Genomic DNA, 115,558 nt, shown 5'->3' on the forward strand with positions numbered 1-115,558 from the left:
AGGACACTTTTTGTTGGCTCTGGTGGCAAAAACATCGACTGGGGGAATTCCCCACTTGCGGAAGAGTGGAAGGAGGTATGTTGGGTTCATCTCCCACTCGTGAAGGCTGAGTCCTGCTCGACTTAGATGGTCTGCCTGCAAGTTCATGTGTCCAGGGATGTGTGTGGCTATGAGGAAAATGTTGTTGGTGATGCAAAGGTTCCACAATTGGATGGCAAGGTTGCAGAGGCGTAGAGAAACAGTGCCTCCTTGCTTGTTGACATAAGAGAGTGCCATGGTGTTGTCCATGAGGACCATGACACATTTTCCCCGATTATAGGTAGGAAGCTGGTGACAGCATGCTGTATTGCCAGCAGTTCCAGGAAGTTTATGTATTGCTTCCTCTTTTGTGTGTCCTATTTGCCTCCAACAGAAAGGCCCATCGTGTGGGCACCCCAGCCCGTCAGGGAAGCATCTGTCGTTAGGGTGACTTGGGGTGAAGGGTGCTCCCTGGAAAAGATTGGAAGGGACAGTCCACCAAACTAAGGAGTCTCGTATGTTGGGAGGAGGGGTTAAGACGGTGGTATGTGCGTTTTTCGTTGTGTTGAAGTTGTGGATAAACCACAGTTGTAGGTGGCGCATTTTCAGTTTTGCGAAGACCAGGACTGACGTAGTCACGGCCATAAGGCCGAGTAGCCTCTGTATCTGGAAGACCGGGACAAAGGGTTGGGTACGGATGACGGTGGCTAGGTGGATTATGTCTGCCGCTCTGTTTTGGGGCAGGTAAGCCATGCATGTTTTGGAATCCATTAGAGCACCGATGTATTGTATCTGCTGGACCGGTTGGAGTTGAGACTTTTGTAGATTGATTTGCAGGCTCAGGTTTTCCAAGAGTACCATTGTCTCGATGTTTGAGACCAGAGTGTCCATGGAGGACGCTACTAGGAGCCAATCATCGATGTACGGGTAGATGGAGATACCCTTGAGACGGAGGAAGGCCGCCACCACAATCATAGTCTTTGTGAAGACTCTTGGGGCGCTTGAAAGGCCAAATGGTAGGGCTGCATATTGGTAATGCTGTTGACCAATTGCGAAGCATAGGTATTGGCGGTGGGAAGGGTGGATAGTGAGGTGGAAGTACGCCTCTTGGAGGTCGAGGGTGGCCATCCAGATGTTTTTCCGGAGAAGTGGCATAATCTGCTGCAAGGACACCATGCAGAAGCCGTGGTAGGTGACATAACAGTTCAGCTCCCTTAGATCTAATATGGGTTGAACGCCTCCATCCCGCTTTGGAACGGTGAAGTATCAGGAATAAAATCCCATCCTATAAAGGTGTGGTGGTACCCGCTCGATGGCTCAATTCTGCAGGAGGACAGAGACCTCGTCTAGGAGAGGCGGGGAAGGGGGTGTGGTGACGATGACTGGAGTGATGGGGTTCTGGTCGAATTGAATATGGTAGCCTTGGGTGACGATGGACAGTACCCATTGGTCTGAAGTAATGTGACACCAGGCATAAAGGAACGGTGACAGACGGGTTTGAACTGACTCAGTAGGAGGGAAGTCAAAAGCCCTGCTTGGAGGACCTTGGTTGTTTGGTGCGTGAGTGCTGTTGTCCAGTTCCGAACTTAGGCTTTTGAAAGGCGGGTCTTTGACCACCGGAAGCCGTATGTGGTCTCCATTGCATGACGACTTGGGGTGCGTCTTTGCCAGGGCCTAGACCAGGTGCGAGGATGATATTGTTGCATCGTGGAGGATGACACTCCGAGAGCGCGAGAGGCCTTTATGCTCTTATCCATATCCTGGAGCATGGTATCGGTCATGCTATTATAGAGACCAAGGCCATCAAAAGAAAGGTCTTCGACATAGGATCTAGTATCTTGTGGAAGATTGGTATTGCGGAGCCAGGAGTGCCTCCTAAGAGCTATTGCTGATGCCATTGTTCTGGAGGACGCATCTAGGGCATGTTTGGAAGTGTTGATCTGCTGTTTCGCCCTCCTTTTGAATGATCCTGGCCACCTGAAGCTTGTCTTCCGGAAGGTGGGTCAGGAGTTCAGAGAACCTTTCCCAGAGAGTATATTGATATCTGCTTATGCAGGCGAGGTAGTTAGTGGTTTTGACCACTAATGCACCTGTGGAATAGAAGCGTCTCCCGAATGCGTCCAACGTTCTACTTTCCCTGTCAGAGGGTGCTAAGTGCATTCGTTTCGACTTGGATGAGGATGTTACGACCACCGAGTTTGGTTGAGGGTGGGAAAATAAAAAATTGGCAACTGTCTCCTGGACTCTGTACATGTGGTCCAGGCGTCTCGTCGACACCGGGGGGTGGGAAGGATCTTCAGCCGGAGGTCGAGACAGAGATGCTGAAGGTCTCGATTTATAAGGTGACCTTGATCTGTGAGCAGAGTAGGTCGAATAGCAATCCCAGTCGGAATAGCCCGCAGGAGTCAGCCAGGGTATGGATGGTGGATAATTACCGTAGAGGTATCTCAATTGGCGTTGATCCCAAGACACCGGTGGTGGGGGGATAAAAACTCTGGGGGGTCGACTTCTGGATCGATCACATCTCGGAGACAAAGGAATGTGCCGCCTTTGTGAATGATCCCTATAAACTCGCTCATCGATATCGACAGTTTTGCCATGCAGACGTGGAGGTTGACTTTGCGTGCTAGTAGAAATGTGTCGATTCCGACCGGTATCGATGTCCGGAGCTTCCGAAACCATCAATGACGATGTTGGAGAAGGAGAGAGGGAAGGCTCTGCACCCATGGGGTGACTTAGGAGCTCCGCATTGTCGATGTCGAAGTAGGGAAGCGCTAGTTGTTGCATAAAGGTAAAGGTTCCCTTGCTCGAAAGCCAGTCGAGTCCGACTCTAGGGTTGCGGTGCTCATCTCCGTTTCAAAGCCAAAGAGCCAGCGCTGTCCGAAGATGTTTCCGTGGTCATGTGGCCGGCATGACTAAACACCCAGGCGCACGGAACGCTGTTCCCTTCCCACCAAAATGGTACCTATTTATCTACTTACAATTTCTTGCTTTCAAACTGCTAGGTTGGCAGGAGCTGGAACTAGAGACGAGAGCTCACTCCATCATGCGGTAATTCGGGTCTCGAACTGAACTACTGACCTTCCACAGCCTGCAGTTCAGCATCTTAACCACTTGAGCCACCGTAGCTCCTAGTTGTTGCATAGGAGAGTCTGAAAGTTGAATGGTAGGTATCAGTGGAGGAGTGTACGTCTCCGATATCGATGGAGCGGGGAGCACTATAGGAGCATCACCCAGTGCGGATGCCGCTACTTTCACCTTCTTTGCCGCTTTGAGGGACTTAGAGGAACCCCTTTTTGCGGGCTTATCCTTACTTGCCTTGGGCCTCTTCTTCACCGGTGTTGAGGCAGAGGATTGCGCCTTCGATACCGGAGGCTTTGGCGCTGGTTGGACGATGTCAGAGGCAGGCCTCGATACCGAAGCCGTCGAGGTCGAAGGTCTCTCGCAGTCCATCGTTGTGGAAGGATGTAGAGCCGATTCAAGTAGCGCCACTTTGAGGCACACGGCTCCTTTTTTTCGGGTTTGGAAAATCTAGCACAGTGCCGGCAAGAGTCAGGTCTGTGAGACTCTCCCAAACACAAAATACAGAGGGTGTGGCGATCAGGCGGTGCAGCCTGTACACCGGTTTAAAAAGTCCCACTTTTTCTCCATAGAACAGGAGAGTAGTAGAGAAAAAAGGGGGAGAGGGGAGGGGGTAGAGCCCGAAGGCCAAGCTGAGGTAACTCGGCAACTTCCTCCCCCCCTCAGGAAAAATAAGTTCTTCTTTTTTTATTTTTTAGTAGGTAACAAAGGATAATCATGAAAAAAGGAGAAAAGTGAGGAAAAAATCCAAAGAGCCGTGAGGTAAATAGCCAAAAATAGTGAACCGATCAGACCGACGGACAAAAAGGTCTTTCAAACGTGGCAGTAAGAAAGGAACTGGCGGGATGTCCGCGCCCACCCCTCTGGGCATGCGCGGTGGGGTTCCCACGCATGCTCGAGGTCTGGGTGCGAAAATCCGTTAAAAAGCTTGCTACAATGCCGATGGATCCAGCGTGTGTGCACTAGATCCCATGGGTGTGAAGCGCAGAGACCACGTCGAAGATCAATTAATTTCAAAAGCCTTCCGGAACAGATATGTTTTCCAGTTACACTGGAAGGCATGCAAAGATGCTGCCTATTGCCTATCATATTTCCAAAGAAAGCAAGTTCTTCAGCTTGGGAAAGGCAACTGACATGAGTCTATTGGAAACCCACATTTCTCCCAGCACATCTCAATAACTTCTAGTAACTGAAAGATATGATGCAATATTTATTTATTTACAGTATAGTCTGCCTTTCTCCTTTGGACTCAAGGCAGATTACACAATATCGAAGGGCCTCTTCTGTTTGAAAACCCCTTGGTTTTTATGATTAAGTAAATAAAAAACGCAGAATTCCTCAGGCAAAAAATGGTCACTGCTGCATTTTTCTAATACCCTTTTTTATTAATCGTAACCCCATTTGACAACACTCTTACTACCTAGGTGTAGAAACTTGGACATATTTGGGCAATTCTTGCACACGGCCCTTCAAGTCTTCAAGCCTCTGGATGCGGTTCATTAGTTTATTAATGTTGTCAGTTATATTTTTATCCGCCACTGGAACTTGCCAATCTGGAATAATTTCTTCCTCACCTAGCTGAAACATAGTTGAATAACAAAGTATTAAATCATCACCTACAGACATTAACTGAACTTTTCACAAAACAGAAAGCCACTTCAAGCACCTTTTATTTCACTTTGCAGATATTATTGTTAAAGCTGCACATTTCTTTACATTATTATCTTTTACATAAGAAGCATACAACTTAAGTATTAATATTTTACAGCAGTATACCCAGGAGATATTTGCAACCCAAACTACCTGCACTAATGCAACAATCCTATACAAACTTACTTCAACTAACTCAGCGGGCCTTATTTCCAAGTAAACATGCGTAGATTCAGCTATAAGATTTATCTATTTGAAAGTCTAAGAGAGCAATCTTAAGAGGGACTGCTCAGAATCCTAGTCAGGTCTATTCAGTGGCGCTTACTCCCAGAAAAGTGTTCGTGGGATTGCACTGTAACAATGTCATCCTAAATAGACTAACACCCTCTAAGTGTTGCGACTTCAGTGGAGTTAAAAGGATGTCACTCGGCTTAGGATTGCACTACCAAACAGGGATGAACACCTGGAGGCTGAGGAGTCAAATCAATGCCAAGCACATAACTATTGGAGGCTGAGGAGTCAAATCAATGCCAAACCCTTTCTCTTAAGCTAACAGCAAGCACATAAATGTTCTTCCACACTGAGAACAATGACAGAGGCTAAACCAGTGCAACTGAACTATATGCCAGGTCACAAGCAAATAACAAGGAGCAGTTGACATGCATAAAAGGGAGAACTCATACTTTGTTGTTGACACTGGGGAAAGGGTCAACCCTGAATTACTGTTGTGAGTGTTTAGGAACAAAATTACAGATCTCCCATTCCTAGTCCTCAACTACTATAATATTTATCATAAAAAGGAACAACTGTCAGAGTCTTGAACAAACTTACAACACTCTCTTGGCAGTGATTTGTTTATTGAGATGAAGATGTTTCAAGTTAAGATGATCTGTGTCAGAACTGACACCCTTGGCACCAGTTCTGGTATTATACATAGTTCAAACAGCCTCCCCCCTTGTAACCAGTTCAGTCACACCACTACATTCAGCCCGCCAAAATCTACTGTGCACAGTTAACCCTCCCCCAGCACCTGCAAGCTTAGTATCTAGCAGTGTCTGGTGTCCAAAGTCAAGCATGCATTCTTCCCAGAGATGGGAGGCCCTGCATAAACACAGTTACAAGCTAAAACAACTTCCAGCAAAGCAGCTTCACACATACACACTCACATGCTCCCAGACTCCCCCTCCCAACCAGAAGAAAACAGGATAAAAAGCATACAAAACCAAAAGAGTTAAGGAAACCATGTCAAACGAGGCCCGAGTTTGACAACAACAATATCTAGAGAAAAATATTTCACATTGTTTTTTGTTGTTCAGTTGCACAGTCGAGTCCGACTCTTTGCGACCCCATGGACCAGATCACGCGATAGTAAATCTGATTTTGGTGTTGCCCATCTGGTGATGTCCATGTGTAGAGTCGCCTCTTAGGTTGTTGGGAAAGGGTGTTCACTATGACCAGTGTGTTCTCTTGACAAAACTCTGTTAACCTTTGGCCTGCTTCATTTTGCTTTCCAAGGCCAAACTTGTCTTGTTATTCCGGTTACCTTTTGACTTCCTACTTTAGCATTCCAGTCCCCTATGATGAGAAGGACATCATTTTTTGGTGTTAGTTCTATGAGGTGTTGTAGGTCTTCATAGAACCGGTCCGCTTCAGCCTCTTCTGCATCAGTGGTTGGGGCATAGACTTGGAATACTGTGATGTTGAATGGTTTGCCTTGGAATCAGACCGAAATCATTCTGTCATTTTTGAGATTGTATCCCAGTACTGACTTTTGCACTCTCTTGTTGACTATAAAGGCCACACCATTTTTTCTACGAGATTCCTGACCACAGGAGTAGATTGTTTCTTCTAACTATTATCACCCAAGAGGTCAGATTTTAGCTTACCTCCTCCAGCATCTGTACCTCCTTTTCAAACCACTAGAAGGGAAAAAAATAATAGCAATCAGCCACTGACTAATTCAAAGGTAAATAGCTTTAAAAAATGGTTTTGAATAACTTCATTTCTTACCTTAAGCAATGATTCTAATATCTGGGAAAGAAAATCAAAATCATTATTTTATTATTTAACATTAACAAGTTTACTTTTATGGATAAATATAACATGAGACTTCCACAGTGAATAAATGTTAACATCACTTGTTCATCACTTGATGACTCCAACTTTAAATGAAAACTTCAATGTGTGAATAAGGTACCCTACATCAAAAACACTTTATCTCACTGAGGGCAAAATAGACATTACATGCAACAATGTTCCAATGCCATCTTTCTTTAAAGAAAAACTCCTTTGGGAAGCTGCGATTCTGAGCAGAGGAGGGCAGGGGAGAAACAGGGGTTTAATCCTTTTCTTGTGGCCATTTTTCCACGGCAAATCAACTCACCACCCCAGAAACATATTTACCCCTATCCCCACACACACAGATTTCTCTACTCAAAATACACCTTCTCCCCAAAGCAGCTTTTCTTTAAAGAAAAAGGGTTTCATTATTTGTGTATAGCATATAGTTTCCCCCTTATATACTCTTTTTCAAAGAAGCCAGTTGGCAAATTCAGCTGTTAGTCATCATGTCATGAGTAACATATGTCTGGATGAGCAGATGTCAACCACAACCACAGGTAAACTGCCAAGCAATTTATAGTGAACCACAGTACCATTCACTGAGGAGCTGGAATTCACCATAACAATTGCTGAGTTCAGATGGGCAGTTTTAGCCATTGCTGTTGCTGTTCCCTTACAGATTTTTAAAGTGCACAATCAGACAGCAACATCTGTCTGTCATGCCGCAGTCACCTGAGTCCCGTTCCACCCCCCTTTGCTGCGTGTTTCTTTGATACCTGAGAAAATCCAGTCCTGTTGATTTGAGCTGGTTTCCTGCTGTCTGATTGGTCTGTTGCACACCCAAGCCATCAGGCAGGTCTGACTTATCTCTTGTTTTCCAGACACCATTTTGTTTTACTAGTTAGCAAGGAGTGCATAACTGTATATACGAACCTCTCTCTTATTTATTCATTCATTCATTCATTCAGATTTTTACCCCACCCTCCCGGTCGAAGCCAGCTTAGGGTGGCTTACATAAAAACAGGTAATTACATTAAAAACATAAGTTGCAATTAAAACAAATTTTAAAATCATACTAAAGTGCTAGTAGTTGTTGGTATTTGTACGACAGTAGCAGCCAATAACCAATGTACAAGATTCTCATCTCACAGTCAGCTCTTAGTGTTCATTTGGAATGTCCTTGCAGGGCTTGCTGTTCTTTAGGCTGTTGATGGCAATTTCCAGAGTCCAGAGTCTCACACACCCCCTCCCCAGGGGCTGCTCAAAACTCTGTTTTCTTCTATAAAAATTCTCAAAGAAAGAAAGCCTTTTTCTGTCCTTTGGGGAAGGGGTAAATTGAAAAGATTAGAGGGAAGACGGCAGTGACCTCCATATCCCAGCAGTCTCAGCAAGCACTTGTGCGCATGCTCAGAAGGCAAACTTTTTAAAAACATGACCGACAGCCCAATGAACTACATATCCCAGCAGGCTGATCAGTGCTTGTGGGCATGCTCCGAGGACAAACTTTTTTAAAAAAAATGGCCGACAGGTTGACTCCCTGCCTGCTGCTGTTTGATCACATAAAAGCTCTTTGAAGCATGCTAAAAGGGGTGAGTCTGATCAGGATTCTCTGTCACAAAATAATCTGGCTCTATTAGAGGTGGGGCAACAGTGGACTGAAGTGCCCCTCTGAACACAGCCAAAGCCACTTCCACCATATTCCTTCAGGCAGGCCCAAAATACCCTCTTCATCCCTTAAGGTTCTGCCACATTCCCATTTGTACTCATTGCAATTATGAACAACTGTGGTTTGTTGATGCTAGAGATGATTGACATGAAGAATTAATTCCACTAATCCACTACATACAATCCACTCATACAATAAATTACCCTAAATACTACTGTAATACATTCAGAAACTTTTAGTTTACCTATAAATAATACAAATTAAATGAATGAGCACTATAAAATAAGACAATGGTTTTCATTCAGTATGTGACTGCTTTGACACAACATTAAAAGTTGGCCAATAGAAACAAAATCTGATTGTGATGGTTTTATGAATATATTATAAAGGTATAACCTGGTATTTTGTTCATGTGTTAACGAAGTAAGCACTGTCCAGTAGCTCCAGAGACTGTGTACACTAGTCTGGTAGGTGAGGTAAAACAATGCCATATAAGTCAGGGGATATGAGAAGTGCATGATTCAAAACCTGAACCACCATACAGAAGGGAAAAGATTAAGGGGATGAAGGACCTTTCCAGTCCACTGAACCAAAGAGAATGGCAGAAGAGATGGTAAAGAAGTAGAGTCTTTCCTTTAATATACATGTATTTGTGCTTTCCTTTAATATACATGTATTTGTGAATAGGCTACCTTGTTCAATTAAGGTGGTATAAGGTGTTACACTAAGGTGGATATTTTCCAAGTACAAAGAGAGTAAATCTAAAAGCAAAAGTTGTTTATAATGTTTAACATTACTTACTTGTTTTTCTTCACGAAGTGCAACATCTAACTGAGTACTAAGTTGTGAGCAATATATCAGGAAACAGACCAAATCTTCACGTCCATGCTTTTTAATGAGAAAATTATTATTATTGTTTTTGTTATTATATCATCGTCATCATCAACTTCATTTCTAGCCTGCCTTTCTCACTGAGACTTCAGGTGGATTACAAAATATGAAAACAAATTTAATCAAATAGCAAAACTGTCTACAGTTTGGCATACCATACTGAAGAAAGGGTTACAAAGGTAGAAGACCCTGAACTGACACTGAATTGCAGTTTTTTTAAAGATGCTTTTTATATAGTATATTCCTGCTTTCTTTCTTTTTTTAATCCCAATATTCTTGAAAAGTATTAATGAGCTCTACAGTAATTTTGGCTCAATTCTATTTATTTTTTCAGTTTCATGCTATTTAGAACTGTTTGCTTTGTAAACAATATATAGAGTAACTGTAATTCTAACAGCTACATCCATCTAAATTCATGATTGTCAATGGGTTAGAAGGGTGTAACCCTCTTTAAGATTGCACTGCAAATAATGAATAGGCAAATTAATTTCCTGTGTAACCCAGTGAATTTTATAAGCATGCAAATTTTTTGTTATAAATACTGGGTGCAATCCCCACAAGTAAAAGGGAAGATGTTGCCCTACCCAACATTTCCCCACATATTCCCCAAAGAGCACTTTGGTTGGGGTCACAACACAGGCTGGTGACCCCGGGCCCCAAGGAGGCCAGGCTTGCGGCAACGAGGGCCAGGTCCTTTTCAGTGGTGGCTCCTATCTGGTGGAATGAGCTCTCAGAGGAGATCAGGGCCCTGCGGGACCTCGTGCAGTTCCGCAGGGCCTGTAAGACCCTTCCGCCAGGCTTTTGAGTAGGAGCCGCCACTGCCACTACCACCAATGCTCCAGTACAGAGCGATACCGCCAGAGGGCCAGGTAACATCCATTTACAGCCCTAGTCCTCCCCTTCTGCTTTGCAAGAGGTAGGGGAGTTTTATCTTTGCATCTGATGATATTGAATTTTATCTGTTTTATCTATGTTATATATTATATGCACTGTGTGCCGTCTGTAAGCCGCCCTGAGCCCATTCGCGGGGAGGGTGGGGTATAAATATAAATAAATAAATAAGTTCAGCCTATCTGCTGTGTTACAAGGGCTAATATGGATTCAGACTCATTGAAAAAGGTGTTAAATGCTGATGGAGCTGTTGGGTTTTTAGACGGACACAATGATTCACAGACAACATCTTATTGCACATGACTCTATGAATTAAGCCAACAGAGCTATAGTACCCACAACTCTTTGTAACTAGGAACATCTCTGAGTTTTCCAGGTTTATCACATTAAGTATCACTATTAGGTAACAATAGACAGTGACTATATGTATCCTAAACTTTATAATTATTTTTATATTCAGTTTCAACTCAAACGCACCAGACTACTTGAAATGATGATAAAATAATTTCTGTATTATCCAAATAAGGGTAACAGTTTAGGAAGAAAATGTGGCATATTCTTCATCATCACAAGACAATGGAAAGCTAAAGCTCTTTAAGCAAACTCAGTTTCTTAGAATATAATACTTTTAATGGCATAAGCGTGCTTAACTCTTGTGTTGGACAGAACTCAAGTAATTAAGGCCTTATGTTGGATAAAATATTATTCATTATAAATATTATAAAACATTTACCATAAATCAGTAAAAATTTCAACACAAATTATCAATACTAAAGCAAGTCATTAATGCCTGGGCATAAAAAGGGCATGAAACAAGCACTGAACAGCCTTTTAAAAATCCACAAAAAGGTCTTCAGACTAAAAAACAATCACAAAAAAACTGGGGGGGGGGGAGAATTAAACCTCTCACTTGAAAGCTTGGGTAAAAAATGTTTTCATCTGATGCCTGAAAGACAGTACGGTCAGTTCTGATGTAACTATGAAAACAGAATTATTGTTGTACATAGCTTCTAACTGGTAAAATTTTTTATCTGTTGTCTTTTTACAAAATATGATGCCCTAGGGCTGCCAAGTGGGGACGGGTAAACCCCCGCTTTGGAGGCCCGATTTCCGCCGCCGCGGAATCAGGCCCTGGGGGAGCTCTATGGTTTTCCCTCCGACGATCATGGCCACGCCCTCAACGTGGTCGATGTTGCATGTCACTTCCTGTGACGTGCTGGCGGCGTGCGTGCGCGCATCCGGGGACGGCTCCCAGAGCCGGCCAAGGCTCCCCCGCCGGTGAGTATTTTGGACTTGGGAACCCTAGCTTTCCCCCTTAAACAATCTTTCCCATCTAATTATGAAATGCCTACTTGTTTAACAATGTACTATAGAATATTTAATATAATTAAAATTTTATTATAAAAATAACATTTCCGTCTTGGACAATAAACATTTATCTTTTCTGATATCAGCAGCTATTCATGATTTATTTACTTATTTATTCAATTTATACCCCGCCCTCCCTGCGAGCAGGCTCCAGGTGGCTTACATTAGCTGGTACGTAGGTACCAATAAAATTCACATAAAATCATTTTTATGTGAGTGCTCTCCCTAAATCACACAGTGGCACATATATGACACATAATACACAGCCATAGCTAGTAGAAATCATGACAACCTCACAAGCAGTATATAAATTATTAACATACAGGTAAGGTTTCTTCTTCCTCTTCTCTCTCTTCCTTAATGTTGTCATCCTTTGTATAGACATGTTCCATTGTTTGTACAATCTGCAGAAAGTTCCAAACCATTTCTGTAAATCTTCATAGCAATATCACCCACTCATCTCACTCTGGAATTCTACAGTTGAAAGGGACCAAAAGCCACCAAGGCAGGGATATCTATCCTACAAGGCCACCAATGGATTCAGCTATGTAATTCTGGGCCCCAATAAGCAAAGCACATAAGCAAAGAGGAGGTGCAGTGTAGATAGGTCATTATAGGGTCAACAGTATCTAATCACCCATTTAAAATAAGAATAAAAGGAACTAAGACATCAAAACTGAATGAAGATAGGAAAACAGAATGAATATCCTACCTGATTTAGATGCACAGTGATATTCTTAAGCATATCCATTTCATCTAGTGTTCTATCTTTATTTACTGATGGAATGTCTATGGAATACTGAGCAATATTTTCTGGTGCATCTGAAGGCATTAAAACCATTGGCTCGATTTCATAATTTAGTTTTCCTTTCTTCTTCAAACCTGAAGGAAAGTGGTCTAATACTGGGGCGGTTTGTAGAAAAGGTTGTTTCACTTGTTTTGTTGACTTCATGGTGGTGGTGGTGATCTTTTCAAAAACAGATTACAAAAGTTTTATTAATCCACACTTAAAAAGCCTCAAACTATCACATTAAATGCATACAATACATTTGTTTCAATCTTTTTTCTCCTTTGTGGAAAATGGTTCTGTTTTCAGGCAACAGATAGTTTATACCTTAATCTTTGTCACCCAGAAGCTGTGTTTAGCTATACTAAATCTTCCCTTTATTTGCAGTTTGACTCCAGCCTTATCAATCAATATCCTTTTAAGGCCCTTTCCAGATTATCAATTTATTGCATAATAAATAGGTAGTTCATTTATTTTGTGAAGGGTCTAGATGTCTTTCATCAAGGTTTCACTTCTTTTACTGGAACATCTTGTTTTCCCTTCATTCAAGCCATAATATATTTTGTTTCTGGAAAACTGTAATCAATCCCATACCCTCACATACACACTGGCCAACTAAGGAAATAGAATGCAGTATTGGATTTACCATGAGTGTTCTTCTACTCTGAAATTTAAAGAGCATTCTGACTGAAGGTAATTCCTCCCTTCGGGTCCGGAGGCAGGGCTAACTATTAACTTCCTGTCTCTACCAGTGGGATGTTACCCTCCTACAAGTTCAAAACTTTGACAGCTAAACATTTTCCTTTCAAAATACAACAGTGCTGAAATACATTACAAAAAAAGGAACTGCCTCTAAGGAGATTCACTAATTACAATAATTATTCATTTAGTCCTAGACTAGATGATAGAGAGACAAGACAGGAAAAAGGAGACTGGGGAGGGACTCCCAATGACACTAGTCAGTGTAATCCCTCTCTTTTAGCTTGATACCCTCACCTCTCCCTCCGTGGACAGGGGAGATAACTCTACACAGCCAATTGCCTCACTTTAAAGAAGAAGATGCTGTAAAGTTGCCTCCATGCTGGAGAGGAGATGGATGGAGGGCAATCGCAGGGTCTCAGTTAATTACTTTCAGCATTCCACAATTAAGGATACATCTGCTCATCAGTCTCCAATCCTGACATATTTATTTCCTTCACTCTGTTTCCCCCCAGAATTCAATCCAAACAAATGGTAACCATTTAAACCAAGCTTGTTATTTCTGTTTCATACTTGAATCTGTTAAACGTCTTCATTATGCTGTATGCTAATTTACTGCTCACCCTCTACCTATATGTGTGGACTGGTTATTTCCATTTCATCATATCTGAAGAAGTGTGTAGTTCCTCCAATCGAACAGTATTTTCAGTTATGTAAGAGGGGCAGCAATTTCTGCCAATTTCCCCCTTCCACTGCAGATCCTATGCGTCCTCTGATTCTCAATAATAAAACTGAGGGGGTGGGACTCAGTAGGCTGCAGCAGGTGGGGAAAGTGAGACAGTCCAACTCCACAAAGTCCACTGATGGTTGGATGCATATCCATTTATGTAGACTGTGTCTTGATGTGCCCTCTTGCTCTGTTGAATCTCACAGGGAAAAGCTGAGAGGTTTATGGAATTCCGTAAGCGACAGTGTAGCAGCTAGAGAACTGGACAAACTGGGGAGACCTGGTTTCAAATCTTCCACAGCCACAAACCTTGGGTGACCATAGGCTAGTCACATGCTCTCAGCACAATCTTCTTTTCAGTGGGTTGTGGAGAAAAAGGTGGGATTAAAATGTAACATAATAAATTGGATACTCCAGTCGATAACTGCCTGAACCACTCACCAGTTCTTAGTGTCATCTACCTCGCAGTGTGCGGGGAACATCTATTACACCCAAGGATGAAATGTGCGTGCACACAACAGCTTATACCCAGAATTAAACTTTGTTGGTGTTAAAGGTGTCACTGAACTCAAACTTCGTGCTATTGCTTCAGAAGTTGTAAGAGCAGATCTCCAGCCACCACCTGGAGGCTGGCAACCCCTGAATCCACCCATGGAGGAAGCACAGGATAACAACGTAATAAGCAAAATTAAAAGGGGCAGGAGATTCTGAAATGTCATGGGGTGGCCAGTTAAAACCTCTTAATTTCGCATACTTCTTGAAGTTGTAAGGGAGGAGAAGAGGTCTGAATTATAAGATAAAAAGAATAAATATTATTTAAAAAAAACAAAATAATTGAGAGGCTGGGAACGATAGTTTAGTTCTCTGATACTGGGGGGGGTGGGGAAAGCGTGAGTGAGGCCTCCAGGTGGGGCCTGGGGATCTCCCGTTTTTATAACTGATCTGCAGCTGACAGAGATCAGCCTCCCCTGGAGAAAAAGGCTGCTTTAGAAGGTGGACTGATCTCCAGCTGACAGAGATCAGCGTCCCCTGGAGAAAAAGGCTGCTTTGGAGGGTGGACTCTGTGGCACTGTCCCATGCTGAGGTCCCTCCCCTCCCCAAACCCTGCCCTCTCCCGGAACCACCCCCAAAGTCTCCTGGTATTTTCCAACCCAGAGCTGGCAACCCCAGCGTGAGGCGTTCTTAAGGCTGAGGTCCTCCGCCTCCACCAGTCACTTCCCTATATAATGTGGCCCCAGATAGGAATTGAAATTGTATGTAAACCGCTCAGAGACCCTTCGGGGTTAGAGCGGTATATAAACTGAATGTTAAATAAATAAAATAAACAAACAGGGCGGGTTTAGAGACCACGTGACCTCGTCCTTCGGACGGCGCTCCATCACAGAAGATTTCGTTTCGAACGGACCCCTTGCTATCCTCCGCTCCCTTCCAGAGACCCACCTATACTACAGCTGGAGCTGCCTGTTTCCCGGTCTGTGCCTCTCGGGTCTCTCAAGGATGTTTCTGGGTTGTTAAATGGCCAAGACGCCTCATCTTCCTCCAGCCCGCGATGTTGATGTCTTGCTGCCGCGCCTTTTGAGGAGGAATGAGCGGCGGGAGGCAACCGGAGACGAGCTTGCGCGCGACCCCGCCCCCTTCTGTGCCGTTAACTGCCGGCTGACTTTCAAATAGAACGGGCGAGCTTCCCTAACGCAGACGCCGGGGAAACGAAGGGGTGGTGCTGTCTGTGTAGCCCCTGTTCGCTTTTACCTCTCTGAGAGAATAAGCCACACTTGGTGGGTAGAGGAGCGAATCCTGTATAATCACAGAGGGGTTTTTGTTGTTTTGTTTTAAACACACGATAACCCTAAATTCCTTTGGAATCAGTGAGATTCAGCTGAAAGGAGAGAGATACTTAAGATGAAGACTCCCTTAAAAATTAACGCGTTTGTTGGGGGCTACATATAAACATATGGAGCTGCGGTGGCTCAAGTGGTTAAGACGCTGAACTGCAGGCTGTGGAAGGTCAGTAGTTCAGCAGTTTGAGACCCAGGTGCCCGCATTCTAGTTCCAGCTCCTGCCAACCTAGCAGTTCGAAAGCAAGAAATTGCAAGTAGATAAATAGGTACTACTTCAGTGGGAAGGTAACAGCACGCCTTGGTGTTTAGTCATGCCAGCCACATGACCACGGAAACGTCTTCGGACAGCGCTGGCTCTTCGGCTTTGAAACGGAGATGAGCACCGCAACCTGGATTCGACTGGCTTTCGAGCAAGGGAACCTTTACCTTTTTTTACATATAAACATTAGTGAGCCAGAGTCCACGAAATCTTATGCTTCAATAAATGGATTAGTCTTCATGGTTTTGGTTACAATTCCAAACAAGTCTTCTCAAAATCCTATTTAGTTGGTTTATTCCCAGGAAAGTGTATTTATGCCTGCACTGTAAGGGATGCAGTCCTACATTTGGATGTCATTCCTAGTGAATCTGCTGAGACATTGGCTGCAATCATACACTAAATAATCTGCTTTCAATCCGCTTTCCAACTGGATTTTGCCAGTTCACACAGTAAAATCCCGTTGGAAAGTGTATTAAAAGTGGATTGTTTAGTGTGTGTGATCACACAGCCTTACTTCCAAGCATGCATCTACTTGACCTTCTGGAGTATTTGGATAATGGTGTACAGCGTCATGCCCTGGTTTTTTAGAAGGATATTATATATCCTGTAGATAGTTCAGTTGCGCTTACTGTCGAGTAACTGAAGCTGTGAGGAACAGGTCTATGCATACGTACTCAGAATTCAGGCTTATCTCCCTAGTAGTAAGGATGCTATTATATCCTTACCTTGCCCATCCTGTCACTGAGGATGTGGGACTGTAATAGCACAAAACCACCACAGGGTTGAGCCAACAAAATAACATACCTGTTCCATTACAAAACACTATATGCCTCCTCAAATTCATCCATATTTTCATAATAACGAAAGAAAGATGAAACCAGAAACTCCTGTTTATTAACCTTATTGTTAATACACTAAGTGCTTGTGTAGAAATGGCAGTGTTTCATGATTACCTGGTAGGGTTGCCAACTCTGGGTTGGGAAATTCCACAAGATTTGGAGGTAGAGTCTGAGGAGGAACCTCAGCAGGGTCAGTCCACCCACCAAGGCTGCCATTTTCTCTAGGAGAACTAATTTCTGTAGTCTGGAGATGTTGTAATTCTGGGAGGCTGACAGGTCCTACCTGGAGGTTCACAACCCTTAATACCCCCATCTGAAGAGTCCTTGAGAAAGGATTGCAGCCTTATTTCCTGACACAGTTTTGAACAGTTTTTAAAACATATGATGAGCCTTTAATAGGAGCATAGCAGGCCAGCATTCCAGAAATGCAGCTATGGCAATACTACGGTGGGGAAAGCTCCCTTTGGGGGATTTCTTCCCATTGTTTAGCTTTCTAAGGCTCTGTCGTGAAACAAAGGTTTTACACGTGCAGTTGTTATAGAGCTGTACTCATATATTGCAACCATATATTGCAAGCAGAAGTGCTATGTCTCTCCTCACATAGGCCAGTATTCAGCAGTAGCAGCTTTTCAAGAGTTGAAATGCCACAACAGGGAAATAAACCCACATGCTGAACTTTTGCATGACATGTTTCTTTTGTCATCCCCACCCCACTTTGCAGCCAAAACAGTTCACATTAATAAAATCAATCACATAAATTACAGTATAATTAATAGGTAAAAAGGAGGAGGATCTCAGTAAGTGCTCTGTTCAGGCACAATGAATGCCTGTTGCATTTTCTCCTCAAGAGCCCAGGAGAAAGCTTCAGCCAGAGGCACAATCCAGGAACAATGGGTGGAAGCCTCACTTCTTCCTTTTCTTCACAGACAGTGACCTTAGGAAAGGCAGGTGGTAACTTGGAAAAGAGGGATCTCTCAGCTCCTGGGTGCAACTGGGTTCCCTTCCCCTTGCTCAGTAGGAAAGCAATGTGAATTATTTAGATGAGGAGGAATAACAACATGTCAGTGAGGTGGATTAGGCTGAGAGTGTGTGTCCAGACTAAGTTCACCCAGCATATTTCCTTTGGAGATTTTGAACTTAGACTTCCCATATAGTAGGCTGATACTGACCACTGAGGAAGACTATCGTTTCATAGATAAACACATAGCCCTCAGCCTGTGTCATGATGCCTTCTCATGTTCTTGACCAGCACACAAAGCAATTTATGTATAAAAGCTCACAATGCCCATTTCATGTTTTCCCCTGGGCCCTAGGCTCAAAACTCTGAGCATGAGAATTCTGTAGTGAATGTCAATAAATCAAAAGTAGGTTTGCAGATTACAGATACACACTTGAACAGCATACTGAAGATTGCAACAGCACAGACATTTTGATGCAATAATTCAGAGCAAGAGGTGTCAGTTATCAGACACTGTTAAATAAACAAAATATTGCAAGAGTGCTAATGTTTTAAGCATGATTTTATTTTAAGTTAAAAAATTGTGTTTGTGTCCTTTATAATGTTTATATCTCCGCTACCTGGCATTGGCGTCTGATTTTGCATTGAATTGTTACTGTTCCCAATGCATGTTAGTAAGAGTATGAAAACCACAGCAAGCTTAAAGGGAACATCCTGATGAAGGATAAACTTTGAAACGTTATTATCAAACATCCAGACACAATGTTGAATTATTTAGCAGTTCTCCATTGTTGTATCATTTAGTAGTTCTCCTTTGTTTATACATTGTAGCACATATCAGTTCTTTATTGTTTACATTTTGTACTTTTTCTCTGTAGCTACTTTGTATACATTATTCTCTATTACATGTTCTTCAGCTTTTTGGCTAGTTGTAATTGGTGAGTCTGTTAACTACACTTGTGTTTGCCTTTTATTATCATTACATTTTACAACACACATGGCCCAGCCCAACAAGGTCTCATTTATGTCAGATCCGGCCCTCATAACAAATGAGTTTGACACCCTTGTGCTAGGGTAAGGAAAGCTAGAATAACCATGTCAACTACTCATCTAGACTAGGATAGAGAGAGCACATTTTGTCCTCATGACAGTTAGACAAAGAAACAGGAATAGGAGGTTAGTTGCAGGAAGAAAATCCCTTGGCTTAGCCATCTAGGTAAACAAAGAGTGTGGGTAGGGATCAGCGATATGGCATGCCAGTCCTGGTTCTAAGCCACATCCAGACTCTGTAAATAAAGGTCAATCAGTGACTTTGGTACACTAAGAGTCCTGACCTTTGCGCATCCTGAAACTGCAAGCAAGTCTTAAGATACTGTGCAAGCATTTTAGGCATTCTGTCTAAGTATCTGTTTTTCCCTGTTACTGTACGTGCAAGCCAGCAGCCTCACCTCACGGTGGGGGGGGGGCAGAGTGTGTATAAAATAAAGTCTCTTGCTCCTTTGGGGCAGACAGATTCCTCTACCCTCAAGAGATCGTGTCTCGTGTGAGTCCTTCAAAAGATCAGCACAGCAGACAAGAGGACGGCTACAGAAGAAACTGACCTATCTAGCTTATTAGCTGTACTGCCCCCTCTAGGCTACAGTTGTGTTCTGTGCAAAGAGACACTGTGCAGTCCTTCACTTCCAACACCAGCTGAGTATGGCAGCTACATGTATAGATGGAGGATGCTCAATAAAAGAGCTCAATTCCAAGAAGAATTTCAGAGTGTGTTACTGTGGTGGTCATGGGTTCAACCCCTTCCACAACCTTTCTGTTTCCTGGGGCAAAACTTTTTATCACTTCACTCGACACTGCAGTGCTTCTGCCCCAGTGCCTGGCAGGCCACCCTTGTTCCTGGCTCAAGCAAAAAACCCCATGAGCAAGTGAGCAAGGCCCATTCCTGAAACAGAAACTGAGGGTAATGGTGGGAGAAGGAAACTTGCTCTTCACTGTAGGAATGCCTCACTGCTCTCAGCCTAGGGTTGCCAACCTCCAGATAGTGGCTGGAGATCTGCTATCACAACTGCTCTCCAGGTGACAGATCAGTTCACCTGGAGAAAATGGCTGCTTTGGAAGTTGGACTCTATAGTATTATACCCCATTGAAGCCCCTTCTGTTTCCAAAGCCCGCCCTCTTCAGGCTCCACCCCCAAACTCTCTAGGTATTTCCCAACCCAGAGCTGGCAACCCTATTCCAACCCCCTCTTAAACAGGGTTTAGCGCTTTCAGAATCGCCACCACCTCCTCATCTCTGGCCCCTCAACAGTTTGGTACCAGGAGAATAATCAAACTAGGGTTGCTTTGGTAATGGTAGCCACGGTGAGGTGTGTAGGTAGGAGACAAGACAATCACATCTTTCTTAAAGACAAGTTTTATTCCGGCATCATTCTAGAGAGAATACAGGCTATAACAGAACAATGGTTCAGACTCATAAATGAAATGAAACAGAGAAAGATCACTAACCTAACTTGTGACTTACAATACCTGAGCATCTGATTTCCCCTCCTCAGGGGTCATTTCCTGTGGGAGCGCACAGGAGCGGCGCTTCGGCAATAAGGAGCCCAGGGGGTGGGCACATGCAACAAGCCCCGCCCCCTGCTCCCAGCAGCCCTCAGTCAGGCCAGGAGGAGCAAGAAGCAGCCAGGTAAGTTGCAGAGCCCCCACCCGGCCTGCCTTCAGGTACAAGCTCCCTCCTCTGTGAGGGCAGATCTGCGCTTCCCCCCCCCCAATAGCTAGCAATCCAAAACAGTCCAGTGGAGCCTGAGCGGCGGATGTTGCCTTCTGACACACTTCCAGTGATGTCAGGGGGTGTGACATATGCAAACAAGTTATGCTAATAAGTTATGCTAATGAGCTCCTGCACCTCTTTTTTTACAAAATGACCCCTGCCCCTCCTTGTTGTGAGATTACAGTTGGTGTATGTATACAGAGGATGGTGTCCTTTGCATGGCTACATTCACTCCCACAAGTCACACACACACAGAGAAGGAACACCTCCTTTTCAGTTCTCCCTCCTATGTGTGTAAAAAGGTCTTAAGACACTCTTGGGTTCTGGCATCAACAGCCCACCAGAACCTACTCATGCCTATCTGGGCAAGTTGAGAGCACCCAGCCTAGCTGTCACCACAAACAATGGTCAGCCTCACTAAACATTTACCCCTCCTGCCTTCATCCATGACAGATACTACCCCAGGTTGGTCTCCCGCTGTGCCAGGAATACTTTTGCTTGGATACGCTATCCTCCAAGCCTGTGCCCAATAGCTGCGGTGTGAGGTAAAGTTAACAGAGACCAAAAAAAATCTTTTAAAAACTTAACTAGTGCGTTCGATATAGCACAGTCTGAAGTAATTATGAACTGGTGACATGGAGCTACAGAATTTCAGCTATTAGAACATTACATGCTAAGAAACCCTTTTTTCTGGCAGGCTTTAATAACTTTGTTACAAATGCACTGTCAGTCAACCAGACAGTATAATTTGATAGCTACACAGGGCCTTATCCCACTCTCCTGTATAGCCACCCCTTTCAAGTAACCACTCTAATATCCAACTTCCAACTGTCAAAACTCCACTGTCAGTTCTTACTCCCCTGCCAGTTTACTAAGGCATGCATGAAGTAAAATTAATTCAAAAAACATCTCAAGCAACCCATCCTCACTTTTAAATATAAGTCCTTCCATGAGCTTCTACCCACCCCTCCACACACACATAATAAGACTGCACTCAGACATCACGAAGAAATTTCCTCTCATCATATGGCATGCCAGGTTTCCAGACAGAAGTTGTAAACTAATGCCAATTAGTCATGACATCTGAATGTTGGCACCTTCAATAACTGAGGTCAGTGTCCTTATTAGGAGCTGGGATTCTTAACCATAGTTTAGTCCTGTTTAAGAATCCTGGTTCTTGGGAAACAAATTAATCTCAGATAGTAGAAATAAAAATATTATTGTAGTTGCAATCTTAGCATGTTGTACAAGAGAAGGATGGATGGAATGTCTGATTTTGAGATTTAACCAAGTTTGTGTCCATCGCAAACAAACATAGATTTATCCATGACATCCAAATCAAGCCAGGCCAACCTGAGTCCTATAGGTCAATAGTGCTGTGCTGTCAGGCATAGGTGGTACGTAAGTAGTTCACATACAAGTAACAGTGGCAATTGTAATTTTATTTCAGAACCCAGTTGGGAGCACAGAGAAAAATGCAAAGATCCATTTATTAGGATATTCTCAGATTTCCTTGGTGAATTCTCACTCAACAATTATGAATTCTCGGGGCTTTCTTTGTAGAAAAAGCCCAGCAGGAACTCATTAGCATAATAGGCCACACCCAACATCAGAAACTCATTAACATATTAGGCCACACCTCCATGCCTTCCCTTGGCTTGCCTGGGCACCCCGCGGCTGCGGGGAGCCCAGGCAAGCCGGCCCTTGGACAGGCCAGGGAAGGCACAGGGAGGCATTGCCTCCCCAATCATTCCAGGGCCCCCCTGGCCCACCCACCTTGGAGTTGCCGGGTCGCTCTCCAAGGCCTTCCCTCTGTAGCCATGCACACAGAGGTTTTGGCTGTAGTGGGCATGGCCAACTCTGAAGCTAGCCGGAACTCCGTTCCTGTGCGTTCCTGCCCAAAAATATTATTTTGGTTAGCAATGTTTATATTAGATCTAGAATATATTATTGTTGCTCTTAATAGAAGCTGTAGCGTTTATGAAAGTTGGATGCTCATGTACAAAACTACACATTGTTTAAGAAAATAATTTATTAAGTGAAATATTCACAAAATGTGCATGAGGCAGTGTATAATACAATAAAGTTATTCTGCAGGGCCTGTAAAACAGAGCTGTTCCACCAGGCCTTTGGTTGAGGCAGCAGGCATCCCGTGAAAAAGTTGGCCTCCTCTGCTGAAGACATCATTTTCACACGGCCCAGATTAAACAAGGAGTTCAGCGGCACCAGTGTTGGAGACTGTGCCATAATTGGTGCAAATTGTTTTAAATTCTTGTTTTAATGTTTTAATTATTTATTATTGTGTTTTTGTGGTGCCGGATGGCTTAATTATTTGTTGTGATCTGGCCTGAGCCCATTCACGGGGAGGGCAGAATATGAAAATAAATAAATAAACATTAAGAATAGATCCAAAAAACCCAGCAGTGATACAAAATCAATCATATTAACCCATAAACAATCAGCAATTATACAAAATCAAGCAAAAACAAATGAACAAAATGGCTAAAACTGCCAAAGCAACTAAACTAGCAACAGCAGTTTAAAGCAGAACACGCAAACTAAACAAAACCGTAATTGGGGAGGGACCATGGCTCAGTGGTAGATAGGGTTGCCAGCTCCAGGTTGGGAAATACCCAGAGATTTTGGGGGTGGAGCCTGAGGAGGGCGGGGTTTGGGGAGGGAGGGACTTCAGTGCAAAATAATGCGGCCATTTTCTCCACGGAAACTGATCCCAGGAGATCTCCAGCTACCACGTGGAGGTTGGTAACCCTAGTGGTAGAGCATCTGCTCTGTATGCAGACGGTCCCACAGGTTCATTCACCAGCATCTCCAGTTAAAAGGATCGAGTAGTAGTTTCTGCCTGAGAACCTGGAGGGCCATTGCCAGTCTGGCACAGACACTCTTGACCTTGATACAACAGTAGTCTGCTGATTCGGCGTACGGCAGCTTTGTGTTCTCAATAGTAATTATGAACAACAGAGGGAAACAACTAAATTAACTAGAAGCAAGCTGGAACAATAACAATAAAAGGTTTAGGGATGTCAGGTTCCAGGTAGGACCTGGGAATCCCCCAGAATTACAGCTCATCTCTGGACTGCAGAGATAATTCCTCCTGGAGAAAATGAATGCTTTGGAGGGTGCAGTCAGTGGAATTGTACCAACTGCAGTCCCTGTCCTCCTCAGGCTCCATCCCCAAATCTCCAAGAGTATCCGAAACTGGATTTGGCAAATCAACTTCCCATCCCCCATGGGTGGCCAGGGGGGGCCTGGCTACCCCTAGCCAGGCATCAAAAAACGGTAGTCCCTTGACCTGGATTGCCCAGGCAAGCCCGATCTCATCAGATCTTGGAAGCTAAGCAGGGCCTGGCAAGGATTTGGATGGGAGAACTCCAAAGAATTCCAGGGTTGGGAGGAAGAGGCAGGCTATCAAGCCACTTCTCTGAACATCCACCATACCTCACTAGGAGTTGTCAGAGGTCACCATGACTTCCAGGCATGGGCACAAACATACATGCACATGCAAAAATACAAAAAAAGAAGCCTTTAGTGAAGAAACCAAGTGAAAGAGAGAGCAAAACGGTATTCCAGCACAAGGTGGTGAGCTACCCAAAAGGCCCTGTCTTTCATGACCACCCACCTCCCATCTAAAGGCAGGGAAACACAAAAAAAGATCCTAAGATGTAGAACACCCTGCCCAGGCGGTATTATATAGCCCAGCTCAGCCACACTGTAGCCTTTCCTCTATAGCAGAGGTCCCCAGCTCTTTCAAACCTGCAAGCACCACTGTAATCCTAACAAACGGTGGTGGCTGCAACCCCAAAATGTCAGGGAGGGAAGTTATAATAGTAACTCTTCAACATTTCAGGCAGAAGCTCTCTTTAACAGGATGCCTTTTAAAATTACTATATTTTTAAAAATATTTTCTTGCATACACAGAGTAACACAGTGAAGATCTTTGTGCTGTGGTGGCAGCTGTTGCTGAAGCAACTTTTAAAAACTCTGCATGGCCAATCAGATCTCCAATGGCCTTGCCAGGCAGAAGACACACACCCCTGGCCCTGCCCACTATGTTGGGGACCCCTGCTCTATAACTTATTTTCATGGAGAAATCTACAAATAGACATTCAGACTCCTTTTTTGGGTGATATATGGCCTAATCTTTGGTGCTGATAAACTGAAGAAGCAGCTCATGGAATTTGGCAACATGAGGGTGAGAAAACAAATTACCACAGAACTGATGAAGGCTTTTGAGGTAGATAGAGTTTTGGAGGTGGGTCTTCACATATCCAATTCCACAGAATCCAAAAGTTCCCTGTCTTCCCAGTGGTGGTATCCTTTCCGCACACGAAAGCAAGGTTGAGAGCTTTCTATATATTGTAGTGTCAGATGGGCAGAGCAGGAAGGATGGCTACTTACCAAGTGGTTGTAACTTACAGTAGCACAAAAAGGGGTATTAGATTTCAGCTAACGCAGCTGCTTGAACTCAGGCTGTTAAGGTGGAATATTAAGAAATGTTTACCTATATAGAAATGTATCAAAGCAGGTTACTTCTGTTGAAGTCTGCTATTGCCATCAATGGGAGTTAAGGTTTGAATTGTATGCACAATGAAATTATTCACAGTATCATTGAATACAGTGGGATTTACTTCTGAGTAGACATGATTAGAGTTTGCAAAGTAAGTTAGCAGAAGTGCAGACATGCCAGTTTAAGGAATTTGTGACTTGCACTACAATACTCAAATCCTAAAAAATCAGGAGTAGTTTCAGTGGGGACAATAATATAGCTTTCACTGAAGTAAAATGAAAGACACCCTTGAGTTATTCAATTTGGAGCATTATAGATACCATAGAATTGCAAGTAAAAAGCTTAAATGTTTTTAACACTTCAAATAACCTGTGAGCAAATTTAATGTAGAGTAATATAGTTCCCCTCAGTGTAATGAAATGAAGGGTGTTAAGTTAGTACTAAAGTTTCTAACGTTTTGGAAACTATTCTTTTAAGCTACAAATCTACAAAACATAGAATACTACAAAAGACTTGCATGCAACAATTAAACTTAGTTTCTCTTCAGGGCCGGACTTCTCACTGTTTGCCCCGTGCAATTCATGTTTTGTCCAAAAGAGTAAATGGGAAAATGGAGGACCAGTTTTCACCAGATCTTATTATTTTTGTTTTTCTTTGTTAGGCCAGGGATTTCGTCTGCATTTTACCCGCACAGTTATAGCAACCGAGTACCTCAGTCAGCTCTCAAGGAAGACACGCAGTATCAAATTTCCCAGCCCACTTAATTTGAAAGCCTGCCAAGATAGGTGAAAGACCTTATACATATGTAAAGCAGGAAGTTCAAATTACACAGCCATGTAAATTTCCAGTGATTGATGCACATTATTTAAACAATAATGATTTTAAAAGATCTCTTTCGCTAGAACAGCGTTTTGTCACCGTCTCTCGCCTTCCTGATGTCATGTAGACTTTGGACGGCGCATTGTACTTTGCCTACTGATTTATTTCGGATTTATATCACTTCCCGGAGGCCGCGGGGGAGCTGCTCGGTGGGAGGATCCAAAAAAACTCAGTGCCACAGCCATTTTGTTTGTGGGCAGCATGGCAGAATTCTGTCAGTCAGTATAAGGAGGGGTTTTTAAACAGTATTTGTGGAATAACTATGCCTACCACAATAGATGTATCTATTGAAATTAATATTCTTAGTTCTGTTTATGACGGTAGGTGTGTAGATTGGGGGGAGGGGGGGAGAGAAACCAACCCCTTTCTGTTATTTCTTTCATTATCAAGGAGTCATGGATTTTTGTTCCAGGCACGACTGGCTTTTTAGGTGCCGTGATACCATTCAACCCAACTAAATTTTGCTATATTGACTTTAAAATCGAACTAGGTGCCTTGACCGAAGATTGGAGGGGGGGGGGGCGACACGACTAATTAACGTGTGCATTATTTGGCCATGATCTTTTAAGAAATATTCAGTGTGGGAGGGGAAATTGCCAAAGAGCTCCTGCCTGTCTGGAAACGAGTGAATTATATTTGTGTGCGTGCCCCCTACCACCGCCACCCCTTTCCCGTTCCCCCAAGGACACGTTTATGTTCTGAAAGGGACGCAGAAAAGCTTGAGGGAGCTCTTGTTTTGCAGTGTCACAAAAGATGAAGCCTAGCCTTTTTGGTGGCTGGGTTGTGGGGTGTGTTTAAAAAGCCTGTATAAAATGGCACACTGCATTTCTGCATTTTTTCCAGGCTGCGGAAGGGGGGAGAGCGGGGGATAGTGCAGACTGTGTAGGGACACTGCCCTCCCAACCAATCAGAACACGCCTGTTTGCCATTACAAAGTTGTTAACCCCAGAGTCTTCTGGCTCCTGCTGCCTCTGCTTTTAATCTTCTTTGGATATTTCTCTGGTTTATCCAAACGCCCTCGCAGATCCTGAGGTGTGTGGGGGGTAACCTTCGGAACTGACCACTGATCGTGGAAAAGACTCTCGGTTTGCATTTGCAAAGATTTCTAAAGATGTTTGGGGATTCTTTGGCTGCGTGGAGGTGGTTATTTGCAAGCGAGAAACTAAACACAGCCTATTTTGTTACAGTCGTTGTGAAGAGGCAGCTGTCTGCTTCTTTTCGGGGTAAGTTTTCTAATCCTTTTACATTTTTTTGGTGGTAATCCGCTGGCTTCAAATATATTTCTTATGTTTAGGAAACAGACACAGGCTTGTATTTTCCTCTTAGGTTTGAGCTCTTTTAATTAATTGAAGCCGACGTCGGCTGTTATGTGTATATATGTATATATCTGAGCATATATTTGAAAACAATTTTCTTTCTCTCCATAAGCGTGAATCTCTTAGAACCATACGTTGTACTTGGATCTTTTATGAAGAACTGGAATGTTTTCAAGGTGGAGCCTCTAAAACTGATAATAAATATGTGCAGAGCAAAACATAAAATATTATTCCTAAAAAAACCCACCAAATGCATTGTTTGATGGGTACCAGGAATACTTTTTTTATTGTTTGTGCCTGCAATTATTTGGGGGTTGGATGAATTGGCTTGGTGTAAACTACACGAGAAACTGCCCTTCATGTAATGAAGGAGGGGATTGACAGGGTTTATATTAAGTTATGTCTGTTACTAAACATTGGCCTTTGTATTCGCCAATCAGCTCTCTTTTGGTCACTCATCTTAAAGCATTCTTTATATAAAGGATCCTAATGAGCATACCTCGCCTAAGGTGTCGTGTTCTTTTCTTGAGAAGGTGTAATTGGGAGACATTTTGTAATTTTTGGCATTTTTCTAGGGGTTTTTTTTTTTGCACACGGTGGGAAATCTTTTTTGTTTTGTATTGATCTGTGTTGGTGGCGCTGTGGTGCTCCTAAACAATTTATGTCCGTTTCACCAAGAAAGGGGGGAGGGGGAAAGGTGGGGCAAGATTTGATCTATTGTATCATTTCCTCTTTTCTTCTAGTGAAGTGCAAGTTACAATGTTATTATATAATTCCCCCCCCAAAAATATGTATAATATATTCTTACATGAACTAACAGTATTCCCTGTAACAGATATGTCGTCAGTCCTTTGTTGTTCTGAGACAAGAGGCAGGGTTTGGATTTTTTTCCTTGCTTTAAAAAAAACAAACCCTAAGGTATGTGAAGAACTGAGCTGTTCTTAAGTAATGTCTTAACCCCTTATCCCCAAAATATTTTGTAGCAGCTACAAATTATTCCATAGGCTCTATGCAAGTCCTATATAATTTTACTGTGCTATAAATTCATTATTAGATAAGAAGTACTTAAATCATCTCTCCCCCCCCTTGCCTAAAGAACTACAAAACACTTGTAAATATACAGTAATTTAGGATGGGGCTTTTCCTATCAAACAACAGTGCATTATCTAATGGATATGTTGGTAGTTTTGTTGTGTCTAAATTAAAATTTGTTTGGTATCACGCAAGGAAAATCAGCCTGGCAAGACAAATATTATATAGGGCACATTATAAATTACAAAGTAGCTCTCCAGCTATCATAAAATACTTGAGATATATACAGTAGAATGAACTGTACAAATTATAGCGTTCCCTAAAAACATTTTCATTGTGCAGATATAAACAAAAAGTGATTAATGTAATGTAAAGATGGCTGGGAAGATGTAGTCAAGTCTCAGCTGTCCACATGCTAAAATAATGAAATAAAAGGCATTGTCTTCTAAATGCATGCTCTTTAAATGATCAAAATGTCTTACAAAAAGCAACAGGTTAAGGAATCTATTAAAGTATTGTAAAGGAATGCCTTATTTTGCTGTTTTTTAGGAATTCCTGAGCCCAGTACAACAGCTCCTTTGTATGAATGATTTATTTATATAATTCTAATGGCACACACATTTAAGTTACATAATTACAAAGATCATCACTAATTATTTTATCCAGTAATATTTTAAAGATATATCTTAAGAACATTGGTCTGTTCTTGCTTTGGAAGGAGAAACAAGGAGTTTGCTGCTGCAATATGTATTTCAAAGTAAATTTGCTCAAGAGGGGTCACATCTTAAAAGATCAAGGTGATCTGGCTGTATTAAAATATTATTTTGGGGAGGATCCTTAAGTAACAGCAATACCTTAGCTGAACCTAAGGGCAGCTTATCTAGTTATGGACCCCACCATGCAATAACAATGATTGTTTGAAAAGGCCAGTCATGGATGTTCTCTTGCAGTTCTGGGAATGCAACTCATGCAGCCTCCATCTCAATAAAATGTGGCAGTGCAGCACATGATTGCACCACACAGTGTTACAGGCACCTTGATACATGGGTGCTTGGTACACGCAGCCACCATGAAGGAAAAGAGATGCGAATCTGCCCTGGCTAGCTCAGGCAGATCAGCTGTTATCCATGTTTAAGAAAAGACAACTGCTCACTCTCAGTCCACGACTCCCCTTTGTGTTCTGGTAGGGAAACAATCCATATCTACTTGCTCACCATGGCAGAGTGTGTAATAAGGTAGCATTTGTTTATTTGTTACACCTTTTCTCCAGTGAGCTTTGAGCAAGGCATGGGGAGGGCCCCTATTTTATTTATTTAGCTCTATCACTTATACCCCCCACCTTTCTCTCCAGAGAGCACCCAAAGCAGCTTACATTGTTATCCTCTTCTCCATTTTGTCCTCACAGCAATCCTGTGAGGCAGGTTAGGCCGAGAGTGTGTGACTGGCCCAAGGTCACACAGTGAACTTCCATGGCAGAGAGGGGATTCGAACCGGGGTCTCCCAGATCCTACTCCAGCAGTGTATCCACTACACCACACTGGCTCTCTTTACTTTGGTGGTAGTGCACATGCATTGGCATGAGGCAAGGTCTCCGTTTCAATTCCTGCCGTGTCTGGTTAAAGTCTCCAGTTATCAGGTCCAGTATAATATTTGGAAATGAGATCTTGAACAGTACTGGGTTACATGAACCAGGACTCCATATTTTCAAAGTGGAACTGAACTGTACGCCACCAAACTTCCATGTGCCTCCTTCTGGAATGGAATTTCTGCTGTCAGGAGCCAAGAGGTACAGATGGTATTATCAACTCCAGATCTTCTAATCTCTTTAACTGTTCAAGAAAAAAAAAATACTACTTATACAATTAACACAACCGTGCAATTTTTTTAATATATATTATACATATGGCTTGTAGGCTGTTAAGTCACAGGGAAAGGAAAATATACATTATTAGGTAACTAGCCTGCCAAGTCACTAGTTCTATAGTGTAGTAGCTGGAGTGTTGGGCTGGGACATGGGAAAATTAAGTTCAGCTGCACTCAGTGGGGGGGGGAGACCTTGGAACAGTCACTGTCTATCTTACCTTGGGGGAGGGGGTTGTGAGATTAAAATGATGCTCTGAATTTTGCAGAAGAAATATGGCATATGACTATATATGTCTGTGGTGCATAGATGACCTGAGAACGTGGAGATTCCCCAAGGGGGGAGGAGCCCAACTCTTATAGCTGACACAAGTTTTCTGGAGGTGATTCTTACTTGTTGCTACAGACAACCCATCTAAACACTATTGCTGCTGACCAGGTACCCTGCAAAATATAATTGACATGGTTTCTTGCTCTGATAGCCACATTGTTGTCTTCATTAATACAGGCTACCAATGAAGGGGACATTTGTATAGGATATTGAGTAAAGAGTAATGGGTGTGGAGAATCCTGAGGACAATGCAGGCAATGGTAGAGTATGGGTAGGGTCCTTCAGGAAGGGGATTAGAGAGGAAAGCATCTTCCAGAAGAGATGTGGGGGAGGATGTCTTCCAAGCATGGGGAACATGACAGAAGGCATTGTAATGGCAAAGTTAAGGCACAGAAAATATCTTAATGAGTTTATGCAGGTCAGAAGCATGGGGGTGCAATGGGAAGGACTGGATAATGGCAGAGGGGTAGTGAGTTGTCAGAGGAGGATTAGAAGCTTGAGACTGGTGAAAAGTATGCTAAGGTAAGGCTCTCTTTTGTGACTTTGATTGTAGTTATGGAAAAGAAAGATGAGTTTAATTAATCAAATGGATATACTGGAGAAGACTAAGAAAGGGAAATTAAACCAATCCAGGGCCCGGTCACACGGCAAAATTGCCACGGGAGAGGCACGGATGGTGGGCGGATTATCCAGGCATGATTACACCCCAACATCTGGGAAGTGGAGCGCACCCGTGGCTTACCGCCGACAATGCGAGTTAAAAAACTAGTACCTCCAAGGTACTAGTAAACGTTTGCCACGGGCTACCTCCAGACTTCCGTGATCGTGCTGGCGCACGGCATTTCCCTCCGGTCCCTCATTTACCCGCCGGCGCCGAGGGAAGGACCTGTGGTGTGCCGCCGGTGCCTCTGATCGTGTAATCATGGATCAAACTGCACCGGGGCAATTAGCCACATCTCCCCCCCCCGCCGCGATATCTGGCCCGTGTGACCGGGGCCCTAGATAAGTAGTAGCCAGGGCCAATGTTCCCACTAAGCTGTGGAGTCTTGTGAGCAAAAATTCTATTTTGTGAGCTATGGGCATTAAAGTTGTGAGCGAGCGATTTGGCTACTGCATAAATTAGTTGGCTCTGGAGCCATCCTTCCTGAGCTAAGACAAAAACATATGAGCCGGAGGCTAAAAAACTGTGAGCTAGCTCACATTAACTCAGCTTAGAGGGAACACTGGCCAGAGCTATGCTTAACTTGTGTTGGGGATATTTGGAAGTTAAAATAATCCCAGAGTAAGTTTTCAGTGGCAAGGTTAAGCCTTCAAACAGCCAGCACCCATTTTTAATTATGTAGCAGGGCTTGTGATTGTGATACAGAGCTGTCTTGAGCCACTCCTAAGTCAGCTATCTGCTAGAAAACAAACAGTGACTTGGACCTTATTCGACATGAGCAAAGCTGCACTCCTTCACCTGAATTTTCTATCCTCTCTTCTCCCTCTGCAACTCTTGGGAGTGGACCTCCAAGAATATCATGGGAGTGGACTGGAAAAGGGTCATATATGTAATCTAAAGGACATAATACATTCTAGTTTTTCCAAAAATGCACATACACGTAGAAAATGGAGTGTGTTTCCCACAAATCATCTTGCTGGTACTTAAAGTTTGCTAATTTCCAAAGCTGAATGCTACTGTCCCAGGTTCAATTCCTGGCATCTCCAGTAAAAAGGCCCAGGCAGTAGGTGATGTGAAAGACCTCTGCCTGAGACTCTGGAGAGCTGCTGCCAGTTTGAGTAGACAATACTGACTTTGATGGACCAAGGGTCTGAGTCAGTATAAGGCAGCTTCATGTGTACTAGATTTAAATAATGGTGCTCGTGGCCTGAATGCAAACATCCTCAAGTTTGGAGAATGCTTTTCATACGGGTTAAAAGCCTAGATGAAGCTGCAATGTAAGATTTTCCATACTGACAAGAAACTAACAATGCAGTCCTCAACAGATTTAGTGCTGCGTGACTCAGTGAGCTCCCATTTCTGGCCCCAGCTCCTGCCAACCTAGCAGTTCGAAAGCAAGAAATTGCTTCCCACTCCTTCGGTGGGAAGGTAACAGCGTTCTGTGCACCTCGGCGTTTAGTCATGCCTGCCACATGACCACGGAAACATCTTTGGACAGTGCTGGCTCTTCGGCTTGGAAACAGAGATGAGCAGTGCCCCCTAGAGTCATAATCGACTAGCTTTCAAGCAAGGGAAACCTTTACCTTTACTTATCATAGGTCCTACAATCCTGTGCTTGAAAGAGGCCAACCCCCAGATACATCAGAGAAAGTGAAGACAAAACAGATAAGGCTAATTATAGAGGGATCCATCCTTTCATGGTCTGTCACAGCATTTAGCAGCAACAGGATTTAATTGTCACCCTTGGCATAGGTTTGCATCCTTTGGTAATGATACTAGGTAATTTAATTGAGATGTTCATAGTGAAGTCATAAGAAAAAGGAAACTGCACTTCTCTATTCACCTTCATCCTGTTTGTGTGTCTCCTTTTTCATGAATATCTTTTTCTAAACTGAAATTCTTTAGACTTTTTACGCCTGGAAGCTGTATATATAGATGCACCCGTTGCCTGCCTGAGTATACCAGTTTAAAGTTGTTCAGTCGCACAGTCAAGTCCGATTCTTCGCAACCCCATGGACCAGATCACGCCAGGCCCTCCTGTCTTCCGCCATCCTCTGAAGTTTACTCAATTTCATGTTCATTGCATCTATGACACTGTCTAACCATCTCATCCTTTGCCGTCCCCGTCTTCTTTGACCTTCAATCTTTCCCAGCATCAGGGTCTTCTCCAGTGAGTGCTCCCTTCTGATTTGGTGGCCAAAGTATTTGAGCTTCAGTTTCATTATCTGGCCTTCCAGGGAACAGTCAGGGTTGATTTCTTTTAGGATTGACTGATTTGATCTTCTTGCAGTCCAAGGGACTCTCAAGAGTCTTCTCCAGCACCATAGTTCAAAAGAATCTATTCTTCGGCGCTCGGCCTTCCTTATAGTCCAACTCTCGTAGCCATACATGACTACTGGGAATACCATTGCTTTGACCATGCAGACTTTTGTTGGCAGGGTGATGTCTCTACTTTTTATCATGCTGTTGAGGTTCGCCATCGCTTTCCTCCCAAGGAGCAGGCATCTTTTAATTTCATGGCTGCTGTCACAGTCTGCGGTGATCTGGGATCCCAGGAACCTGAAGTCTGTCACTACTTCCACAACTTCCCCTTCTATTTGCCAAGGAGTGATGGGGCCGGATGCCATGATCTTAGTTTTTTTGATGTTGAGCTTCAAGCCCTCTTTTGCGCTCTCCTCTTTTACCCTGAGCAGGAGGCTCTTTAGGTCCTCTTCACTTTCTGCCATTAGAGTGGTATCATCTGCATATCTGAGATTGTTGATCTTTTCCCCAGCAATCTTATTTCCCGCTTGTGATTCATCCAGGCCAGCATTTCGCATGATGCACTCTGCATATATATTTAAAGATAATTTAAAGATAAGGTGGTAAAAGTGATGCACAGTATTTAGGACATGTGACAGTTACTTTTATGTAATGACATTACTTTTTCTAAGCTTAATGGTTTATTTACATTGGAGCACGTAACCTTAGACCCCAACACTAGATATCATCTTTCCCTCCATGAGCGCACACAGCACTGTGTAGAATGATCCTCATATAGCCTCAGTAATGTGGGTCTTCTGGCAAAATTTGCATTAGAAAATTTTCAAATTAAAATGTAAATAAATAATTTTATATTTAAATAATGCTACCCAAATTTATTTACATATTATTTACTTAAAACATTTATTAGCCGCTTTTCTACCCCATGGAACTCAAGGCCGCTTACAAATATAAATAAAGCAACAATTATAAAAAATTCATAACATACCGCAAAAGATGGCAGCTACACCATGTACAAGCCTGGACCATGTAAAACACTGGGATCTGCCCATGCTTCATATCCCATATTTATCCCATCTAACAGGACTGATTTGCAGCACAACAGCCCTGATAACTATAGCGAAACAGACTGTATTTATATATGTGAGGCAGAAAGTTTTCCATGGAAATATATATAGCATTGGAAAATATTCCAGAACATTTTCTGTTTTGGAAAATTTTCTGCCCCACATCATTGTATAGCTTAACAGAATCCTGTTTCTTCCTGCCCACTCCATATCAGTGTGCGTGTGGAAGCAGTGCATCAGGACAGACTGAGAATGGCAGATGTATGCTTGCCTCCCTTATCTTTGTGTGAGAAAGCACAACTCTCCCATTCTTCATTCTGCCTTGGTGTGCTGATTGTATATGAACCCATGTTTATGTGCTTATGTGGGTGGAGAAAACGATCTAATGATCTCGAAGTGTATAGAAGAGAATTGTGTGTACTGTGTTCCTAAATAACAAGGATTTCACTTTGCACCTATCAACAGTGAATGACATGTGTTGTTTTATTCCCTAAGCATTTGGTTATGTGAGCACATTCTTTATCTCTTTATAGTCTGCTTCTGTTTAACTTCCTTGAATAATTTTGTATTGTGTTCAATATGGCTCCAAGTGTATGGAAGTAACCCATCTGTTCACATTTAAAGAGCCTCAGGTTTTTTGCTTTCTTTAAAAAGTTAAGTAACGGTTGAAATAAAAGATGGTGAGGTGCTCTGGCATTTTAATTGTAAATAATCAGACTTTACATAAAGGACATTGTTGTTGTTGTTCAGTCACACAGTCGAGTCCGGCTCTTTGCGACCCCATGGACTACATGACGCCAGGGCATTCGTTGGGCTGTTTTTCACCCCAAAGCCCCCCGTTCCACAAGCATAGACTTTTGAGCACAAATGGTAACTTGTACACTGCAGAGTTCCCAAAGTACCAACTAGTCAATTTGTTATCTTTGGAGAAATATTCTAGAAAAAACAGTGACTGGCGCCCTATTTGCATGTGCTCCTGGACATGAACTTTCTGACCTTCCTCCTGCCACAGGTCATTTTCAAAGGCAATTTAAATCATTCAGCCTGAAGATCACCAAGGACTGCATTTCCTGCGCTCCTCTAAGTAGCCCATTCCAAGGGGCTGAGCTGCTACCTGAAAACCCAAGTCTGTGCTGAATCATGCCAACCTGTCTCTGTATTGGATAGTGTCACTTTGAACTCAGGATGCTTTCAGTGATAGTCCCACTCCTTTGGAAGAGACTTCCACCAACAGAAAACAGCCAAGATCTGCCAAAACTCTTACTTTTTCAGGGCACGAAATGTTTGTATCTTGTACTACTACTACTTCTGTCCTTACTTACAATGTGGATCCGCACCTGTATATCCTTACTGCCTTTGTCTTCGTTATTATATTAGACTCGGAACAAAGCAATATTCGAAACATACCTAGGCAAAAGAATGACAGAAAGCTTTAAATGGAGATTGGATAGATTCATGGGGGAGGTAGTCCTTCAGTGGCTACTAGCCATGGTGACTAAAGAGAACGAAGGAACCACCATGTTCAGAGGCAGTAAACTTCTAAATACCAGTGCCAGCTTCAGAGGAAGGCTTCGGCCTCTATGCCCTGTAGTTGGACCTCCTGAGGAACTAATTGGCCACTGCATGAGACAGGATGCTGGACTAGACAGACCACTGGTCTGATCCAGCAGGTTTCTTCTTACATTGTTAAGCATGTTTTTTTAAATGAGATGGGGAAAAAGAAGAGGGGAAAGTACTGAATCTCTTGCATAACTTTACACTGATCAAAATGATAGCCTCCTCTAATTAAAACTTGTACGACAGTAATTCAAAGAGAATTACTAGCAACCACTGGTCTATCTGGAAATACAACATGATAGATAACATTAACTTAACTATATCTTTATTGTTCCTGTGATGTAAACATAACAGAGAACCTTTCTTTGCTCCAGTCCATTTTTAATCTTGCTTTATTATAGACAACAGCCTATTTTTTAAATATGATTTGGATTAGAGTCTGCCTAATAACATGGAGCCAGGAAAATGTATTTTACTGTTTACAGATAGGGCATGTAGGTAATACCAATCCCTTGTTTTTTGCGCTCAGAATCTGATAATCAGGTGTACTGTTGTTTAACAGAGGGATTCAATTTTGTTGTTACTGCTTATGTACATTGATAATCATAACCTCCCTGATTTCTGTCTTATAGCAAATATAATTATATCGTTTGATGATAACCACCCCCACCCCCATGGACACATATAGTTGATTATATGGCATGAAATACGTTATCATTTTTAACATTTTTCTCCCAAGAGCTGCACCATTCCAGTAATCATAGGGTTTATCCAGTGAATCAGAGAAAAATCCTACAAATGACATTACAAACTTCTGGTCTTGACCCTTATGTGGTCAGCTGACCATATTTCATACTTTATCACCCTTATCGGTTCCTGTTGATTCTTTCTAAGCTCATTTCTTTCCCTTCCCTTTTTTAACTCTGTTCCTTCTAGGTGCTTCCTACCTATAGTTTGATCAGTGGAATTCCTCTAGTCTGAATTTCATGATTTTATTTACAAACTGGGATTAGACTAGATGCACTGGTGTCCCTTTGTCAATGTAGTGTCTGGTCTGCAGTTGGAAATTGGTTAAAGTTACTGCATTTTGAATTTTTCCATGCAACTTTTTTGAAAAAGAAAAACTGATCTTATAGTTTTTAAACAAGCTTGTAGATTGGAGACAAAGTCTACAGTTGACTAGCCAGTGTATTTGCTTTCATAATCTAATTCAATCAGTTCTTCTGGTCAGGATCTTCTTAAAAAGGATATTGCAGAGCTGAGAAAAGTACCGAGGAGGGCAACCAAAATTAAGGGAGAGATATTCACTCACTGGCTTAGGAGCCCCATGTGGCTCTTTGATATGCTACCTTTTGGTCAAGACTTTGGTCATATAGACCCGTAATAAATTGAAATTGATATGCTACCTGTGGCTGTTCTGTTGATGTGGCACCTGCTCCATGTTCCAGGAATGTAGGCAAGGCAATCGCCTGGTACGGCTTGTGGTTGGCAGGTGAGTTACACTTTGAAACAGCTGTCACTGGAAGACAGGCAAACTGCGAGGCTCCCTTTGGTGTGGACGTAATGCCAGAAATGGCAGTAAAGTTTCAATCCTTCTCCACAGCCTTTGCACTCTCATTCCAGTACCCTGGAAGCTACTAAGAGGAGAGCAGCCTGGCCATACAGAAGAGAGTAAACCACCACACTAGATACCCAGGATAAGCGCAAGCTAGCCATAGTGAGGTGGTGGTGGTTTTACTCCCCTTTCTCCACAGTCCGCTTGCTCTCTTCCAGGCACCTTGGCAATCTCACTCTCTTGCCTAATTTGCCTCATAGTAAGGAAAGGGTGGAAAGGAAAAGAAAACCCAAAATGCCCAGACATCCTCTGGTAATTTAACAGCTTATAGTTACATATGTAATGTTATATGTAATACATGTATTGCATATGTAATGTTATATTGGCACTCGTGCCTCATTGTTAGCCGCCCTGAGCCTTCGGGGAGGGCAGGATATAAATCCAATAAATAAATAAATATTAATGTATGTGTGAGTGTTTGGAGAGGCACAGAGAGCATACGGTAGTTGTGGCTCTCTTGGTTGACAGTAATGGGAAGTGTGACTCTCAGCAAGCTACAGAGTACCACCGGTTGGAACACCTTACCTATAAGAATAGGCTAAAGAGTTTGGGACTTTCCAACTTAGAAAAGAGGCGCTTAATGTGAGACATGGTAAGAGGCTCATAAAATTATGCACGAGGTGAAGAAAGTGGATACAGATAGCTTTTTCTCCCTCTCCTATAATACTAGAATTTGGGTCAACCAGTGAAGTTGATGGGTAATAGTTTCAGAACAGACAAGGCAATACTTTTTTTACTTATTAGATTGTAGAATTCACTGCCAATCGATGTAGTGATGGTAATGAGCAAATATGGCTTTAAGAGTTGGTATTAGACAGATGTGTGTGGAAGAGATCCATCCACAGCCGCTATTAGCCATGATGATTTAAGGAAACCTACATATACAGGGCCAGCAAACCTTTGAATATCAGTGCTGGAGGCAGCATCAGGGGAAGGCCTTGGCTTCTATGCCATGTTGTTTGGCCTCCAGGACAATTGATTTGGCTGCTGTGTGAAACAGGATGCTGGAGTAGATGGATTGCTGGTCTGATCCGGCAAGACTTTTCTTCTGTTCTTAAGCTTCTTTGTCATACCATTCTATGTGAAAAGCAATAATTTTGCTAGAGAAAATGTATGAATAATTTTGCTAGATAAAAGTATGAAAATACATTAATCAAATGTTGACACTAGCATTCTAATCCTGAACTATATTGCAGAATAATTCTGCATGATATGCTATACATTTGTGAATTGTTGTGTAAAATATTTCAATGCTTGAGATGTGTAAGACAAAGAAGCCTCTTCAGTCGTGTAAACTTTCTAGTTTTCTATTGCATACAAATTCCCACCACCATAGTGGAGATCATAAAGAAACCTGTATGAAAGGGGAGAAGCACCTTCTAAGCCACGCTCCTTTTAGAAAGTATCAGATATTTGTGGCTGTGGGTAGTTATTGAACAGATGGTATAATTAGATCAATGGCTATGACAGCCTAAAAAAGTTCTCAGCTAAAGAAAACGTCAGAGGACAAAGCTGTTTTGCCTCAGATTGATCTTAGTTTCCTGATTTGAAAGAGAATAATGTTGGTAACTATTCAGTAACATTCACAATAGAAGACATTTTGTCATTTTATTTTTTCTTAAAGTATTATGTATTATACCAATATACAAAATAAGTAATATCAGACATTTCTCACACTTATATCCAAATCTGAAACATTTTGGTCCATGGAAAAAATCATACAGAACAAAAATGCAATGCCTTATTAGGACCATCTAAATTACCACATTTTCTGGTCACCGTTTTTAAAAAGCTACGTATCACAGACTTTGGCTTTTTCCAATGTACCCTAAAACAACAGGAAGCGATGCTTGGAAAAGATTGCACTACTTTTTGATATTTTAGCTGGTTCTAATAAAAACGTATTACAGTGTAGTAACTTTAATCTATGTGATGCTATCAGTGTGTGCATGGCATGTCATAGAGCAACATCAGAAACTTGGATTTACAATCTAATGCTGCAGTCTCATGTATATGTTTAAGTATAGCTGTGGGCACACGCACAGTTTGTTGTGCTATATAGTAGTGTTACCTAAGCAGAATAAGTGGGCCCCTCCAGATGAGAACATCTGCCTCCCGTGGCACAGTTGTCAGCAGCCTATGCTGTTCCACAATGGAAGTGGAATAAACAGATACCAGGGGACATCTGATATTAATGGGTTGTTCCGGGTTCCCTCCAGGTTTTCCAACAGCTGAACTGTCCTGCAGTGAAAGGAACCCAGAAGGGATATCTGAAATTGCAGATGCGTTTCCACCATTTTTTTTTTAGTTGCTGCCTATATGCGCATGAGTGCATCCATCCACTTGCATTTAAATAAAACCCACCCTTATGGCTCATCCTGTTGTTGAAGTGCAACACTAATGTGGATATCCCCCCATGAGACAACTACACAGGTTACCTGCCACAGGGTGTGTGGTCTGAACGGTATGCTCCGCTACACTTTTGAACCAGTACAATTTGAGGCGCCATCATACTACACCAAGCCGCCAGTGTGATTGCAGCCAAGGTCTCATGAAACAAAGTTAGGCTGGCTTCTGGGTAAACCTGTTTAGGATCTGGCAGCATAGCCTGCATGGAAACCAATGGGGCATGCCTGCTTCCTTAAAATGTTCTCAGACACCTCTATGTGAAATGTATTTGAATTTATTGTGCAGAAGCATTTCACATGGAGGTTTCTCGGAGCAACTTTTTTTTTTAACCCCTATAAGAAAATATCAAGGAAATAAAGGCTGTGAGATGGGGAACACCCCCCCCCCCTCCTGCCTGTCTCTGGGATTACCCACTGTCCAGTAAAGCCTTAAAAACCACCCTTTGGGAGTGCTTACCTTCATCAGAGCCGCAGTTCATATCAAAAACTCTAATTTATCAGCATGTATTCTGTGTGCGTAGCATTTTGTTTTACACTGTGAATCACTAAATTTCTTAATACCAAGAAAGCTTTTTTTTTTTGAAGCATTCAACAATGGTGCTCATAGCTAACATCCCAAATACCACTCAAGATGGGGGAGTCGGCACATCCCTAATTATTCCTGGTTACCCAAACTGCCATCTGAAGAACTGCTTTTCTTCCCCAAATTTAATCATTGTCACCCAGTCTTGGGAGATGCTTTTAGAGATCTTCACAAACTGCTTTGCTTTCACCACCACTTGCCCATTTCACTGCTCACCCCAATCCCAGATTTCTTATGAACAAAATAGACACCACCAATCTCTGTGGAATCCCACAGTTTACTTCCCTCTGTTGGCCTCCTGTTTTTTAACCAGTCTCTAATCCATTAGAGGACCTGTCCTCTTTATCCTGAGACTCACAAGCTTTTGGTAAGGAAGCTTTTTGGAAGATGTATATAATGTCAGTAACCTCACACACAAAAAAATCAACCAGTTCAGCTGTATTCACATGAACATAAGTAAACAGCACTGCTTATTTCCCTAGAGACTCAGAAACACAACTTTAAACAAAAGCTACAGATTAGGTTTTAACATAGGCAAGCTGTTTTACAGAATGTCCTTTGTGATTCACAAGAGTTAAACAGATCTGCTTGCATTTGAAGAAGGAGAAGAGATTGGATTTATACCCCGCCCTTCACTTGGAGTCTCAGAGCGGCTTACAAACTCCTTTCCCTTCCCCTCCCCACAACAGACACCCTGTGAGGTGGGTGGGGCTGAGAGAACTCTGACACAAACTGCTCTTTCAGGAACAGCTGTGCCAGAGCTTGTGACTGACCCAAGGTCACATCAGCAGGTGCATGTGGAGGAGTGCGGAATCAAACACAGTTCTCCCAGATTAGAGTCTGCACACTTAACCACTACACCAAACTGGCTGTTGTTAATCTTATATTTGCTCACTTGGGAATAGGATTTATATTTGTTCACTTGGGAACAATGAACTCAGTTTACTTTGGGGGGTGGGTGGGAAATAGGATCAGGCTTGAAGACAGCCCCTGTGGAACATGAGATATGCATAGTATATGGAATATAATTGACAGATCAGAACTTGAACTGCAGTTGCTTACTTACCTATGAGAAAATCCAGTGTACATTTAGTTGGGTTGAGAGGGGTAGCTGTGTTCTTCTGGTATAGCCAAAAAAAAAGAAAAAAAGCTGTAGTGTAATGGCACCTTAACAAGAGGATTCCATAGATCCCATATATAAATGGCTGCCTAGTGAAGGCCCACTATAAGTATTTGACTAAGTGGGATCTGTTCCTCAAAATTTCATGTTCCAAATAAAATCTTGTCCCATATTAAGGTGTCAGGAGACGGTTAATTTTGTTCTTAATTAGGTACGTGTCATTGAACTCAGCTCAGATTTACTTTCAAGTAAACATTCATAATATTACGCTGTAGATCAGCAAAGAGCAGAAAATTACAGATTGGATCCAAAGCACCAACAGCAGAGTGGGCTTTTCCTCGCTTGCCTCCTTCCTACTGCAGCTCAATGAGGCCCCCCCTTCTGCTCTTGGGGGTCAAGGGATCCTCAACAACAGTGTTGGGGAGGGCAAAGAGGGAACCTGAAGGGGAAGGGAAAATAATTTTCCACCAACATAAATACCAGTATGGTGGTAGAATGGCCACCTTTGAGCCCAGTTCTATGTCTGTGTTCAACATTTTGTTTATTTGTAACTTAAGCATGTGAGAAGCCCTAACAGACTCTACTACTAGGGGACTGATCCCTTTTCTGCTAGTGATATTATTCACATTAGACTCTGATGGCAATATTTTGCACATTATGTCCCTGGAAAATGTTGTAGAACCTCTCACCATCACTCTCCAACCAAAATGAATATTCTATATAGTCCTCACCCGTTCTGTAGCTAATTTGTAAAGTTTACCATACAACCCAAGCAATCCTAACACTGACTCCAGTACATCTTTACAGCCTTACAACTCCAGTGGGAAGTATTGCAATTTAAAACACTGATAGGGGTAAGTGATGAATAAGTAGAGTTGGAAACTAGCTAATGGACCCTGTAGTCCATTTCTTGCAAGGCTTATGTCTTACAATACTTGGAACAGCTCCCCCTTCCTCACATTTGTTTGATCTGTCGAGTGGTTTCATGCCCTATGTTTCAAAGATCCCTGGGTGGATAGATGGCTGCTCACTTAATGCAGGGTAAGAAATTACATGGAAATCAGGCTTTGGTGTTAGAATATGTCTCACATACTCTTATGCATAATAACTCTGACATTCCGTGGGACTTATTCCCACATACCTATGCATAGGGTTGCAGCCTTCGGGTACATGCATGATACAGTTAAAGACTGGGACAGTGTGGCTCAAACTCGCAAAAGATTTGCGATTATGTATAAAGAGAGATTATGTACAAAGATACTTTTCTTCCCAGCAACAGGTGTTTAACACTGCAGCTGCATTAAATGCTGTGCTAATCATGGAAGCTACAGAGAGATGAGGAATATATAAAAATGTTGAGTCCATGCAGTTTATCCATTCCGTATCCTTCAGAAGGGAATCTGATCTGGGGCTTTTTGCAAACAGCTTGTGTCAGGACTGTACCTTTTCGGACTCCTGTAGGTGTTCTGATGAATACTGCCCCCCCGCGCCAGCACAGAGAATGTTGTGGAGAAGGCTAGGCTTGAAAATATTGGGAAGGCGAGCCCTGCGTGCTCTTTTAAGGCTGGTTTCACAAGCAAAAGAAACAGGTCGGGGCGGCGGGATTCCCTCAGCCCCCTCGATCCCTCGGGCACCGTGTGTGATGCCGCTTTCCCGGAGTTGAGAGGAGATGCTCCTGGTCCCCCTTAGCCGCCCGCGCGGAGGCATCTTTCTCCTTCCCTTCCTCCAGGCGGCAGTGACGGAACTGTCCCCTGGCTCTCTCTCCAGAGCGCGAAGGGATTCCCGGGTGCGGGTGGGTCAGTCCCGTCCCTCCGCCGCGCATCACAATGAAGGGAACTCCCGGGCGGTGACGGGCCACACGACTCGCACTCACCGGGCGGCGGTATTTTCTTTTTGAAAACGGCCACCACCGAGCACTCCCGCACTTTCATCGTGCCCGGTTTCTTTCTCTTTTTTTTTCTCCCTCCCCGTGCCCGCGCCGCGCGCCCCTTCCTCTCCCCCCACCTCGGCAGCGCCGTGCCCGCGCCTCTGCGCGATGCAGTGTGGGAATGGCTGTGGCGCTGGGGTTGGCTGAAAGAGGCGGCCAGTCGAGGTTTAATGTCCGCCATGTTGGCCGTGGCGTACTGAGCAGAGCCGGAGCGGCGGAGGAGAGGAATCGGCGCCCCAGCCTAGCCGCGCCAGCCGGCGCCGCTGGGACCCGCCTCGGAGCGAGCCCCGCCCCGCCGCGGGAGCCCCGGTCCCTCCATGAGAGCGCTCGGCGGGGTCCGGCTCTCAGCTCGGAGCGCTCTCGCGGCCTCCCCCCCTTCCTTAGCCGGAGCAGCCGCCGCAGCCGCCATAGCAGTTGCAGCCGCCGACGACTAACATGAGCAAACTGTCGTTTCGGGCCCGGGCGCTGGACGCGTCTAAGCCGCTTCCCGTCTTCCGCTGCGAGGACTTGCCCGACTTGGCCGAGTATGCCTCCATCAACCGGGCCGTGCCGCAGATGCCCACGGGCATGGAGAAGGAAGAGGAGTCGGTACGTGAGAGACCCCCTCCCATCCCTACTCCGGCCGGGCCCCGCCATCGCCCCGCACCCGGGCCCCCACCATCGCCTCTGCGCAAGCACAAAATGGCCGCCATTTTCTCCCCGCTTCCTTCCTCTCCTCCCCCCCCACACCCCCCCACGGGGAGAGGGGGCGACGCGGAGCCCTGACGGCCCCGCCGCGTTGCCTGCGGGAGGCCCCCTCGGGGGCTTCCCTCGCTCAGGGCTGGAGAGGCGAGGCCGCCGGCAGGGCTCGCCTCAGCCCCCCGAAAGGCACAAAGGGTGTCACGTGACGTGGCGGCCGGCCGCCATTTTGTTGTGTCTTTGGTTTCGCTGGGCTGGGCCTTGTGCCGCGGGCGAGCGGGGAGAGCACAAGCCTGGCGCTGGAGAGGGTGAAGGGCTGCCTTGGGGACGCTAGATGGCGCTTTCGCGTTGTGATAGCCGCGCCGAGGCAGGGGACGGCGGGCCGCCCATGTGTTGTTGCTTTCACTGGCATGTCTCCAGAAACCCGGCTGGGGAAAGCTCGAAGGGTTGCCGTTGGCAGTTTTAGGAAGAACTTGTATCGTTTGGCTTTTGGGCGAGCACGTGCAACGTCGTAACTTATACCGGCAAGTTAATTCCAAATTAGTAGCCTGTTGGTGGCAGAATAAAGCGAGAGTCCAGTGAAACGTTAAAGACATAATTTGTTACAGTTTAAGACGTAGAACACACACACACACATTATAGAAAGGCTTCACGATCCAGGTGACTGATCTCAGAAGTATCAAATTACCGTGGTTTTCCTCTACCCTTTCCTTAATAAATTAACTTTACTGTTGCTCCAGAGATAACACCTGTCAGGTTCGCTGCGTTGCCCATACTCAGGTGGGCTAATAATAATAATAAAAACAGCAATAATAACTTTAAAAATGAAGGTGCTTCTGAAAAGTTCAAACCATTTCTCATGCTGGCTTTGAGTTACATTTCTCTTGTGCTAAGGATTTATCCGAACACTTACTGAGACAGCTATGTTATTGTAGTTACTGGTCAATAGTTAGAAGCAATGATACTACTACTACTGTCTAGTAAAGGCATCCCAACTTTGCTGAATTCACTTATTCTAAAGTTGAACAGAATCTAAGGCAGCTACCTGATTAGCTGTCAGGTTGTTGGGCAGGACAGGGTCAGTGTGACAGCTTCCCCAGGTTTTACACATTAAAGCTGAATTTCACCTGGCATAACCTTTTGAAGGCCAGAAGAACCAGCAGTTCTTTCTAAGTTGCAACTCAGTTGTCCAAGAAAGAAACTGAAAGTACATGTCTAAATGGTATGTGTTTTAAACAACATGTTCTATAAAGAGGTATGTGTCTGAACAATTAGCTGGAGTTAAAAAGTTTCTGTATTTTGACATCTTTAAGCCACGTGACAGTCTTTGAAGTTCTCAAACTGCAGATTTATGAAATATGGTGAACTATTCAGCACATACCACTGGATATGGTATAAAATGTAATGAATGTTTTTTAAAGTTAGGTAGCTAACTTGAAATAAATATTGACCCAGGGGAGTCAGTAACGCTCTTGTTGAAAACTTCAAAATCTTTTGTTGATTGAGCATAATGTAGTGACTTTGCCTATGGAAATCTTAAGATTGATGATTTGTCTCACTTACTTTGGCTATCTTACAGTGCTGTGAAAGTAAATAGAATGCAGATGTCAGCACAGTGTGCATGAAGAAACAAGTAGCAATCATGCACACAGTTTCTTGGAAGCAAGTCCCATTGAACTCAATGGTGCTTACTCCTGAATAAACAAAAACAGAGTTATTTTGTAAAGAGATATCTAGCCCTGTTGTGTTTCTTTTTGTCCCTTAGTAGCTTGGTATTTATCTTTGTGAAATTAATCCTTCCTGAAATGTGAGTTTGCATTTTTAATTGCCTTAACATTAAACTATGCAAAACTGAATTATTCAGGAGGGCTTTTCTACTCAGGCAATAGGGTAGCACTGTACAAAAGGCTTCATAAAGTTACTTGGATAAGTTATTGGGGACTGTGGTCTGACTATGAACAGTTTCTTGTGGGCTGGATCCTGAAGTTTAATTTTGCATCATTTAATGTATTACATTAATACTTATGCTTTGCTTCAGTTCTGTTTTTTAGACTTCTGGTTGGTTCTGCAACCCAAATTCTATTGTTTATTGAATGTCCCACCTTGTTGATTGTGTTGACTCACTCTGTGTAATCTGCCTTGAGTCCCAGTGAGAAAGGCAAGACTATAAATAATGTAAATACATAAATTCATGGAATTGCATTAATACAAACATGTGTGTGTTCGGATCAAGAAGCAGCTACGTTTCAACCCGTGCTTGCCAAAATTTACAAGATGTGTCAAAGCGAACAAGTGCATGTAGTAGTACAAACTAGCTATCCTTTAAAAAGGAAAACAAAAAAGGAATGTCAAAGGGGTATGATAGGACAGTGACTGGGAAGACTGCCAGGTGTTTTATCCAGACCAGTCATGGGTAGCCAAGAATTAACGTGCAAACACATTGTGGAATGAGTCTGTAAACTTCTTGTCTATATTCTGTAGCAGGTGCCATAGAAAAAACAGCTGGTCAGGAAGTATCTAAAACATGATGTCATATAATATTAGGTGCATCTAGTGCCATTAGTAGTCTTATATGTTCTGATCACTGCCTGGGTTTGGGCTACAAGCATTCTAAAGACACTAAAGACAGCCTATAGCTGTTTGTGCAAGAATTCTCCATTTTTTGTCAGTGGGAGTAGTAGAATGCGATGCTTGTGCAACTGCTTGAAATATCAAGAATGCTATATAATCCTAATGAAAACATTCCGAGAAAGAGAGCATTATAGATAGCCTTTTTTTATAATGAATCTCTACAAGTAGGGGAACTGGGGTGTGTGTGCTTTGTTTTCTAATCTTATGAACTATGCTGACTGGTTGGATTCTTACATGAAACTGCTCACTGCAACCATTTCCACAATAGTAGTAATTTAAAGCATGTGCTGCTAATAACACATGCTGCTAATAGGAAAGGACAAACTGATCCACCTTTCTTATGTCTTGGAATTATTCTTGGCTACACTACAAAATATGGCCATAGTTGATGGTCTTGAAAACTACTAGTAAACTGCAACAAACACACACACACCCCGGGGGAAAAAAAGCTTTCACATAGGGTTCATTTCTAATGCGATTCAGTAGACTTTATCTTCTCTTGGTCTCAGAATAAAATGTGTGCTTTAGTGTTGACAGGTGGGATCTGGTGCCAACGAATCAGGTCAAGTGAGGTCCAGAGACAGATGACTCATGCCACTTTTGCTCAAGTACAAGATCAAATGCCCTGAGTTGCCAGCATTATAAATTTGCAAGTGGAAATATGTTTGCATTTATTTATTTGAGAACTTGGCAGTGGTGGTGAAAAGGGCTGTCAAGTCACAGGTGACATATGGTGAGCCCCAGAGGGTTTTCAAGGCAAGAGATGGTTCAAGAGGTGGTTTGCCATTGCCTGCCTCTGTGTCACAACCCTGGACTTCTTTGATAGCCTCCCATTCAACTGCTGACCACGGACAACCCTGTTTACTTTGGCTATCTGGTGATATTGGGCTAGTCTGGGCTATCCAGGTCAGGACACTTGAGAACTTGCTGTCAGATTTTGTTCTCTGCCTCGTTTGATAAGAGTCTGATTTTGAAACACAGTCAGTAGTTTGCTGTTTGGAGTTGTGGAGTGGAAATCTATTTTTTGAGAGTGCAGAAAAGGGAATATGTCATTATTTGGACGGAGGCTCTCCTGTTCTTTTCATGGCTCCAACTGGGTGCTTGCATTTTAGTATTTGGCATGTTAGTTTGGCAGTAACTATCAGGTTTTCATTGGGTCTTACTCTCAGGCAAGTGTGCATTGGAGTGTCTTAATCTTTCACTTATTCTGATGCTGTGATTTTCTCTGGTCTGTGTCTCTACCCCTTACACTTCTGTACACTTTCATTGCGTGTGTCTCTTGGTCTCCCCAGTCAGTAGGCATTTCCATTTTGATAACGTACCCTGTATCTATCTACACTTTAGTTGCTTCATCCAGTTATGTCACTTGGAACAGTACCTGTGTGCACTCAGTTTTTATATCTTGTGGTCACGTATTCTCCTGATGCTTTGACCCCAGCCATTAGTTGATTTCAGAATCTTCTCATCTACTGAGAGCCTCATAGTAGTAGCATCTGGTCCACCAATCATGTGCTTCCATCAAAACAGTTTGCATTCCTTGCATAATCAAAATATTTGCATAATTGTGTAAACACTAACAATAACAAGAAAATCAAAATCAAGTAGCTACCAAGAAACATAGGAGCCAAATTATGCAGCCATCTTCTACTGACCAAATGCCTTCTTAAATAAATGGCTAGTGGGATATATATTTGCATGAAGCTTTTTCTGGGAAGTTGCTCCAGAGCTTCAGAGCCCCAAAAGTAAAGCCATGCTCCATTCTAGGGGTACCAGCCTCCACGTGAGACCCGGGGATCCCCCGGAATTACAGGTTATCTCCAGAGTACAGAGATCAGTCCCCCTCTTTGGAAGGTAGACTCTATGTCATTGTACCCCATTGAGGAACCTATCCTCCCCAGGCTCCATCCCCAAATCTCTAGGAGTTTCCCAACCTGGAACCCTGCTCCATACTGATGATATCTTCATGTGAAGAAGATGCTTGTATAGGTTTGGTCTGTGGTGGTGGTGGGGTTCTGTGAGATATATATGCTCCAGGCTATGTGGGCATATAAAAGTTGACGTCATTTGCCTTGATTTAGTTGTATGATTGCCTTGAAACTAGTAACTAGTAGTAAATCCAATCACTATATTATGGAAGAATCAGTGGTCCTTTATTGTGTTTTAACAGAAGTTTTTACGCTTTATAGCTTAAGGTGATGGTTCATAGCTAAAGCTGATGCTACTGCCCATCTCCCTTGTTTGTTACTTGGTCTCATGATCCAACATTTAGCATACACATTCTTGAATAGCAGCAAAGTGTCAAGGTGTGTTTTATCTAAGAGTGAGTGGCAGTCAGGTATGTTGCTCAGGCGTATAATGGTTCCCTTACTTGTAGAACTAAAAATGACTTGCTAGAAAATACTGCTTCACAAGAACATCAGTATTGGTTTTATTGGTTCATAGCCCTTTGATGCAAATCAAGGCAGTGTTTGTATATTGATAACCAAGGTAGTCTTCTAAGAAGAAGAAAGCAGTTTATTTTATTAGGAGAACGTATTCTTAAAAGTTTGCTTCACAAGCACCTATCAGCTGCAGTGTGTTCCAAGTTAGATTAGGGAAATCAGTGCATAAGTTTTTGTGGGGAAGTTCATGGTTTTATGGGGCTATGCGCCTTCTCTTTATTTCTGGTTCAAGAGTATTGGATTATATGTTGATACATACAGACTCACCTTGTGTTCTGTGGGGGGAGACTCCAGAAATTCTGATCTGTGTGTGCTAAGCTAAAGTTTATAGTGAAGTAGTAGATTTTATTTAAAGGTACAATTGCCAGCATTCTAAAATCCTGAACTTTTTAAAATGTAAGATTTATATCATGTACCCTCAAAAAACACCTGCATGGCAATTGAGGGCTGTTCAGAGGTTGAAGCTAGTAAGTTGTTGCTCCAGAGGAAGGTGTGCTACCCTGAAAGGGAGAATAATAGTACTTGTAGGCATGCTAGAACAAGCAGGTGACCCATGAAACTCACGTGGGATGGGGAGGGAATCCCATTCTCTTCTTCTGCCAGCCTGGCTTCAAGCAGTGACAGTGGCTCAGAGTCAGCCCCCCCCCCCCACAACAGTTTCACACTGATCCACAGAGAAACTCGGGGGTCTCACTTGTCCACCCATCCCCCACTTTGCCTGCTTTCCAGTCTTGTCCTCCCTCCCCTACTGCTGCCTGCCTGCCCCTCTGCCCATCCCCCTCCGTAACGCTCTGTCTGCCTACCCATCACCCTCCCTGCGACTCCTGCTCTCACCTCCCTTTGCCTTCCCACTTCCAGTACCTCTGCCTATCTGGCTGGTGCAATGGAGGTTCCCCCTCTGCCTTCCAGTAATGTCAGGTTGACAGAGGAGTGCTGCTGACCATGTCTGTGCAGGTGCAGACGATGCTCCTCTGTTTGGGAAGATTTAACCCTCCTTTTTAACTTTTCAGATTTTTTGGTAAACATAGGGGCTTGCCCTAAGCTTGTTGAAATATCTGTGTTTGTAGGAATGACCATGATCTGCAGATAGGGCCATGTGGAATGTTAGATACCATGTTAGATACAAGGATGTTGAGCTGGGAGCATATGCAGTCCCTGCCACCTCTGTTGTTGGCCTTGTCATGAAAAGACAATGTATTATCCATACATTGTCTTTCATGACAAGGTCAACAACAGATGATCCTGTTGTGTCAGTGGACTAACTCAAGAAAAGCAAATCTGGCGGAAGTTCTAGATGTTTTCTCACAGGGTCCCAGAGAAACGTGTAAAAATGTTATTGGTACACTTCAGCAGCTCTGAGATTCAAGCTAATCATATGTTTGACTTAAGTCCAGTTATTGTGTATCTCAGGGTATAATTAAACTTCTCAGTTATTTTTTGTGTGTCATCTTTACCCATCTTTGTACATTGTTCAGTTCTCTTGACCAGTATGTCCTCAAAGCACATATGCCATTCAAGAGGATTGACTATTTAGAGCTCCTTAGTGTGTGGGGGTGCTCCTAATATTTGTATTGAGGGAACATATGGCATATTGGATAAGAAAAAGTAGAAATCTGTGGGAAAACGTTCAGAACATATTTGTGATAACACTATAGATATCATCTTTGCACCTTTAAATGCTTTTTTGCCTCTTGTGTGCATGTGCATATCTGTGTTCTTTTTTTAATTGGTACTAAGAACATTTCAAATTGTACTGCTGTGGAGAGGGAAACATGTGAAAGAAGGGTGCAAGATTCTGTCAATAGTGTATTGGGAACAAGGTTTACTTTAAAAACAATTAATAGAAATTAAAAATGCTTGGATGCTTGGCTACACGTAAAAGAATGGGGAGAGAGATCAATGTAATAGAATTTATTTTTGGCAAAGGTTAAAACTTTTTCAGATTGCTTCAGTCATAGCAGTAGTATATTCCTGAATAAACTATGAAAGAGGAGTTTTTGAAAAGTATGTGGAATGGGGGAGGCATTTTTATATTTTCTTGGTTGATGTAGGGGAAAGTTTCCTAAAATGTCTGTGCTGGATTGATTCTGAATAGGTTCAGACTATTGCTTAACGTAGCATTCCATTTCTGTGTCATTCTTGCCCGTCACTCATTCAAAATGGGTACAAATGATATTTAAATTATATTAATGCCCTTGATGGTTTGTTCTGGCTTGCAACTTCCAGAATACTTCAGAAGCAGTCCTTTTCTGGTCACTAATTCATAGTATTTTGAAGGCTCATGTGCCAAGTCTTACACATGCACACTTTTCGGGCTTACTGAGAGATGTGATTGTTGGGTATCTGTGCCCAAGTATAAAGTGCTAACCACAAGTTGCTTGGATTGATTTTTAATGGGAGACTGATTTTAAAAACCCATGATTGACAAGATAATCTAGTGTATTCTGGTTTTAAATATTATGTATTCTAGGAATAGACTAGTGCTATAAATGTATCAGCAACCATTTGTGTTGCTTTTCATTTTTAGCCAGGCATTTTTATTATAAATGCCAGTTGATGATCTCTGATCTGAAGATAGTTGATTAAAAGTTGATTGCTTCAAATGAGCAGGTTCTCTGAGAAGGTGATGTAGACATTTTATAAATTGTATACATTAAATAAATGAAGATGGATTAACATGATTTTAGTGTGTCTTTTAAATATTGCTCTTGATTGTAGCAGGAGAAGAAGTGTAAGTTTTTTGAGATCCGTAGAACATTTGTAATTAAAATGTTTCAGGGAAAGCTTGTCCCCACAGATCCATGGTCCCCAACATTGTGCCTGTAGGCACTGTACCGGCTAATATGCTTCCTGGTACCCATTTGCCTCATCCCCAAAGCAAATTGCAAGTGTTTGCTTTCTTCCACTTCATTGGAAGAGCAGGTATTTCAGAAGAATGAAGAGGCATCCCCTTTGATTCTGCAGGAAGCATGCATTCAAAAATAGCTGCCTCCATAGTAAGAGGATATTTGGCTTGTAACCTCTCACCGTTTTATGACTAGCCCTGGTACTCCAAAACAGCCATTCCATAATTGCGCCCCCTCCTCAAAATTCCCAAAGGGTCCACAGGTTCCACAAGATTGTTGACCCCTGCTGTATGCTACTTGCTTGATATGAAGTAGACTGTTATGGGTCATGTGTGCTTGCTATGTTGTGGTGGTGAAGCTCTTAGGCAGCCAGTAGCATATGATTGAGAGTTTGAGACTGCATGAGTCAGGGTGATAAGTGAACCTGAGAAATATATTGAAATATAATAGCTTCAAAATTAAAGACCCTCGGACCCTCAGAACATCATGTGATGTTATAAGCTGCTTAGAAGTCAATATCAGAGCAGACCTGGTTGTAACACTGGCTTGATAATTTGAAGGACTGGGAGCATGCCATAAGCTCATGTACTCCTGCGTCCTGTCCGCCCCCCCCCCCCCCCCATTTAGGTTTTCACCTTCCTTTCTTAATTTGCCTAACCATGGTTGCAATATACTTATCTAAACTAGAAAGACCATAGGTTGGAAATATTTGAAACTTGGGGTCTGAATTTCAGCCTGTAGCTGGCTGCTAATTTCAGTTACTGGTGAAGAAGCCAAGATCAAAATGCGTGCTCCTCCCTTCTGTTGAGCTAATTTCCTCTTAATCGTAGTTTTTATGAGTGCTGACACTTTCCTTTTTCCCCCCCTCCCCTTAAATTTTAGGAACATCATCTCCAGCGGGCTATTTCAGCACAGCAGGTATATGGAGAGAAGAGGGATAATATGGTCATACCAGTCCCAGAGGCAGAAAGTAATATTGCTTATTATGAATCTATATATCCTGGAGAATTTAAGATGCCAAAGCAGCTTATTCACATACAGCGTGAGTATATCTTTTTTATGACTGAATATTTAGTAGCTGTGTTTAGGTCCTGTAGAAACCAACTGACTTATTCTGGTACATAGCTTTTAGAAGGCAATATGTGAAAGAATAAATGTAAATAGTTTCACACTCGCTGATAGGCATTCTCAGAACTACAGTTCCCAGAATGCACCAGGGGCTAGGGATAGTATCCATCCTAGCCATTGAGGAGCGAGAAAAGGAAGACAGAAGAAGACTAGAGGATGCTCAAAACCTTTCTGTTCCTTAATTGCCTCCTGGTGCTGCTGCTCCGTGTCAGGAGTACACATATAGTAGTGTGAAGAAACTAGAGAGCAGCAATTTTTGAGGGCACCTAGAACCCCATCGTGCTCTTGATGATATAGAGACCACCATAGTGTTCCAAAAGTTAGGATTCCTGTTGAATGAAATGAATGTTTTGATTATTGCCAAGGCAATCTGTAGGAGAATTCTCTCATCATAGTTAATTCTTACAAATGGGTGTCACTGACTTTAGTTGAACATATTCTCAAGTAAATGTGGATATGGTTGCAGCCTTGGAAGGTGCAAAAAAAGTACACTAATCAGGCTACCAGTGCTGCATATTGCAGGCTGGATTTGTTGTGTTTTGTTTTTTTAGAAGCTCATGTGGTAAAACATCTTGGATAAGTTTTATATAGAAGGGAGATTTAAATATTTTAAATGAAATATTCTTGTTGAAATATTCTTGTTGAATACTTGGATTTAACAGGGGATGTGGTAGACCATTGTTCTTTAGTCAGCAGTAGAGATTGGCCAGACCAGTAGGAATGGAAAACACAAAAACACAACAATATGGATAAAAAATTGGTGATGGGTGAGTTGTGAAAAGGAAATTGCAGGGAATGGAGCAGGTGATTCACTGGGTGGCATGTGCACCTGAAAATATGTAGGAATAAAATGTAATGACAAGTCATACAGGACCAGGAGACAGTGCAGTTCGCATACCTAGAGATGTGAAATTTCCGGAAATGTTGAAGCTATTGGGGGGGTGTTTCAGTGTTTTCAGGAAAAAAATTGAAATTTTGAGAGGGAAAATGAAATATATGCAATACTTAACCATTCTGTCAAACTTGAACTAATTTTATTGCTTTCACATAAAATACACCATCTATAACTTGGCATGTAAAAAGCAATATTTGAAGTATTTATGAAATGTAAGAATTATAGATGCTTTAGTTTTGTATAAGCAAAATTGCAAACCTATCAAGTTCATGAAAGAAAACAGCATTGGTGCATTAGCTTGCAATATTGGCACATGTATGTTAATTTTTGCTATCTGGTTAAAGAGAGCTGGGTTCTTAGAGAAACTTTCAGAGTTTTACTCTGAGGCTTTGGTGCAGTTTCTGCCCCACCTTCTTTTAATCTTTTTTCCCCGCCAGCAGGTTAGGGTAATAAGCTACTTTGTGGGTATATTTGTCACAGTGGTTTGCTGGAGAGGTGAAAAAGTCAACTAGGTCAAAAGGACAACAGAATGTATGCAACAATTGAAAAGCAATGAAAGCCCTACATGCTCTCCTCATGAAGATTAGATATCCTTCTAGGTGTAGAAATGCATCTTGAATTTAAGAGCTGTATGAGATCAGCATTCCCAGTTTATCTTTAAAAGCATTTCTCTCATTCTAAAAGAGAAAATATTTCCTAGGCTTCCCCCTCCCCCAGTACTCCCCAACATTTCCAATCTTTTCCATCCAGAAAAATTGGAGGGGGGAGAGTCTTGTTTCACAGATTAAAACATGAGCAACTCCCTTAGTAACTGTGTGGGGGGAAGCCTGTGGAGTAAAGATTGGGCATTTGCAATTGAGTGTTTTTCTTCCTTCTCTTAGGCTAACAAAAGACACTACTTGGGGCAAGCTGTTTTGCATATGACTGGAAAAGAGAAAGTAAATGCAAAATGCGTGTCCAGTATAGCCTTGTATAGCCCAGTATAACCTTTCATAGCATCTGGCCCCAGAGAGTGTACTTGACAGGGTGAAAAGCATGCTTACTGTTTAGTATTTAGGCAAATACTGATGTGAAAGGCAAACCACAGGGTGCTGCCTTAACAATATATAAAATTTTGCTGAGAGATACAAGGAGGGGGGAGGGAAGTTACTCAAAACATTGATGATGCTTATTTGTCATTTTCATTAGCATTTGATCTAAGCGCAGTGGTCAGGTCATAAATGACTGCCTGAAAGGCTGAGTTGAATCCAGACAAGACCAAAGTGATGATGGGAGCTGCATGATCTTGAGAAAATGTAGTTGTACCTGATGGATGCCTTCAAATGTAACTAAAAGATCAGTTGTGTTGCCTGGAATTGCTTTCAACTGGGAGTTCGTATTAGTTACATCTCTTGCACCCTTTGCAACCCTTCCTAGAGTCAGGGACATTGCTGCAGTCAACAGTGTTGGCCACTTCAGTCCTAGATCCCAGCTAAACTATAAACTGGGGTTAGAGCTGTTCTTCAAGTTCTATGGTTTACTTGTATTCATTGTGAGAACTGTTGGGTTATTTCTACTGCTTGCTTCCTTTTTTCATTAAAACCAATAAATAGTCCATAAATTTGTCACAGATCATTCGAAGGAACCAATAGAAATAAGCTGTAGAAGATAGTTATGTGCATATTATTGGTTTGGTTTTAGTTTGAAGTTGGGAATCTCTGTCTTTTTAAATGTAAAATTTGTAGTCTTCATAGTTAGATATTTATGTACGCCTATATGTATCTCATACTTTTTTTAAAAAAATGGGTTTTCTATGTTGAGGAAGTTTGCTTTTTAAAGCTGGACACTTGATTCAACACATGTACAACTTGTTTCCTTTCCATAACCGTTAGTTCTAATATGGAAAGCAGCTATAGCAAACTTCATTGATTGTTTTCTTACTACTTGATATATATTACGTTTACCACAAATCTTTACAATCCTGGATCTGCTTGCACTCATCACATATCTAATTCCTAATCTGGCACTAGCATACTGATAAAACGTATGTTCAGTGGGCCCAATTGAGAATTGGGCAGATGTTCTGTAAACCTGGAAGAAAATGGGGGAGGGGGGAATTAGGAAAGAATATTCAGTTGACATTTTGCTTACTGTAGGAATCCAAAACAGCACCGACCAGTAGTAGTTGCTCATGTGGTAGGTCCTTGAGAATATCCTGGCTCCCACCATTAAGTTTTATTGAGGGGATAGAGAAGCAGTATGGTTATTGGAGGGAGCTGGGAGGTGACAGTGGAGGTGCTGGGGCTCTGGCTGAAGCCTTTTGCAGACGTGCAGCTACTCTGAGAGACCCCCCCCCCCTCCCACCAGCCATCAATCATCTGAGGATAGGGAGCCGGAAGCCTCTCCTGTGTTTTCAGTTTCAAGACGTTGCATTCAGCTGGGTAGCATTAGCTGGGCAGCTTTGGTGCGTGGGGTGGAAGCAGGGAGAGGCCACAAGGAGGAGAGGCAGAAGGGAAAGCAGTGACCAGTGGAGGAATGGGTGCCAGCAAGGTAGGGAAAGCAGTGACCAGTGGAGGAATGGGTGGGAGAGAAATGGGTGCCAGCAAGGTAGGGGAAAGACAGAGCAAATGGGAAGTACAAAGCAGGGGCAAATAGAGACGCTGTGGGGAGGAGAACCCCGGAGGGGGTGATTCCTAACCCCCGAGGGGGTGATTCCTAACCCCCATGGGGGTGATTCCTAACCCCCATGAGTTCTCTCTAATCTCTTTCATATGCCTTCTCCTGGTAGATAAGACAGTTAAGGGGGGGGCATAGGTTTCTGCAAACCTGGAGTAACTCTCAAGTTTGCAGAAAAAATTAAAGTGTGATGAATAAAATCGAAACATTATTATCACTGAGATCTTGAAAGACTCATTTGTGAGATCTCAAATGCCATTATAGGTTGCTTAGGCAATCTGTAACGATTTTGAGGCCCATAGCAAGAAGCAAATAGTTGGGGCCAGTGGGGGGGGGAATTCACCCTCCCCTGTAAGCCTCCCCTCCACATATTGTTTGTTAATCAGATTATTTATGTAATAGTGATAATTTGTTGTTGGTGGTGAACTTTCTTTACATGCTTGCTATTAATTTATAGGGTAGTATATCATATCTATCTGTTCTTGAAGGCTGCATTCAGATGTAATACCAAATCACTGTTATGGGAGTGAATCTTGGAAGCCCTTTAACATCATGGCAACAAGCTGTGGTTTGTTGAGTGCCAGGATGTGCTTGGCCTCAGAGCTACAGCAGAAGGGAGACTGAGGAGAAAGTGAGCCTGAGACTATCCGAAGCTGCTTCCCCTACTGATGAGCTATCGGCATCTGTAACCATGGTTTAGCTACACTGATAACCTTAGCCCAAAATACTTCTTGTCATTCTCAGGACACATTGGTGTGTGTGTACAGTACCTGATGCAGAGTTACACATTTTTTATGGGGGGGGGGGGGGTTCGAGTACTTGCATCATTGACTAACTATTACATGGAAAAAACAACTTTTAAAATGATGTTATTTTAGCTTGACACATACCAGTCCTTTAATAATTAGTGCTCTGGACAACGATGGGGGGATGGCAGTTACAAATCTTATTCTTAAAACAAATAACTAGCGTTTGGGTGGAGGGTTTCTCGGAGTGCAGGTTAGCATGAGTCCATTGGTTTTCAGAAGAGTAGTGGTGTCTGTCACAGAAACCATTTTGTCTAAGATAGCATATTCTTCTATATTGTTGCTTTGCTAAGAGATGGGCTACTAGCAGTCTGAATTGGCATTGGCTGTGGTAAACAGAATGGATTCCTGTTCTGGAATTGTTTCTTCTCCATCTGCCATGAGTGCTCTAAGTCCAAGGAAGTTTCTGCTGTACACTCACAGAGAGCCAGAGTGGTGTAGTGGTTAAGAGTGGCAGACTCTGATCTGGAGAACTGGGTTTGATTCCCCACTCCTCCACATGAAGCCTGTTGGGTGACCTTGGGCCAGTCACAGTTCTCTCAGAACTGTCTCAGCCCCACCTACTGAACAAGGTGACTGTTGTGGGGAGAGGAAGGGAAGGTGGTGGTAAGCTGCTTTGAGACTCATTAAGGTAGAGAAAAGTGGGGTATTAAAAACAACGCTTCTACAGGGACAGGCAATTCATGGACAGGAAGCTTCCTGTCCAGCTCCCAACCACAGCCTTTGGTTCCTGTGACATATTCTTAAAATGTTTCTTCTCCATGCAGTTGACAACAGGATGTCCCGTTACAAACCTCATCTCCTGATTCCTGTCTGGGAATTACTAAACCAACTTTTTTATAGTGCCTTTTAATCTACCAATAGAGCTGTATGATACACTAAAGGCATACAAAAAAGTCACAGCATCTTTTTCCAGGCCCCTGCAACTTAATATTTCATGCATTTCTGAAGCATAATGGGGCCAGTTATACCACATTGGTTCATGCATCCCCTCCTTGTTTTTAAATGGAAAATATAGAACACTTCTTGAAGTAATATTGACCTTCATTGGAATGAGTGGGAAATGAGAGCATTGTATTCCCAGATTTATGACCCCAAACACACTGCAGAATTTCATCTGTCATAATATGCGGATTCATGTGCATAGAGGAAGTACATTGCGGGGGTCACTTACACCTTAAGTTAGTGACATTCAGTGGCTCTTTAACATGGCAACTGTAGCTCTCTGAGCTGAAACAGGTGTTGCAAGATGGCTAAACTTCAGGCCTTCCTGAGCTGCAGACTTCATGCCCAGGATGGAAGTAGTGGCTACTTTTCTCCAACAGCCCCCAACACCCTCCTTCACACCCTCCACCCTCCACATCCCAGCATGTGCACAGCTGCTGGAAGGAAGCAGGCTAACCAATGTGAGGTGGCAGTGGTTTTACTTCCCTTTCTCCACAATCAGCTTGCTCTCCTCTGGGCACCTGGCAGTCTCACTCTATAACCTGACCTGCTGTGGCTCATGCTGAGGAGAACAGGAAGGCAGAGAAGGAAGTTCTTCCCTTCACTTCCGTTACATGAGGGCTGACTTAAGGTTCAGCAGTGGTGTGGGAAGAACCTTCATGCACAGAGGTACTTAGAAAGGTTATAATTATATATTTCATATTAATAGTTATGTTGCTGAATGTGCGTGTTTGGTAGGGTGGCAGACAGGGCATACAGTGGTCATGTGGTTCTTTGGGGTGACTGTAGTCGCGAAGTTGGCTCTCCATGAGATGTTGAGTGAAGACCACAGCTTTAAGTGGAAAATTTATAGCTTACAGATCTGATTTAGCTTCTATATAGTTTATGCAAAACTTAGCCTTCTGCATTCTTGGAAAGTATTTTCTATCCCCTATGATGACAGAATTGGTTAGAGTAGAGGTGTTGAACTCATTTGTTACGAGGGCTAGATCTGACATAAATGTCACTTTGTCGGTCCGGTCCGTGTGTGCATCCTGAGATATAAACTCTATAAAGATTATATCAGGTTCTGAATGGCAATAGCAGGCTTGATTGGATTAGGTGTGATGTACAGATGGGTAGTAGGTATGGCGTTATCAGCATTGGTAAGTAGACAGGAAGCCTCAGTCTCAGTTTGATCCAGGAGAATGCAACAAATAAATGGAAATAAGTCTACAGAAGTGAACAGTGACTCATGAAAGCTCATCCCTGCCACAAATTTTGTTAGTCTTTAAGGTACAATTGGACTCTTGCTGTTTTCTACTGCTACAGAAAGACTAACATTGCTACCCATCTAAAGAAGTGAGCAGTAACTCACAAAAGCTCATACCTTACCACAGATGATGTTAGTCTTTAAGGTGCTACTGCGCTCTTATTAGAAACCACAACATTCAAAAATGAGTGGGGGGAACATTTTAACCTTGGAGGACATTCAGTTGCTGACCTAAGAGTAGCAATTCTGTTACAGAGGAATTTCAGAGAGAGGAAGAAGAAGAAGAAGAGGAGGAGAAGAGATTGGATTTATACCCCGCCCTTCACTTGGAGTTTCAGAGCGGCTTACAAACTCCCTTCTCTTCCCCACCCCAGAACGACACCCTGTGAGGTGGGTGGGGCTGAGAGAGCTCTGACAGAAACTGCTCTTTTTCAAGGACAGCTGTGCCAGAGCTTGTGACTGACGCAGGAAAGACTGCTGAATTGCAAATGATAATGAAGATAAAGAAAATGTGCCCTCCTGAACTAAATTGAGACCTAGGTTTCTTCTCTCTTTACCTATGCCTGCTATTGTCGTTTGGTGTCTGAAATCACTTCACTCTCCAAGACATAAGGACAGATGGACTCACATTCTAGCTGTATCTGAAGAAGTGAGCAATGACTCATGAAAGCTGATGCTCTGCCACGAACTTTGCTAGTCGCTAAGGTGCTATTAGACTCTTGCTCCCTTCCACTAATAAAGATTGTAAGCTGTGCTGTTATGTTTCTTTCCCCCCCACACACACCTGTTAGAACTGGAAGGGGGGAGATCTCCCTCCCTCCTTCTCCCCCCTCTTCTCCCTCTCCTCTTGCTGTCTCTGGCTCTTTCATTCCCCCCACCCTCCCTTCCTCTCTGAAGAAGTGTGCATCTCTCTCGCTCTCGCTCTTTCTCTCCCCTTCCCTTTCCTCCCAAAGGAAGAGAGGGAGGCAGAGCAGCCCTCAGCCAATTGAAGGAAGGGAGGCTTGGCTTTCTCCTCTCCTCTGTGAAACAGAAAGTACGAGAGTAGAGAGCTTGACAAAAGCAAGCTGTGATGCAGAAACAAGGAACAGGAAGTAGGAAGCAGACAAAAGCCAGTTGCTTGCGGGCTGGATAGGAGCCCTGCAGGGGCCGGTTCTGGACTGCAGGTTGCATGTTTGACACCCCCGGGTTAGAGTTTCTGCACAAATCGCAGTCTCCAGGTTTTGTGGCTTGCAAACTCCTTTTGCAGGGGTCACCTTGAAAGGTTGCAATGATAGACACTATTGACCACAGCAGCTTTCATACTGAATCTGTATTTCTGTACAAGAAACAAAGCTTAACTTTTAAAAATGTTACTCTGAACTTATTTTCAAAGCAAGTTTTTAAATCAATTCTGACAGTCAGTTACTGGATGTGATATGTTTCGATATAAGGGTTTTTTTAAGGCAAAAGAATTAAAATTGTCTTCTGCTTTGTCTTATCCCTTTTTATGCAAAACACTGGAAAAATAATATATAAATGTGTGTGTTTTTATTTTTCAGCTTTTAGTTTGGATGCTGAGCAGCCAGATTATGACTTGGATTCAGAAGATGAGGCCTTTGTGAATAAGCTGAAGAAAAAAATTGACATTTCTCCTTTACAATTTGAAGAAATGATAGATCGTCTAGAAAAAGGCAGTGGTCAGCAGGTAGGGCATAATTTCAAATATTTAAATTGCTCTAGGAAATAAATATATGAAAGTGACACATTTGGGTTTTCCCTTTAGCCAGTCAGCCTGCAGGAGGCCAAGTTACTCTTAAAGGAAGACGATGAATTGATTAGAGAAGTATACGAGTACTGGATTAAAAAGAGGAAAAACTGTCGAGGTCCCTCTCTTATCCCAGCAGTGAAACAGGAGAAGCGTGATGGTTCCAGCACAAACGATCCTTATGTTGCATTTAGAAGGCGAACAGAAAAGATGCAGACCCGGAAAGTAAGTGTCTGTAAAATCTCGCATTGTGGAATGCTGTATGATAAACTGAGCAAGTTTACCTTGCATTACGTAATGTACTATGAGCATAATCTTTATCATATAATTTACTACTGCTACAAAAGTATTGGTTTGGGTTGTTGGCACCACCGAGTAATTTCATGTACACTGAAATGTTGAGGTTTATAGAAGTTCAAATGTTGTCTTTTTTCCTTGCAGAATCGCAAGAATGATGAAGCTTCTTATGAGAAAATGCTCAAGCTGCGTCGGGATTTGAGTCGTGCAGTAACTATTCTAGAGATGATAAAGAGGAGGGAAAAAAGCAAAAGGGAGTTATTGCATTTAACACTGGAAATTATGGAAAAGAGGTAAAGGATACAGCCTGGAAATTATTTAATTAGTAATTTATTTACAATTTATTACAAAGAGCAGTGATAACTATAGCCCTGTCCATTGTGCCATAAAGTGAACGCAATCCTGTCTGGATTGAATATTACTGGATCCTCATATTTGCGATTGTTGAGCACCTTTTGTAACTTCAGAGTAGAAGATCATCCTGTAACTGTTCATGTTAAAAGGGATCCAGCCTGTGGTATCTATTACAGAAATTCGTTGCCTTAGTTTGAGATATTGCAATCCATTCACAGTTAACTGTAGGTTGTCTTAGGACAATAAGTGGGACTTCATGTCTGATGAAAGCCTCCAGCAGATGTTCTCTATCTCGCTAAACCTAATTGTAATCACAGGGCCAAGAAACTGAACTGAAAAGTCTTACAGTCAGTCTGGTGTAGTGGTTACAGGTATCAGAATGGGATGAGGAAGACCCAGGTTTGAATATCTAGTCTGCCGTGGTGCTCACTGGCTTATCTTGGGCCAGTCACACACTTTCAGTTGTTGTAACATAGCTCACAGCAGTTGTTGTGAGGGTAGAATGAAGGAGATGAGAACAATGTTGGCCACGTTGGGTCCCCATAGAGGAGAAAGGAGGCATATAAATGAAGTAAATATTCTCCTCCAATATTCCTTTTCTGTTTTATTGGTTCACTTTTGTAATGTACTTAACTGGAGCCATGACATTAGAACTTTGTTAGATACTGTATCATTCTGTAGGGATATTTCCACTTGTGAAAGGTATTATTAGAGATATCCGGCTGTCTTCAACCAGGGCCAGCACCGAGAAGTTCCTGGCCCCGATCTGGTGGAACTCTTTGCCAAATAACATCAGGGCCCTGTGGGACATCATGCAATTCCATAGGGCCTGTAAGACAGAGATGTTCTGCCAGGTGTTCGGTTGAGGACAGCGATGGTTTACATCATGGCTGGTACCCTACTTGGACCCCCTGTCCCTTGTGGAGTTTAATCCCTCCCCTGTGCTTGCAAAGCACCCAATGACCAGAAATGGGAGTGGACCACAAAAATAGCACTGCTTGCCTTTAACTGGTTTTAAATGTGTACATCGCCTAGAGCCCCACATTTGTGGGGATTAGACAATCCACAAATATAGTTAATTAAATACAATTATTAATGTAAAATACAGTTGTACAAACATAAACATAAGCTTTTAGGTGATGAATATTCAGAGAATTGTAGCCAACTCCTTTTCTTCTAATTTTCAGATATAATCTGGGCGATTATAATGGAGAGATCATGTCTGAGGTAATGGCACAACGACAGCCCATGAAGCCTACCTATGCTATCCCTGTCATTCCTGTTCCTAATAGTGCTCAGTTTAAACACCAAGAAAGCATGGAATTGAAGGAATTTAAAGTCAACAAGGTGACTAAATCTCTTAACAGATGTGTGTAATGCTTAATCTGTTGATACAGGACAAAATGCGCTTTGATGACATGTAAGCCCCAAAGAGCCTAAGTAACTTGAGTGATTGCTTCATAATTTTAGTCACAAAATGTGAAGGTCCCAAAGCAGAGCTAAAATTGTATGTGATTCAGCAGATTAACTGAAGCAAAATAATGTTGGCTTTGTTCTGTGCTTAGATGGGCAGTAACCTAGGAAAATTCAGAATTCCATGTTAGAAGAATAGGGTGATATGAAGATAATAAGTAATTGGGCCTTTACAGTGGGTCTTCCCACTTGCTGTACTCTGTGCTAGGCAATTTATCACCCCCCTTGATCTTTAATACTACTGCCTCATGGTGTGTCAAGGTTACTAAATAAACTTGTGAGGCAAGTTCAGCAATTCTTTGTCAATACTGCTTTATTGCCAGCTTCTTTAGCAAACTGTACAGCTTTAAAAACTGTGTACACTCACTGACTTATTCTGATGTGCAGGATCCCATTTTAGGACACTTGCAAAGAATAATTTGTTCAGAAACTTCAGAATTTTGTGCTAAGCTTTACTATTTCAAGCAACAGCAAAGTTGACTGGCAGATTTTCCCCAAAATAAGTATATTTCCACACTTGTTAACTAGTCTGCAGGCTCATCTTAAACTCTTGTAATCTGACACTTTGTTAATTCCCTCACTCAAACCTTGGCCTATTCCGCCAAAATAAAGTACAGAAATGCAGAGTAATAAATATGTTTAGTTTTCAGCACTTTTACAGCCTTTAAACTAATACAAGTAGGCTAAACTATCAACCCTCTTTTTTGCAGCAAGAAAAAGTTGATGCTATACGGCCCAAAAGGAAGTATGAGAAGAAGCCCAAAGTTGTACCTTCATCGACTACTGCTGCTATTCAACAGACAACTCCTGCTGCACTGCCAGTCTTTAATGCTAAAGATATGAATCAATATGACTTTCCCAGCTCCGATGAAGAGCCTCTTTCACAAGTAGGACTTCAGTATTTTTAATTGTGGGAGTATAAAAGGGGAAAGAAAATGTGCTCTTTAATTTTTGCCTGCTCTCTTTCTTTGTTTAAAGGTCTTGTCTGGCTCTTCCGAAGCTGAGGAAGAAAATGATCCTGATGGTCCATTTGCTTTCCGTAGGAAAGCAGGCTGTCAGTATTATGCTGTAAGTCTTTAAATGTATTCCAAAATTTGAATGTTTGTTTTTACCATAAGAGAATGTATGTTTAATTCTTTTCCCGTGTTCCTTTTCAAGCCTCATTTAGACCAAACTGGTGACTGGCCATGGAGTAGTCCTAATGGGGGCACATTGGGAGATGAGCGTTACAGATACTGCTTAACAACCCTTACTGTACCCCAGAGGTGCATTGGGTTTTCACGTAGACGGGTTGGACGTGGTGGAAGGTAAGTTTCTTAGTATATTTCAGTTGTGTTGAAATTTAGTGCAATACAAACCGAACTTTTCCCCCTAATGGAACTCTATCCAAAAGCTTGCATAATTATTGTTTTTCCTTCAGTTTTTCAAACCTATACCAAATTCAAACTAACTTTATATGTTTTTACTCACCTGTCCCTAGCTATAGGGTTAGAAATAAGATACAGGCCTGTGCATCTCTTTTCCTTTTCTCCATAGTCAACTTACCCTTCTGAGTTGCTCTAACCAGAGTTCACTCTGATGTCTAACTCAAGCATCTATGGTTGCTATTAAGAAGAGAAGAGATTGGATTTATACCCCGCCCTTCACTACCCCAAGGAGTCTCAGAGCGGCTTAAAAACTCCTTTCCCTTCCCCTCCCCACAACAGACACCCTGTGAGGTAGGTGGGGCTGAGAGAGCTTTGACAGAAACTGCTCTTTTTTCAAGAACAGCTGTGCCAGAACTATGGCTTGCCCAAGGTCATTCAGCAGGTGCAAGTGGAGGAGTGGGATTATCAAACCCGGTTCTCCCAGATTAGAGTCCACGCACTTAACCACTACACCAAACTGGCTCATCTAATGTGATTTGTAAATGCACTTCAGAATTATCCATGATTTGGAGGCTAGCACTGATCACAGTTATCCGTTTCAGACAATAGCTCACCATTTATGATACAGCAACCCAGAAAGGGAAGAAGGCACCTGTGTGTCCACAACACATTCCAGTTCCTCTACCCTGAGCTTGTTGCTGGACAGCTTGAATTAAAGGACTGGCAAGTTATTGCTGTGAAGGAATTGTAACTCATTGGGAGTTAGGTGAGAGATGAGGGTGCATCTGTAAATAGTGGCTGACTCAGTAGCCAACATCAAAGTTGAGGTCAGCTCAAGACCTCTGGTTGAAGGAGCTTAATGTTAATAAAGGAAAGACCATTCAAGACTCTTGCAGTATGCTGGAAAAAAGCTAGCCTGAGAGCTTGCTAGCATGCTGTGGTTCCAGTGGGCTGCATCAAACGTTGACTTGAATCTGTGCTAAGAGTTCTTGTCCTGTGGAGTCCAAATTTGCAGTGTCAGTCTTGCCTCAAACCCCTGGTTTCCACTTTTCTGAACTAGTGCTACCTCGGCCGGTTAAAGGATAGAATTGTGAGTGTGTGGTTTAGTATGTGATTTGAATCAATCCCCGTGCACAGTTCTGGGTATAAGTTGTTCATGTAGCACAAACTACCTTTCATGATAGTTAGTGACTTAAAGCAAAACCCCCCAACCTTTTAGCGTAAGCTTTTAGGAATGAGTTCTTTAACAACTTGCTGATCAGGAATGTGTGTTCTTTAACTACAGCATCCTGTTCTTCTGTTTCACTGGGATGGCCACCTTCTCGTGGTCTAAATGCTGGGTAGTGCTTGGGAACATAACTAGCTCTCTAGCTCTCCTGTCGTTTTTCCAGTTCTATGTTTTTTGCTGCAATCCTAAACATATCCGTATTAATGTAAGCATTGTTGAAAGTAGTTTTTAAAAATCTTATGTATGTAGGACCAGGATTTCTCCCTTAAAAATAACTGCTCCCTTAGTTTGAAATCTTGGCTAGTCTTAGTAACCAGCCCATTTCTTCCCTCATTAATCTGGCATGCGATGAGAGGGTGGGCCCTTTTCTGTGGTTTTGGAGACTATGTAGTATACTCTCCTTGTGCCTTGCTGGGAATACTTTATGTATGGACCAGTGTGTTATGTACCAGTGTGCTGTGGGTAGAGTACTGGGCTAGGATCAGGGAGACCCAGGCTCAAAGCCCTACTCTGCCATGAAGCTTACTGGGTGTCCTTGGGCCAGCCACTCTCTCCACCTCACCTGCCTCACAGGGTTGTTATGAGGATAAAATTGAGGGGGGGGGAGACTGAAGGACAGGGTAGAAATTCAGTATGTAAACAAGTGGTTGGAAGCTGTTCCTTGTCACTTGTAAGGGCCTCCAAAGCCTAGCACGAGTTGAGAGGCTGATCCCTTTTCTGGGAGGGAATGGTAGACTTTTTCACTTACCTGACATTGGTGTGGGAGGCACATAGAAGCAGTGAGAGAGATCTTTTACTGCTTCAGGATGTGACCCAGCCTGGTAATAAGTGAACAGTCCTGCTGTCCCGGCTTCTCACTTTGCATTGGACAGGGAGGTGGTTTGAAACAGCCAGTCTTCTCTCACTGCTTTTGGGTACATCCCAGGCTAACTCCTCTCATGTACCCCACGTTCTGAGTGTGCCAGATGAGTGGGTGGGATCTGTTTTATCTGCAAGAGACGCCTTTCAGAAAGGAAGATTTGGGCATGGGTGGTGGAGGTGAGATTCCTGTCTCTTTCCACAAATGCCAATGTCAAACTTGTGAGCATATTTGTGGAAGCATTTTGCTGTAACAAATGTTGATATGTTCTGCAAACCTTGCGATTTACATCAGGCTGTGAATATAACACATTTTGACTGTTGCTTAATTTGAACATTGAGTATTGTTTAAGGTACCTGCTGAATTTGAAGCTGGTAATATGTGTGGTGTTTAATCTACAAAAGATGGAAAAACTGAGTTGGTGATGGTGATTAGTTTCTGTGAGAGGTGGTATTTTCCTTTTACACCTTATGGAAAACCTTTAATGCTGTCGCCCCACACACTCACAATCTCATGGGTTTTCCAATATTTTGATAATACAGTTCTACGGGGAATAATGCTTTCTTCATATCCTACTGTGAGAAACTTTAACAACAGAATTTATCAAAACACACATTAAAAAGATTTTGTTAGAGCTAGGAACAACATGTGGGATATGAAGACATGATGTTTTTTTCCGAAAGAAGATAAATAATCATGCTGACTTAAAGTGGGTATATCGGTCTTCATTCAAAACAACTCCAACATATGGGGAAACAAAGGAAGCTGCTAAGAATTGATTTGGAAAATACTGGAGTGCAGGCCTCAACTTTTTTGTGCTGTTTCTTGTGTGATTGCATGAGTGAGGGGGACTTCTCACTCTGACTTGTATGGTGTAAAAAGATTGTCTTCCTTCCATTTAGGGTGCTGCTAGACAGAGCGTATTCGGAGAACAACAGTGCATTTTGCCAACTGGATTCGGAAATGCTTTCCTCACAACAACACTCTTCAATCAATCAATTTGCCAATACCTCAGAAACAAATACCTCGGACAGATCGTACTCTAAAGACCTCAGTCAGATACTAGTCAATATCAAATCATGTAGATGGCGGCATTTTAGGCCTCGGACACCATCCCTACATGACAGTGACAATGACAAACTTTCCTATAGGAAGTTACACAGGAGCGTAAATCGAACAGGCACAGCACAACCGGGGACCCAGACATGCAGTACCTCTATACAAAGTAAAAGTAGCAGTGGTTCAGCACAATTTGGTATGTTCATTTTGACAAACTTCATTTTAAAAATGTCTTTGGCAACAATAATCCAGTTTCTGTTTAGCTTTGCTACATGTTTTTCTCAGAGAATGATGTTGTTCTGTTACGTCATAGCCTGTCCGACTGAAATCTAAACAAAGTGCATTTAAAATACTCTTTCAACAGCATATAGTTTGACAAATCTGTAAATCTCCTTTTATGTACCCACTTTATCATATTAAAAACTTGGTATCTGAGTAGCATGGGGTATATTGAAGCTTATTTTTAAACCTTCCAGTTAATGAACTCTGGAATGGAAAATTATTCTTAAATATTTAACTATCTTCAGAGAACAAGAATTCTTCTTTTACAGTACTGATAGAAAAGATTTTTTAATGGTACATTTTCACCAGGCAAGGAACTTGCGATCATCATTCTAACCATTGTACAGCATAATGACTTCTGGGAGCAATTGTCAGGTTTAAGGACTTATTGATTATGTATGCACCTTGCAAATTTAAGAACATAAGAGATGCCAATGTTGGATCAGGCCAAAGGCCCATCCAGTCCAACACTCTGTATCACACAGTGGCCAGAAATACCAGTGCCATCAGGAGGTCCACCAGTGGGGCCTCCCCAAGCACCAAGATGACAGAGCATCACTTGCCCCAGAGTCCCTATCTATACCCTAAATTTAACTTTTATAGTGGAACATCTGTAGCATGATAACACATTCTAGTCTGCCTTTCTCTAAAACTGCAAAATTCAGAACTATCAACAATGATCTTCAATAGAATTTAATTTGAGACTTCAGTAGTAATGCATTTCCTAACTTCTACCATTGCAGAATAAAATACTATTATTGAGGCATTCTAGTGGATCTCATTAGTTAATTTGTGAAATTATTGTACTGACTGCTGTAGTTGGTTTGGTTGTCATATGACTCAGAGTTGCATTAGTTCCTAAGAGAAACAAAACAAGTAATCCTTGGGCTAAAAATGGTTGGGGAAATATGTAAAAACAGCCTTGAAAGTAATAACATGCTTACTCAGATAGCTTATGCTAGCATTATATTAGGAGCAATACTCCCTCTAAGCTGTGGAGTCTTGTGAGCAAAATTTGTCTTCGTCCAACGCTTATCACACCAGGCCTGCACACATTGTGACTCATCAAACTCAAGGTGTCTCACCACCCATGTAATGTCAGGCCTTGACAATTTCTCTTTGACTCTAGGAGCCAGCCAAAATATTTAGGAGCCAAATTCATTTTTTGGCATTTGGGGCTTTGTATTCTAATGGCCATATTTTCTAATGACTGCTACACAAAAGCTAGCCTCTGCACAGGTTGTTGTAGTTCTCTTAAACCTATGGCGAAGGTGGTGTAGTGTATAAATAAATCTAAGGATAACCCTGGTTCTCAGAACCAAACTGAAGGGAGCTTTGACTCTCAAAACTTGATCTTTAAGGTGCTGCCGGACTCAAATCTAACTCTTCTACTGCAGACCAGTACAACTACTCTCAGAAACTATCACCAGAACAAAAACTGAACTCTAGCCTAACCTCCCCAGTTTTTTCATATTTCCATTACACAAAGCTCTATTTAATTTAATTTAACAGTGGAACCAGTATAAGGAAACTAGTTTTAAGAAATAATTTCATCCGTCATCACTGAATGGTGTAAACTTAAGTTCAGGTATAAATAAGCAATGACAAAAGCTTCATGGACATTTGATTTTGTCCTAGAACAAAGCATTCTGATCCAAAATGATGTTTAAGCTTCAGGTTGGATCCAGCAAGCCTTTTTGCTCATTCTTGGCCAATTCCTCTCCAGACTGCAACCCTCATCCAACATGGCTGTTGTCCATGTAGGTCCCATAATCCCAAATGTAGCCTATTTGTGGTCAAAGGGGATCATTTTTCCTTTTTTTAAAATAGTGAAAAAACTGGTTGGATCAACTTACTGTTCTTCTTCTGAGAAATATTGAGAAACGCTACAATAAAATCACTAGGAAAAATACCAGACAACACAGTGACATTTCTAGACACTATGACAACCTGGTGCCTGGGATTTGTCAAGCCCTGTGCTATATAGGGATCTTCCCCCCCCCACCCCCCACCCCCAAATCTGTTTCTTCTTGCAGTCTCAAGATGAACAGTAAACACAAGAGATTTCCTGAGCTTCTGGTAGTTCAATGATTAGCAGGGCTGCATTCACAGAGCTAAATAAACTATATGTGTTTAGGACTAGAGTCATTTCAGTAATTCCATGAAAAATAATTGATTGGGTGAAACATTAAAATAGGACTTCTTGATACCAGATACTGATTATAGCATTTCTCTGAAAGTTAGAATGCACAGTAAGTGATTTGAAGATTACAGTAGAACAAACTGTAAGTTTCACTACAGAACCTACAGGAATATTTACAGTTTTATATTTGTTGATGGTAATTCAAATTTACTTTCTCCATGGCAACATTTACATACATTTAACAGTTTTAAACTCATGTAAATCTAGAAGGAAATTCTGCTTAAAATAGTTTGAAATCTCCTGCATGTGAAAATGTGCATTCTAACATGGCAGCTGTCCAGTTTCGACTGTCTGCTCCCTGCTGGAGCCCACTTTACAGGTCAATCAGTTCAACAAGAATATGACTTCAAAATATTAAGTGAAAAAATTGTAAGATGGCTAGAACTTGTGGTGGCATAAATGCAGTTGGCTTACTTAGGTCCCTCTTGTATGGTGTTTGTCTTGGCTGAGTTCAAATAGCCTTTTATCTTTTGTGTGCTACAACATTTGGAAATAAAATGTGGAATAAAAATAGACTTCAGTCAGTAAGATTATATCTTAGTGGAGATATGGATAGGGAAATAATGTGCATTTAAAATATGAACATTGTTAACCTATGTTCTATAATGTTAGACGTATCTAAGTGTAAACTCCTTATGTTATTGAGTAAAGATTTTCAAAATCCAAACAGCATTTAGATTATGTTATTTCTAACATTTGTGCTTAATATCATTAATGTGATTTATTTTGATTTTCATAACTGTATTCTTATGAAGTCTTCCAAAAGTTAAGGGAGCCTGTGAGAATAATAATCAGGACTCGGAGTATTATGGCATCTTAAAGACTATAGATATTATTCTAGCATAAACTTTCAAGGACAAAAGGCCAAAGTCTAGAATAAAATTGATTTAGTCCTGAGGATGCCACAAGATTGATATTTATTTTTGCTGCAGCTAACTGATTAGGCTATGCTTCTGAAATTATTACTTCAGGAAATCTCAGGGTCAGATTTCCTAGAATACATCTCTGCATATTGCATATCTTTTTATCCAGAATAGTAAGGCCTCAGTGCTCAGTGGCTGAGCCTCATCCTTCAGCCTTGTAATGCCCTACAATTTCTCTTCCATCTTGCTTCGACAGAGTACTGATTTGGAATATATTTGTTGATCAGTAGAAAATTTTCAGAAGCAGTTATGTGGTCCCATTATGAGGACAATGCAGTGGATTATCTATGCTTTGTATTAGCCTTGTTTTCAGTTTAGTCTAGTTTGATTGCCTTGATAGTGTGAGTACAGGTGATGGGGGGAAAGAGAGGTAGGGAACAATTCCTATCCAACCTGCATGGGATCCTGTTCTTTGCACTTGGTAAGCCAGTAGCAGTTGCTGGAAATATTGCTTCTTTACAGAAATTATGTAGAATTCAGTGTTCCCTCTAAGCTGAGTTAGTGTGAAGCTATCTCACAGGTTTTCGCCTCTGGCTCATACATTTTTGTCTTCGCTCAGGAAGGAGGGCTCCAGAGCAAACTAATTTATACAGTAGCCAAATCGCTCGCTCACAACTTTAATGGCAGTGGCTCACAAAGTAGAAGCTTTGCTCACAAGACTCCACAGCTTAGAGGGAGCATTGAGCTTCTGTACTTTGAAATAAAATGCAACATAATCATAAAGAACCTGCAATATTTTTCAAAGCTAAGACCCTTTTGTGTTCACGAAACAGATGCAAATCATATGCTTATCCATTTGACAACCAGATATAATCCTTGTACTAATTTGATAAAGTGAATGGGTTTTTTGTTATGTAGCTATAGTTCTAAAATGAGAAAGTGGTTCATTCAGGTATAGTGACAAGTTGCAGCTTTTCATAATGGAGAAGAGCCTTGGAAATCCTTTGGCTTGCACATACTTCCTCTCCCTCCTTCTCTCATACACAGCACTGATACTGAAGACATCCACTTTCCAAATAAGCTTAATTTGATGTCTAATTATGGTTTGTGGGTAAAACCATAAGTCTTTAATTTTTCAGGAGCAAGCAGGAAGAGAGGGAACATGTGGGCTTGGGGACTTTTGAGGCTGATCTATGTAAATAACAAATCACAGCTTTTCTAGATGACTGGGTGAAACTGGTATGCATTTGTAGAAGTCTGGAGAAGGGGAGGTTGAGGGGTGACATGATTGCTTTCTTTAAGTATTTGAAGGGCTGTTAATTAGACGAGGGCAGGGAGCTGTTCCTGTTGGCAGCAGAGGAGAGGACTCAGAATAATGGGTTTAAATTAAGGGCGGGAAGTTACCAGCTGGATCTCAGGGAAAACGTTTTGACGGTCAGAGTTGTTTCACAGTGGAATGGGCTGCCTAGGGCGGGGGTGCGCTCCCCCTCCCTGCTGGAGGCAGCAGCTAACTTCAATCTCAGCCTGAGTAGAAGGGTGTTCCCTGTCAGTTAACTGGCCTCCTGCCTCTGTTAGAAGAGCCGGGCTTTTTAACAAGCTCTGAGTCAGTGCTCCTAGTTCCTTCTGCTAATTACTTGTCTAAAATTCCCTTTTAGCTTCTCCTTTGTCTCTAGGAATGTATGTGCCTTTCTTCCACCAACACCCCAATTATAATGCAGAAAGGAAGAAGAGACAAACTAAGTATCATAATCTTCTTGGATTTGAGAATTAGCTTTAGCCAAGTGTACTTAGAGTGCATTAATTTTATTTTAATGCATTGTATAATGAGTGTTGTTGTTGTTCAGTCGCACAGTCGAGTCCGACTCTTAGCGACCCCATGGACCAGTAACTGGCCTCCTGCCTCTGTTAGAAGAGCCGGGCTTTTTAACAAGCTCTGAGTCAGTGCTCCTAGTTCCTTCTGCTAATTACTTGTCTAAAATTCCCTTTTAGCTTCTCCATTGTCTCTAGGAATGTATGTGCCTTTCTTCCACCAACACCCCAATTATAATGCAGAAAGGAAGAAGAGACAAACTAAATATCATAATCTTCTTGGATTTGAGAATTAGCTTTAGCCACGTGTACTTAGAGTGCATTACTTTTATTTTAATGCATTGTATAATAAGTGAACTAACAATAAATGAAGGAAATAGATGAATAAATATAAATCATGTATGACTTAACATCACATAAGACTCCAAATATTTCTCTAACATACACCAGTATTCAATACATGAAATACATGAACTGCAATAAATAGGCTGGAGCTTTAAAGCAATATCCAACATCTACTAGTGGACACTCCCAAAAGAAATACTTCACAGATTCTAAGTTTGGTGTAGTGGTTAAGTAAAGAGCCAGTTTCATGTATTCCTAGTGCATGTGATGTTATTGTTGTATAATAAGTGAGCCGTTTGAAAACAAGGGTTTTCAAGTAAAAGAATTTTTATTAAGAGTACAGATGGGCACAAACCACATTTTTGAGGTTTGTTTGTGGTTCATCACTGAACAACTGACTGATACGCTGGCTCGTGAGCTGAACTGGTTTAAATTGGTTCATTTTAAGTTTAAACCCCTGCTTTCTGCTTCCTACAGCTTTTCACCGTGAGCAGAAAGCAGGGGTGTTTGGTTTAAATGGCTCTAAGCCGCATAAACCCTGCTTTCTGCTCCCCACAAAAAGCCACAGGGAGCAGAAAGCAAGGGTTTCCAAACAGCAGAGCTCAGCTATTTGGTTTAAATGGCTCAGAGCTATATAAATCAAACACAGCTATTTGAAAACCCCTCCTTTTTGCTCCCTGCGGCTTTTCACGGAGAGCAGAAAGTGGGTTAAACGTTTCGGAGCCATTTAAATCAAACAGCTGAACGGTGGGGAGCTGCCCACCGCTCATCTGTTTTTCACGAACCTCCATGAACTGCAACAAAATTCATGGAAGTTTGTGGCTGTTCTTCAGCTCACAGACATCACTTCATGAACCAGCCAAAAATTGTAATGAACTTTAGTTCATCAGCCAATTTGTGCCCATCCCCTAACTAAGAGACTGGTGCCTGTTCACTGAAGTGTTCATTGGCTTTTACATTTAGCCAAGAAGTCAGAATATATTCTGTATCTGGCATTCAAGTTTTTCCAAGAAAAAAGATTAAATACTTAAGAAATTGATGTTAACAGGAAGGAGGACCCGCAATACTTGCCATGGGAGGGGGGAGTATTCCCCTCAGCTCCCAGCCTGCAGAAGCAGCAGGAGCTCCACATGGAGGAGGAGGGAGCTACAGGTGAGCCCAGCAGGTGATGCCGCCCTGACTGCCAAGGCTCCCCCCCAAGAGTGGCAACAGTGGCAAGCCCTATCCAGCTGCCCCCCCAAGGCCCCCCCCCCCCGACAGCAGCAATGGTGGCAAGCCCTGTGTGACTCCCAGGTGGCCTACCAAGGCTCCCCCCTGACAGTGGCAATGGCAGCAAGCCCTGAGCAGCTCCCAGCCGCAGCGTCTGCCAAGGCTCTCCCCCCGACAGCAGCAATGGCAGCGAGCCCTGTACAGCTCCCGCCAAGGCTCCTCCCCTCACAGCGGCAACGGTGGTGAGCCCTGCCTTCGCCACAGTTCCCAGTGATAAGTGCGTTGTCTGTGCACATGCAGGGAATGCTCCTTTACTTTTTAGTATCCCCTGTATAGTTTTTTTCAGCATTTCAGATTTTTCTTCACACCTGGGGGAGTGCCCCAAGTGTGCAGGGAAATCTGTTTACCCTCCATGTGGTCCCGATGTGCGGATTTAGATATCCGCATGCAGAGGGACCCTTGGCTATTAGATATATAGATGTTACCCCTCTGTTGTGCTAGGTGGTGTTCCAGAGCCATCAAAAGCCTACAGTTCTTAACCCTGACCTGGATAGCCTGGACCAGCCTGATCTCGGAAGCTAAACAGGGTTGGCCCTGGCTAGTATTTGGATGGGAGACCACCAAGGAAGTCCAGGGTTGTGATGCGGAGGCAGGCAATGGCAAACCACCTCTGAACATCTCTTGCCTTAAAAACTCTACTGGGTCACCATTAAATCAGTTGTGGCTTGACAGCACTTTCCACCACCACTGTTGTAATTCTTAAAAGTTGAGCAAAAGCATGCATACCAGGCTGGAAGTGTGTACATTCTTTCTAAAGCTTGGCAAGTTTTCTAATAAAAAGTAAAATGAAAACAGGCTGCTGTAAAACATGCCCCGTGGCTTATGGGCCTTAAGATTTTCATAATGGGGCTTTAACCTTAAGTCATGTTTTTGAAAAATGATAACCTACTTATTTTAAAATGCTGCCACATTATGTACATTCTCTCCTCAATGGAGTCTCTGGGTTAAATGTAATGGCCTTGACATATTAAAAATGCCTTGACATATTTCTGTGGAAGAAAACTAATTCTGACTCCGGTCCCACGGCCAGGAAAATGCGGGGGGGGGACGTGGCTGTTTGCCCCGGGGCAAAATGTGTGCAGGGAAATCTGTTTACCCTCCATGTGGTCCCGATGTGCGGATTTAGATATCCGCATGCAGAGGGACCCTTGGCTATTAGATATATAGATGTTACCCCTCTGTTGTGCTAGGTGGTGTTCCAGAGCCATCAAAAGCCTACAGTTCTTAACCCTGACCTGGATAGCCTGGACCAGCCTGATCTCGGAAGCTAAACAGGGTTGGCCCTGGCTAGTATTTGGATGGGAGACCACCAAGGAAGTCCAGGGTTGTGATGCGGAGGCAGGCAATGGCAAACCACCTCTGAACATCTCTTGCCTTAAAAACTCTACTGGGTCACCATTAAATCAGTTGTGGCTTGACAGCACTTTCCATCACCACCCTTGTAATTCTTAAACGTTGAGCAAAAGCATGCATACCAGGCTGGAAGTGTGTACATTCTTTCTAAAGCTTGGCAAGTTTTCTAATAAAAAGTAAAATGAAAACAGGCTGCTGTAAAACATGCCCCGTGGCTTATGGGCCTTAAGATTTTCATAATGGGGCTTTAACCTTAAGTCATGTTTTTGAAAAATTATAACCTACTTATTTTAAAATGCTGCCACGTTATGTACATTCTCTCCTCAATGGCGTCTCTGGGTTAAATGTAATGGCCACTTAAAATTGCTTTGACATATTTCTGTGGAAGAAAACTAATTCTGAAAGCCTTTTCAAAAAGGGTGTATAAATGTTGACTTCAGACAGTTGCCGTGGTCGGAGGAAAATTTTTGAACGATTTAAGATACAATAATCTGCTATTAATGGAGTGACTACTTATTTTTGAAAGTGTCCTGGTTTACGTATTATTAATTTGCTAGTAACTCGACTCTTTAAACACATCCCGCCTAAACCAACCAACCAACCTGTGTAGAGTTTTTGTCTGTATCACTTGAATAAGAAAGTTGAAAAGGTGTGAAGAATTGTGGATGTTGCATGTTTATCATGAGACTGAGCTACGTTGCACCCCCATAGCGATTGTGAGTAGATGGTTCTAAACTATTCAGAGTTTCCCATCTTTGTGAGGCATTACATTTGAAGATGGTTGTAATAAAACAGGTTCTGTGCTGTTCCCCCAGTGTGACAGATACAAGTCTTAATCTGCTAAAATTTCCTGTCAGTTGTCTTGCAAGCATGTTCTAACCACTTGTTGAAAGATTGGTTTTTTGCAAGCCAAGTGCTTACTCATAGCATTATGGTAATATGTTCTCATAGCTGTGACTAATGAGGTAACTTGGAATGTTCTCAAGCATAGAGAATAATTGCCACTGAAGGAAATTGCAAGGTAAAGAGCAATCTATTGCATTGAAAGTGATCAGTGGTGATATTTTTAACAGAGACCCACTAATTGAAATCAGTAGTGGGATTTTGGGCAGAGCACACATGTTCAGGATATTTTAAAGAATTGGCTGCAAAGAGAAATTGTTACCTGCCTGCAGATGGGATGCAGAAGTAATATCAAGAGAGTCAGATAAACGTTTTTGGTCTTTTAAGGTTAGGTGTTTAACTTTCAAAAATCTTAAGTACTACTTTACTACAAATGCTACTTGTTGGGAATTGTTTTTATCTTGATGTACTTTACCTTGTTCATTGCTCAGAGCCCTGAGAGCTCAGGAATGGAGCGATCTATACATCAAAATTATAAATACTTTAAATCCAGTATTGGGGGGAAATCCTTACAGCTGTTCAGTGTGCCTTTCTGAGCCATTCTGAAACAGAGCTTGCCTAATGAGGGATGTTGGGAGTTCTGCTCTAAAATTCCAGATGAACCAAAATACCTAAAGTCTGTGATTGGATTATATTGTTTGAATTAAGTAGGCATGCCGTGCAGGTAGTGCTGTTGCGCCTTGATTTTTGTGTGCCCTTTCCCCCATTGGTCAGCGCAAAACCGAGAGGCATTACAAGAGGGAGGGGGACAAACAGCTTAAAAACTGCATATGGAAAATTACTTCCAAAGTATGTAAAGCATTTGGAGTCCGTGGCCAAAACTGAGCATGCCGCATTATGGAGGTCGCTTCTCATTCGGCTTGGGAGTTTTAGGGTTGCTACTGTGGCCTGTCTGGGAAGCTGTTTAATTTAGAAAGTCTCTGAACACCTTCTAAGTGCTGCTTATTGGGCATCCCAGTGAATCATCTAGTCCAGCCCTATATGTAGAGCAACCCCTTCTGGACTGGATGATTCACTGTGCTGCTGTCTCTGACAAAGCGACTAATGAAAGTTTATGCCCTGGAAAATCATGTTGGTCTTTAAGGTGTAACTGGACTGGAATTTTGTTTCCCTGCTTCTAACTTGAATGAAAGCTTTCAAGGAAGAAGGCTGCCTAACTTCCCTAGAGAGTGCTTCATAGACCAATCTACACACAGCATTTTTTTAAAAGAACTGTTTTTTGTAGGATTTCCCAGAAGTTTGTTTAATCCCTACTCAGCAATTGGCAGAATGTGAACATCCATATTTCTAAGACTTCAGTTTAAGTTCAGGAGAATAGTAGCAGACTCCCACATGGCATCTGTGCAGCCTACATGTAGCCTGCAGCACTGAGACTTCTAGTAAGGGACACTTGTATTTACTGTAATTGAAATTCTTGGACATATTAAACTTTTGGAAGTGGAACATTGTTGTCATAAATCCTTACAAGCGGCAGTAAAGTACTAGCTAATACATTAATGGCCATATGGGCAAATAGTTTGCAAAGAGTTCTAAATATTGAAGGTACTGAGTTAGTTACAATACAATATTTTTTAAGAACTTACATGGAATCTTTTCAGTCTTAAGAACATAAGAGAAGCCATGTTGAATCAGGGCAATGGCCCATCCAGTCCAACACTCTGTGTCACACAGTGGCCAAAACCCAGGTGACATCAGGAGGTCCACCAGCAGGGCCAGTCTTCTGGTGTGATCTGCTTTTTCAAGGGGTTAATGAGACAGAAAATCCTTCCCCCTCAAGTTTTTTTGCACTGTTAAAAAATGTGTTTTGTAGTAGTGCCTGTCTATAATAATTTTATCTAATAATCTATTGGCAGCTCTTCAAACACTATATAATTTCTTTATAGCAATTGCTTCTGTTTTGGAAGCTATATAATTCTCAGGTACAATTCATTGTATGTTCTCTTATACCAACAAGGCACGCAATGGGAACTGTATATAGGCAATTAAATTTCAAAAAGGTCTTTTTAATTACTGTTGTGTTAATGGGGAAGGAGTTACTACAACAGCTGGTAGTTCAATCTTTTGCAGATGTCTTAATCCTTTTAAATATGTATAAGTACTCCTGCCTTTTGCGTGGGATCAGGTGTTAAAGGCTCTTGTTTAAAAAGTTTATGGTAGAAATGCAAATTAAAAGTGTATCCCATGAGCCGGAATTCAAGGAACCATTTGTCTAGATGGTTCTGTTCAAGGGAGCTTTGGGCTTGTGTTTGGAGAAACAGTAGTTATACATGCCAGGATCACTTTTGAAACTGAAGAGGCAGCTTGACATGTTTCTTTCAAACAATAGACATCTATCTTGTATCAGTCTCATTGGGTACAATGAAGAAGTTAGGCATGTCTAAAGTAGTATTTTTTGGATTCCAGCCCATATAAATTTTCCTTCAGGACCAGTTCATGCACTGAATTTTTCCATGTATGCTAGTTAGTGGCGAAGTTAGTATGAACTAGGTTCAGCATGTAGTAAGCCAGCAACCATGTCTCATGCAGTGTTTGGTTGACTCACAGTTGGACAGGCTGCTTTACCCTCATGCCACGTGGTCCAGTATCTGCATTGATGCTTATATAGAGAAGTAATTTTTTATTTCACTGATGTGCTGCTGACACTGCTCTAAGCATTTAAAGTTAGCTTGGTGGCTTCTTTGCATTGAATAGAGGTTAAGAATTCAATATAGTAATCTGACTATTTAGTACAACCAATTTCCTATGTCAATGTCCCCTTTAGGACTAGTTACCTGTGGAACTGAAATGGTAGTCAACAATATGTGTCATTCTGTCTATATAACTATGTCATAGTGTCTTTCTGTAACATAGATTAAGGGTTTCAAACCTTGTTGAGCCTGTGGGCCGTTTTGAATTCTTGAAAGAGGGCAGCGGGTGCTACTGCAAGATGGCTTCCATGGTTTGGCAATTGGAAAAGGATGGGAAGTCCCAAGCCTATGATCCTCCCATGATAGGGCCAGCTGCTTCCAAATGGGCACTCCCTGCAGACCCAAAAGTGGTATCTTCTCCTTCTGCTCCTGTGAGGTGGAGGAAATAGTTGGGGAAAATATTTGGGGGGGGGGTGCATGCCAGAAATCACACCGGTAGACCATGTTGGGGATCAGTGACATAGATTTTAATAGAATGGCTAGCAGCAAAACTCATTCTTAGCTTTAAATTGATATTCAGAATAAGTTCATTTATTAGAAATGGTGACACTGAAGCTAATGCATGATGAGTATCTAGGCAAATCTTGTGTTGAAATCTGCCAAGACTTGGGAGTCCAAATGCTACTGTACTTGAATAAATCTGGGTAGGGGGGATCTCAAAAGCATAAGCAGCCTGCTGTCTTGTAAGGTACAAGACAACCAGACTTTGTGATTGTTGCATAGACGCAACAGTTCTGTAAATGAAGTTCTGATACATAGTTATCATAATTGTTGGTCAAAAAATTAAATTTCTTGTGTTGCAAAAAATTAGCCTTCAGCTAACACATCTCTCCGTCTTGCAAAAAAAATCCCTTATTTATGTGCATTAACATTCAGCAAGGCTTTATATATATATATATGGCTACTTTGTTTTTGGAAAGTTGGCAGTTATATGATAAGTAGTCTTCTGTGGACTGGAGTGTGGGATGAAAAGCTAGACTAGGTTGTGTACACAGTATTCTTGAGTTACAATGTTTTGAACTTCCTAAAATGATGATGCTGGAACCTGATGTCCAAAAACCTGACACTGTACACTTTATTACATCAACATCTGGAATTAATAATCTTAATCTGGAAAACTGACAGTGTATGTCTAAATGAGATTTATAGTTTATTTAATTCTTCAGCTGCTATCCACCTTTAAAAGATGGTACTAGCAAGTTTTTCAATAAAATGCACTGAAATAAAAACTGTAATGAAACCTCTCTATTTTCTATTTTTAGAACTGAGCTCTCCATAGACAAATAAGTAGTATAATACACTCTATCTTCATTCCTCTGTAAATGAGTATAACCAACTTCGTTCTTATTGACTGGATTTTCCCCCCCCAGGTGGGTTAATGGAGGGAAACTGAGTAGTTAAAACATCATCATATTTGAAAAAGAGACTGTACTTCTAAAAATCTATTTAAAGGAATAACAACTTTTATTAGAGTTTCCCTTGATGGGGTTGGATGCAAGTGCTACCTACAATGGGAACAGGGGATGTATTCCATATGATTAAATGTGTAGTTTGATAGGGGAGTTGTCTTAATAAGGTGATTATAAAGTGGCAATTGTCTGTTCTGGAACAGCAAGTCACACTTTTTGAATTTTTAATCCTACATAGCAGGCAAGCATGCTTTCTATTTTGCAACAGCAGCTAATTTCTCCCATTTAGTGTAAAGGCGCTGAATACACCCTCTGCTCCAGGCCCACACATATTAAGAGTGCCCTTTTAGGCATAAGGGGATGTGCATATGAGGCTTATGTATTTTGATACAGTATTCTCTTATTTTATATTTTGTTCAGCATTTACAGCCGAACAATACCAGCAACATCAACAGCAACTGGCACTAATGCAGAAACAGCAGCTTGCACAAATTCAACAACAGCAAGCAAATAGTAATTCTTCTGCGAACGCTTCACAGGTGAGGGAGTTGTCTGTATTATGATTTATCCCTCATTTTTCCCACCAGGGTTCATCTCTTAATTCTCAACTGTTGCCATAGAACCTTGCAACTAACCAAAAGGGAAGTGGCTTTCGCTCGAATCTGCATCTTAGCCATACTTTAAAGTGTTTAAAAGGGACGCTATAGGTGAGTATACTAGGAATTGCCTCCGCTCCCTCCTAACAGAAGCAAAACTGTCAGTGTTTAAAAACTTGGATTTACATGTTCAAAAGGATGCTAGAGAATGTCATTAACTGAGGTTGCATGTACATGTTGGAAGGGACTAGTTAAATTCATGGACGATAGATGTCTCAGTGGCTGTTTGATGGATGGATTCAGGTGGGTAGCCGTGTTGGTCTGAAGCAGAACAGAGTCCAGTGGCACCTTTAAGACCAACAAAGTTTTATTGAAAGTATAAGTTTTCGTATGCAAGCACACTTCGTCAGATACTACGAAATGACGAAGTGTGCTTGCACACAAAAGCTTATACTTTCAATAAAACTTTGTTGGTCTTAAAAGTGCCACTGGACTCAAACTTTGTTCTATCTGATAGATGGTTAAAAGAAACATCCGTGTCCACAAGACGTATGCGCTGCTGTGCACCAGTTGTTGTCGGATGGCAGCAACAGGAGTGATCTTTTTCCTCAGTTCCTTGTTTGTGAAAGTATGTTAAGTGTTTGGCTGGCCATTGTAAGAAATATTTGGTATGATCTGTTTGGTGCTTTTCTAATGCCACTTTTCACCATCTAAAACCCAGATTTAAACCTTTAAAATAATGCATGTGATGGATGGAGGCCCAGGTAGCAGCCACTGCCAAGTCAGCCTTTTATCATCTTTGGCTGATTTTGGGCAGTTGGTTCACTTCCTGGAACGCAATGACTTGGTAACAGTGATCCATGCAATGATCACCTCGAGATTGGACTACTGTATTGCTCTCTACATGGGGCTGCCCTTTTCCTAAATCCCGATGCTGCAGCTAGTGCAAAATGCTGTGGCCAGGCTGTTGATGCATCTCCCTGTGTGGGAGCACATCCAGCCTGTGCTGAAAGCATTGCACTGGCTGTCAATAGCATACCGGATTTGTTTCAAGGTGCTGGTTTTAACCTTTAAAGCCCTTTATGGTCAGGGTCCGGCATACCTACCGGACCGCCTTTCCCCACATGTTCCCCAGAGAGCACTGCGTTCAGGGTCCCAAAATTGATTGGCCCTCCTGGGCCCCGAGGATGCCAGGCTGGCTACAACCAGGGCCAGGGCCTTCTTGGTGGCGGCTCCGTACTAGTGGAATGAGCTCCCGGAAGAGATCAGGGCCCTGCAGGACCTTTTACAGTTCCGCAGGGCCTGCAAGATGGAGCTCTTCCACCAGGCTTTTGACTTAAGGAGCCGCATCAAACACCAAGGAGTGTCCCTGTGCCCTGGCTTTACCACCTACAGCCTGTGCCCGCCGCACAAATAAGTCGAACAAATCGAGCTGGTGAAAATACCACCAGAACTGTATCACCATCTAAGTAATACTGCTAATTTGAAATATTTGCTCTCTCACTTTATTAGACCACGTTCCAGCACATTAGGACTATTTTAAATGAAGCGTTGTGTTATTTTATGATGATGTTATTTGTAATTGTTTTAATTGTATTTATATGAATTTTATGTAAGCTGTCCTGAGCCTGCCTTGGGGGGGAGGGCAGAGTATAAATTGAATAAATAAATAAATAAATGTTGCCAGATATCTTGAGATGGCATAGTTTCTAAGCTAACAAGTGTCTATTTTTGGCAGTTTTTGTACAGTATTGATATTCCAGTTGCCAAAAGGTCAACAGTTATGGATTATCAAAATATCAGCACTTATGTTAAATGCATTTGTAATGCTTGCCCAGTTCTATCTACTAAACTTTTGTTTTAAAGGCTTAGAGCAGGGAATCTAATATGGCCCGCTTTAAATTATGGATTTCTCTAACCTGAAGTTTAGTGGCATTCCTTTTGCTATCTTTTTGCAGCAGAGTGATCTTTCTATGCACACCCTTAGACAGTAGACTAGACACTCTGTTAATGAAACTGGTTGGTTTTGACCTGTGTACATGTGCGTGTTCCTACACTGCAGCTTTCTGTCTGACATTTTAGCTTAACATAATTTTTGCGAAATGGAATTTTAGCCATATCATGTAAACGGCATTAGGTAACATTGGTTGAAAGCTAATGTAGAAATTCAGGCTTGGATCCACTGGCAATTCTTGAAATGCTGTTTCCAGGGGATTTCTAGGACACAGCATGGAGTGGCAATTGGAGGGCTGCAGTGGGAGGGGGGGAATTAGTGTACATCATACACAGCCCTTCCCCTGCAGAAATCCTTTGTGGAATCCAAGCCATAGTTAATAGGTAAAATAGCCTGTGCTTTATTTTTTGATGTGTTAAATAAAAATTATTTTATTTGCTGCTTTTTTCTTTCTTTAAGGGTTTTATTTCCAAGACATTGGATTCTGTTAGTGCTCAGTTTGCTGCTTCAGCATTGGTTACATCAGAACAGCTCATGGGATTCAAAATGAAGGATGATGTGGTGCTTGGAATTGGGGTGAATGGCATCCTTCAAGCCTCAGGTAAGAAGCAGTAAGGATAAGAAAAAACAACAAAAGCTTTGCTTTTTCTGTTGGCCATGGGTGTGTTTTGGAATTGCGCCTAATTGTGCCTCTTATTCCACAGGAGTATACAAGGGCTTACACCTCAGTACTACTACGCCGACAGCACTTGTGCATACAAGCTCGTCATCAACAGCAGGTTCAACCTTGTTACAGCCTTCAAATATAACTCAGACTTCAAGTTCCCACAGTGCACTGAGTCACCCAGTAACTGCTGCCAATTCTGCAACAACTCAGGTTCTGATTGGGAACAACATTAGATTAACTGTATCCTCATCAGTTGCCACTGCAAACTCTATTACTACGCTCAATGCACGACACATACCTAGGACTCTAAGTGCTGTTCCATCATCTGCCTTAAAGCTGGCTGCAGCAGCAAACTGTCAGGTGCCCAAGGTTCCAGCTTCTTCCTCTGTGGATACAGTACCAAGGTAAGGCCTTTGTTTTTGAGCTCAAGCTGGTGCTGGGATCTGTTTCTTCTGCCACTGTGGCAACGTGGAATTCATTCCATGGAATATGTTTTAAACCTCCCCCTGACTACTGATTCTGTTAATTAAAAAAATAGCACCACTCCAGATTTGACATCGTAACTAAAATTTGATCTGCCATTTTTAGCAAAATTACAAAATTCATTATGGAGACTCAGTTGAAGGATCGCACCGATCTGTTTGGTTCTGGTTGTAAAGTCTTAAAACCATTAAATGTAGCTTTTCCTTGAAATTAATAAATGACACTGAAGTTGTTGGGTTTGGATGAGTTGCAGATACCTGAAAATAAACCTTCCTGGGTCAGAGTTATTTCTGATAGACAGTTAATCATAAGTGTACCCACTGTAGGACTTTGGTTTTTAAAAAAATCTTTTTAAAATAGAACTCCCTGCCACATCTCAAACTGGTTTTAAAATCCAGCAATGTAGCTTGCTGTGTGAAGTGTGTCTGTCTTAAATGCATTCTCAAAATACTGTACCTTGAATTCTTTCCTTTAACATGTGTAAAATGTTTGGTGTGGCTAAGAGCAGTGGACTCTAATCTGGAGAACCGGGTTTGATTCCCTAGTTCTCCATCTGCAGCCAGCTGGGTGACCTTGGTTCAGTCCCAAGTTCTCTCAGGGCTGTTCACTCGAGCAATTCTCTCAGAGTTCTCTCAGCCCTATCTACCTCACAGGGTGTCTGTTGTGGGGAGGGAAAGGAGATTGTAAGCTGTTCTGAGACTCCAAGTGAAGTGTGGGGTATAAATCCAACTCCTATTATTATTATCAAAACAGTATAGATTATTAGGTCAGTGTCATATTGAAGGTTCTGAAGATAAAAGCTTGCTTTTAATCATGTCTTTGAAAAGGGGGCTGTTGAAAGATTGATTTCTTTGCCCCACCCCACTTGGATATTTACTGATGTGCTGTTGTTTTTTCTCCTCTGCAGGGAAAACCATGAAACAGAAAAGCCAGCACTGAACAATATAGCAGACAATACAGTAGCAATGGAGGTGACGTAGTTTCCATAGTGATGGAACTGCAGCCTTTGGGAACTTGTCTAGGTGCTATGCATCAGTAGCAATTTGAATGCAAGGGATGGTGGAATGCAGCGTATTGCGTTTCCATGGCAGCTGTGGGGACTTGACAGTAATGCACATCTCCCATGCTTTGGTTTTTCTTTTCTTATTGTTAATAGGAAAGAATCAACATCTGTAAATTAAGAATACAGCAATTATCTGTACAGTACTCCATATTTGTAATACCCTTGTATATATGTTACTTGAATACAGAACTGTTCATTTGTGATGCTTTGCACTTGGGGCTGGGGAGGGGCGGGAGGGAGAACTGCAACAAAGTAAGAGTGTGAGAAGTGAGATTGTATAGAGATGAAGTGTCATCACATCATGTGCATGGTGCGGAACCTGCTGTTTTATCTATTTATTGTGCCGTGTTTACAGTTTTTTGTACACTGTACCTTCATTGGTTCCTGTGCTGTAGTAAATGTGTTAGGTAGCTGTGGACTCCTTGGTATTTTGTAAATGGTATTAACATAACTTGGTTCCCCCTCTGGGTCCTTGAGTTTTCTGTGTATCATGTGAAAAATGGTGACATACATACAGAATTTTTTAAAAAGGCATCAGTTTAAAAACGGGGAATGTACTATTCAATGGGATCTTCCTGTTCTAATATCATAAGGCAAGTAACAAGCTAAAAATGAAGTCTCATGGATTCTACCAACTGACTTGCTCACGAACATGTGTGCAGTTTCTGGTACTTAAAGCACTAAAGTTATGTTGCTGCTCTTCATACAGCCCCCTCTGTTGTCCCATTTCCTTGCGCACCAAAAAAAAAGGTGTCAAAATCAAGTATGCAAATGGAGTCCTTATAACTGGAGTTTTTATGTTGTCTTGCCCTTCTTTTGATCACAAATTATATTTTTTTATTGTATAATTGTTAAAGACTTCATTCTTTACTTGTTCTTAAGAGAAGAAAAGGCTATAAGGGAGAAGAATGCAGTAATTGCTGTACGTGTATCATCATTCCAATTTCTGAAAACAGCCAGCTTTTTTTTTTCCTTTTAAGATTCTCCAGAAGGCTGCAAGGCCAGAACCACAACTGTCGGGTGCCTTCCTTTGGAAATATTTGCCCTCTCTTCTGTGAAGAGAATGGTACTTAAGACTCTACTACTAGTGCTTTGTCAGTACCGAAGCCAGAATGCCCACTTCAATGGCGTACATTATCCTTAAGGTTTTTAATCCCACCTGGAAAATTGTGACAGAACTCTCACAAAATAAACCCAGGGCATTACATGTTGACAGACAAACGTGTGGTGTGTTTTTATAGTACATTTATTATTGAAGGACATAAAGAGAACACAGTAAAGAAGGCAATGTACAATTAAGAAACTGTGTCCTTAAACTTCCAGTCTGTGTAGAGGCAATATTGGAGGGGGTAAAGGGAAAGGGGTAAAGGGAAAGTTTTTAATGAGGTTCTTTTAGAAAAAGAACTGATATGAATATATTACAGGGTTTAAGCATATAAAATTCACAGTTGGTATAAGTGTATATATACACCAACTAAACATTCAGAATACCTTCTATCTAGTATTCCAGTTACATGTATTTAGGCTTAATTTTGATAAAGCAGGGTGCTCCTTGGGGAAAAATGGGGACCATCTTGTATATCCAACTCCAGACGTAACAATATTTGTCATCTGTCAGACTTCATTCTTGGTTGCCTAGGGTCAGATCTTAAACTCTGACAGGTGACCAGACAAGTGGCTGATACTGGAGGTAACGAAGAAAAGACTCATTGGTCAAAAGGTGGGTCTTCACATCTGATCAAAAGTTCCGGCAGATGTGCTCCATCTCTCTAAACCTAATCCTAATTACAAGGGCAAGAAAAAGGAATGACGAGCACAGCTGTCCCTTTGGAATCAGAGCAGCGTAAATCCAGTAGTATTGTTTATGACTGCAGATACAGTACTACAGCCATAGCTTCCACCCTTTCCCCTTTGTGTCTGCCTACTCAGTTGTAGTGAAACAACAATGTCACCCAGTCAAACAAATCTGAGTTGATAACTACCAAAATCTGCATACGACCAAAAACAGTTCTGAAGAAAACTATTTTGTTTAGTATGTATATGTCATAGTAGATGAAGAGAGAGAGTAGGCTTGACTTAGGCCTATGACTGAAAAGATGTCCAGTGCAGTCCCCCTTCAAAGCCATACGCTTGCATGCAAGAAATCCCAGGTTTAAGCCCAGGCATCTGCGGTCAAACTTCAACAGCAATTGATGGGAAAGACCTTTCTCTTGATTGAGGTTCTGGAGAGTCACAGCCAGGCAGACTGTACACTGCTAAATTAGTTGAGATGAATCTACGGTCTAACCTGACATAAAGTGGGTTCATTTTGTTATATGTTAAGGGCCGTGCTCTCCCTGAACTGCCCATTAATGAGTGCATGTCAAGCAAACAATTTGTGACTGGGTATGTCACCTGCCAGGGCTAGCTAAAATCATTTGGGATAGAGTGTGCAGGCTTATTAGCTAAATAATTAGGGTCTCAGTTGTAGAGGTACCAAGGTATTTTCCCTCTTTAAGCACCCAATACCACTTGACCTAGGAGGAGAGGTCTGCAATGGACAGGGATTGCCTCATGGAGTTGGTTGGGGTGGGAATAATGCCAAAGGCCTTAGACCTATGGTGTGCATCAAATATTCTGAAGCACTAAAATGGACCAGAAAGCACGTGCTCAAGAAACCTGGGCCCAGGTCCCAAGATTTCTCCCTACTTAGCATTGGAGATCTAAAGTATTTCTGTAATGGTATGTAAGTGAACATGCCTGGAAAACACCTCCATCCTTCTCTGGGGAAGGTAGTTGGTTAGGTCTTACTAGAATCCATGATTGGTGACATGGAGATAGTTTTACTTGGGGGGGGTGACTTCTAGAGAAGCAGCTTCTCATTGGTTGGCGAGGTTCTTGGCTCTGAAATGTGCCGGAGCTGGTTGCTTACATGCAGTTGTCTCGGTCCCAGGCTAGTGCCAAGGATGGTGGCCATGTGGGTTAGAAAGAACAAGCTGAAATTAAACCAAGACAGAGGGGATATTGCTTGGTAAGGCTGATATAATAAAAGGGAGTAGACTGCCCACTATGGGTATGCAAATCATGCTTTGATAAACTCCACTTAGGATTGGAGTGCTACTGGATTCAACCCTCTTGCTAGAAGAGTATGTTAGTAGGGTGGCCAAAAGTACTTTTAATCAGCTACCTTTAGAATGTAAATCTTATTTACATTCAATCTTCCAGATTCGTGTTGTGGTAATCTCAAAGCTGGACTACTGTAATGCACTTTTGGTTGGGCTGTCCTTTAAGACAACTTGGGAGTCTTCAACTGATCAAAACATAGCAGCTTAATTACTATCTGGAGCAAGTTATTCTGTTCATATTTATGCCTATCAAGATCTTTATGGTTACTTAGTTGCTTCCAGATTCAGTACAAGGTGCTGCTTATTTTTAATGCTTTTCATAACTTGAGTCTCCCATATGTTGAAGGAATCTCTCTTCCCCTATGAAGCCATGTGATAGCTCTGGTCATCCCACCAGTCTTCCTTCTGTCCCATCTCTCCTTATATATAATTGAATAGTGGGTGCCAAAGTTCTAATTCTAAAATGCACTCCCTTAGTGTATGGCTGATGGCACTGCTCCTCAGCATATATCGCCACCAATCAGAAGGCAAAGCCCGGGTCCCGCCCACACCACAACTGCTGCGACAACCTGGTCTTTTGCATATGGAAGCTGATTGGACTTCAGGCCATTCCCCCCCCCAAACCCCCCCCCCCCCCCGCAAGGCAGTAGTTTGAATGTCAGTTGTATATGGAACCTGCTGTATTCTGGTGGTGTGCAGATCCCAGGTTCATGTTTTAAAAGCAGACTGACACTGTTTGCCCAAAGCCAGAGCACTCTCCCAGAGCCTCTTTCTAGCTCCCGTTGTATTTATTTCCACAATGGGCCTTATTTCTAGTCATAAATAAATAAATAAATCATGTAGGCAGATGAGAGCTGCTACTGCCCAGGCTTAAGCTTTTACTGTTGTCTGTGCCCAGACTGTAGAATGGTCTTTCTGAGGGACGCACCTGTGGTGCAGGCCAGTAGCCAGGATTTTGTAGCTTGTGGGGCAATTTTTCTGGTAGGGCTGCCGTTTTGGCCATTATTTTTCGGTCTGTACACAACTGTACAGAACTATCTGTGCCCCTTTTTCTCTCCCTGATCTTGTAGTAGATTCTCCCAAATGCAAAACCCATTTGGCAGATATTGGGGTGGGGTGGGAGGATGAGGCAGGAAAGGGAACCCAATATTGATGCTTCCACCATTTCTTTCCTCCTTGCTGTCCCTGGCCCGTTCCCTAGAAGAATCTGTGATCCTTTCATCTCTTTTGTATAAGTCCTCAGTGTATTTAATCCCTCCGCATGCTACACAATAGCCGAATGTCTGTTCTCCAAGGCTGAAATTACTTACTCGTGAGTAAACCCTCCCAGGATCCAGTTGCAAGGTTTTTCTCTACACCAAGGACTTATACAAAAGAGATGAAAGGATCACAGATTGTTCTAGGGAAGGGGCCTGTGGGGCTGTCCCTTTAAGAAAGGGGGTGAAGCCCCGAATAGCCGCATCGTAACTATGGGCCAGCAATGGTGGCAACTTTTAGGATGCTTTGTAAATAATTTTGGAGAGTGTTTGAAGGGGGTAAAAGGCAATTTTTGCAGCTTTGTGCTGAGTTGTTTGCTATGGATTACATTTATTTATTGGTGTTTCAGTTTTGTTGTAACTGGTCCCATTTGGTCAGGAGAAAGGTGGGTTATAAGAATGTTAAATAACTGCATAACGTATCTATCTGGAAAGAAGCACGACAGCAGTGTTTACCTGCAAGAGAGACAGTTTGGTGTAGTGGTTAGGAGCACGGACTCTAATCTGGGAGAACCAGGTTTGAGTCCCCACTCCTCCACATGCAGCTGCCGGTGTGACCTTGGGTCAGTCATAACTCAGAGCTGTTCTCTCAAGAGCAGTTCTCTCAAGAGCTCTCTCAGCCCCACCTACCTCACAGGGTGTCTGTTGTGGGGAGGGGAAAGGAGATTATAAACCGCTCTGAGACTCTTGGGTAGTGAAGAGCGGGGTATAAATCCAATCTCTCCTTCAGTAGTTCTCTGAGTCAGCAGCCATTTGATTGAGACACAAGATGATTGATTTATGGATGATGCCTCATTAAGAAGCTAATATATGAGGTGACTTTTATGAAGGTTCATACAGGTTCCAGGAGGTGCCTCAAGGCCTTCCTGTTGTCCTTGTGGAAACTATTCTCTTTAGAAGGGTATATGGTGTTTTTATTTCCCAGTGTTGTTTTAATTGCCCTGACCAGAATAGCCCATGCTAGCCCGATCTCATCAGATCTCTAAGCAGAGTCGGTCCTGGCTAGTATTTCGATGGGAGACTTCCAAGGAATACCAGGGTTGTGGTGCAGAGACTGAATGTCTCTTGCCCTGAAAACCCTATGAGGTCGTCATCTCAGCTGTAACTTGATGGCACACCCCCACATACCTTGTTTTAATCTGTTGAACCGATGGTTGACCATACTACCAATTGCTGCTTTGCGTTAGTGTTGCTTGTATAATTTTAATGTTCCTCTCCTTTTATATTTTATTGTGCAGCTGGTTTACATTTTTAGACGTTTAGTTCCTGAGGTTACGCTTTATTTTAATCTTTTCGTTTTCTGCTGTGAGCTACCTTGTGTGCAGGTGTGGGAATGTCCTGAATAAATAAATTAGATAATTAGAAGGTGCCAGGAGAGTAGACAGAAATGAAAAACGGCTCGAGTTTTCAGGACTTCATACACTGTGGACTATTCAGATGTATCATTCAGTCTGAAGTTTGCTACCCTTAACCCATTGTGGCAGTGGTAAGATATTTTTTTTAAATTCCATTAGCCAGGAAATTAGTTTCTCAGACGCCAGCTCCCATCAGCTGCAAAACACAACATCAGAATTCGTTCCTCCCCTGCTTCCAGCTCTAAATTGCTTTTGCCTTTTGCATAATAATATTCCGTTCATACGTGGTGAAGCTGTTTATGAATTAAGCTACAACAGATGTTAAATTATGTTTTTGTGCATTTGGAGTATTTGATGAACAGGGTCAGCATTCACTAATTGTTATTATCGCACAAACACCTGCCACTAAGCCACCCCTAATCACGACTATTTGATATTTGTTTGCCGTGAACATTTTCCCCAGGTAACATTACACAAGATTATTTCATTGTAAGAAAAGTCACAGTACTCAGAAGAGGTAAACATTTCAACTGTGCCTTTGCACAGCAATAACCCAAGTTGTCCTTGTTGCCTGACTGAGTCAGTTGCCTTAAAATGTGTATGTGTTGATCCTGTGCGTCATAAGGGATAAATGGTCAGATGCTTCTGCAAATGATTTTGTGCCGGACAATAAGTAGTCCCAAAACAATTACTTGGGGACGTATTTACACTTTTCATAAATCAGTATACTTAAGAGGCATTTATCAGATTGCATAATCTTTGAAGTTTATTCTTGGTATCAAGCCTCTGGGCACAAGCCTAATTAAGAGTTTACAGTGGCTTGAAGCCAAACCATGTGTTGATTGCCAAGTACTGCTTGCCTAATATTTTTCCTGTGCAATTTTTTTTGTTGCAGATAGGAGTCCCATACCATCTGACTCTTAGGGTAGTAATTCCCACACTACAAGCCAGAACACACTAGTAGTATGCCATGAGAAATACATATCCAGTAGTATGCCTTGAGAAACACATACCCAGACTACGAGAACTAGGCCTAGTCCCAGACTAGACGGACTAGGAGACCTGGATGTGTGAAGAACTCCCCTCCACTTTTGGTGGCAAGAAGTCCAGCTTTATTGTTCCAGAGGGGAAGAATTCCCCCATCTCCCCTTCAGTCTTCTCTTCCTGCCTATGGAGAAGGCAGCATTTGGAGCATTCTTTAAGTGCTTTCGTTGTCAGAACTCTCTTTGAAGTCCAGTGTCTTGATTTGAAATGCACATGAAAGCTCATTCCTTGAATAAACCTTTGTGGGTCTTAAAGGTGCCACTGGACTCTACATTTGATTTACAGCATCCGTCCTTCAGCAATCTCCCTCCCCTATCTCGCAAAGCCATTAAGGCAATACACTTTGGCTCAGGGGAGCCCAGGGGATTTGCAGCTTTGCAGAGCTTCATGGAAACAGTAGGGGAGCTAGATAATGGAGCTGTCAGCAGGATCTTCTGTCCTTTGGGCTGCAGGAGGTACTATGTGCTCAGCAGAACTCCCAGGGCCCTATATTGACCTCTTCCCAAACCATTCTCCTCTTCCCCCCTTCCTCTGCGAGTGAGTGGGTAAGGGGCAAAATGGCACTGAGCGCCAGAAGAGGGGTGCGCTTTCTACCCGCCAGAATGGGACCAAGCCTTTCTCCCTTGCACTAGGGCTGAGCAAGGTGGCATCGAAACTGAAGCAGGAGTACTCTGACCCACTCCCTCCAGGGATGCCCGGGGTCTTCCAACAGTGATTGGAATCTTGTAGAGAAGGGGTATGCGGTGGCTCAAGTGGTTAAGACGCTGAACTGCAGGCTGTGGAAGGTCAGTAGTTCAGCAGTTCGGGACCTGGGTGCCGCATGATGGAGTGAGCTCCCGTCTCTAGTTCCAGCTCCTGCCAACCTAGCAGTTCCAAAGCAAGAAATTGCAAGTAGATAAATAGGGACCACTTCGGTGGGAAGGTAACAGCGTTCCGTGCGCCTTGGTGTTTAGTCATGCCGGCCACATGACCACGGAAACGTCTTCGGACAGCGCTGGCTCTTCGGCTTTGAAACGGAGATGAGCACCGCAACCCTAGAGTCGGATTCGACTGGCTTTCGAGCAAGGGAACCTTTACCTTTACCTATGGGCAGAAGGGATCGCAACGGCCACAAGCACCAGCGCTCCCCCCACAGAGGCAATCCAGCAGTATTAAGCAGCGCAAGAAACTTCCCTTTAGAGTTGGAGAGGGACAGGATGCACCCAAGGCCCTCACCTAGCCTGCAAGAAAGCAAGCATTCATCATCACATGTTACTCAAGGTCAGTCCCTTGTTCCCTCCCATAGTAACTAGGGTTGCCAGGTCCTGCCTTGTCACTGGCAGGGGACTTTGGGGGGAGGGTTGTTTGTGGAGGGGGCAGGGACATTCCAGCCGCAATGACATCACGCGGAAGTGACATAATCACATTAGGTACACAGCCCCATGGAAGGCGCTGTCAGCGCCAGTTTGCAAGAACCATTTAAATGTTTTTTGCAAGCGGGTCCACTGGCGCCCTAGACACCTGAACTCCAGGCAGTGAATTTGCCACTTGGGACTCAGGTGCAGGCATGGGGCAGGGGTCACTGGGGTTGTGGAGGGGGAGGTAGTTGTGAATTTCCTGAGTTGTGGAGGGCGTCGGTCTAGATGACCCCGGAGGTTCCTTCCAGCTCTATGGTTCTATGATTCTGTGTACACCCAGGGGGGCATCAGGTTGAGAAGCCTTTAGTGCAAGCTTCAAGTGTCATGAGGTGGTCAGAACTGCACCTACAAAGCGTAAGCGCAGATTACATTCAGGACTGGCTTCCTGGATCTGTCCTGGACCCAAGCATAGAGTCTCAAAAGACATTAGTCTGCAACCAGTTCCTCTGTCCCCAGGCAGAAGAGATTAATGCCTTCCTGCAGTCTCGGCCAGAGGACTTTCTCTACTCATTTCTTTCAATACCAGCTCTACATCAATGCAGGGTCTCCAGGTCTGGGTTGGGAAATACCTGGAGACTTTGGGGGTGGATCCGGATGAGGGTGGGGTTTGGGGAGGGGGAGGGTCCTCAGCATGGGACAATGCCATAGAGTTCACCCTTCAAAGCAGCCATTTTCTCTAGGGGAGCTGATATCTGTCAGCTGGAGATCAGTTGTAAAAGCAGGAGATCTCCAGGCCCCACCTGGAGGCTGGCAAGCCTACACCAATGCCTTCGCAAGGTGAAGGAACTGGGTGCACAAGTTGTTGGTGTTGCTCCCTTTCTTGGCCCAGAAGGTTATGGCTCCTGGTGAGTCTGCTCAAAGGGGAACCTTTAACTTACCCAATTTCAATGGTCCTCATGAAGCAGTGGCCAATTGTTCTTCAAGTCCCGGTAGTTTCAAGTTAACTGCCTGGTTCTTGATCACAAATCCTAAATCATTTACTCCTCTCAGACAAGGTGATTCAGATTGTTCTAACTGCCAGTGGCGTGTCCACTTCTAGAATCTTTGTTGTTTTCATGGCAGGCCTCCAGCACTGGTGCGCTAATAGCTGGCGTGGAGAATTTGAACCCAACTCTGAAGGACATATTGCCTTTCTTATATAGCAGTCTGACAGGGGCCCATGCCCCAGTACTTTAAAGAGAGGATTGACAGTTCTAGCCATTGCTCTACCAGAGTGTGACGGTCACCCAATCGCCTCACATCTGCTGATGAAGAGGTTTCTGATAGGGAGCATCTCCTCTCCCATCTTCCTACAGTATACAGATTTCTGACTTGGAGGCTTAAATTTGGCCATGAAGGCCCTGACGTGACCCATTTGAACCGCTTCTTGAGGTTCTTTGAAGGCAATGGTGTTACAGACCTTATTCCTGGTCTTGGTGACTTCAGCTTGTCGGGTCTTATGAATAGGAGCCCTCTCTGTCAGAAAGGTCTTGTGCGTGTGACAACGGGACATGGTGGTTTTTGCGGACCAAGATTAACTTGCATGTCCCACAGATCTGAGGAGCACTTCCTCCCTGCCTTTGTCCTAATCCATCACACTAAAAACAGTAGGGATGGCTACTCTCTATGTATGTAGGGCTCTTTGCATAGATATCTTTAGAGCTGAACAGTGGCATAGGTCTGATGTGCTCTTGGGCACATTGGTCACCCCAATAAGGGTAAAGAGGGTAACCAAGTCCAAGACTATGCTGAGTAGGTGGCTGAAGCAATGCATCCTGTTAACTTACCAGGCAGCCAAGATCCCTCCCCTTGAGGTATTCAGCCCGATCCGTTAAGAGAACAGCCACTTCCACAGCCCTGGGAGCCTGAACTTCCATGGGTGAGATATGTAGGGTGATTGTTTGGCCCAGTCCTACCTTCATAAGCCCTACAAGGTAGTCAAGTGGACATCTTTGGATCCAGCCCTTGACCACTGAGTCCTGCAGCAGATAGTGCGTGAGGATTAACGGTGCTGAGGCTTTTTAACCCACCTGGGGTACAGTATGCTTTGTTACGTCCCCACACATACCATAAAGATCCATTCTCCTTGGAAGTGGCTAGGAGACCTGGGCCCACCCAGAAAGGGAGGGGAATGAAACATGGAGGTGCAGAAGGACTTAGATGTTATAGAAAATGGGGAAAGTTCCTTGATTGGGTGATCAGCCCAGTTGTTACTCTGGGTTGGATTGTGTTGTTGTGTCTGCTAAATTTTTCAGATTATGTTGTGTGCCAGGGGACCTATGGAAGTTTCCAGACTGAAGGGGAGATGGGGGAACTCCTCCCCTCCCGAACGTCAAAGCTGGACTTCCTGCTGCCAAAAGTGGAGGGAAGGGAGTTCCCCACACATCCTGGTCTCCTAGTCCCTTCCAAGGAGAATGGACCTTCACGGTAAGTACCAATGTGCCAATTACAGGCTTTTCTGAGTGCGAAGTCCCTATCCACAGAAGAAGATATCCACTCTGCCTCTGTATGATTTGTTGATCCTGTCTGAGCCTAAATCGGGAGGGGTGCCATGGCTCTGTAATCAGGTGTCATGCGGAGGCATTGCAGAATTATCTATTGACAGAGGAGCCAGCTTTCCGATCACAGTATGAGTCACTTCTCTGGGATTGCTGCCGTCCAATCAGAAGGCCCCCTGATATCAGTGACTCACAACAACATAGGGAGTGCGCTTCTCCGATCATGGGTAATTCTTAGGACCTCATGCTTCAAAAGTAAACTTTTTCCAGTGTAAGAACAAACGTCTCTAATACCAATCATTTAAAAAGCAACATGTGCTTCAGCTGTCAAACGTTTGGGAAGCACTGTCTGGTAACGTCCTTCTTCTGAAAAGGAGGGCTGATAGTTCCCTCTGAGTACAATGCTGTGTCTTGATTTTGAGGAGGGGAAGAAAGTGGGAACATCTGAGCTGCCTGAATAAGAGTCTGGCTGGGCATTTGCCTCTCCCCTTTTTGCAGATATTTGACGGTTGGGCCAAAAGGTTCTTTCCTCTAAAGTCTCTGGCTCCCAGCCAATGGCCCTGTGCGAGCCATGCTGGGAGAACCGAAACCACATCCTTGTGACCCTGTAAGGCAGGTTAGGCAGAGAAACAGAGACTGGCTCAAGACCACCCAGTGAGCTAAGCGGCAGAGTGGGGATTTGAACCCAAGTCTCCCCGGCGTTTCTTGATCACTTGGGAGTAAACTTCCTGCAGTCTGGGATACTTTCATCCCACAAGATGTCGTTTCCAGGCTGAGAACAAGACAGAGACAGTGTGTGATCCATTAACTGCTATCCAGGAATGGTGGGGAAGGAACCCTTCTTATTTGCTAACTTTTCTGTGTCATTCATTAGATTGCAGCTGCCTCTAGCGGCTTAGCAATGAAGGGAAGGCGCCATCTGGTGGCCAGAAGCTAACCAGGTGTCACTGGCAATTTGCAGAGGGGTAGCCTGGTTAGACTTCTAAATACCGTAATCTTTTGACACTTCTTCAGATACACTGAAATGGAAGTTGCCAGTCCATACATATAGGTAGAGAATAAATAAAATAATTAAATAGTAAAATTTTGTTGGTCTTAAAGGTGCCACTGAACTCGAAATCTGTTCTGCTGCTTCAGACCAAGATGGCTACCCCACCTGAATCTGACAGATACACAGAATGTAATGTTAATAATAGTGGAGCCAAAAAGTTATGAAATGTGAGAGATACGGAGGAATTTCACATTACCCTTTTTAAGCTGGTTTGAAGCCATTTTTGATCCGTCGTGGAGTAAACCGGTATAGGGCTGCCATTTCACACATCCTGGCCTTGCAAACCTGCCTGTGTGAGAATCCCCAGCCCACTTCGGGGTTCCAACGCAGAGAACCACTAGCTTAAAGGGCCAGCGGAGAAGGTTAGTGGTTTAGAAAGAGGTTCGGCAGATCTTGCTCAAGCGGGGGGTAGCTGTTTCTCAACTGGTAATTCAAACACGGGTCCATTGGTGTTGTGCTTAAAAATTGACTCAACAGAAGCATGTAAACAGATTCAACTGTACGCAGTATGAGCCTGAGCAGATGTTCCTCTGAAGTAAATCCATCTGAGTTCAGTGGGACTTACTTCCACGTAAGTGTGAAAAGGACTGCAACCTTAGCCTTGTTATACCAATGCCGGAACAAACCCAACAACAGAAAACATATTCATTACAGGCAATGAAATGTTATCTGCCACCACAGGGTCCAATACATTTCTAAACAAGGAAGCTGATTTATATTGTCGGACCATTAATTACATCTAACTCCGTACTGTCTACCCCGATTGGCAATGACTCTCCAGGGCCCCAGGCAAAAAGCAGGTCTGCCTTTCCGTTATCCCTCCTGTCTGAGAGTACATAAACAGAGAGGGCTAGATGGTGAATGTGGGGATTTCTGCATGCAAAACACACACTCCTCCCCTGAGCCACAAGCATTCATTATAGCCACAGGGAAACCTCTCTCAAAGACATGTGTCAAGCCTAATGAGGAAGGATGTATGAAGAAAAATGATGAGAAAACAGAAGACCTGGAACCTCTCCAGCAGTTCTCTGAACCTTGGTTAAACATCTTGTAAAGATGCAGTTCTATGACCAGCTGATGAAAAGAGGACCCCCGCTCCAAGCGCAAAAGCAGAAACGGGGCATCGGTCTGTCTCTTTTCTCGCTTGCAAGAGCTGCAGGTTGGTTATTAGTCTTGTTGCATGTCACTGTAGAAAGGGACAATCATTAGTGAGCAGTGGTCATTTCATAGAAAAAGAGGTGCAGGAGCTCATTAGCATAACTTATTAGCATAACACATTTGCATTTGCCACACCCCCTGACATCACTGGAAGGCAACACTCACCGCCCAGGCTCCACTGGACTGTTTTGAATTGCTAGCTATTGGGGGGGGGGACGCGCAGATCTGCCCTCACAGAGGAGGGAGAGCTTGTACCTGAAGGCGGGCTGGGGGGGGGGGCTCTGCAATGTACCTGGCTGCTTCTTGCTCCTCCTGGCCTGACTGAGGGCTGCTGGGAGCAGGGGGCGGGGCTTGTTGCATGTGCCCGCCCCCTGGGCTCCTTACTGCCAGAGCTCCGCTCCTGTGTGCTCCCCCAGGAAATGACCCCTGATAGTGAGCATCAGAGGTGGAGGCGAGGAGTGCACAAACATACGAAGCTGCCTTGTGCTGAGTCCGACTGTTGATCTACTGAAGTCAGTATGGTCTCCTCTGACTAGCAGTGGCTCTCCAGGGTTTCAGGGGAAGGTTTTATTTATTAGCTGCCTTCTTTCCTTATGGAACTCAGCTTACAATATAAATAAAAGACATAAGGTAGGGTACATAAAATACATAAAATCCACATAAAACCAACATTTTAACCCCCAATTTAGGACTGCTTTAATTAAATGCAGTCCTAAATAAAACTGTTTTTAGCTGCCTCCTAAAGATCAAAAGTGAGAGGGCCGACTGAACTTTCCTGGGGATGACACGTGAAGTCATCTCTCTCTCTGCCTTTTAATTTTTGGACAGAGTTTTCCTTCAAGGTTCCTCCCCTGCCAATCAATAAGCATATAAGGTACTATAACACTAGCATTTGACCCCATTAAAACTACAGGATTTATAAAACTAGTATCTGAAAATATTATGATATGCTTTGCAAAGAGAACACTGGATATGTATAATGGAGGCTGCAGTCCTAAACGTACTAAAGGTTCAATGCACATAGTGGCACTTCTGGGGAGACATGCATTTGATTGTACTGGGAGCTGTCTTCAAAATCCATTGTTATAGGGTCAAATCACAAGTGGTACAAGAGATCTGTGGCTGGGTCACCTGCCTTTTGAAACAAGGATTTTGAATTTGACGTCCCCCCCCAAGCTCTTATTAGGGCTGGGAGGGGGGGGAAGGTACAGCATTTTCTCCCCATGGCAGCTGAGGATGGCAATTTAGACAAGGAAAATGGCACAAAGGCTATTTAAAAGGCTTCACCTTTCCATACAGACGTCTTCTCATAGTCTTACATTCCTACAGGGTTTTTTTATTCTTATTTGGGGGGAAATTGGAGCTGAAACTGCATCCAAACATTCTTCTCCTATTCAGGGGAAATTGAGATTCCTGGTTGTATTGGTTTCTTTGGGGGGGAGGAATCACAGGGGGTTGCTTCTGAGAATTGCTGTCTTCTGGTTGCCATGGTACACAGAGAGATAAATGTCTTGTTGCATTACAAAAATCAAGGTGCTGGCATTGGCCATGGAAACTCTAAACGGCTCGTGAACAAAATAATTGACCGACATCCTCTACCAGTATCAACCAGCCTGAATCTGAGAAAGAGGGATAGTGCCTCTCTGCAGAAACTAACCTTATCCGAGGAGAGACTAACTCAGACCTGTGGGTGGCTGCCCCCCTCAAACTCTGGAACTCCCTTCCTCAGGAGATGAGACCTACCAACCTTCTGGACCGAAAAAATGCCTGGGTGAAAATCAGCAGATGTGTGAGGGACTAATTAACTTGTGTCGAGCATGGCGAGTCCTCTTTGGAAGACGAGAAGGTCATGGCGACTAATGCCTCTGAGATCGGGGTCCCAGAAGACCTTCAGTTCCCAGGCCATCAGACACCCAGGACTCGGAGGGGCCACCTGCTGGGACCATGGCACCAGAAGCCCAAAGGTCTCTGAACAGGAGGCGGACATGGAGGCCACAGAAGAACCCATCAGCAAAGCTTGCTCTTCACCAGGGAGCCCTTTGGCATCCCCAGAGCCCCTGGAGCAGAGGGAATGGAAAGCCTGGGCAGAGGCTCTGATCTGGCCATGGAGTGCCCAGTTGGCTGCCCGGGACCTCTCCTCTACCCACAAGGCTTGTGATGACCAAGATCTGTCATGTTTTACAGGATGCTGGATTCTGACTCTGGTGACAGATGTACGCACTCACCTCCATAAATAGCCTTAGTCCTGCCAGGCATTTGTAGGATCAGCACCTTGATTCTGGTCTGCCTGTGCTTAAAGAAGAAGAAGAGGTTGGATTTACACCCCGCCCTTCACTACCCAAAGGAGTCTCAGAGCAGCTTACAATCTCCTTTCCTTTCCCCTCCATGCAACAGACACCCTGTGAAGTGGGTGGGGCTGAGAGAGCTCTTTCGAGGACTGCTCGTGAGAGAATGGCTCTGAAAAAGCTTATGACCGGCCCAAGGTCACACCAGCAACTGCACGTGGAGGAGTGGGGAATTAAACCCAGTTCTCCCAGATTAGAGTCCGTGCTCCTAACCACTACACCAAACCAAGAGCCCAGACCCACACAGAGAGCTATCGGGACATTGCCCACCTGACAGTTGTCCCCTGCAAATGGCTGTTCTGCACCTATATTTCCATTACCTCAGTAAAGAAAGGGTTTAGGTTGCCAACTTTGGCTTGAGAAATTCCTGGAGATTTGGGGGTGGTGCCTGTGGAGGGGGCACTTTGGGGAGGGGATGGAGTTCAGTGGTGATGTGATGCCATAGAGTTTGCCGTCCAAAGTTGCCTTTTCCTCCAAGGGAACTGATCTCTTCACTCTTGTGATCAGAGAACTCCACACCCCAGCTGGAAGTTGGTAGCCCTAATTTGGGGGCTCATACTACCGTTCATGGTAAACTAGATTACTGCTTTCTCACTTTCAATCTAGGTATGTTTTAAAACCTAAACAGCATGATAAAAAGTAGAGACATCACCCTGCCAACAAAAGTCCGCATGGTCAAAGCAATGGTATTCCCAGTAGTCATGTATGGCTGCGAGAGTTGGACTATAAGGAAGGCCGAGCGCCGAAGAATAGATTCTTTTGAACTATGGTGCTGGAGAAGACTCTTGAGAGTCCCTTGGACTGCAAGAAGAACAAATCAGTCAATCCTAAAAGAAATCAACCCTGACTGTTCCCTGGAAGGCCAGATAATGAAACTGAAGCTCAAATACTTTGGCCACCAAATGAGAAGGGAGCATTCACTGGAGAAGACCCTGATGCCGGGAAAGATTGAAGGTCAAAGAAGACGGGGACGGCAAAGGATGAGATGGTTAGACAGTGTCATAGATCCAACGAATATGAAATTGAGCAAACTTCAGAGGACGGCGGAAGACAGGAGGGCCTGGCGAGATCTTGTCCATGGGGTTGCGAAGAGTCGGACTCGACTGTGCGACTGAACAACAACAAAATGTTTTAAAAGGTAGACATGGCTAAATTCTCATTATTTTCAAGGCCATCAGAATTTCAGCCTTTTCATTTAATATGATAAAGGTAAATTTTGTTTATTTCCCTACCCTGTTTTCAGAAGGAGGAGGAGATTTGTATGATCTATAAATATCCAAAAAGCTAACCCACAAGAGTCTGTTGATGTATTTTAATAATTTATAGAGGCACATGGTTTACAAATCTTCCTTCCTTCCTTCCTTCCTTCCTTCCTTCCTTCCTTCCTTCCTTCCTCCCTCCCTCCCTCCCTCCCTCCCTCCCTCCCTCTCTCTCTCTCTCTCTGCTGTCTACCTTGGGTAATATACTCCTTTATAGCCTAACCACATTTTGTGGAATTAGTGTGGAGAACACTTGAAGCGCTGCCATCTTGTGGTATCCCTGTTTTACTACACTTGACAAATCTTTGGTGAGGACCAACAGCAACTATTCATCTGCATGTTTACATTATTTATTATATTATTTATTTACATTTGCAACTTTTCCTGCCCTGTGACCGATCCCGAGTTTCCAAGACAGAGAGGGCTGTAAGCTCAAACACATAATAGTTGTCAGTGTTGAAAAGAAAATCAGCCATGTGCCTAGAGGGAAGAGTTCAGGAACAAGATGCTGTTGATAACAGAAATTTAGAACCTGGGGGGGTGTCATGAGGAATGGCATGATAGAGGAGTAAACAGAAATTCCTCCTCACTACAGTAGGGTAATACTGAATTCTGGGGCTAGATCAGTGAATCCTAATGAGGCATACAGCCCCCAGTGAGTTTTCTATAAATCTTGGGGCAATTCAGAAATTTTAGAAGCAAATGGAGAGGGGCCATTTGGGATTTTGAGCAGCCTTTTCTTCCCACTTGCAAGGGTTTCCAGCAGCAAACAGTGGAGCAACAGGCTCCTTTTTAAACAGTCTGGGCTTGGCAAGCCACGCCCACATGTCAGATAAGGTCCAATCAAATATTTATTTATTTATTTATTTATTATATTTATACCCCGTCCATCCTGCGAGCAGGCTCAGGGCGGCTAACAAAGCGGTACAATGTACCTGATTGGCATAACCATAAAAATTATTAAAACCACATAAAACACATACTCATTCAAGACATAAATAAACAATTAGCAGTAAAGTGCTTGCCGTACTGAAGATTAGATGGCGTGCTTCCAGATCTAAATCCGTGTTGTTCGTCTAATCATCATCCCTCGCGCCGATGGGCCTAGCGATACAACTGGGCCAGACCTTGCGGAAGTGTTCCAAGGCCTGCGGGTTGTGTCCACACATCTCTGCGATCAACATGACGCCTCCGTGCAGAATGCCATGACTTCGGTCAGTCAACAGCTGCTCTCCGAGTGCAACAAAAGTGTCTGTGAGATCCGGCATCTTCCGGGTAATGTGCACAGCACACACCACCGCCTTCCTTCACACAGAGGGCTGCCCCACCTGGGCCAGTTGCTCCACGTCCCCGACCAGGTCCCAAAACATGGCCGCTGAGCCCAGAGAGCTGAGGGTGCTCAGAGCCAAGCACTGCACCCAGGCGCTGGGGTGCAAGAGGTCATTCTTGATGCTATTGGTCAGTAGAAGGTGGGTGTCTTGTTTCTCATCCAATAGGAGGGCAGCGCCGAGGTAGTCAATCCATTTCTCGTGGAATTTCTGTGAGGCAATGAGCTTCGGGCACTCCATCTGTCCGAAATACGCCGGGTAGCCCAGCATGTGGATGTAGAGCAACTTGGCTAAGTTAGCGGCCCGGGCGTCAGGTTCGTCACCACGAAAGGCCCCCCGAATCATGGCGCTCTCTCGCTGGACCAGCTCCCGTTCCTCCGCTTGGGTCCGTGCATTCCGTATCGTCCGGATTAAGATTGGTAACGTCAGCGGTGCTTCCGGCATCCTGTATAGGATTCCAGTTTGCTCTCAGGGCTCCCGATGGTTCTGGGGCACACAGGCAGCTGGCCGCCCCCCCTTCTATGCCCCCCTTCTTCTGCCCGGCCAACTGATTGGTACATAAAGACCAATCACTTTGCTTCCCTCCAGAACTTCCTTTGTTCTGATAGGTCAGTTTACAATACCTTGGTCAGGCTCAAGCTCAGTACATTCATTATTTCATACACAACATCCCAGATCCACAATTTCTTCCCCTAGAACCTTAAAAAACCTGGCACACAGCAAATAGGAATCAAAACATTGAGGAGCTGGCTGAAGTCTGTGTCTTGTATTCATGTATAATAAATTTACCTATAAAAACAAAGCTGTCTTTTCTGGAATGCTGTTTAATGGACCAGTTTTTAACTTGTGTCTTTGGGGGAGGCATCATATATATATACACACACACACACACGCGCGCACACACACACACACACACACACACATATATATATACATACACATACACACCCCGCCCATCCTCCATCAGCCATTAGCCCATCAACCACCACTTAAGAGTAATCATGTGCCATTGGTTGGGTGCTGGGGCCGCTCCTCTTCCCTGCCCACTGTCTCCTCAACCACTGTTGCATTCAGAATAACTGCCAAAATAGCTGTCTCTCCTGCTTGGCTCTGCCATGGCTGGCTGGCTACTGAGGTGGGCCAGCAGCTGTCAAACCATTCTCTTCAACCCCCTGCTGTGAGGCTGACTTTCCCCTAGGGTTGCCAATCTCCAGGTGGGACCTGGAGATCTCCCATTGTTACAATTGATCTCCAGATGACAGAGATCAGTTCCCCTGGAGACAATGGCTGCTTTGGAGGGTAGACCCTATGGCATTATACCCTGCTGAGTCCATCCCCTTCCGAAATGCTGCCCTCCACAGGATCTGCCCCCCAAATCTCCAGGTGTTTCCCTACTTAGAGCTGGCAACCCTACTTTCCCCTCAGTGCCTGTTGCTAGGCAACCAAGCTTGGTTCTGTCAGTAAAAGGTGGGGGGGAGAGACCAATGTTCCCTCTAAGCTGTGGAGTCTTGTGAGCAAAAATTCTACTTTGTGAGCTACTGGCATTAAAGCTGTGAGTGAGTGATTTGGCTACTGCACAATTCAACAAACGAAACAATATGAAATAATTAACACATCATAGCTAACAGGAAATAATCAAAGTAGTATCTGATTGATTTACTATATCTATTTTTGAAAAATTCGTGTGGTCCATAACTTTTTGAACAAAGGGTGACCATTTCGTAACAAAGAAGAGTTTTCGACGTTCTAAGTCGGGATGTTCTAATTCCACTGTTATTTTATCAAAAACAAAATAATCCCATGACTTATTATACCAATCATATAGGGTAGGAATTTCTGTAAATTTCCACTTAGAAGCCAGTACCGTTTTTGCTGCAGCTAGTAATGTGGCTAATAGGTCTTGAAGGTACTTGGGAGTTCGTATGTTTTCCCACAAATTCAGTAGGATAACGGTTGGTGATGTAGGAATTGAAAGTGTTGTGATTTTATTTATTTCTTCAATAATTTGGGGCCAAAATTGTTTTATAAGCGGGCAGGTCCACCATGAGTGCAGAAAGGTCCCTGTGTGCCCACAGCCCTTTCAGCAATTAGGAGAAATTGACTTTGAGATATACGAGAGTTGAAGTGGAGTCTTGTACCATCTGGCCACAAGTTTATAAGTTTGTATATTTAGGTATGTGGAAGTGAGTGCCGGGGAGCATCAAATTTGGTCCCATTGGTCTGCAGTCAGATCTTGTGCTAAATCCTTGTGCCAGGCTTTTTGATAGTTAAGTAAGTGAGGGTTCTTGAGTTGTAGTAATAATGAATATACTGTGGATATCATACCTCTTATAGAGATGGAGTCATTATTTAAGAGTTTTTCAAAATCTGTAAGTTTGACACGCAATGTAGCACATGTTGTAGAATTAATTAATTGTCTGATTTGAAAATATTCAAACCAGGGGATAACTAGGCCTTACGAGCCTTCAAGTTGAGACTTTGATTTCATTTGACCATGTGACAAGATGTCCTTAAATCTTGTTAGATTCAATAGCTTCCAGATTTTATATGAATCTCGATACCATGCCGGTTTGAACCAAAGTTGCCCCATAAAGTTCGATAGCACTGATAGGTAGGGAGCCAGTTGCATGTTATATTTGCTCCATACCTTAAACGTGGCCTGTATAAAAAGATTGTTAATCTTTCTGTACCCGTTATAGTGTTTATAATTCCACAGGGATTCGTGGAAAGATTTTGTTGGAAAATAAAAGTCTTCCATGTCCTTCCAGTCTGCGTTATATGAGCTTCTGTATTGTTTGATTAAATTAGTTAAAACTATTGAGTCATAATAAAGTTGTATATTAGGCACCGCTAATCCTCCATGTTTTCTTAATCTAGTGATAGTTTGAAGATTAATTTGTGGTTTCTTGTAATCCCATATAAAATTGTTGATTTCAGTTTGCCATTTTTTAAACAAAGAATTTGGGACTAAAATTGGCAACGCTCTAAAAATAAAAATTAGTTTAGGTAGAATTAATGCTTTAATTACTTTAATGTGTTCTAATAGTGTAAGACATTGTTCAGTCCATTTTTTTAATAAGGCGGAAATTTGGGTAGCAACAGATAGATAGTTTAACTGTAGCAACTGCGTCAATTCTTGTGAAGCTTGACCCTCGGAAATGAGGTTCTGGTCCTCTTCTAATGCCAGTGTTGCTTTAGTGCTCCAGTCCACAGAACTTTGTGCATTCTGGAGTTGACTTCATATATGCAACTTATGCAGCTGAGCACAGAGATTCTGTGAATTCACATGACAAAGCAATGGGGTTGGGGGCTAGGAAGGCAGAATAAGTTTAGGAGTTGATTATATTCACTGAAGTGTCAAACAGCTAGAGAAAACCCCATCCTTTGGGTTGGATCCTGATTAAATGGGCAGTTGCCACCAATTCCCCCTCCCTCACTCAGACCCCCCTCGTTGTTCCTCAGGGCCCCCTTTCACCCAGGAGCAGCCTTCATCGGTATGAAGATGAGGCATTCTGATCATTGCGGCAATACAACATGAGGCATTTTTATGGGGAGGAGATTATGTGGGATTTACTGTATTCTGTATGTTGCAAGCCTCCTTGAGCTATTAGGAAGGGGAGGAAGAGGAGGAGATTGGATTTATACCCCGCCCTTCACTTGGAGTCTCAGAGTGGCTTACAAACTCCTTTCCCTTCCCCTCCCCACAACAGACACCCTGTTAAATGGGTGGGGCTGAGAGAGCTCTCTCGAGAACTGCCCTTGAGAGCACAGCTCTGACAGAACTACGGCTTGCCCAAGGTCATCCAGCAGCTGCAAGTGGAGGAGTGGGGAATCAAACTTGGTTCTCCCAGATCAGAGTCTGCACACTTAACCACTACACCAAACTGGCTCTTAGAAAGTGTTGTGCTGTCAAGTCGCTTCTAATTTATGGAGGCCCTTTGAATTAGTGTCCTCCAAAATATCCTATCATTTACAACCTTGCTCAGGTCTTGTAAACTTGAGGACCACGGCTTCCTGTATTGAGTCAATCCATCTCATGCTGGGTCTTCCTCTGTTCCTGCTGCCTTCAACTTTTCCTAGCATTATTGTCTTTTCCAGGGAGTCCTGTCTTCTCATAATGTGACCAAAGAACAATAGCCACAGTTTAGTCATGTTAACTTCCAGGGAGAATTCAGGCTTGATTTGATCTCGAACCCATAGACAATCACAGTTTATGGATTTCCAACATGATTTCATTTATTTGTGGTCTGTGGCCTGACCACTTGATGCAGCATGATGCTTTTTCACGCACCCTTAGTTATAGCACTGAAAAGCAAGGCAAATGATACAGAGCAGGAGGAGGAAGGAGGGGGAAAGAAAGGCGATACCTTTATTCCAGGAAGTTGAATTGCTGGGAAAGCCTACAATTAGAGCTAGTATGGCCCCACTGCTGGACCTCCTGATGGCACCTGGTATTTTTGGTCACCGTGTGACAGAGTGTTGGACTGGATGAGCCATTGGCCTGATCCAACATTGGCTTCTCTTATGTTCTTATGGTAGCTCATAGCATTAATGAGTCAACTGTGTGTTACATTAAGCAGAAAAGGGTACGAGACAATGTAGCTGCAAGTGCTTCATCTGGTGCTAAAATGTTATGTGTGAGTCATGATCCCAAAATGGAGAATTGGACAGGGCATTATGCGTATGGATAGAAGGCAGGGCACAGAAATTAGCCCTCGTGAGAGGCTCTGGGAAGGCTTTGAACTCAATGAAGTATTTTGCACAAGTGGCAGGTGGCAAGGGATCGGGGTAGAGAGATAGGTCCTTTCTGCATTAGACCTTAAGTCCTGATTCAACCTTGTCTCCGAAATTACCTTCTACACTGCCCTCGAGTTCACCCCTGTAATTATCTCGGGGTATTTTTTGTTTCCACATTACATTGAGGTCACCCTGGTTTTGCCCCACACTTGTCCCGGGATAAACGGAGGCTGTTATAACCAGGGATAAATGCAAGGTATTGTGTCGCACAAGTTGAATTCTGATAAAACCAGGGATGAGATCCAAGTGCGGAAAGGACCATGGTGATGAGAGTGAAGTTTAGGCTAAACATACGTCTTTCGGGCCAGGTACTACCAGGAGATGCTGGTCTGCGGAGCACAAAGTTAAGAGGAATGCAGATTGTTGTGGGTGATGCAGTGAGCAGATTGGTTGGTGCTGCAGATCGGCCACAATAACAGCAAACGCAGATCGGAACATATAAAAAGAAATTGTAGGTTATGAACTATTAATGAACCCATTCATTATTACATGCTCCACAAAGCAAAAAAAGAAATATACTGTTCTGGATGGAAGCCTTATAGTAATAGCCAACCACCTACTTATTTACTTAAATCATTCCTACCCTGCCTTTCAGCCTAATGACAAATAAAAATGTAATATCACAGCTATACTATAGAATACCAGCCATACCAACTGAAATGGACAAAGCCGAGCAAAATCACCGATACATACATATTAAGCAAGGGATTTAAAAAATCTTAAGATAGAACGTCTATGATAGTTGCTGTCAAAAACATGCTTTATATATTATTTTAATTTTACTATATGCGCATTTCATAATTCGGGCTCCCAGTAGAATAACACATACACTGCTTGGCTTGGTCTTAATATAGTTCATAATGATGTGGGAATCAAACACTTGGAGGTGAATGGTGGGAAATTACCATTTGGAACGAGTGCTGCTGGGCCTATGCTGATTGGCAGAGCTATCTCTACAGCTATTTGCACAGATGTCTCTGCAGTGACAGCCAACTGAGAAGACGGCACACGCGTGCTATTGTGTTTCAGCTGATGACTTTTATTCCGAGCATGGGCAAACGGATGCGCTGTCAGCCAAGCCTTGACTCCAGCTGCTGAGAGAGATTATTTTTGGTTGGCGTGTCAGTCTCGCCATAAATAATTCACATTCAGAAATATCCACCAGAATGACACACTTCATAAAGCAATGCTCAGGTTCAAAACAAGCTGGAAAAGTCCTGTGTTCAAACTTTACTGCAGTCACAACCAATGTTCCCTCTAAGCTGTCGTTCAAACTTTACTGCAGTCACAACTTAACTCACTGGGAGCAAGTGGGACTTATTTCAGAGCAGCAGCATTTAAGATCGAACACATTATGATCTCTGTGGTCATGTGCAAGGGTGTAGACTTTCCCTCTGGCACCATCCTTCCTGAGCTAAGACAAAAATGTGTGAGCTGGAGGCTAAAAAACTGTGAGCTAGCTCACACTAACTCAGAGGGAACACTGGTCACAACTTAACTCACTAGGAGCAAGCGGGGCTTATTTCAGAGCAGCAGCATTTAAGATCTAACACATTATGATCTATGTGGTCTTGTGGCCAACTAGATGAAACACGTTATAAAACAGCAAAAAAGTAGTGACTAAAGTTAAAATTCGTAAAACAACGGCAACTTTGTAAAAATGGTTACAGCTGAGCATCAAAAAGAGGAAACAGGAGGCTCTCAAATGGAGATAATGGCAGAATATGAACAGCCCAACAGCACATTAGGTTTCATTTTTGTGTGGGAAAGACTATGCAGATCAGAATTTGGAATCAGATGCAAAGAATGACTCAGCAGCTCTGGAATTCCTGTGTGAAAGAATGGCAGCTCTGGATCCAAGAGACTCCAAAGGCATGGGCCAGTTATTCCGAGACACTTTTAGCCTCTCTCTCAAAATTCCAAAGATATCTCCAAGAAAACAAAATTAGGTTTGGAAATTTACAATGCAATCCTAAGAATGCTCTCCTGGGGATAAAGTCTATTGAACAGATCTGAGTGGCATTTTGTTGTTAACCTGATTAGGGCTGCTCTTTTAGTACAATGTATTTAATACTGTCCTATTTGGTGTAGTGGTTAAGTGTGCGGACTCTAATCTGGGAGATCCGGGTTTGATTCCCCACTCCTCCACTTGCACCTGCTGATGTGACCTTGGGTCAGTCACAAGCTCTGGCACAGCTGTCCTTGGAAAAAAGCAGTTTGTGTCAGAGTTCTCTCAGCCCCACCCACCTCACAGGGTGTCTGTTGTGGGGAGGGGAAGGGAAAGGAGTTTGTAAGCCACTCTAAGACTCCAAGTGAAGGGCGGGGTATAAATCCAATCTCCTCCTCCTCCTCCTCCTCCTCCTCACAGTTTAAGACCCCGAGATTGTGAACATACATTAATGACAGTAATACGAAGCAAGCCTGCCCAAAATCCCCCTCAAGTCTATTCTGTGGGACTCGGTCCCAGAGAAGTGCACTGCACAGCTGTTACTGAAGCAGAATTCTTAAGGACTATCTACGAAGTATGTAATTTATCAAGAATGTAGCCAAATTAAGATAAGCAAGGGATTTAGTATTGATTAAAATAAGGCATGCATGATAAAGAAGGAGAAGGTTAAAAGGCCTTCAGAAGTGTGACACACACACTGCCGTCCTTAGCAGAATGATACCCTTCTAACCCCATGGGTGGTAGAAAGCGCCATCAAGTCACAGCCAACTTATGGTGACCCCATAGGGTTTCCAAGCCAAGAGACATTCAGAGGTGGTTTGCCATTGCCTGCCTCTGGCTACAGTCAGGCAAGACATTAGATCCGACTTCGTTGCTGTTGCCCTATGGATTTAAAATGTGGGTTCAAATAGCAACAGCTGCCTTCTGTCCCCCAGTTGTTAGCACCCCATACTTACCCAACTTCGAGCTAGAGTTCTTAGGCACTGGGGAAAGTCCGGTCTTTATAAATTTTCACAGACTTATCCAGTTTTGTCTGGCTACCATTTTTTTACTTCTGTTAGCAATGTGTGCATAAGTGCACATTCATCCCGAACTATTCTGTTGATATTGGGAGCTCCAGTGGGAGTGGTATTTGGGCAACAACTCCCCCCCCAAAAGGATCCCTCTCTCCTGTTTTCAGGGTGGGACAGGGGTGGACATTGTCCCTGTTAAGGCTCCCATATCGGTGGCCTTAACGTCCTGGTTTGCTTCTGTACATGCTTGATTTTCTGCATGTACATGTATTGATGTCTGATTGAAAATCCCTGGGACTAAAAAACCTGGATCAAAAAAGAGGGTGGTCTCGACACTATAGCACACTGTCTGACCATAGCCTCTGTATCACAACCCTGGACTTTCTTCCTGGTTTCCCATCCAAATACTAACCAGGGTGGACCCTGCTTTGTTTCTGAGATCTGACAAGATCAGGCTAGCCTGGGCTATCAAGGTCAGGGCTGGATACTGAGTACAATGGATTTGGAAGGGTGCAGCTCTGTTCGAGATAGCACTGATACTTTGTAGATGGTCCCTTTAAATCCTTGATTTTTGACCTTCCAATATCCAAGATAACTTGTACACATCCATTTGCTGTTATGGGACCTCCGTGCATGGCAGAGGACTACTCTGAGCATATGCCAGGGTCTACATTCAGTTCACAAAGGGCACCGGTCAGGCCTGCTGCAATCATCAGTGCCTGTGCAGTGGAGAATGTCCCCTCTAGAGCCCCTCCAATGATCTTCCATTGCTTTGTCCTGCAGGGGAGGCAGGAGGCAAGTTTTCTTCCAGGAAGCTTATCTGTCACTGAGAAGCCACCAGATAATCATCCAAGGAACCTCCAGGGTCCGACGGTACTCAGTTTGACAACCTCTGCCATAGCAGACCTGGCTCATAGTATTAAAATATTGTTTGTGTTAAGTATTTATACCTAATTCAGCAATATAAAACTATATGAAACAGAGCCAATTAAAAAAAGAGAGACACAGAAAAGAAGCAGACAAGAAGGCTAGCAAAAATGGCAACAAAGTTGCCTGACCGAACTTAAAATTAGCAAACCCCACAGCCAGCCGAAATGCAACAGTCTGTCTGTCTATCTGTCTATCTGTCTATCTGTCTATCTATCTAAACTATATATAGTTTATTTATCGTTTTCCATTACAGAAAAGTAAACAAAATATCAATTCTTTACACCATATTTTGGAGTTTCCATTATACATTCCCCCCTATCCATCTATCTATTTTTTGCCATCTTTTTTTGAATATATTTTCTTCTTTCCCTGCTAATATCATATTTATCTTATCCATTTCTTTTATTTCCAAGATTTTCATAGTTAATTCTTCTCTATTTGGTATTCTGTCTGATTTCCAATATTTCGCTATAAGTATTCTGGACATCGTAAGTATGCATAATATCAAACATGATGCAACAGTCTTAAGCAGTTTCCTGAATGCCATAGATGAAGAAAGATCAAGGTGGGCGGCCGTGTTAGTCTGTCTGTAGCAGCAGAAAAGAGTAAAGAGTCCAGCAGCACCTTAAAGACTAACAAAATTTGTGGCAGGGGAGGAGCTTTGACTTCCTTGATATGGCATACTCTAACTCTGGGGCTACCAATGAGAAGACTCTGTGTCATGCTACCACTCTCTGAACCTCAGGTGGTGGTGGTGGGGTTTCACAGAACAGGGGAAGATTTATATTGGAGAAAACAGTCCTTAATGCATGTCTGGTCCTTGACTGTTTGGGGCTTTAAATGTCACAACCGGAACCTTGAATAGGGGATTTAAACACAACAGGGAGTTTAGCTGGTAAAAAAAGCAGTCTTGGCCAGTGCCATTACCTGGACTTCCATGAGCATCGATTCAAAAGTGCATCTAAACTTCAAGCCAGAAACTCTACAGGGAGTACAACGCATGCCAAAATGGAGTGAGCATATATTCCTAGATCAACTATGTGCTACCGAGACTACCTCAATTTATACTTGATAACATTTTAGCTTGTTCATTGTCTTCCAGACCTTTACTGACTCTAGAAACTGATTCAGCATCTCAACCCCTCCTCTATTTTTAATTTTTTTAAACTAACATTTTTATTAAACATTCTGATATTTATAACAATAATAATACAAGTATAAAAAACCAAAATTAACTACAAACTATTTAATCACTATATAAATGTATAAATGTTTACATTATTAATTATTAATTAATCATCAACCCCCTTATTTAATCACTATATAAATGTATAAATGTTTACATTATTAATTATTAATTAATTATCAACCCCCTCCTCTAAATTCACTTGGAAAGGAGTGACAGAGCTGGTTGCTGCGCTTCATTCCAAATCTCTGAATGGCCTCTCCGGTCAATGTCAGGTACATGCTAAATAGCATCAGAGACGAGATGTAACCTTGTGGTACCCGATAAACTGAAGTCCATGGGGTGGAACTGCAGTCTTCAAGCATCTCCAGGAGTCTACCCTCAAGGATGGATTAGTGATGTAACATTTCTTGATGTTTTGAAGCCAGGGAAATATTTTTTTTTTGGTACAATGGGGGTAATGGAATTTTAGGGTAAGTGGAAATATGTGCCATACTTTCTTATAAGATCTAAATTTATTACCTTTATTTTAACAGCATAAAGTGCATCATTTGTCATGTAGCTAACATATAAAATTGAACTCATTGCCCTATTTATGGAATGTAAAAGCATAAATGCCTTTGTTTTCCGCAAGCAAAATTGCAAATCTACCGAGTCCATGAAAGTGGCCTGCAAACTGTTTCATGCTGTGCTACTCTAGTATCTTAGCATTTGCCATCTGAGTAGGAGAAAGAAAAGTTGAAAATGGGGGGAGGAATGTCGTAAACAAAACAAAGTATGTTATTGAGACAGAAAGAGTCTCATACAGTCAAAACAGGGCTAGCAGCATATTTAGATACTGAGTTAATCTTTCTAACATTGAACTATTCAATAGTGCCAAGAAGGAATGATTCTGAAGTTCTTCTGCTTGAACAACATCCTCTGATGCCTGAAAGAACCCAGTGGTGTGGCTATTCAGGAGCAGCTGACTGGATCATCAGATATTCTGCCTCGATAAGCATACAAAGACACCATTGGTAGCATTTTGCTGGGCAACCTCTGCCAGAAATCATGCACTAGGATCCTGATTTTGGCTGAAGGGCTGCGTGTGCTGATGACAGTAGGCAGCTTTTCTGAACACCTTTGTGCTTTCAGTTGTAGTTGTGGTGTTGGATTATTTCACTTGTTTCAAAATCATACGGACTGGGAGCTTACCTTTCCAGTGCACAAGGTTTCCCTTGCTCTCCGTTTGGCACTTGTTCTCAGCACTGGGGAAAGGCTAGGCTGCTGCTCTCCTGCAGTCATTACTCAAGGGCAGTCCCATCTGGGGAAATACTCATTTGTCAAGATAGATGTCAAAATTTGCTGCTCCTAACTGGGTCGCACGTTTGCCACTTTCAATCAGCAGAAAGACCAGGATTCCTCACCACGTAGATGGGCGAGGGATCGATTTATAGGCATATGCGGGCCATGAGACCTGGATGTTAAAAACTCCTCAAAACTTCCAGGCTGCTGTCATGCCGAAGGAGGCACTTCTATTGGTGTGTTAGGTAAATAAAAGGTTTGGGAAATGCTGAATGGCAATCTTCAGGCTACTTACCTGGAAAACATACTTCTGAGCAGGGCTATTTTTGGGCAGGAACGCACAGGAACGGAGTTCCGGCTGGCTCCTGAGTTGGCCACACCCAGCAGGAACTCATTAGCATAATAGGCCACACCCAACAGCAGAAACTCATTAGGATTGG

General features: G+C 42.9%; 2 protein-coding genes and 1 pseudogene across 3 annotated transcripts in view; 1 reads left to right on the plus strand and 2 right to left on the minus strand.

The window, feature by feature from the left end:
* Positions 1-12,373, minus strand: part of CCDC7 (coiled-coil domain containing 7) — a 40,642-nt gene extending 28,269 nt beyond the window's left edge. The window contains exons 1-6 of the mRNA XM_015408115.1: positions 12,339-12,373; positions 11,950-12,030; positions 9,278-9,364; positions 6,760-6,780; positions 6,636-6,668; positions 4,520-4,677 (exon numbers count right to left, since the gene is read on the minus strand). Of these exons, the coding sequence (XP_015263601.1) occupies positions 4,520-4,677; positions 6,636-6,668; positions 6,760-6,780; positions 9,278-9,364; positions 11,950-12,030; positions 12,339-12,371 (413 nt within the window). The 5' untranslated portion in view covers positions 12,372-12,373. The remainder of the gene's footprint in view (positions 1-4,519; positions 4,678-6,635; positions 6,669-6,759; positions 6,781-9,277; positions 9,365-11,949; positions 12,031-12,338) is intronic.
* A 14,490-nt stretch (positions 12,374-26,863) lies between these two features.
* On the plus strand, positions 26,864-87,398 carry EPC1 (enhancer of polycomb homolog 1 (Drosophila)). 2 transcript variants are annotated; one of them, XM_015408128.1, is made up of 14 exons: positions 26,864-27,126; positions 53,121-53,280; positions 61,458-61,603; positions 61,682-61,888; positions 62,105-62,253; positions 63,502-63,661; positions 64,498-64,674; positions 64,766-64,855; positions 64,946-65,094; positions 68,144-68,496; positions 81,844-81,962; positions 84,433-84,574; positions 84,678-85,044; positions 86,031-87,398. In XM_015408128.1, the coding sequence occupies exons 2-14, from the start codon at positions 53,181-53,183 to the stop codon at positions 86,101-86,103; spliced, it is 2,232 nt and encodes a 743-aa protein (XP_015263614.1). In that variant the 5' UTR covers positions 26,864-27,126; positions 53,121-53,180; the 3' UTR covers positions 86,104-87,398. The 2 variants fall into 2 exon arrangements, with proteins under 2 accessions (XP_015263614.1, XP_015263613.1); XM_015408127.1 differs by lacking the exon at positions 26,864-27,126 and adding an exon at positions 43,787-44,230.
* Positions 87,399-103,939: 16,541 nt separating this feature from the next.
* Positions 103,940-104,404, minus strand: LOC107107783 (annotated as a pseudogene).
* Between the last annotated feature and the right edge of the window lie 11,154 nt (positions 104,405-115,558).

Source organism: Gekko japonicus, unplaced genomic scaffold, assembly GCF_001447785.1.
Source record: "Gekko japonicus isolate JY-2015 unplaced genomic scaffold, Gekko_japonicus_V1.1 scaffold87, whole genome shotgun sequence".
Taxonomy (NCBI): domain Eukaryota; kingdom Metazoa; phylum Chordata; class Lepidosauria; order Squamata; family Gekkonidae; genus Gekko; species Gekko japonicus.

What these genes read in the sequence shown, in the direction of transcription:
- EPC1 (XM_015408127.1), top strand. Translation starts at nt 44,078, where the DNA reads ATGAGCAAACTGTCGTTTCGGGCCCGGGCGCTGGACGCGTCTAAGCCG. An exon ending in GCAGCTTATTCACATACAGC is followed by an intron (nt 53,281 to 61,457) that starts GTGAGTATATCT and finishes TTTATTTTTCAG; the next exon opens with CTTTTAGTTTGGATGCTGAG. An exon ending in AGGAATTTAAAGTCAACAAG is followed by an intron (nt 63,662 to 64,497) that starts GTGACTAAATCT and finishes TCTTTTTTGCAG; the next exon opens with CAAGAAAAAGTTGATGCTAT.